The sequence below is a fragment of the Gigantopelta aegis genome, chromosome 15, assembly GCF_016097555.1.
Source record: "Gigantopelta aegis isolate Gae_Host chromosome 15, Gae_host_genome, whole genome shotgun sequence".
Classification (NCBI taxonomy): domain Eukaryota; kingdom Metazoa; phylum Mollusca; class Gastropoda; order Neomphalida; family Peltospiridae; genus Gigantopelta; species Gigantopelta aegis.
In genome coordinates, this window is record NC_054713.1 from 36,342,114 (window position 1) to 36,486,292 (window position 144,179).

Consider the following 144,179-nt stretch of genomic DNA (forward strand, 5'->3'; position numbering starts at 1 on the left):
TTAAAAATATATATATCTATATATATCTATATATATATATATATATATTTACCTAGACTCATAATAATATTGAATACTTGAAGATTTCAATAAAAGATGCAATAAAACTTATCATATATGTACCAGTCTTTTAACTCAAACCAGTAAAAACTTATCACACGACGAATACAATGATTGGCCAATATGTTTAATCAATTTCTTACATAAATATTTACATACTTTACACCTTCAATACATTATTAGAAACAAAGCAATGTAAGTAGCCATATTTCACCTTTGAAAGGGTACAATATCAGAAAGGTAAATTTCTATCCAGAAAAAAAATCCCCAAAACATATTTTAGCCTGAAACACTTTGAGACAGCAGTCACACATGTGTGCTAAATAATTTACTAAATGCAGCTATGATTATTTTGGTTCAATAAATGCTTTATAAAAACAAATTCAACAAGTACCACTTTGAATTATAATTGATTATGGGATCTACCAAATTTTCCATGAAGAGTATTAGTCGTCACACACTTCATTTCTGTTCCAGGTTCTGTCACAGTTGGAAACAGAAAACATAACAGCATCAAGCTTGAAGTATAATTGAATCTACTGAATTTTGTCTCATAACCACGTGTACTCTCCCACTCCGTTTCCATTTCGTTTCTCCATAGACGCACAGAGACTACAAATTTCCTGGAATAAAGAAAAATACCCATTATGACCATGGCTATTTATCTTTTTGTTTCAAATATTGTAATTAGTTTGACATAATATTTGCAAATAGAAATATTCATTTCAGATGAAACACACCTTCAAATGTTTTTTCTGTATGTAGTTATTTTCACCTGTACAAATGGCAATAGTACCACCTCACATATGCCAATTTTAAGCAGAAACTTAATGTTCAGCAGAGTCTTTTAAATCGTATTAATAGAATTAAATATTTAAATAGACTGAGACTTCAATTGAGGATTTATTATGTGCCACTATTTTGCACATAAATGTAGAGGTGCATATCTTAGATACGGTAACTGTGAGAGTAACATACACTGTCATAATCTAATATTAAGTGTACTTCTTAGATCAGAACGTGTCATTGTGGGATCATCTGTTAGTCCTTAGCTGATGTGGAAGTATTCGCAACTGTAATATTGATTAGACAAAAACACAATTATTACAGAGAACATTTTGTTTTTAAACTGTTTATTAGTGACAGTGCTATCAATTTAGAATTGATTAGCAACTACTATTTAATGTTTTAGCATTGTATAGCTATATATCTGAAATAGTCGATCGTGATGCTATACAAATGTTTGTATTAAAATGCAAATCTCATCTACTTTACACTTTAGTATCTTTTACAAATAATTAATTCTTTACCATTTTTAACGTGATGAAGTGATGAAAAAGTATAATTATACTTAGAATTTAATGTTACTTGGTTACCAAAAAATTGAAGTTTTGTCACAATGTGAGAAGTTATGTTACCTGAAACATTTTCTTTAAAAAATGTATTTACAAATATAACAGACTTAAAAGTACAAATTCTCTGTATTATACTTAATAATTTATTTCCATTGCATTAATACTAATTAAACTCATTTAAAAATTAAGTCTATATTTGAATAGTTATGCATTATCAAAATGTTTTTTAAAATTGCTATCAGAAACTAGATCGTAGTTCAATTAAAATGTTTGATATATATTAATAATGGGTGGATAAATAATGACAAAGCATCAGTACGTTTAATTTTATCTGTCCCTGCTGTGAAGTTCTGTATTTTCGCTTTTGCGGTTCAGAGTTACCTCCCTTGAAATATTTTCGATGTCCAAACTAAATTGCTTTTTTTTTTTAAATACCAAATTTCCATTTATAATTCTATCATCAATATCTCAGTGAAATCGCCCTTTTTTAGTAGAAGTTTCACTTGCCTCAAAAAAAAGTCTTTTTGGGTTCAACTTCGGAAACAGGATATACACAATCGGAAGGTGTGTACTTGTCATCCGTGTAAATCGATTGAGAACAACACTACAATTGTACTCGTGACATTTCAACTGCGCCCCTAGCGGCGGCTGCGGTCGCTACAATCGGTAGGTGTAAGACCACTACTACACCCTCTTCTTTCTCACTAACCACTAACAACTAACCCACTGTCCTGGACAGATAGCTGAGATGTGTGCCCAGGACAGCGTGTTTGAACCTTAATTGGATATAAGCACGAAAATAACTTGAAATAAAATGAAAAGCTAAAAATAATAATAATAATAATTTGAAGTTAAAGGTTGTTTTGTTTAACAACACCACGAGAGCATATTGATTTATTTGTCATCGGCTATTTGATGTAATTTTGGTAATTTGATGTACATTTGATAATTTCGACAGTCTTACAGAGAAAACCTGCTACATTTTTTTTAAATAGTAGCAAGGGATCTTTTATATGCATCATCCCACAGACAGGATATCATTGTGGTGCAATGGCTATAACGAGAAATAACTCGGCGTTCCCAAAGAAAAGGGGAATTGGTGAGAGTGTAGGCCTAATAGCCGGACCGCAAGCAACCACGGTGAATGCTCTCAATGGAGAAATTGTGTATTTTAATTTTGGTGGCCGCACTGTAATTGCCGCGTGACATTCAAAATAAATAAGACAAATTCGAAGCATGGAAATTTCACCCCCCCCCAAAAAAAATAACAAAAACAACAACAAAAAACAAACCCAACCCCACCCCTACTCATCAGGAGTGTGATCAAGCGGTTTTTGTTTTGTTTTATGTGGGTTTTTTTTTTTTTTTTTTTTTTTTTGGGGGGGGGGGGACTTCTGTAGGTTTATTGGGGAGGGGGTCATTTTTTGTTTTTTAAAACATATTTTCCAGGGGAGCATGGCTCGACCCCCACCTCCCCAGAAACTTCGCTCGCTACAGGCTAGACTCCTCCCTTCATACATTCCTGTGCACGTGCCTGCACATTTTTACATCAGCAGCAAAATGTTGGGGGGGGGGGGGGGGGGTATTTACACTTTCCCACAGACAGTATAGCACGTACCATAACCTTGATTGTAGCGGGTTTTCTGTCAAAGACAACATATCAAAATTACCAAATGTTTGAAATCCAATAGCCGATGATTAATAAACCAATGTGTTCTTGTGGTGTCGTTAACAAAACAATTTTTAAAAATAACCTTTGATATACAAGTACTTAATGGGGCACTCGTTGGAACGGGAGAAAACCCACAAGACACAATTCGAGAATGGGCCCACTGATGTGGTTCAGTCCTACGACCAATAACCTTCATGTGACCGCTCTACCGACTGGGCCAAATCCCACCCTCCATTCTGTTAACACAGGTGGCCGCTTCTTACTGGTAATTAGATAAAATAGAAAGAAAAAAAAAATGTTTTATTTAACGACGCACTCAACACATTTTATTTACGGTTATATGGCGTCAAACATATGGTTAAGGACCACAGAGATTTTGAGAGGAAACCCGCTGTCGTCGCCACTTCATGGGCTACTCTTTCCATTTGGCAGCAAGGGATCTTTTATTTGCGCTTCTCACAGGCAGGATAGCACAAACCATGGCCTTTGTTGAACCAGTTATGGATCACTGGTCGGTGCAAGTGGTTTACACCTACCCAATGAGCCTTGCGAAGCACTCACTCAGGGTTTGGAGTCGGTATCTGGATTAAAAATCCCATGCCTCGACTGGGATCCGAACCCAGTACCTACCAGCCAGTTGACCGATGGCCTAACCACGACGCCACAGAGGCCGGTTAGATAAAATAGATGACAAATCAACCAGCCTCTGCCCCCCCCCCCTCCCCCCGCCTGCTGGTGCTCCCTTGCACCTGCCAGTGCAGGCGGTCCCTCCTACTCTCCCCCACATTTTCTGCGCTACAACAGCTTGCTCTGAACGTGCACGTAAAGCCCTATGACCTGAACTGACCTAACCGGCCTCGGTGGCGCAGTGGTTAAGCCATCGGACTACAGGCTGGTAGGTACAGGGTTCGCAGCCCGATACCGGCTCCGACCCAGAGCGAGTTCTTAAAGGAAGGGACAATTAAGGCATTTGGCCTGGTATGCATATTCAACGATATATAATGCACATTATTGCTTAATATCAACAAGTATAATTGTATAGTTAATTAATAAAACGGTTAAATGTGACGGCTATTATATATCACGGGCGCAGCCATTTTGTTTCTTCTCAGTGAGTACGCCCTGTGGCGAGCTAGTGGTTACGTAATACTTAACGCGTAACGTCAGGAATGAGCCTTAGAACTAGAGAAACACAATCTACCTGGTTTTTGCGGGATGATAAATAGTCATACATTGCAATGTTCTGTAATAATACACATCCCAGTAAGCCAGCAATAAGTATATCCAGCACTATACCTATTATTTTTCAATACAAAATAAAATACCATTGTCAAAATGGCTACACAACAAGTCGAAATAATTAACAATGTTTTGTCCATGCATTAACCTACGTACTGAAATAATACACGGAGTGTTTTCTTAGTTAATTGGTCTATGCTGTTAGTTGCTTCTACCTGTGATTCCTGATTGGCAGGTGTGTATTTGATTTGTAACCAGACGAGCCAATAATTAATTGACGCTGTCTAGACACAAAAATACATACCGGTATTGTGGAGTATTACCTGTCGCCCCAAAAATGGTAATGGACATAGTTTATTACTGTAAATAGTTCTGTAAAACTATAGGCCTAATAGTGTACATTTTTCCTTTGGATTATTTAACAGAGAACAATACTATAACACCATTTTGTTCCGTTAATGCAACTTGAAATATATTTAGTTAAATAGTTTATTATATTATTACGTCATTTATGCTGTTTTACAAGTCAGGTTGATCAAAGAGAAGCGCCTTGTCGAAAATTACTGCTTTTGTTTACACTGTACGTACAGGAGATGGTCAGGAGCTGACGTCACTTCGCCCCAAGCTATCCCACCGGACGTCACAAAAACGAAACAAAATGGCTACCCCCAGTTAGCAGGAATAATCATGGGTTTTTATTAACTCTAAAATTACGCATTTTTTATTTGCTAAAGTGTCAGTATGTGTTGGTGGTCCGGGTATGCATCTTTCCAACATATAAGGCTCTTGTTGGAGTTGACCCTACCTTTAAGGGCTCAGTGGGTAGGTGTAAGGCCACTACACCCTCTTCTCTCTCACTAACCACCAACCAACTAACAACTAACCCACTGTCCTGGACAGACAGCCCAGATAGCTGAAGTGTGTGCCCAGGACAGCGTGTTTTAACATTAGTTGGATATCAGCACGAAAACAAGTTGAAATGAAATGATAAAACAGTACAGTAAAGTACACTTATAACGAACACCCTTATAACGAACTACTGCACAGAACGAAATGATCGTAAACTCCCGTTTTATCTCCCTAAACATTAATAACCAACTTTTTTCAAATGTGTACAACGAACTACTGCATAAAACTAACTGATCGTAAAGTCCCGTTTTATCTCCCTATACATTATTTAATAACCTGCTTATACAAATGTGTACAACGAACTACTGCATAAAACTAACTGATCGTAAAGTCCCGTTTTATCTCCCTATACATTATTTAATAACCTGCTTATACAAATGTGTACAACGAACTACTGCATAAAACTAACTGATCGTAAAGTCCCGTTTTATCTCCCTATACATTATTTAATAACCTGCTTATACAAATGTGTACAACGAACTACTGCATAAAACTAACTGATCGTAAAGTCCCGTTTTATCTCCCTATACATTATTTAATAACCTGCTTATACAAATGTGTACAACGAACTACTGCATAAAACTAACTGATCGTAAAGTCCCGTTTTATCTCCCTATACATTATTTAATAACCTGCTTATACAAATGTGTACAACGAACTACTGCATAAAACTAACTGATCGTAAAGTCCCGTTTTATCTCCCTATACATTATTTAATAACCTGCTTATACAAATGTGTACAACGAACTACTGCATAAAACTAACTGATCGTAAAGTCCCGTTTTATCTCCCTATACATTATTTAATAACCTGCTTATACAAATGTGTACAACGAACTACTGCATAAAACTAACTGATCGTAAAGTCCCGTTTTATCTCCCTATACATTATTTAATAACCTGCTTATACAAATGTGTACAACGAACTACTGCTATAACGAATTAACTAGATCATGGGCCCTTGCGGTTCGTTATAACTGGACTGTACTGCATTTTGTTTCTCTTTGTTGACAAATAAAGGAGATCGCTTCATCCGACGTGATTGTACATGTTGCGATCGATTCATCTCCAGCAAAAACTGTTGTTATTTTACTTGTTTTGTCTTCGTGGCTGAAAGTTGTACAGTTATTATTCTTGTGTGTCACCACTCGTCGGGGCGGATCCACGATTTTGTAGGGGGTGGGTAACAAAATTCTGAAATTCTTGTCGAAGAAGGAAATGTTTTATTTAACGACGCACTCAACACATTTTATTTACGGTTAGCATGGGATAATTTATATGCACCATCCCACAGACAGGATTGTACATACCACGGCCTTTGATATACCAGTCGTGGTGCACTGGCTGGAATGAGAAATAGGCCAATGGGCCTGTCGACGGGGATCGATCCCACACTGACAGCGCATCGAGCGAACGCTGTACCACTGGGCTACGTCCCGCCCCTCAGTCTGTCGAAGGCAAATGAGTTGAGCTCTCAAAGGGAGGTTGGGGTGGGGGTGGGGGTGGGGCGTGTGTGAATGTGGGGTATCAGTTCCGGGGCATACTACCCGGTCAATTTTCAAATAAAGAAGCCGAGAGACTGCATATCTGGCCAGTTTAGTGTTGTATGAATGTTTTAAAAGTCATTGAGTATAGGAGGTTACGGGACCCCCGTGACCAGGCGCGTGTGCAGGACTTTATGGAGGAGGATGGGGTGGGTGGTTGGGATGGGTCTAGACTGGTGAGCGAAGCTTATGGTGTGCGTGGTCGATTCATGCTTCCCGAGAAAATATACTGAATGTTTTTTAGAGAACATTAGTTTGAACAGGGGTGGGGTGTGGGTTCAACCCCCGAACCACCACCCCTGCACACACGTCTGGTGCCCGCTACCCCCACCCCCCTTGGATTCGCCAGTGCAAGTTATGTATTCACTTAACGACAGTCCTATGTAGTGCACAATTAATAATTCATATATGATATATACATATTTCTGTGTATTGGGAAAACAAAAAGAAAAACTGCTATTGATTTTAAGGTAAATGTTGATTTTTGTCGTGGTAGGTTTGTTCTTTGTGATATGTTGCGCGCATTGCAATTCTTCAAACTACGAATGTTTGGTGTGTAAATGTGCTGAAACAAATAACATCCATAGGCGATTATGTTAACGTACATGTGCCTAAAAAAATACTATTAGCAATATTATATCAACCACATTATTACCAATAATCTGAAACCGGCATCCCTGGGGCGGGACGTAGCCCAGTGGTACAGCGCTCGCTTGATGAGCGGTCGGTCTAGGATCGATCCCCGTCGGTGGGCCCATTGGGCTATTTCTCGTTCCAGCCAGTGCACCACGACTGGTATATCAAAGGTCGTGGTATGTGCAACCCTGTCGGTGGGATGGTGCATATAAAAGACCCCTTGCTGCTTATCGAAAAGAGTAGCCCATGAAGTGGCGACAGCGGGTTTCCTCTCTCAATATCTGTGTGGTCCTTAACCATATGTCTGACGCCATATACCCGTAAATAAAATGTGTTGAGTGCGTCGTTAAATAAATATTTCCTTCCTTCCTTCCCATTATTACCAATAAATCTGAAAACGGCACCCCCTCGCAAATTAAAAATAAATATATTAATAGCTGCAAAAACCATTTTAGTGAGCAACCGCGATTGCTTGCTTTCTTGAACAGTAATTTTAGATCACCAGGAAACTTTTTGTTCAGTATCGCATCGCGATTTGCAATGTAAGTTTCAGAGATCGCTACACAATTGTAAAACATTAAACAGTAGTTGCTAATCAATTTTACAACTGACTAAAAATATCGCTAATCAAAATTTTAAATCAAAACGTTCCTTGACCACATTATCTTAAACGTTGACGGAACCCATGTCACTGTTCATGATGTTTTTATTTCCTTTTTTCCTTTCTTTCCTTTCTTCCTTCTTTCCTTCTTTCTTAATTTATTTTTGGTGTTTTGTTTTGAAAACATAAAATGAATGTTTTACACAACAGGAGAATTGCGTATTTCCTAGACTAGAGTATGCGACGTTAAAGGTATATTGCCTATATATTTGCATACATGATCATTCACGCGTCTAGTTTTGCAAATCAATATATTAATACAAAGGTAGATACATTCTTGTAATATCGATTTTCATTTGACGACTGCGGCCTGCCTTTGTTCTGACGGTTAATAAAGAAAAAAAGATGCATAAAAAAAGAAGGAAAAAAAACCAACAACCAAGTAAACCCCCCAAAAACCCCAGAAAGATAGAATGGGAAAACAAGGGTAAAAGAATAATAAATGAGACCGAAGGTTTCCAGGACATCGGTATGTCACATCACTGAAGCTAGAATCCACAAAACGCAATTGTCGCGACACGATCACGAACGAAAAAAAAGAAAAGAAAAAAAAAGAGTTTAAATATTTAACAAACCAGTATACCATTATCGTTTGGTCGGATTCCTTGAGGAATTGTGACTTTCATCGTTTAAGTTAAATATTCATAACCAGTGCCATCATTTGCGTAGCGTATCTATGCAACGCAGTACATATCGGATAACTGTTTCGGAAAATGAGCTGTCCTTAGCTGGTCGTAATCAATCGACGTGGATGTTTTCCGACTGAAAATGGCGAAGAAGCAGCAGTTTGTCCCGCTATCAGCAATTCTGAGGATAGGGGGTCTTCTTCTATTGGGTACGTTCTATGTGCGACATTGTTCTTGACATAATTATATAAGTCTTTCTCTTTGTTTTTGATTATTATTAAAAAAAATTTTTTTTAATTTATATACATGTATATATTTATTTGTTTTTAATGATTTTTGGTTTTGTTGGTTTTATTTTGTTTATTTTGTTTATTTTTTTTTGTTTCAAGTTTTATCTTGTTTTGTTTCAATTTTTTGGGAGTTTAAAATTTTTTTATTTTATTTATTTATTTAGAAAAGTCCGTTTAAAACAAATAAAGTGATTAAGTCTTAATTACTTCTTTTTTTATTATTATTATTTTTTTTTTTTCATTTCATTGCATGCGATGTAATTTTATATATGCTTTTCTTTATCATGTTGACTCATTGGAATGTAATCTTTTAAAAATCTATTCACCACTTTCGTTCGTTCGTTCATTCATTCGTTCGTCCGTCCGTCCGTCCGTCCGTCCGTCCGTCCATTGTTTAATTCATTCATTTATTAATTCATTCACGCGCACACGAAGCCAGTCATTCATTCGATGTTGCATTCTTTTTATTTCCATGGACGTACCAAATCCAAACTGTGTGTGTGTGTGGGGGGGGGGGGGGGGGGGGGGGGGGGTAAAGAAAAGATCCAGTAAATAGAGTTGTCGCTAGCTAGATCAACATGGACACTTGTACAATGTTTTAAAAATGGCACCACTGGATACAGACCTGATTTTTTATAAAGTAAAGTAATGTAAACGACGCCACTAGAGCACATTGATTTTTTATCTTATTATTGGACGTCAAACATATGGTCATTCTGACACTGTTGGGTTTTTTTTTAGAGGAAACCCGCTGTCGCCAAATAGGCTACTCTTTTACGACGGGCAGCAAGGGATCTTTTATTTGCGCTTCCCACAGACAGGATAGCATAAACCATGGCCTTTTTTAAAACCATTTATGGATCACTGGTCGGTGCAAGTGGTTTACACCTACCCATTGAACCTTGCGGAGCACTCACTGAGGGTTTGGAGTCAGTATCTGGATTAAAAATCCCATGCCTCGATTGGGATCCGAACCCAGTACCTACCAGCCTGTAGACCGATGGCCTAACCACGAAGCCACCGAGGCCGGTTCCCTGATTTTATATTGCAATACGTTTTGTTTACCGATCCTATAATTTGTTTACTGATCTTAATAATTTGTTTACTCATCTTTTAATAATGTGATTAATGTTCAAATCTGTTGAGTATTTTTGTTGAAGAGTAATTAATATTATTTATTAAAAAAAATAATTCTCAATATATCTGTTTCTCTGAAAATTGTTTTTTTTTAAAAAGAGGGACAAAATAGGAAAAGATAAATGACAAAATACAGATTTGCTCAATAGTAAACGAATGTGATAAATCGGGTGACCCAAGAAGAAGATAACAGTACTTAAAGAAATGCTTTTATTTAACGACGCACTCACCACATTGTATTTACGGTTATATAGCGTCAGACATATGGTTAAGGACCACACAGATATTGAGAGTGGAAACCCGCTGTAGCCACTTCATGGGCTACTCTTTTCGATTAGCAGCAAGAGATCTTTTATATGTACCATTCCACATACAGGGTAGTACATACCACGGCCTTTGATATACCAGTCGTGGTGATCTGGCTGGAACGAGAAATAGCCCAATGGGCCCACTGACGGGGATCGATCCCAGACCGACCGCGTATCGACGGAACGCTTTTACCACTGGGCTACGTCCCGCCCCTCTGGAGTTATTAAAACATATAGGGAATGTAAGTTTGATATATCACACACATTACTACTAGCATGTGGATATTTGCCACCTTCAGTGAAAACTTACCACTGGGCTACGTCCCGCCCCGCCCCGCGTTTTATTTAACGACGCACTCAACACATTTTATTTAAGGTTATATGGCGTCAGACATATGGTTAAGAACCACACAGATTTTTGAGAGGAAACCCGCTGTCGCCACTTCATGGGCTACTCTTTCCGATTAGCAGCAAGGGATCTTTTATTTGCGCTTCCTACAGGCAGGATAGCACAAACCACGGCCTTTGATGTACCAGTAGTGGTGTACTGGCTGGATCGAGAAATAGCCCAATGGGCCCACTGACGTCCTGTCTAGCGTCAGAATTGTTTTGATAAATGGCCGTGGTATGTGGTATCCTGTCTGTGAGATGGTGCATATAAAAGATCCCTTGCTGCTAATCGAAAAGAGTAGCCCATGAAGTGGCAACAGCGGGTTTCCTCTTACAATATCTGTGTGGTCCTTAACCATATGTCCGACGCCATATAACCGTAAATAAAATGTGTTGAGTGCGTCGTTAAATAAAACGCGGGGCGGGGCGGGACGTAGCCCAGTGGTAAGTTTTCACTGAAGGTGGCAAATATCCACATGCTAGTAGTAATGTGTGTGATATATCAAACTTACATTCCCTATATGTTTTAATAACTCCAGAGGGGCGGGACGTAGCCCAGTGGTAAAAGCGTTCCGTCGATACGCGGTCGGTCTGGGATCGATCCCCGTCAGTGGGCCCATTGGGCTATTTCTCGTTCCAGCCAGTGCACCACGACTGGTTTATCAAAGGCCGTGGTATGTACTACCCTGTCTATGGGATGGTGCATATAAAAGATCCCTTGCTGCTAATCGAAAAGAGTAGCCCCATAAAGTGGCGACAGCGGGTTTCCTATCTCAATATCTGTGTCCGTGTTGAGTGCGTCGTTAAATAAAGCATTTCTTTAATAATTCCATATCATGTACTGTTATCTTCTTCTTTTTTAGGGCTACCCGATTTTTCACATTCGTTTACTATTGAGCAAATCTGTATTTTTTATCATTTATCTTTGAGTGCGTCGTTAAATAAAACTTCTTTAAAAAAAAACAAAAAAACATTTCCTTCAATTCAACAATTGTGTTTAGGCCTATTTCCTACGCACTCGAATGCAAGTCTCTCAATTTGTACTTAAACCACTTAAAACAAGCTGCACCTGCACTTTACGAGCACACAAAGCTTCGAGGATTGTGATTGTACATTTACTAGCTGTATTGTAACAATGCACCAACTGACATGCGAGTAACGTCATAAACCTAGGGCACACGGCTAATATTGTTGTAAACAATGCTGTGTGCGGCAATTTTGAAGAAAGAAACATTTGTTGCCAAATAATGTTAGAGAGATCGAACATGTTCAATTTTGTTGGCGACAAAATCACCATCTACAACAAAAGCGTCCGTATCCGGCAAACTCCGTCAATGTTAGCGATAAAAAAACCCTACTGAACTGACCAATCAGCGTGAAGTCTGTTGTCATGTGATATGCCTAATATAATGGCGGAATGTAGGAGGGGTTATTATTATTATTGTTGTTGTTGTTGTTGTTGTTGTTGTTATTATTATTATTATCATAATGTAAGGTATATGATCGCCGAATAATGGAATATATTGCCCAACAACTTAACAAGTTGACTCCCGAGTCAGACCCCCGATCGGCTCGGGGTAATAGAACACACAGAGGGTACATAAAAAGCCATATACCCCGAGAGATGCTTCTACAACGCATTTATCTTGCCGACATGTTAAACCATATAGCCAAATAATAAAAATAACGCCAGACAATAATTATTTATTAACGGAGCCGTACCACGCGGACGCGAACGAAACCACTTGCCAGTGACGAAAAATAGTTCCATCGATAAACGAGTTTTCAACTTCAAATGTTTGTAATACGAAATTGTCTGAAACAGATATTATAAAAAAAAAAAAAAAACTTTTTTTTATCAGAAATGTAAAAAAATAAAAATATTAAAAATAAAAAACAAAAAAACAACAACAAGAATATTGCTAATCGTGCATTAATACAATAACACCACGACCGTAATTAGGTGGCCGAGTTCAACATTGCAGCTTTTAAAAGTATTGAAATAGTGTATTTTATAGTAAAAATAAAATTAATTTTGTATACTTGATTGATTATCAATGTTATTTATAATCGAATTATTGCTTTAGCATTAACTGGGGTGGCTGGAAACTGTTGGAAATTACAGACGGGGTATAAGAGAATTTGGCTCCGCCCACAGGGGTATAAGGGATTTGTCCAACGGCAAACAACCAATGAGATAAAAGAATTTTACATGAAGGCGAGATAACAACATTTATTCATGTTAATATTACTGCCAAACACCTATATTGGGTTGCAAACGAATCACTACGCATTTTTAGGCCTATATGGATTACAACTAATTTTTAGGATAGAATGATGGAAAACCATTGTAAAAAGGTATCACATTTTGCCCAAATATCTGTATAATTTTTGCCCGAATTTGAGGTTTTACTCCCCCCGTCTCATACGCTTATGGCCGAGGGTTGGGAGTTTGGCTGTGTTGTCAGGGGATCTGAACATGCAAGGCACAAAGTACCTTACGCATAGGCGCGAATCGCCCGAGCTCCCTAGTGGCATCCGTGCGTATGTTCCCGAGGAAAATTTAAAATATAGATTAGAACAATGGTACTTTTTAAGCCGTGATTTTCAAATCTAGATGGCTTGAAACGCAAATTTCTTCACATCTGAATAACAAAATTGCCATTTTAAAATGGTTTTGGACTAGTTTAAGGTGGATTTTGTTTCTTGGTATCATTTTATTAAAAAAATCTTTATAATCTTAAAAATTTCATATATATCCCTTTTTAGCTCCGCTATGAAATTCGTCAGCGGACCTTTTCTAATGCCGATTGTGCGGCGTCCGTCCGTCCGTCCGTCCGTCCGTCCGTCACCTTTTCCTTTGAGGGCGGGAAGTAGCACAGTGGTAAAGCGTTCGCTTGATGCGCGGTCGGTCCAGGATCGATCCCCGTCGGTGGACTATTTCTCGTTTCAGCCAGTGCGACACAAATGGTGTAACAAAGGCCGTGGTATGCACTATCCTGTCTGTAGGATGGTGCATATAAAAGATCCCTTGCTGCTAATCGAAAAGAGTAACCCATGAAGTGGCGACAGCGGGTTTCCTCTCTCAATATATGTGTGGTCCTTAACCGTATGTCTGACGCCATATGACCGTAAATAAAATGTGTTGAGTGCGTCGTTAAATAAAATATTTCCTTCCTTCCCTCTCGTTTGAAGTGTAACCTTCGTACAGTTTTGATTGAATTGTTATGAACCTTGTGCTACAGGGGCATTACTCTTTAATTTTTACCCTTCACAATCTAAAAGAGATATTTTGAAAATTTTGAACATTTGAATTTTTATTACATTCCTTTTTTTAAATTAAATTTAAATTTAAATTTTAAAAGACTATTTTCTGCAAGACTTTTGATTGGATGGTTCTGATTGGATGGTATAAGCAAAATAAGGAACCAGGTGCCTGATTCTCCTATAAATAGTTTGGCTCCTCAGGTGGTTAGGACTGTCGGTGATAGGGATATATCCATCATATCTTATCTTAATAAATATGCCACTGACTTTGGAGTTTCTGGACTGGCCATTGGGGACGCTAGTGGTAGACTGGACTACCCGTGGCAGCTCGAACGCCCAGTGGTAAATTTCCACATTAGAGATGAAATAAACAAGTATGATAACCCATATATTAAAAAAATTATATTTCAGGCAGTGGTGGAAAAATTCTATCCAGACTGTGTACAAGTGTACACAGATGGATCGAAGGACCCCGCCACTGGTAAAACAGGTATGGCTTTTGTTATTAAAATAAATAAAAATATAAAACCGATAGCCATTAGGGCCAGGCTTACTAATAATATTTCGGTTTACACATCTGAACTTATAGCCATACTTTATGGGTTAATGTGGATTCAAAATGATAATATAAAAAGAAATGGCCCTGGTGGATATGTGCTTTTCACCGATAGTCTGAGTTCACTTCAGGCTATCCTTGGATGTGGGGGTGTTAGACCCGAACTAGTAAACAAAATTTTTAAATGTTATAATAGCATTATCACCAGTGGAACTAAGGTTAGACTTGAATGGGTGCCGGCACATGTCGGCATACCAGGAAACGAACTTGCTGACACGAACGCCAGAAATAGCCTGCGTGACAAAAAAGTAGGGATTGAGATCAAATATAACTTTAAAGAATTTAATTCTGTATTAGAGCCGCACCTTGGCAAACTATGGCAGTCCGAATGGGACCACCATACCAGGGTGTGGCATGCATATATTAAGCCGAAGGCAGCGGGACCCGGCCCAATATCCTTCAGCATTAAGGCCACTAAAATAATTTCGAGACTTAGAATGGGAGTATGTTATGGCCTTAATGGTAACAAATTCAAAATAAAGAAATCTCCCACCCCTAATTGTCTGGTGTGTAATAAAGTAGAGGACGTAAAACATTTTCTGCTTGAATGCACCAGACATAGTTCAAAACGTAAGAATTTAGAAAGTTTTTTTAAAAGATGTAACTTAGAGCTCAACGGCCGAAATTTATTAAACCCCCCGATTGAGCACAAGAAGGATATTGATAGGCTCCTGATGGCCTTCGTGCTTGGAACTAATGTATTAATATAAATGTTATATAAATAGGTAATTCTTTTTAAATTAGATATCGGTCTCAGATGGCTTGTTCCTATTCTCCCCCACCCCTCTTTTTTTTGTTGTTGTTGGTGCCCCTATTAAACTTATGGGATATTTTAATATCTTCTATAAAATTTTGAATAAATAATTACATTGTAGCTCTCTGTCCTATCGTGCCTGGCGTGCTTTTGGACATGGTTATTTTATATAATAATGGTAATTGGATGAACTACCGGCTTTTAATCACATAATATGAATTATATTAATTATAAATTTAACTTTTATGTTAATCTTAAATTTTAACTATGAAGGTAAGTGGTTCTTTTCCCTTCCTTTTGATTTTAAGTAAGAATGTGGGGTGTGAATGGTAGTATGGTAGGACAGCTTGGGTGTAGTGGCGAGGTGTCCAACCTGGCAGTTGGACATCTCTATATTGTTCACCGGCTACATTATATTTATATGAAAATTTTTAAAAAAGTATTGTTTTTCTTTGGTTTTTAATTTATTTGTATAAATGTTTACAAGCGTGCTCTGTATTTTAATATTTTGATATATTATTTTATTTTATATTTTTAATTATTATTGAATAAAGCATGAGAGAGAGACAGATGTGCTCCCTCTCTAATTTAATGGGACTTTGCAGTACCCATGCCGTCTGGCGGTCCTTGGTACTATTGCCCTGGACCGCTCTTCGGTTTTTATAGATTAAAGGGTGATGGCGTCTGTGAATGACATAACTTTTAGATTCTCAGGGACTACAGAGAGGCGCCCGGAACTAAGTGATCACCGGGGGTGCGTTTCGCTCCGGCGAGTGGACAGACGAAGACTCCTTTTCCATCGTCCGGACATGATTCTTTTCACTCTGAAACTTATATCCACTCTACTAGTGGATACTATATAAAAACTAAAGATAAGAGTATATAAACTTAATAAATAAATTCAAACTAGCTACACGAGGGCCGTGCTGGTGGAGGGCATCGTGGTTGGGACGGTGGAGGGGGGGGGGTGGGGATGGGGGGTGGGGGGGGCGGGAGACCACCGGAGGGTAGGAGGTAGGCGTAGGCGTAGGCGGTTTGGCTGTAGGAGAGTTAAGGTTTGTCCGGGGGGCTCCGGCCCCCCCTCCCCTGGGCCTCGGCCCCCTCCTGCCTGCCACACTTGGATTACCAATACCGGCATGACACCTCTCTCAAATGTTACAATTTTCCGCGTGGCGGTTAATTTATGGAAGAACCATATACCTAATTCCCTTAGGGCTAAATAATAAGACATAGATTAGAGGAGTTCAAGTTTAGACTGCCCGGCAAAAAAATGTGGCTAAATTGTTAGGAATAGGTATTTTATGTTAGAAAAATGCACAAATAAATTGTTAATGTCCCTAAAATATTTCTGGAGTAAAGTTCAAAATTGCCCCTATATTTCTGTCCCGGACCACTCCTGCTGGCTATCCAGAGGATGGGCCCGTGACAGACATGCTTGAAACCCTAGTGGTATAGGAGCATGTTAATATATATTGGATTGGATGGTTCTGGAACTTGGTACTATAATTATCTGAGGCAGTCTTCACAAACTAATAGAGAGATATTGTGGAATTTTTAATTTAAAAACAAAAGTGTTTTTTCTTCTTAGTTGACACAAAGTGTCCAATAAAAACACTTTTCATTTTTAGTTTTGATTTCTACCTAAAATAAACGTTCTACTTGGTAGTTCAAGCTCAGCGATATGTAACTATGGTTTCAAACTCAAGAATATAATTATTTTTGTGTTATATATCTTATAGCCCTATTATACACACATTATTTTGTCCATAATCATAAATATTTTTCACAGAATGGAGTAAGTGGGTGGTCTTACACGCACCACCAACTCCAATTGCTTGGGCTTTTAGACCAATGGTGCATGGTTTCATTAACGCGTAACTGTGACTAAATGTAACAACTTCACCTTGTGCGTCTCTCATTATAATTCATAGACGGACCCATATCCCATTCGTCTACGATAAAACATCATTCATGTTTATTTCTGTAGGTGACCATTTTAACGATGACGTCACGTCAACAATGTTTTATTTACTAGCACACGACCAACAAACGGTCTGCCGTGTGCGGGTAAAATAAACCAATCTGACAACATTTTTGGCAGCAATGTTGGCGACAATTGTTGGCCGTGTGCGCTAGGCTTTAAAGCCATAGGGAAGGAAGGTAATATTATATTTAAAGACACACTCAACACATTTTATTTACGGTTATATGACGTCGGACATATGGTTAAGGACCACACAGATATTGAGGGAGAAAATCCGCTGTCGCCACTTCATGGGCTACTCTTTTCGATTAGCAGCAAGGGATCTTTTATATGCATCATCCCACAGACAGGATGGTACATACTCCAGCCTTTGTTACACCAGTTGTGTAGAGCCATAGGGAAAGAAAGAAATGTTTTATTTAACGACGCACTCAACACATTTTATTTACGGTTATATGGCGTCAGACATATGGTTAAGGACCACACAGATTTTGAGAGGAACCCGCTGTCGCCACTACATGGACTACTCTTTCCGATTAGCAGCAAGGGATCTTTTATTTGCGCTTCCTACAGGCAGGATAGCACAAACCATGGCCTTTGTTGAACCAGTTATGGATCACTGGTCGGTGCAAGTGGTTTACACCTACCCATTGAGCCTTGCGGAACACTCACTCAGGGTTTGGAGTCGGTATCTGGATTAAAAATCCCATGCCTCGATTGGGGTCCGAACCCAGTACCTACCAGACTGTAGACCGATGGCCTAACCACGACGCCACCGAGGCCGGTTAGAGCCATAGGGATGCTCCAGGCTGGACAAACACGGACTTGCACCCATCATCAAATAAATGCCTCACAGTCAGTCACAGAAGAACCGGTAGAGTGCAAGACAGACAACGACTTGGATGTCCATCTTCCACCACCGGGCACCAAGACAGACTCCTTATCACCAGGGGCCGGACGTATCCCAGTGGAAAGCGTTCGCTTGATGCGCGGTCGGTCTAAAATCAATCCCCGTCGGTGGACCCATTTGGCTATTTCTCGTTCCAGCCAGTGCTCCACAACTGGTGTAACAAAGGCCGTGGTATGTACACGCACAGATCTCTTGCTGTTAATTGAAAAGAGTAGCCCATGAAGTGGCGACAGCGGATTTCCTCTCTCAGTATCTGTGTGATCCTCAACCATATGTCTGACGCCATATAACCGTAAATACAATGTGTTGAGTGCATCGTTAAATAAAACATTTCCTTCCTTCAATGACGGTCGTGTAAGGGTTTGGCGCAGGCTAGGTGAACGCTGCCAAGATATTGCTGTGGAAGTGGGGCAATATTGATATGGAATGATATCACCATGACACGCACAGATCTCCAGATTTGTTGAAAGAGAGTCACAGGTCTGTATTACAGAGATAGCATCATCATACGTCATGTTCTATCATTTGCTGATCATCATGGCGCAAGATTTGTGCACGTGTTGTCACAGATCATCTACAGAGGCATCAAATCCAGACCTAGCCTTGGCCAGCAACATCCCCTGACCTTTCTCCCATAGAACACGTACGGGATATCCTTGGTAGACGTATTCAGCAACGTCAACAACCACCGCGAACGCTGGTAGAATTAGACAGGGGACTACAGAAAGAGTAGCGTCAGGTTCCACAAATGACGATAGCCCGTACCATGCGACAACTATTTCGTACACACCCATTGTTGAGAACACCATGCGTTATTTTTGATAACACTTGGGTTGTTTACACACGTACGTGTGCTACCAATTTCAAGACATACGACTGGCTGCTCCTAGGTGATGATCAGGTCACCAATGCCATACATCCAATAAAAAACAGCACGTTGGAAATCGATTACTCTGTGACGTATAGTTAACGTGGCAATCATGTGTCTCTGACGCGTAAGTTAGCTACAAGTGCAACGGCTGTAAATAATGTTTAGTCGAAAAAGATGTTAAAATTTGCTTAAGACCTGTTTTTTGTGGGGAGTTTTAGGATATGTAAGAAATAGAATAATACATTCATGTCCGTTAGATACCATTTATCTCACAACTCGTTGTTTAAAAACGTATCAAACTCGCTTTCGCTCGTTAAATACATTTTAAAACAACTCGTGAGATAAATGGTATCTAACGGCCACTCGTGTATTAGTTTCTATGTAATGCATGTATTAATGCATGTTAGAGGCGGTCCAACACGATAATGACATCTTGTGAATATGCATGACTCCACCCCTAACTGTCATTATATTTATTGATGGACTTAAAACATATTTCATGTTGTTAAAACCAATTAATTCCAGTGCACATGCAAGTTATGTATATTATGTTAATGTTCAAATAAATGTTGAAATTATTTCAGTGTTACAGCGTTTTACTAGTTTTTGGGGAATATCCCCTACTTTTTGTAGGGCGAACTTTTAAAATAAAACAATAATACAGACGTGTAAAATAAAACGATATGCCAAATAATTCCACGTGTAAACATTTTGTGTATGAACAATTTAAAGGTTTTGTTTAGTGTACTGAGATTTGCAGGTCTTTTCAGTGCACATCTTTTACGTTCTACTGTAAAGCAATTATAAAAACATATTTAACGTATTTATTTAGTAAAGAATCTACAGCGAGAAACTAGGGCGACCCCCCCCCCCCCCCCCACACACACACACACACACTCACACACGCACAACAACAATACAATAGGCCGCAAGATTAGCTAACGTTTTAGCTAAAGTCAATAAAACAAATAAATAAGCCATGTTTTAAAGAAAAGAAAATAAGCAAAAACATATCATTCGCGAAATATTAATCTGCTCTAAGAAAATATTGATTAATATTTCGATTATAATAATTGTTGTCACACACGAGCAATTTTTAGTAATGCTCGGTGTTGATGATGTGGTGGTTAAGCCATCGGAAATATAAAGCTGGTACAGGGTTCACAGCCCGGTACTGACTGTCACCCACAGCGAGTTTTAACGACTCAGTGGGTAGGTGTAAGGACACTACAATCTCGTCTCTCTCACTAACCACTGACAACTAACAACTAACCCTCTGTCCTGGACAGGCAGCCCAGATAGCTGAGGTGTGTGCCCAGGACAGCGTGCTTGAACCTTAATTGGATATAAGTACTAAAATAAGTTAAAATGAAATTGTTATGCTCCTGATATAAGGGAGCTGGGGGTGAGGGTGGAGGTGAGGGTGGGGGTGGAGGTGAGGCTGGGGGTGGTGTATTGATGATCACAAAGATGTTTTTTTTTAAAGGGACAATCCTGAGTTTGCTGCAATTTTTAAGATGTTATCGACTAACAGAGACTTTTTAGCGATTGTAATTACATATCAAATATATTTTTCTGCATACAATATTAGTGGCTGTATATTAAACATGTTTCTGATCGTTCTAATATTTGTACTAGGTTCAATTTCATTTTATTTCCTAAATACGTACGAAATTATTTGAAGACAAAATCCAGTTTGGGCTTCTTACAAATATCAAGACAATGAGAAACACCTTGAATATACAGACACTAATATTCTAAACAAGAAAATATATTTAATATGTAAGTTTAATCATAGAACTATTTTATTAGTCGGAAACATCGTACAACGCAGCAAACTCAGGAATATCCCTTTAAGTTTTTGTTTGGCGAATGCAAAAGAACCGGGGCATACTCCCCAGAAAATTTTGAAATAAATTAAAGTTAACGTTTGTTTTGTTTAACGACACCACTAGAGCACATTGATTAATTAATTAATCATCGGCTATTGGATGTCAAACATCTGGTAATTCTGACACTTAGTCATCAGAGGAAACCCGCTACATTTTTCAGTTAGCAGCAAGGGATCTTTTATATGCACTTTCACACAGACAAGAAAGCACATGCCACGGCTTTTGACCAGTTGTGATTTCTCCTCCCTGCCAGTGCACCACGACTGGTATATCAAAGGCCGTGGTATGTGCTATCCTGTCTGTGGGATGGTGCATATAAAAGATCCCTTGCTAAAATTTAGCCGATGATTAATAAATCAATGTGATCTAGTGGTGTCGTTAAACAAAACAAACTTTAACTATGACCAGTGGTGGCGCATTGGTTGAATGAAACAAATACTCAATCAGTTGAATGGATCCACCGAGGTGGTTCGATCCTGCTACGTATACACCTCAAGTGAACACTCAACCGACTGAGCCAAATCCCGCCCCGGTCTGTCTAGGGTTCAGGGCGTGCTCCCTAGAAAAAAACAAATCGACCGAAATTAAAGATACCCAGAACCTCGTTTTATGAATATTATAGTAGTGTTGTATGTAATATGGATGATGAATTAAAACAAAAATGTCATTAAAAAGTGTACTACAAACGGGCGGGGATGTGGGTAGATCACAGGACCTCTGTCACCCCTCTGGACCCGCCAATGAAATAGGTTTAATCCTCTGACGTTATCACGAACCGGTAATTGTTGCAGTTACTGATTGCATTGGTATACAAACCGGTTAACACAGAGAGAAAAATATTAACAGATAATGAAGCCAGAGAGTTGTTCGTTCGATCTATATTGCAGTTAATATTGATGATGGAGTCTTTGAAAATCTTGTATGAATAGTTGGCATGTAAATACTGTTACAGTTAATGTGGAAACGGGAAACCACATTGGTGAACATATTGAAAATAATCGAAGACACGGTAATTGAAAAAAAAGGTATATAAAAGGAGGTAATATGGAATATGCAAGCAAGTCTGAAGCTAGAGTTTTTTCGAAATTCCATAAATGAAAGCATTCTGTGTAAAGCAAATATATGACAGAAATCGATGAGATATTGAAATAGGTCCTATTTAGCGTGGAACGACAGGAACAGCTATTTTCCTATATAAGCATACAGTAAAAAATAATTCAATAAATGTTTTTATTTATTTATTATTTTCAGAAAACAAATAATCCAGCATTATTAATGTATATAACCAAAAATGTAGCACATATATTTTGATATTTTGTTTCAAAACATTCCATTTTCATTTCAACTTATTTTCGTGCTTATATCCAATTAAGGTTCAAGCAAGTGTCCTGGGCACACACACACACACACACACCTCAGCTATCTGGGATGTCTTTCCAGGACAGTGGGTTAGTTGTTAGTTGGTTAGTGGTTAGTGAGAAAGGAAACGGTGTAGTGGTCTTATACCTACCCACTGAGTCGTTAAAACGCGTTCTGGATGGGAGCTGGTACCGGGCTGCGAACCCTGTACCTACCAGCCTTACGTCCGTTGGCTTAACCAAGACGCCACCGAAGTCGGTGTTTCAAAACAATATACATGTACTCAGCAATGAGATATTTCATTTTATTTCATAGTATAGTTAGTTTCCGGCTTATATCCATTTAGGTTCAAGCACGCTATCCCAGGCAAACACCTCAGCTAGGCCTATCTAGATTAACTGTCCAGAACAGTTTTTAAAACACTACGACGTATTTTTCACTATTAGAGCCGTTTGGGATAATTTCAATAAGAAGTACTTACATTTTATTAATTAGAATATTAAGTGTCGTATATCTGAAGTGGTTTTGGTCATACATGTTTTTGCAATACTCTAAAATGCAATTTTCTTAATTCTGAAAAAACTCGCACGTTCGTCTGAGAAGTAAGGACACAATCTCTAATTATTTTTAGACGGTATTTCCCTGTTTAAACATGACAGACTTTTGCTTCTCTCTGTTATAACCTTATCTAAATGTGCCCCTGCGCGTGCTGCAACCTCACAGTGGTGCAGGGGTGTAACATTCTCTTTGAGAATGGCCAATACAGCACAAAATTGAAATTTTGAGTAAAAGTCAGTATCTATCTGTGATATTTGTATTTTTGTACAGTTCTTTACACTGTTTTTATTTAAATCTTGAATTCTTATATTGATGTTGATCATCACTTTATTTGTTTGCATTACCATAGTTTGACACCCAATAGCCTATGTATTTTTCGTGCTGGGGTGTCGTTAAACATTCATTCATTCATTCATTCATTATCTAAATGTGTATTACCGGTTTTTAGATTAGCTAAACTTAATGTCAATTTTCACGGGCTGAAACTAGGGTCTGCGCCGTCAAGGTTTGGAAATTCACTGAAGATATCATTAAATGGCCAAGCCCACATGCTATGAAACCATTGACTGATGTCTCTATGGTAGCAGATGTGTTATATGTATCTGCAAATATTTCGTCGACTTGGTAAAAGCTGATCCTTTTTTTGTTTTTTTTGAAGGAAGGAAGGAAATGTTTTATTTAACGACGCATTCAACACAACACATTTTATTTATATGGCGTCGGATATATGGTTAAAGGGACATTCCTGAGTTTGCTGTAATTTTTAAGATGTTATCGACTAACAGAGAGACCTTTTAACGATTGTAATTAATTTTATTTTATTTCCTAAAATATATTTTTTCGTACGTACGAAATTATTTGAAGACAAAATCCAGTTTGGGCTTCTTACAAATATTAAGACGACGAGAAACACACTGAATATGCAGACACTGATATTCTAAACAAGAAAATATATTTAATATGTAAGTTTCATCGTAGAAATATTTTATAAGTCGGAAACATCTTACCAATGCAGCAAACTCAAGAATGTGCCTTTAAGGACCACACAGATATTGAGAGACGAAACCCGCTGTCGCCACTTTATGGGATACTCTTTCCGATTAGCAGCAAGGGATCTTTTATATGCATCAGATATACATGATAGTACATACCACAGCCTTTGTTACACCAGTTGTGGAGCACTGGCTGGAACGAGAAATAGCCCTTTTCTTGTTTTGCTGCAGCAGTGTAGGCATTTTGAAAGTTAACGTTTGTTTTGTTTAACGACACCACTAGAGCACATTGGTCAATTAATCATCGGCTATTGGATGTCAAACGTTTGGTAATTCTAACTCGTAGTCATCAGAGGAAACCCGCTACATTTTGTTTCCTAATGCAGAAAAGGATCTTTTATATGCACTTTCCCACAGACAGGCAAGCACATACCACGGCCTTTGGCCTGTTGTGGTGCACTGGTTGAAACGAGAAAAAAACTCAATCTGTTGAATGGATCCACCGAGGTGGTTCGATCCTGCGACGCAAGTAACTAAGCGAACACTCAACTGACAAGATAAATCGCGTCACCGCATTTTAAAAAGCCTTTGAAGAATGTTGTATTTAATAATTGCATTTTGTGGGTGCAGTGTACGGCAAGGATGATCAATTCTATATCCTGTATCCTGTCTCCCATCATGTTTGCATTATATGTTAACGATTTTAAAATTAATTTTGTTGAGAAAGGATGTGTGCCATTTGAATGTAAAAATATTTGTATTTTTTTTATTGATGTATGCCGATGATTTGGTGCTTTTGTCATAGTCAGTGCAAGGCCTGCGACATATGTTAGACAGTTTATTTGATTATTCAGATGAATGGGGAATGGAAGTTAATATTACTAAAACTAAGATCATGATTTTCAGGAATGGTGGGATAATTAGTAGTTCAGAGAAATAGATTTATAACGGTAAAATATTAGAATTGGTTGATAGTTTTTCGTATTTAGGATTTATTTTGCATTATAATAATAAATTCACAGTTGCAGTGAAACACTTAGCAGACCAAGGCAGAAAAGCTTTATTTGCATTGCATTCTAAAACAAAACCTTTGAAGTTAAATATTGAAACATTGTTATCATTGTTTGACTATTAATCACATGTATTGTATGTTATGCTTCAGAAGTGTGGGGATCTCATAAAGGAGATATTATTGTGAAAGAGTACATCTTAATTTTTGTAAAAAAACAACTGCTTGGGGTTAAACTATCTACTAATAATTCTGTGGTGTATGCTGAACTCGGCCGCCTCCCATTACGCGATAAAAGAGTATTTAACAAGATAAAAGTACTGGTCTAAGCTTCTGAACACAGATACCTGCATTCTCAGAAATTGTTACTTATATTTGTACGATTGTGCTGAAAATAAAAATAAAAACAACTGGGCATATCAAATAAAACATGAACTAAATATGTTAGGATTTAGTGATTTATGGACCCACCAACAGCTAGACCCAATACATTTAACACTCATTAAACAGAGAATAATAGACCAATCCCAACAAGTCATTAGAGCTCAAATATCAGATTCCACTAAATGCACACACTACTTACATTATATTGATATTTATGCTTTGCAATATTACTTGTCTAAATACATCCCAGAGCGATTTAGGAAAGCCATAACAAGATACCGTCTACCACCACACAATCTAGCTATTGAAACTGGCAGATACAATAATACTGACAGCGCAAATTAGATTATGTTTAATTTGTGATAAAGATATTGAAAATGAATTTCATTTTGTACTGGTATGTCCATTTTATAGTGAATTAAGAAGGTCATATATTAAACCCTACTATTGGAAAAACCCATCTGTTCACAAATTTATTCAACTATTTTCTATTAATAACATTAAGCAGTTACGCAATTTAGGAAATTATCTGTATCGAGCTACCCAGTTAAGAAACAACACTATGTAGTTATTCCATTTACTTATTTATTTAATTATAAAAAGTATTATTTATATATTTATTGTTTACTTGCTTTCCATTGAACATTATTTCATTGTGTGTCACCACTGTTCACCTGTGTATTTGTGTATTTGTATATTTATATATTTATATATTTTCTTCTTGTAACTGATGAGCTTTTAGCTCAAAGTCAATAAAGAAAGAAAGAAAGAAATGTTTTATTTAACGACGCACTCAACACATTTTATTTACGGTTATATGGCGTCAGACATATGGTTAAGGACCACACAGATTTTGAGAGGAAACCCGCTGTCGTCACTACATGGGCTACTCTTCCGATTAGCAGCAAGGGATCTTTTATTTGCGCTTCCCACAGGCAGGATAGCACAAACCATGGCCTTTGATGAACCAGTTATGGATCACTGGTCGGTGCAAGTGGTTTACACCTACCCATTGAGCCTTGAGGAGCACTCGCTCAGGATTTGGAGTCGTTATCTGAATTAAAAATCCCATGCATCGACTGGGATCCGAACCCAGTACCTACCAGCCTGTAGACCGATGGCCTACCACGACGCCACCGAGGCCGGTCTAGTCAATAAAGAATGAATGACTATATCATTTGAACAAGCATTCTCGCTGATCAATTATTATGTACTCCGTTGCTATCCTAAAGCTGTATCCTAACCGAATCCGAGTGATTATTTAAGAAATCATTGATTTCAGTCGCCGTATCCTAACTGCACGTCCGACGCCATATAACCGTAAATAAAATGTGTTGAGTGCGTCGTTAAATAAAACATTTCCTTCCTTCCTAACCGCACGTGTACGGCGCGACAGATAAATCGCTTAAACCATACTAGCTTAACTCGTGCCTTTTGTGTTTATTATAGTATAACGTTGTTGTTTTTTTCAACTTTTTAATTTAAGCCCTCGGTCTAATTTCAGATAAAACTTTATCTTCTCAAAGGTGTTTTTTTCCGGGCTTAAATACGGGATATGTCGCTATAATATTTACATTTCACAAGAAAAAAGAATAAATATGTTTGGTCAGTTTGGGCGTCGTTTTTCTTTTATGGCGTCACGTATACAATTGTTTTGTTTTTTTCCGCATCTTGTTAAGTGCATCTAAAATCGTTCCAGTTGTCGCGTTCTCTTAATACGATTCGATCGTGTATTACCGAACAAACAGATAAACATATTTAATACGCTGTCACCTAGGTACTGAAAAACAATCTATACCAGTCTCAAGAAGTTATGGGCCACAACCGGCCTCGGTGGTGGTGTCGTGGTTAAGCCATCGGACTACAGGCTGGTAGGTACATGGTTCGCAGCCCGGTACCGGCTCCAACCCAGAGCGAGTTCTTAAGGGCTCAATGGGTAGGTGTAAGGCCTTGACACCCTCTTCTCTCTCACTAACAACTAACCAACTAACAACTAACTCACTATCCTGGACAGACAGCCCAGATAGCTGAGGTGTGTGCCCAGGACAACGTGCTTGAACCTTAATTGGATATAAGCACGAAAATAAGTTGAAAAGAAAAGAAAAGAAAAAAGAAATGGGCCACATGGAAACTGTGTCTGAGAGAGGTAGCCCATTCGCTGTGCCAGTCATATGGAAACGCTTTTGCAATTGACGGATGACGGAATGGCTCACTTGACTTGCAGGCATCTCGCTACTCGTCTAATGGATATGCTATCATTCAGACATGGCAGGGCTCGACCATAGTCCACAAGGATCAGTTTAAGAAAATCGTAGATCGTAAAGAAATTAATACAATTATTTTATTTAACGACGCCACTAGAGCACATTGATTTTTTTTTATCTTATCATCGGCTATTGGACGTCAAACATATGGTCATTCTGACACTGTTTTTTAGAGGAAACCAGCTGTCGCCACATAGGCTACTCTTTTACGACAGGCAGCAAGGGATCTTTTATTTGCGCATCCCACAGGCAGGATAGCACAAACCATGGCCTTTGTTGAACCAGTTATGGATCACTGGTCGGTGCAAGTGGTTTACACCTACCCATTGAGCCTTGCGGAGCACTCACTGTGGGTTTGGAGTCGGTATCTGGATTAAAAATCCCATGCCTCGATTGGGATCCGAACCCAGTACCTACCAGCCTGTAGACCGATGGCCTAACCACGACGCCACCGAGGCCGGTAGAAGTTAATATCGACCTATCTCTAACTAAACATGAAACTAGTTAAAGGTAGGATCAACTCAAATATGAGCCTTATGTGTTGGAAAGATGCATACCCGGACGACCAACACGTACTGACACTTTAAGAAATGAAAAACGCGTAATTTTAGAGTTAATAAAAAACCGTGATTATTCCTGCTAATTGGGGGCAGACATTTGGTTTCGTTTTCAGGGGCGTGCGCAGGAAATTTTGCAGGGGGGGGGTCGATGTGTCTGGTAAAGCCCGACACCGCGAGCGCCGCAGGCGCGAAGCCCGTGGCGGGGGGTCTGGGGGCCCTCCTCCGAAAAGTTTGAAAAATTGACCCCTTCTAGGGCTATTCTGAGGTGTTTTCTGCTGGCTAGCCGAGCTGCTTTCACAGGAATGTAAAAAATCGGGATATGATTTTATTTTTAGCCTTGAGCGAGGGGGGGGGGGGGGGGTCGACCTGCTCACGCGCCTGGTTTTTTGGTTTTTTGACGTCCGGTGGTATAGCTTGGGGCGGAGTGACGTCATCTCCGTCCAACGCTTCTATGCACAGTGTAAACAAACGCTCTAATTTACAACAAAGCGTTTCGCTTTCATCAACCTAACTTGTAAAATAACATACATGACTTTATAGTATAATAAACTATTTAACTAAATATATTTCAGTTTGCATTAATAGAACGAAATGGAGTTATAGTATTTTACTCTTTTAAAAAATCCAAAGAAAAAAAAGAAGCATATTATTAGGCCTATTGGTAGGGTACGTTCGAGCGAAAACGACCACTCACGATACCCAAATGATAATTTTCTTTTCTTTGGGACTACATAATTGGTCAGTTTTTGTGATTTTAGATGTGAAAGTCTGAAAGATGTGGTACTTAATCAAGGGTTTTACAGAACTACTTACAATAATAAAGCAGGACGGCTGATAATGTCCATTACGATTTGAGGGGTGTCCGAGAGGTTATCACACAATACCCTGTGATCTTAACAAAAGAGGCACGTCTTGTTAGTGTGTCTAGACACAGTGTCTGGGAACTGTCTAAATATACACCTGCCAATCAGAAACCACAGGTACAGGCCACGGAAAGAAAACACCAATTAACCAAGAAAACACTCCGATTATTATTTCAGTACGTGGGTTAATTTATGTACAAAACATAAGACAGTTATTTCAACACTGTGACAATGGTGGGTTATTATTGAAAAATAATATACACTTGGTGCTGGCTTACTGGGATGGGTATTATTACAGAACATTGAGATGCATCCGAAAAAATCAGGTATGTTTTGTTTCTTCACTTCGAAGACTAATTCCTGACGTTAGGTATTACTTAACCACCAGCTCGCCAGAGGGCGTATTCACTGGGATGGTACAAAATGGCTGCGCCCGTTATATATAATAGCCGTCACATTTAAGCGTTTTATTAATTAACTGTACGATTATACTTGTTAATATTTAGCAATAATGTGCATTATATATCGTTAACTATGTATACCAGGCCAAATGCCTTAATTGTCCCCTCCTTTAACATAAAAATGAGTTTCACCTACATCATGCAGCTTTAAGACAGGTACCCTGCTTAGTCAGACATCTTTGAATTTTTTTTATGCGTTTGCCATACGCTTTGTACCGGCAACTAAACAAGATATGTGTAAAAGGCTCATGTTCATGTAATCTGAAATGCTTTATTCAAGTCTGTAACTTACATTTCATTACTTATCACAGCCCCTGACGGGTTTTTGCTCTTTTTTAAAAACAATTTGAACATATTAGGTAAAATTTGATACTGGGTCTTAACTTGTTGTGACTAGTATATTTCAATAGCAAAATGTGTGCCGATGTTTAAAAGTCTATATACAGGTCACTTCAACTGACTTGAGATTAAAAATAAACACAATCGCGCTAGAAGACATTGTGTTGTATGGTAGGCGTGTAGGGTCCGCGGAGTGTATTTGAAAGTGAGGGGAAGGAGGTGGGGTGGGGTGGGGGAGCTTAATGTCAGTCCAATGACTCAGGGGAGGAGAACTTAAGGGCCCAAAGGACCGAGACCTGTTAGAGGGGGTTCAGGAGCATGCTTCTCTGAGAACGTTTTGAATTTCAAGTGTTCAAGTACGGCATTTCCAACATTGTGAGCACAGTAACAAAGAACAAGTGAAGGATGTGTGGGGGCGGCATCAGAGCCGGTTTATTCATTCATTCATTCATTCATTCTTTCATTCATTCATTCATGGGGGCGAGATGTAGCCCAGTGGTAAAACGCTCGCTTGATGCGCGGTCGGTTTGGGATCGATCCCCGTCGGTGAGCCCATTGGGCTACGTCTCGCTCCAGCCAGTGCACCACGACTGATACATCAAAGGTGGTATGTGCTATCCTATCTATGGGATGGTGCATATAAAAGATCTCTTGCTGCTAATCGAAAAGAATAGCCCATGAAGTGGCCACAGCGAGTTTCCTCTCTCAATATCTGTGTGGTCCTTAACGATAGGTCCGACGCCATATAACCGTAAATAAAATGTGTTGAGTGCGTCGTTAAATAAAACATTTCCTTCCTTCCTTCCTTCCTTCCTTCATTCATTACCATAGTTTGACACCCAATAGCCGATATAATTTTCGTGCTGGGGTGTCATTAAACATTCATTCATTCATTCATTCAGAGCCGATTTAAGGATCCGCGGGGCCTGTAGCACCAATAACAGCGGTGCCTCCTTCCTAGGATATATATTTTGCAACTCCCTCGGGGAGAGGGGGAAAATCACATGGGGGAAATAAATGTAAACATTACCGCTACTAGGATAAACTGTTACAAGACTGTAGGCCTATTTTATGCGATCGTCATAAAAGAATTTACATAAAATTGATATTCACATGTATGATGTTTTAAAAATATTAACATTGAATTTTAAATAGACTGTCTCGAGTTTACTGTCATTGTAAAATGTTTCCCACTAATATAATATCTGAACGACAAGAATTACAAACGGAATATATTTTCTTGTTCAGAATATCAGTGTCTGTATATTCAATGGGTGTCTGGTCGTTTGTTTTGTTTTGTTTTGTTTGTTTTTTGTTTGTTATGTCTTGTCTTGTCTTGTCTTGTCTTATTTTTATTTTATTTTATTTCATTTCATTTCATTTCATTTCATTTCATTTCATTCATTATTTTTTTTTATTTTAAAAAAAAATTTTTTTATTTTATATTTTATTTTATTTTATTTTATATATATATATATATTTTTTTTTTTTTTTTTTTTAATATTATTTAAACAAAATTTAATTTTTAATTTTTTTTTTTAAATTTTTAAATTTTTAATTTTATATTTTAAATTATGTTATTCTTTATGTTTGGTTTGTTTTGGTTTGTTTTGTTTTTTAAATTTTTTTATTTTATTATATTTTATATTTTATTTTATTATATTTTATTATATTTTGTTTTGTTTTATTTTGTTTTATTTTGTTTTATTTTTTGTTTGTTTGTTTTCGTTTGGGTTTTTTCTTTGCCTTTTAACCGGGAGGGTTAATGGGTATTACCAGTGTTCAAGGAACATTGCTCCCATGGGTGTCGTCCACTGAAATAGAAAAAACGTATTTTGGGTAGTACCGGTAACCGGTAGTACGGGTCTAATTGATTTACATGTTCTTGTAGTAGTAGTAGTAGTAGTAGTAGTAGTAGTAGTAGTAGTAGTAGTAGTAGTAGTAGTAGTAGTAGTAGTGGTAGTAGTAGTAGTAGTAGTAGTTGTAGCAGCAGCAGCAGCAGCAGTAGTAGTAGTAGTAGTAGTAGTAGTAGCAGCAGCAGCAGTAGCAGTAGTAGTAGATTTATATACAATATTATAAAACATATATAAACAATAAGCAATATTTATGTCGTTATTGGAATCCTGTGAATATATAGCAGATCATTTGCAGGTATAACTGAAGCATATTACCATACTAGTAATGTTAGCGTCGCACTATTACATTTTGCAACATAAATTAGCTTGGTCGACAAAATCAATGATAATGTATATATCAATTAGGACCATCATTTATATAAAGGTAGCAACTGGAAATAATAATACAAAAAGCAAGGTTGGTATTGCGAAATACTGGTTGGTATAAAATGCGATAAATTGTTATTTTTGTTCTAGCTGGTACAGTTCTGGCCGTCTTGGATTAAAATCATGTAGCAATGCCTTAAAGGGACATTCCTGAGTTTGCTGCAATTTTTAAGATGTTATCCACTAACAGAGACTTTTTAACGATTGTAATTACATATCAAATATTTTTTTTTTTCTGTTTAAAATATTAGTGGCTGTATATTAAACGTGTTTCTAATCGTTCTAATATTTTTACTAGGTTAAATTTAATTTTATTTCCTAAAATATTTTTTTTTCGTACGTATGAAATTATTTGAAGACAAAATCCAATTTGGCCTTCTTACAAATATTAAGACGACCAGAAACACATTGAATATACAGACACTGATATTCCAAAAAAGTTTAATCGTAGAAATATTTTATTAGTCAGAAGCATCTTACAATACAGCAAACTCAGGAATGTCTCTTTAATTAGATGAGAATGGTTCAATATGTATTCCAAAAAAAACCAGAAGTTACGTTTGGTGTCTTAGGATGGTATGAACTAGTCAAATTTATGGTCTCAACACATGGACTAAGTATATTATTTATATTATTAGTTTATTTATGATTAATACTCATTATGTAACTGTACTGTGATACAGTATCAGCTCGTCTTTACCTTTTGACTGCACACACCGACAAACGTGTAATGGGGCAATTAACTAGTACCGGGAATGAATGCATGAATGAATGAATGAATGAATGAATGAATGAATGAATGAATGAATGTTTAACGACACCCCATCACAAAATACACATCGGCTATTGGGTGTCACAAATGGTAAGTATATGAAAATCTAGTGCCGGGAAGTAGATGTTCGTAATTGGTAAATACCTAGATGTCCCACTAAGTAGAATTCATTTTAGGACCATTTATACAAGTGTATCTACTTCCCTGGCCATAACACCCCCATGCACCCTCACAGGGGCGGATCCAGGAAATATGTTGGAGGGGGCGTGTGGTAAGGAAAAAGAGGAACATGACCAACTCCAAAAGAGAGCAACCCAATAATAATAATAATAAAAAATATAAAAAAATCCCGAAAAAATAATATATTTGGGATTGGGGGGAGTATGTCTCTGCCACGCACCCTTGTTTAGGACGTCTATTCTAAACATTCATTTGGGTTTTTTTTTCAGCAACCCCCGCGCTGTGTGAACTGAAGACCCTGTTGTTTGTTCGACGCTATGGTCGATACGACCCCAGTCAAATATGGACGGGACCTCAAAACATACTCGTCGGCGTCAACGACTGTCTGGAAGACGAATCCGACCTCATTACCGACCACATGTGGAAAGGAGACTATCGCAGTCCGATTCTCGATAATCTCACCGATTATCGCATAAGCGATGTAAGTATCGCAGTCCGATTATCGTGTTAGTGACGTAAGTGTCATCGTCCGATTATGATATTGTCACCGATTATCTTGTGAGCGATGTAAGGACCGCAGTCCGATTATTGTGTTAGTGACGTAAGTATCACAGTCCGATTACGATATTGTCACCGATTATCGTGTGAGCGATGTAAGGACCGCAGTCCGATTATTGTGTTAGTGATGTAAGTATCACTGTCCGATTACGATATTGTCACCGATTATCGTGTGAGCGATGTAAGGACCGCAGTCCGATTATTGTGTTAGTGATGTAAGTATCGCTGTCCGATTATGATATTGTCACCGATTATCGTGTGAGCGATGTGTAAGTATTGCAGTCCGATTATCGTGTTAGTGACGTAAGTGTCATAGTCCGATTATGATATTGTCACCGATTATCGTGTGAGCGATGTGTAAGTATTGCAGTCCGATTATCGTGTTAGTGACGTAAGTGTCATAGTCCGATTATGATATTGCATAGACTATCGAGTTAGCAAAGTAAGTATTGCAGTCCAATTATTGTGTCAGCCATGTACATGTCCGATTACGATATTGTCACCGATTATCGTGTGAGCGATGTAAGGACCGCAGTCCGATTATTGTGTTAGTGATGTAAGTATCACTGTCCGATTATGATATTGTCACCGATTATCGTGTGAGCGATTAAGTATCGCAGTCAGATTATCGTGTTGGTGAAGTAAGTATCACAGTCCGATTATGATACTGTCACCGACTATCGTGTTAGCAACGTAAGTATTGCAGTCCTATTATTGTGTTAGCCATGTACATATCGCAATCCGGTTCTCGATAATCTCACCGATTATCGTGTTAGTCACGTAAGTATCACAGCCCGATTATGATATTGTCACAGATTATCGTGTTAGTGACGTAAGTATCATACTCCGATTATGATATTGTCACAGATTATCGTGTTAGTGACGTAAGTATCATACTCCGATTATGATATTGTCACAGATTATCGTGTTAGTGACGTAAGTGTCACAGTCCGATTATGATATTGTCACAGATTATCGTGTTAGTGACGTAAGTGTCATACTCCGATTATGATATTGTCACCGATTATGATGTGAGCGATGTAAGTATCGCAGTCTGATTATGATATTGTCACAGATGATCGTGTTACTGACGTAAGTATCATACTCCGATTATGTTATTGTCACAGATTATCGTGTTACTGACGTAAGTGTCATAGTCCGATTATGATATTGTCACGGATTATCGTGTGAGCGATGTAAGGACCGCAGTCCGATTATTGTGTTAGTGACTATCAGTAAGGAAAGGAACCCCACTATTCATGATATACGGTGAACTTGGAAGAAAACCCCTTAAATTAATTATCCAGCAAAGGATGATAAGTATCTGGGCCCGAATTGTTTCTGGAAAACAAACAAAAACATCCTTCTTATTGTATAAACTAATGTTACACGACTCTAACATATCTGGATATAATTATAAGTGGATAAAACATGTGGAAAATATATTTAACCAACTAGGTATGACCAGTATTTGGATGTCACAAACCTTTTCATCTATACCACTACTTATTCATCACGTTAAACTAAGACAAAACGATCAGTACCTACAACAATGGAATAGCGACATAGCTTCATCATCAAGGGGTAAAATGTACACCACATTTAAAGAACACCTAACATTAGAAAAATATATTATAAAATTACCACAAATATCCTGGACTACGTTACTAAAATTTAGAACATCAAACCATTACTTACCAATCGAAACAGGACGATGGAACAACACCCCAGTAGAAAGCAGACTATGTACACTATGTAACAAAAATGACATCGGAGACGAATTTCACTATCTACTTACATGCTCTTTCTTTAATAACTCCCGAAAAAAATTGTTAAAGCCATATTATTATAACAAACCCAATATGCTGAAATTTAAACAACTAATGACACATGACAAAATAAGTCTTCTAAAAAAGTTGTGCAAATTAATAAAAGAAATTACGGATAAATTCGGTAAACCTTAAAAAGAATTGTCTCCCAAGCTTATGCTGTCTTATTCCGACTACTACTATCCATGTTTGCATATATATATATATATATATATATATATATATATATATATATATATATATATATATATATATATATATATATATGTATGTATGTATGTATATGTGTGTATATATGTATATATATGTATATATATGTATATATATATATATATGTGTGTATATGGATAGATTATTACTATTAGAAATATATTTCATTTTGTATTATTATTATTATTAGAAATTTTTTGTTTTGATATTGTACATGTAAATTTTCTCCTGTAAACCCCATCTTGTCACTGTCATATAATTATTGTTAATGTACCTCATATGCCGCTGAATAGCGGCCTGAGTGAAATAAAGTTCTGTTCTGTTCTGTTCTGACGTAAGTGTCATAGTCCGATTATGATATTGTCACCGATTATCGTGTGAGCGATGTAAGTATCTCAGTCCGATTATTGGTTAGTGACGTAAGCGTCATAGTCCGATTATGATATTGTCACCGATTATCGTGTGAGCGATGTAAGTATCGCAATCCGATTATCGTGTTAGTGACGTCTGGTACCCGATAATGTCAGATAATTCATTCGTTCATTTCTATATAAGTATTTTTAAAAGGTGCATTCTAGTTTGTTACATTTTATTGTTTGATCATTCATTCGTTCACTTCAGTAAATGTATTTAAATGTCGAGTGTATCAGGTATATTTGATTATTTTATCGTTCGTTCAATAAGTATTTTTAAAGGTGCAATCTCCACTATATTATATTTTATTACATGATCGTTTAATATTTCGTTTTAGTAAACAAAATTAAAGGTCATTCTCGCCTATTATTATATTTTATTACCTGATCATTCATTCGTTCATTTAAAAAAAAAAAAAAAAATTAAATGTGCAATATCGATTATATATTTCTCTCAACACAGTATTAAAATGACCATAATGCTAGACACCAATAGCCGCGGTTTAAAACGTGTTGATACATTCCTTTCCTTTCCTCTCTCAGGTGGAAATGGTGCTGTATAACAAACAAGGGGATGAATTACTGACACTGCAGAACTGTACAATACCAGAGCCGGGCAAATTCAAAACCTTCTGTCTTCTTGCTGGGACGAATGTCTCAATAAGTCAGCTTGACGCGTAAGTTTGTCTTCGTGGTGGGATGTATGTCTCAATAAGTCAGCTTGACGCGTAAGTTTGTCTTCGTGATGGAATGAATGTCTCAATAAGTCAGCTTGACGCGTAAGTTTGTCTTCGTGATGGGAGGAATGTCTCAATAAGTCAGCTTGACGTGTAAGTTTGTCTTCATGATGGTATGAATGTCTCAATAAGTCAGCTTGACACGTAAGTTTGTCTTCGTGATGGGAGGCAATTTCTCAATAAGTCATCTTGACGCGTAAGTTTGTCTTCGTGGTGGAATGAATGTCTCAATAAGTCAGCTTGACGCGTAAGTTTGTCTTCGTGATGGGAGGGAATGTCTCAATAAGTCAGCTTGACGCGTAAGTTTGTCTTCGTGGTGGAATGAATGTCTCAATAAGTCAGCTTGACGCGTAAGTTTGTCTTCGTGATAGGATGAATGTCTCAATAAGTCAGCTTGACGCGTCAGTTTGTCTTCGTGGTGGAATGAATGTCTCAATAAGTCAGCTTGACGCGTAAGTTTGTCTTCATGGTGGATCAATGTCTCAATAAGTCAGCTTGACGCGTAAGTTTGTCTTCGTGGTGGAATGAATGTCTCAATAAGTCAGCTTGACGCGTAAGTTTGTCTTCGTGATGGGAGGAATGTCTCAATAAGTCAGTTTGACGCGTAGGTTTGTCTTCGTGGTGGGAGGAATGTCTCAATAAGTCAGCTTGACGCGTAAGTTTGTCTTCGTGGTGAGAGGAATGTCTCAATAAGTCAGCTTGACGCGTAAGTTTGTCTTCGTGGTGGGAGGAATGTCTCAATAAGTCAGCTTGACGAATGTCTCGTGGTGGAATGAAGTCTCAATAAGTCAGCTTGACGCGTAAGTTTGTCTTCGTGGTGGAATGAATGTCTCAATAAGTCAGCTTGACGCGTAAGTTTGTCTTCGTGGTGGAATGAATGTCTCAATAAGTCAGCTTGACGCGTAAGTTTGTCTTCGTGATGGAATGAATGTCTCAATAAGTCAGCTTGACGCGTAAGTTTGTCTTCGTGATGGAAAGTATGTCTCAATAAGTCAGCTTGACGCGTAAGTTTGTCTTCGTGATGGAATGAATGTCTCAATAAGTCAGCTTGACGCGTAAGTTTGTCTTCGTGATAGGAGGAATGTCTCAATAAGTCAGCTTGACGCGTAAGTTTGTCATCGTGATGGGAGGAATGTCTGAATAAGTCAGCTTGATGCATAAGTTTGTCTTCGTGATGGGAGGCAATGTCTCAATAAGTCAGCTTGACGCATAAGTTTGTCTTCGTGATGGGAAGCAATGTCTCAATAAGTCAGCGTGACACGTAAATTTGTGAAGAACCTTACCCAGAAGGGATGTGCGGGTGCGCGCGCGCGTGTGTGTGTGACGATGGCAACTTCAATCTGAGCGAAATCAGATCTAGAGGTACCATAGGTAATAGTTATAGACTCATGGAGCTGATTTCAATCTGATGCGCAAATCGTTGATGTACAGCGTTCGTCCGTCCTTCTGTATGCCCGTCATTCCGTCATTCCATCCATCTGAACGTCCGTACGTCTACCAGTACGTCTGTCCGTAAACCTTTCTTTTCCGGGCCATATCTTCCTTATTAATTGGCAGAGGTTCATCAAACCTTGGGATGGCAGTATGTCGCGTACCATAACTAGGTCACCGTGACTTACTTATATAAAACTTCCAACTTTTCCGTCTAAGCCACTAATTCAAAATCACACACCACCATCGCATTGTGGTGGGTGGGCGTACCATTACTAGGTCACCGCGACCTACTTTTTTATGGATTTAAATAATACACCTTCTGTTATTACTAGCTAGGTCACCAAGACCTACTTTTCATTGTCATAAATAATAAATAATTGACATTCTGTCACAGATAACTCACATAGATTCTCAACATCACTGGAAAGTAGAGGCGAGACGTAGCCCAGTGGTATAGCGCTCGCTTGATGCGCGGTCGGTTTGGAATCGACCCCCCCGTCAGTGGGCCCATTGCGCTATTTCCCGCTCCAGCCAGTGCACCACGACTGGAACACCAAAGGCTGTGGTATGTGCTATCCTGTCTATGGGATGGGGCATATAAAAGATCCCTTGCTGCTAATCGAAAAGAGTAGCCCATGACGTTGCGACAGCGAGTTTCCTCCATCAATATCTGTGTGGTTCTTAAACATATGTCCGACGCCATATAACCGTAAATAAAATGTGCCGAGTGTATCGTTAAATAAACCATTTCCTTCCTTCTTTCGTTGGACAATCTGGTTCAGTCTTGCAACAAGCCAAGACGGTTTACCTTTCTATAAGTTAAAGTGCCATACCCTTTATTTTAAACACTACAGCGTATTTTTCACTATTAGGACCGTTTTTATATCTTTGAAATCAAACATTACTGGAATGAAAAATAGCCCCATGGGGCCACCGACGTGGATCGATCCCAAACCGTCCGCATCAAGCGAGCGCTTTACCACTGGGCTACTACGTCTCGCCCCTCAAATGGATGCGTGTTGATGAACGTGTGTGTGTGTGTGTGTGTGTGTGTGTGTGCGATCGGGCGTACGAGCATTTAAATGGATGGATGAATGGACGAATTTTGTTTTAATTTAATTTAATTTTATTCATACACAAACATACCTATCGAATATTTCAGCCAAGGCGGTTTGGCAGTACGGATCGTCGACAGTAACAAGATAGCGGTAGCCATTTTTAATCCGCGGCACTATTTCTCGGACACCAGTCTATTCAATGGCCTGAAGATCGCCGTCAATATTGGGATCATGGCGCAGAATTTGCCAACAAGACGTAAGTCGATTTAGTGTGGGAGCCAAGTGAGATTTAATTGTTGCGAGAGTTCCAACAGGTTTGAGGTGGATGAGGTGTAGAGGGACCCCAAATGACTACAGAAACCCAATTCTTAAGTAAATATAGTGCGGGGGTAACTGGGGGGGGGGGGGGGGCGCTACTGAAATTATCCCCAAACTGGGATTTAATTCTTGTGAAAGTTCCATCCAAAATTCCTTTGCTACTTGTTAGACAAGACAAGACAAGAATTTTATTCTCATAAACTGCACCGAGTGCAGTATGGAGAAAATATAAACAAAATAAGTTACAAAGTGTTTTCTGTAGTGGTAATGGACATAATATTTAAGTAATATTATCCCGGAAGACTGACCCTCTCAATGACACTTTGCAAATATTTACATAGTTTACACAAAAGTGATTTTTTTTTGTTGTACTTGCTCTATTGGTATAGTAACTAGGTATATACACATTTCGATCAGTAGATAAAGACGTACATTTAAAAATATAGTGAAACTCATCACCAACATCAGTGTTGCACAAGTGACATATTCTGTTTTCTCTCTCAATATTAAACCATCTACCGATTTCAATAGGAAGTCTGACATTTCCAGTTCTAAATTTACAAAGAATTCTAGCATTTTTTGTTGAGAGTTTCAACAAATAATTTTCTAATTTAAATTCATGCTTGAACATTCTGTAGTTAATACCTTTTGATGAATCAAATTTATCACTATTTCATTTTTTAAGTACTGGTCACATAGTATTCGTTTAACTGCATGTTTTAACCACAAAGCATCCACCTGTGTACATGAATATATATTACATAAACCACATTCATCTAATATACGTTTTATAAAGGATAACCAAGTACATGGTATAGCATTGACGTTATGGTTATATGATGCCAACATGTATAATATACCAGACAATTTGGATTTTCTACTATTAACAACATTTGCCCAGTATGTAATCATTCTAACATTAACACTAATAGACAGTGGGTCTCTACCTAATTCACCATAAATCATAAAGCTTGGTGTCGACTTATTAACACATAATATATATTTGCAGAACTTGAGGTGTAATCGTTCAATGATATCTAAATTACTGAAGCCCCATATTTCACATCCATATAATAATATAGGTTTTACAATCCTGTCGAACAGGTCTAATTGACAATCGATTGATAAATTGAACTGTCTGCATTTTTGTAATACAGCAAACATAGACTTTGAGGCTCGATTGATTAGATCTTTCTTAGCATTTGTGAATGACCCAGATTTATAAGTTTTTATTATTATATGTAAATTTATTCTTTTTTGTTTTTGAGTTACTTCTTGAAAAAAAATCAAAATTTTAGTCTTGGCTGCATTAACTTTAAGTTTCCATGTTTCACAGTATACTTGAAAGCAATCTAGTTGATGTTGTAAGTCATCTGCTGTTTCAGCTAGTAGTACAGTGTCATCAGCATATTGTAACACGAATAACTTAAGATATACATTAAGATCTTTCTCAAGTGGATTTGTTACTAATTCGATACCTTTGCTATTTTTTGTAGCTAAAAATGTTTCTAAATCATTTAAATATAATGAAAATAAAAAAGGTGACAAATTTTCTCCTTGTCGTACACCAATATTACATAGAAAATATTCAGATTTACAGCCATTGTGTACAATTCTAGATTTGATACCGTCATACATATTAAATATTATTCTGAAACATTTTCCATTAATATCACAACTTAATAATTTTTGCCATAAACCAATACGCCATACAGAGTCAAATGCTTTTTCAAAGTCAATAAAAGCACAGTACATGTTTTTCTTTGTTCCTTTTAGTAATTCTAATAATGTATATAATACAAAAATAGTATCAGTTCTAGAGTAACCTTGTCGGAAACCAAACTGATTTTTTCTTGTAGTAATTCAACTTGAGCAGAGAATACCGTAAGTCTATTATTAATTACAGATGTAAATAATTTTCCGAAACAACTTAGCAATGTAATAGGTCGGTAATTTCTCGGATCAAGCTGATCACCTTTTTGCTTATATATAGCGATTATATTTCCATCCAGCCAAGCAATAGGAATTATTCCAGTATCAAATATAATGTTAAACAATGTAACATAAAATGGTAACAAAATATCACACGTTGAAATGATGTATTCATTGATGATCAGGTCATTCCCAGATGATTTGTTGTTTTTCATTTTCATTATGCAACATTTTATTTTTTCACCTGTGATAGGCCTGTTAAGTTCATTATTTGTATAATCCATATTTGGCATAATATTATCAAGTCTACATTCTTCGTTGACACCGTTATTAGAATTCAGTTTCTTAAAATAATCATACAATGTATTGATATCAATATTGTTCTTGTTCTCATTGGTATTTTTATTAGAATTTAATATTTTCCAGTAATCTTTTGGATTAGATGATCTTAATCTTTTTAATTTATTCTTCATGCTAATTCTGTAAGACCGTAAGCTTTTGTCTAGTACTTTCTTATATTTACATTCTGTTTATGTTACTTCATTTTTAAAAATAACAGAACCATATTTCTTATATAATCGTTTAGCTTTGTGATAATTCTGTCTAGCAGATTTACAATCTTTTGTGAACCATGGTTTACATTTAGTATGTTTACCTGATTTTTTCTGGAGGACATCTCACTGAGCCCAAATCCACTACTTAAGGAAAAATGTTTTGAGAACGACTCTAATTAGTGCTAATTAGGGATTTAATTGTTGTGAAAGTTCCATCCTTGGAACCAAATGTAAAATGTATAGTGTGCTCACCCGATTCAGATTTACCAATTTAAGAAAAAAAATCTGGCGGTAAAGTGCACTTAAAAAGAGGTCCAATGCTTATTAGTGATTTAATTGTTGTGAAAGTTCCATCCAAAAGGTAACCAAATATATCAAGGTATTAAAGGCGCTCAGTCACGGATGGTTGACCTAATTAATGACCTAACAAAGTATTACCTTAAAAATATATACATTTGATTTGTCGCTAAAATTACTTTATTTAACCATCTACATAACTACCATAACCCACTAATTACTGATATTTTGTAAAAATAATTGAATTATGTCAACGGTCCATAATTCAGGAAAAAATAACGGCTATTTGGAGCGAAGAGGTGTGACGTATTATTTTTGTAGTCACGTGATGGGCACCCCCCCCCCCCCCCCCCCCCCCCCCCCCCCCCCCCCACCGAATAACCGCAACGTCAAAACGATTTGCCAAGCCCGTGTAACGAGAACGATTGACCGTCCTCTGCGACGTAGGGTAAATCGAAAGAAAAACAATGAAAATAAGTTATTAAAAAAAATATATAAACATGTACTGAATGATAATAAGCTTATACATTAATTTATTTTAGCAACAGAAGCATTTTAAAAAACGACGATCTGACTAGTTAGGCCTTTGCATGTACAGATAAATTTATCGTTTGTTGTACGCGGAAAAATCTAAACACCTAAACACCGCATTCAGTTTTCAGTTTGTCAAAAACATTTATTATATAAAATATGCCATAACCCCATGGGTAATTACAACTGGCATGGAATAGGAATTATCACATTTTTAAGGAATACTGTGAACTAGACAGTGTTTATATACGAAGTGGCTATATATACGACAGCCGTGTATATGGCCTCCGCAAACGAAGGCAGCCTATAAATACAGCAAAAATGTATATAGGCGGTAAATAAGTATTTGATTGATCCATATTGCCAAACCACTTGGAACAAGAGGAATACATACTAAGTACAAACAGGGGAATGGGAGTTGAATATGAATCAAGCGGACCCTTTTGTGTACGTTTTCCATAGACACCTACATGTACCCAGTGTTTCTGCCTGAAATTTTGTTTTGGGTATGGCGCTATGAAAGTAAATATTTACAATGTGTTTGCTGAATGCAACAGCAGTCGATAGGGGGTATGGGGGGGGGGGGGGGGGGGGCCTGCAGATATATATACGGGAGGGGGCACAAGCCATATTTTTACGTTCGAAATTTTGATAACTGCAAATTAGATGTACATAATGAAATAATGAGATCAATGAGGTAAATTTTATTGACGTGACATTGTGGTCAACATACTAGTAAACAAATAGACAAGGCTTCATTTTCTAGTAACGCAGGACATTATGTTGTGTATTAAGCAAAACTAATTGTGCCACAATGTTTTTTGTCTGTACAGGCACCAATCTGATTAAAATTAGCTCTACTGGTCTGCCAGTAGATCTAACAGCATTGCGTGGACTCCCATGTCCAGGTGACATTTCATCTATAAATAACAATTTAAATAGCGACCAATTACACTTCGCCGTTTTTAGCGTTATTCGGGAGCATACAAATTCTAAAAATATCCGGCGATACTATTTATGCAATAGGCGAACTTGTTAGTCAGTTTTAACATTAAAAAACAGGGGGGAAAGTGCAGTAATAAACTCTGGATTGTATACTAGTATAAACAGATTTTATGGCTATACCATCACGGTATTTTTTCGAAATTTTATATAAAATTTTATATTGAAATTAGTTTCCGGCGTACTTCGTACTTCACCCAAATCATTTCGTATACCCTCGGCATAATCCCGAATATTTTCAAATTCTTTTCAAATCACTGGCATGATTTTGCAAGTAAGGTTTTGATTAGTCGAATGAAAGGTCAACTGGACATGAGCTCCAACGGGGTGCTGTTAGATCCACAGGTAACGGTAATTAACCAGTGGAGCTAATTTTAATTAGATTGTGCAGGCACATACCCATCTCCTTGTACAAGCAATTTTTTTTTTCGGGGAACATGTCTCGACCCCTCACCGTAAATTTCGCTCGCCTCCGTGTAGACCCCCTCCCCATGCTAAAATCCCTACACATGTGTCTGCAGTGGTACTGTGTACGGAGCTCCGTAAAAAAACAAAAACAAAAACAAACAAACAAAAAACCAACAACAAACAAATTAAACAACAAAATAACCCTCGCTCCCCACTCATCCCCCCCCCCAAAAAAAAAATAATAAAAAATAAAAAATAAATAAATAATAGTAATAATAATCGCTTGCTGCATCCCCTGCTTAAGCAAATTTTGTTTTCTGGTTTTTTTCCCGATAAATGTCCGGCGGAGCGTGTCACCCCCTATAAACGTTGCTCACCTCAGTCTAGACACCCCTTGCTAAAATTCCTGCACACGCGCCCGCAGTGGTCCTGTGTACGATAGCTCCGTAAAAAACCCCCCAAAACACCCCCCCCCAAAAAAACAACAACAAAAAAAAAAAAAAAAAAAAAAACAAACAAACAAAAATAAAAATAAAATAAAAACAAAACAAAACCAATAATAAAAACAATATAATAAAAACAATATAAAAAAATAAAAAAAAAATAATAAAAAAAAAAATAATAATAATAAACAAAAATCGTGAGTTTATGTTCCAACTATTTATTATTTTATTTCAGAGTAGGCCTATTCGCCTTCTTTTTTTTCTTCTTTTTTTAGGGGGGAGTGGTTTTCAAGAAATAATATATTTTAAATTATTTTAAAGTTTCTACGGCGGCCGTGCACTGTATATACAATTCAAAGGTACTTTACACGGCTGTCGTATATATATATAGCCTCATCAACACTCGGTTTTGTTGTATGTTTTACTCCTAATAAAAGAGTTCCAATTTTTAAAAATGATTCTGCTCACAGGTTGTCATGGGATTCCCTCAGTCATGGTTCAATTAAAATGTTTTGGGTGATACCATAGCGAGGTTTGGTATTCCAAATTAATGTAATTGTCATTTATAATCCATATTTAGAGAAATAAGGCCCACTAAATCTATGATTGAGCACCTTTAAATCTTGCATTTGCACTGACAATATATACTCGGAACTATTCTCATGTAACATCGGCGTGCATCAAGGTGAAAATTTGTCACCTTTCCTATTTTCGTTATACTTAAATGACATAGAAACGTATCTTCTTAGCCAAAACTGCATTGGAGTTTCTCCTGTTATCGATGATCTCGATATATTTCTTGAAGCTTGGATTTGTTTGCTTTCCATGACATATGCGGACGACACAGCCCTCCTAGCGACGAACCCACTTGATTTACAACATACCCGTAACATGTTTCACAATTATTGTAATAAATGGAAGCTTAAAATCAATATCAACAAGACAAAAATATTAATTTTTAATGGCACAACCAATGATTACAAGAAAACATTTACCATCGGAAATAAGGTTCTCGAAAACGTTAAAGAATATAAATACTTAGGTTTAACTTTTAATAAGCAAAACAAGTTCAACACAACAAGAATTTTTTTATCCCAACAAGCTACAAAAGCAATGTATTTCGTTTTATCTAAATCTAAAGATAACAATCTATCAATAGAATGTAAGTTAAAATTGTTTGACACAATGGTATTACCTATTCTTCTGTATGGATGTGAATTATGGGGTTATGAAAACACTGACATCATTGAAAACATACACATACATTTCATGAGACGCCTGCTCCCTGTTAAAAAAGGTACACCGATATTTATGTTATACGGAGAACTAGGACGTAGACCGATTAGAGTAATTATTCAACAATGAATGGTAAATTTCTGGGCCACAATTGTATCAGGAAAACAAACAAAACTATCCTTTCTATTGCATGCATTTATGTTACAGGACTCATCCGTAAATGGACACAACTACACTTGGATTCAACATATCAAACAATTATTTGACAACCTAGGTATGACTGATATATGGTTGTCTCGAAGATTTTCAACAAAAAAAACCCAACTTCTTGAATATATCAAATTGAGACAGCATGACCAGTACCTTCAAATGTGGAACAATAACATTGCATCATCGTCTAGAGGAAAAACTTATAAATTTTTTAAAAATCAGCTAATTAAAAAAAAAAATCTCACCATAATGCCTGAAAAAATATGGATAATTATTCTTAAATTTAGAACATCAAATCATTATCTCTCGACTGAAATAGGACGGTGGAATAATACACCAGTAAAAAATAGGTTATGCACACTTCATTATCTATTCACTTGTGCCTTCTTTACTAAGTCTCGAAAAACACTCCTAAAACAAAATTATTATGTGAACCCCAGTACTCTAAAATTTAAAGAGTTAATGACTAGTAATAAAATAGGTGTCCTAAGAAAAGTCAGCAAATTAATTAAAGAAATTAATGATACATTTAAAAGACTATAGCTATTTGTATCAACATATACCACATCACTCCAGTTAAATATGATATCCCTATTTTAATAAATCGAAATATACTAGTACATGTATAACAAATTATATAATGAACTTCAATTATTCTACTATATCTAATATTATTGACTTATTGTATATATGTATTTTTGTTATGTCCACTCGTATTTCTGTATACATGTATTTATATAATTTAATTATTCATATACTATATTATTTACTATTTAATGTTCTCCTGTAAACCCTGTTCTGTCTTGTCACATATTATATTATGTAATTATTCATGTTTCCCCATATGCCGTTGCCTAACGGCCTGGTTGTAATAAATTTCTGTTCTGTTCTGTTCTGTTCTGCTATTTCGTAGAGGACATCTCACTGATCCCAAAACCACTACTTAAGAAAACATACTGGACCTAAATCCTACCCCCCCCCCCCCCCCCCCCCCACCACCACCCCGAGCGTTACGTAATATTTGACTGGCCCCTTTTTATGAGGCAACAGTGAACTTGTGATTGCAAGCGGACTGAGCCTTTAAAATCTTTCTGGAGAACATGTTGACATGTTTGGTTTTAGACAGAACAGTGACAGTTAAGTGGGAGGTATCGGTTTTGACCAGAAAGCCCTAACTTTAATTAACAATTCCGTGCGCATTTCAGGTCTAATGAGGACGGGATGTCGCCCAGTGGTAAAGCGTTTGCTTGATGCGCGGTCGGTCTGGGATCGATCCCCGTCGATGGAGCCATTGGGCTATTTCTCGTTCCAGCCAGTGCTCCACGACTGGTGTAACAAAGGCTGTGACGTCACTAAACACATATTCCTTTCCTTTCCTAATTTTCAACGTGTATACTATTTCAGCAACTGGCTATAAGGGTTGTGCTACTGTGTCTTCATCTGAACAACCTACGACTGTACCAATGAACGTCGACCAATGTTTCGCCATATGTTCGGGACTATTCGCAATACAGGTAAGAACCAAATAATTATTAATTAATAAAGCTGTATCATAACCGGCCGCGAGCGACGCGAGCGATTATTTTAGAAATCATTGATTTCAATTGCAGTATCCTAACCGCACGCGTGCGACGCGACCTATAAATCTGTCGCGACGCGCGCATGCGGTTAGGGTGCTCGCGGTCGGTTAGGATAGAGCTTTAAGCTGTATCCTAACCGGACGCAAGCGACGCGACGATTACTTTAGAAATCATTGATTTGAATCGCAGTATCCTAATCGCACGCGCACGGCGCGACGAATAACGCTGTATCCTAACAGGCCACGATCAACGCGAGCGATGCGAAAGATTATTTTAGAAATCATTGATTTGAATCGCCGTATCCTAACCAAACGCGTACGGCGCGACGGATAATGTGTCGCATCGCACGCGTCCAGTTAGGATACAGAAATTGAAATCAATGCTTTCTAAAATAATCTGTAAAGCTGTATCCTAAAGCTGTATCCTAACCGGCCGCGAGCGATGCGAGCGATTATGTTAGAAATCATTAATTTCCATTGCCGCATCCTAACTGCACGCGCGCGACGCGACAGATTTATTTTAGAAGTCATTGATTTCCATTGCAGTATCCTAACCGGACGCATGCGACGCGACATATTTATCTGACACAGATATTGAGGAAGAAGGAAGGAAATGTTTTATTTAACGACGCACTCAACACATTTTATTTACGGTTATATGGCGTCGAACATATGGTTAAGGACCACACAGATATATTATTGAGATATGAAACCCGCTGTCGCCACTTCATGGGCTACTCGTTTCGATTAGCAGCAAGGGATCTTTTATATGCACCATCCCACAGACAGGATAGTACATACCACGGCCTTTGTTACACCAGTTGTGGAGCACTGGCTGGAATGAGAAATAGCCCAATGGGTCGACCGACGCGGATCGATCCTAGACCGATCGCGTATCAAGCGAACGCTCTACCACTGGGCTACGTCCCGCCCCTGAGGCGTGGACAAATTCTTGTACAATATTTTGAGGGTAGGGAAAACAAAATGTATCGTAACTTTGCCACCAAGGAACATAGCCACACAAATAACAACTCAAAATGGTTACATGAAACTACTCTACACACTGATATACGATATATACAAATTGGTTTAATAATTAGTTCACCAGAGGTCAAACGGTCATGACATTTTGGTGATTTTAAAAATCCAACACCTTGGCATTAAGTGTAAAAACTCCCAAATATATATCATTGATATCATATTTATTGAATTTCTTGGGTGTAAAAACACGAAATTACCAATTTAAATCAAGGAAGGAAGGAAATGGTTAATTAAACGACGCACTCAACACATTTTATTTACAGTTATATGACGTCGGACATACGGTTAAGGACCACACAGATATTGAGGGAGGAAACCCGCTGTCGCCATTTCATGTGCTACTCTTTTCGATTAGCAGCAAGGGATCTTTTATATGCACCATCCCATAGACAGGATAGCACATACCACGGCCAAAATATTGACATTTAAAAAAAAAAAATTGACGGCTGCCATTTTGAAAAATCAAGATGGCAGCCTCAATCACGAGTGACTCGCTGTGTCCTGCTTTTATATGAAAAGTAGTTAAAACCCAGTACGCAAATGTTCACATTTAGTTTCTCACACTTTAAATAATTCAAGTATATTTCGATATAAGCTACTAGACTAGAACGCTAAAAGTGTTAAGTAGTGTCGTTACAAAACATAGTCCTTTCCTTTCCAAATTGTCGTCAATTAAAATGTGCTGAAGCATCGTTAAACAAAATGTTGCAGGGGCAAATCTGGGGTTTTGCAATGGGGTGGGGTTTTGCAATGGGGTAGGGTTTTGCAATGGGGTGGGGTTTTACAGTGGGGTGGGGTTTTGCAATGGGGTGAGGTTTTGCAGTGGGGTGAGGTTTTGCAATGGGGTGGGGGACATAATATTAATGTAATGTGGTTCGATGGCTTTGATATACAAGACTCCTGACTTTAAACATAGGCAACAAAAAACCCAAAACAACCTAAACTAAAAACTAAACTAAAAACTAAACAAACCAGAAAAAAAGAAGAAAAAAACACAAACAAAAAAACACAAAAAAACAACAAACAAATAAAATAAAACAAAAACAAAAACAAAAACAAAACAAAACAAACCTAAACTAAAAACTAAACTAAAAACTAAAGTAAAGACTAAACTAAAAAAAACAAAAACATAAATTAAACAAACATAAAAAAAAAAAATTAAAAAAAAAAAAAAAAAAAACCGAAAAAAAAAAAAGCAAAAAAAAAAAAAAAAAAACCCCACAACCCCCCCCCCCCCAAAAAAAAAACAACAACTAAAAAACTAAACAAAAACAAAACAAAACAAAAACAAAACAAACCTAAACCAAACTAAAAAAACAACAACAACAAAACAAAACAAACTAAAACTAAAACTAAAAGTAAAACAAAATAAAACAAAACCAAAATAAAGGCGGTCGTACAGGCCCTTATGACTTCCGTCCGTATTCCTTTCTCCTTTTTCTTTTTGCAGACAAACAAGTGCTACTGCAACTTAGGGAGTCCATCCTTTATCGATGAATCGAACTGTCAGTTTCTGTGTGACCGTGATTCTAACCAGTTTTGCGGTCATGAGAATAAGTCCAGCTACGCAGTTTACAACAAGGATGGTAAGTTTATTCTATATGGAAGTTCAGTCGGTATAGCGGTCGCCTGAGGTGCTTGCGTCATAGGATCGAACCACACCAGTGGTTCCATTCTCTGTTTGAATTTCCACTCCTTCCCAACCAGTGCCCCACGACTGGTATATCAAAGGCCGTGGTATGTGCTATCCTTGACCAGCCTCGGTAGTGTCGTGGTTAAGCCATCGGATATAAGGCTGGTAGGTACAGGGTTCGCAGCCCGGTACCGGCTCCCACTCAGAGCGAGTTTTAACGACTCAGTGCGTAAATGTAAGACCACTACACCCTCTTCTCTCTTACTAACCACTAACAACTAACTCACTGTCCTGGACAGACCGCCCAGATAGCTGAGGTGTGTGCCAGGGACAGCGTGCTTGAACCTTAATTGGATATAAGAACGAAAATAAGTTGAAATGAATAAATGCTATCCTTGATTCCTGTCTGTGTGATGGTGCATATAAAAGATACCTTATTGCTACTAATAAAACAAATGTAGCGGCTTTCCTAAGACTGTATGTCAAAATTACCAATGTTAGACACCCAATAGCCGATGATTAATAAATCAATGTGCTCTAGTGGTGTAAGTGTTTTTGTATTCTTCTTTTTAAAGTTTTGATTTTTAATTGATCATATCACACATAAAGAAATTATTTTTCGTATTATACAAATATGTACATCCGTTAGAGTAAAAGAAAGAAAGAAATGTTTTATTTAACGACGCACTCAACTCATTTTATTTACGGTTATATGGCGTCAGACATATGGTTAAGGACCACACAGATTTTGAGAGGAAACCCGCTGTCGCCACTACATGGGCTACTCTTTCCGATTAGCAGCAAGGGATCTTTTATTTGCGCTTCCCACAGGCAGGATAGCACAAACCATGGCCTTTGTTAAACCAGTTATGGATCACTAGTCGGTGCAAGTGGTTTACACCTACCCAATGAGCCTTGCGGAGCACTCACTCAGGGTTTGGAGTCGGTATCTGGATTAAAAATCCCATGCCTCGACTGGGATCCGAACCCAGTACATACCAGCCTGTAGACCGATGGCCTAACCACGACGCCACTGATGCCGGTCCGTTAGAGTAATTGCATGTATAACATATGAAAAACTGTATGTTAAAATAATGGACAATATGTAATGTAAAGCAATGATTAAAGGCCGCCAACCATAACTTTGTTCTTGTTACACGGGACAAAAACAAAACTTATTTTGAAAAAAACCCCAAACTCGAACAAAAACAAAAAACAAAAAATCCCCAAAACAGTCAAACAAAGAAACTGTCTCATTTATGGCTACGTGCCCAGAATTCAGTTAAGACATCTTTCTACTCTTTGTCTCTGTCTCTGTCTGTCTGTCTATCTCTCTCGCTTTCTTCTCTCGCTCGCTCTGTGTCTCTTTCAATCTCTCTCTCTCTCTCTCTCTCTCTCTCTGTCTCTCTCTCTCTCTCTCTCTCTCTCTCTCTCTCTCTCTCTCTCTCTCTCTCTCTCTCTCTCTCTCTCTCATAAGCTATGATTACTTAATCAATGTGCTTTAATGGTATCTTACTTTCCTCTCATGAATTAATGTCAGAATTACCCTCTTTTTTTTACATCCAGTAGTCGACGATTAACTAGTCATTGTGCTCTAGTGGTGTCGTTAAACAAAGCAAAGTTTAACTTTATTGCAGAATTACAAGCTTTCAAGACATATGTGAGTACTCTACCGTACGACGACGTTAAGAGTGTCTCAGAGTTTACCATGGCAGAAAACAACATATCACATCTGGTAAGAACCCACGGCCGCATCATGGTATGGACCTGTTCAGGGTGGGATTGGGGTGGAAGTGTTATGGGGGTCGAATATGAACCTAACGGACCCTTTTATCTTAATTTGTTTTTCCCGAACAAGTATATAAATGGCCTTATTTTGGATTGTAAAAAATATTATAGCCTACGTGAAAAATGTTCATCCTCGCCCTCCCCGACCCCCCCCCTCGCACACCCCCCCCCGCACCCCCCCCCGCCCCCCCCCCTCTCCCCCGACCTATTCACAAAATAGAATGCAGGGGCCTATCTCACAAAACATCGTAAGTTTACGTCTGCGACTAGCAGTTATACCGGTCATACATTTACACGTGTTTGACATCTATTTCACGCAGAAAATTACACCATTACAGAAGATGGAGCATTTTAAGGACAACAGAAAATGACATACGTGGTGCAGGGGTCGAATTTCAATTTCTGAGGGTTACGGCAAGTGTTGCCTTCGGTTTAATAACAAAAATTAGGGCACCAAGGCAAGTTGGAGGGGCACGATGGCAAACTTTTCCTTCAAAAGAGGGGCACGATGGCAAACTTTTCTTTCAAAAGAGGGGCATAAAGGCAAACTTTTCTTTCAAAGAGGGGCATGAAGGCAAACTTTTCCTTCAAAATAGGAGCATGAAGGCAAACTTTTCCTTCAAAAGAGGGGCATGAAGGCAAACTTTTCTTTCAAAAGAGGGGCACGAAGGCAAACTTTTCTTTCAAAAGAGGGGCATGAAGGCAAACTTTTCTTTCAAAGAGGGGCATAAAGGCAAACTTTTCTTTCAAAGAGGGGCATGAAGGCAAACTTTTCCTTCAAAAGAGGGGCACGAAGGCAAACTTTTCTTTCAAAAGAGGGGCATGAAGGCAAACTTTTCCTTCAAAAGAGGGGCATGAAGGCAAACTTTTCTTTCAAAAGAGGGGCATGAAGGCAAACTTTTCTTTCAAAAGAGGGGCATGAAGGCAAACTTTTCTTTCAAAAGAGGGGCATGAAGGCAAACTTTTCCTTCAAAAGAGGGGCACGATGGCAAACTTTTCTTTCAAAAGAGGGGCATAAAGGCAAACTTTTCTTTCAAAGAGGGGCATGAAGGCAAACTTTTCCTTCAAAATAGGGGCATGAAGGCAAACTTTTCCTTCAAAAGAGGGGCATGAAGGCAAACTTTTCTTTCAAAAGAGGGGCACGAAGGCAAACTTTTCTTTCAAAAGAGGGGCATGAAGGCAAACTTTTCTTTCAAAGAGGGGCATAAAGGCAAACTTTTCTTTCAAAGAGGGGCATGAAGGCAAACTTTTCCTTCAAAAGAGGGGCACGAAGGCAAACTTTTCTTTCAAAAGAGGGGCATGAAGGCAAACTTTTCCTTCAAAAGAGGGGCATGAAGGCAAACTTTTCTTTCAAAAGAGGGGCATGAAGGCAAACTTTTCTTTCAAAAGAGGGGCATGAAGGCAAACTTTTCTTTCAAAAGAGGGGCATGAAGGCAAACTTTTCCTTCAAAAGAGGGGCATGAAGGCAAACTTTTCTTTCAAAAGAGGGGCATGAAGGTAAACTTTTCTTTCAAAGAGGGGCATGAAGGCAAACTTTTCTTTCAAAAGAGGGGCATGAAGGCAAACTTTTCCTTCAAAAGAGGGGCATGAAGGCAAACTTTTCCTTCAAAAGAGGGGCATGAAGGCAAACTTTTCTTTCAAAAGAGGGGCATGAAGGCAAACTTTTCCTTCAAAAGAGGGGCATGAAGGCAAACTTTTCCTTCAAAAGAGGGGCATGAAGGCAAACTTTTCCTTCAAAAGAGGGGCACGAAGGCAAACTTTTCTTTCAAAAGAGGGGCATGAAGGCAAACTTTTCTTTCAAAAGAGGGGCATGAAAGGGACATTCCTGAGTTTGCTGCATTGTAAGACGTTTCTGACTAATAAAATATTTCTACGATTAATCTTACATGTTAAATATATTTTCTTGTTTAGAATATCAGTGTCTATATATTCAATGTGTTTCTGGTCGTCTTGATATTTCTAAGAAACCTAAAGTGGATTTTGTACGTACGTACGAAAAAATCTTTTTTTAGGAAATAAAATTAAATTTAACCTAGTACTTATATTAGAACGATCAGAAACACGTTTAATATACAGCCACTAATATTTTATGCAGAAAAATATATTTGATATGTAATTACAATTGTTAAAAAGTCTCTGTTAGTCGATAACATCTTAAAAAGTGCAGCAAACTCAGGAATGTCCATTGACGGCAACTTACTTTCTATCAAGTTTCTGAGATAAAAAATATTTCACATGATGGTCTTCAATCTAATTAAAATTAGCTCCACTATTACATGTGGATCTTACAGCAGCCAGTTGGAGCTCATGTCCACCAATCAAAACCTTACTTGCAGAATCATGCCAGTGATTTTAAAAATAATTTGATAACATTCCGAATTATCCTGAGGGTATACAACATGTTTCTTGTGAATTACGAATGCCTTAAAACATGTTTTATTTTATAAAATAAATAATTTGTAATGTAAAACTGAAGTCTGATTTAGTTTTTTTTTGTTTTGTTTATAAATAAATAAATAATTTTTAATGTAAAATTGAAGACTGATAACCCATCCCGTACGTATTGGTATGGTTCGCTGTACTGCGGCCACTAAAATAGACTCGCCCGATATTTTTAGAATTTGTATGCTCCCAAATAACGTTATAAAAGGCGAAGTGTGATTGGTCAATATTTAAATTATTATTTACAGACAAAATGTAACCTGGACATTGGAGACTACGCAGTGTTGATAGCAATCTGATTAAAATTAGTTCTACTGGTCTAAATGGCATTCGTAATTCACATGAAACATATCGTATACTCTCAGGATAATTCGGAATATTTTCAAATTATTTTCAAATCACTGGCATGATTCTGCAAGTAAGGTTTTGATTGGTGGACATGAGCTCCAACGGGCTGCTGTTAGATCCACATGTAACAGTGGAGCTAATTTTAATTAGATAGGATGGTCCTGGACTCCTTGATACAGATATATGCCATAATAATGTATTTTACAAAGGTTATTAACATGTAGCATATATGGTGCATGTTCCTTATATGCCTAATGTACCAGATATGTTACATTATTAAAAGTACATGTATATACAAATTTATGAAAATTAAAAAATCAACATGGAAGGGTTCAATGTACACTAAAACCTGTAAGTTGAATGAATATGATAATTTTTGGAATTTATTTTGAGTACTTGGGCACTAGAGAGTTAAAATATATGTAAATGAATGCATCAAATATGCGGGTACCTCACAAGACTACTTCGTCCTTCCTGCACCGCCGGTAGGAAGACTGCCACTCGGACAGAATGAGGCTTGTTCGTGACCGCAACGTCCCAATCATATTGCCAAGTCGAAAATATATTTATTGGTTAATATGATATTTAAAATCACTAATGTGCAAGTCACAAAGAATATATTTATAACTGTCGTCAACTTAAACTGCTGTAAATAATGTTCTTATGGGCATTTTAACACATTTCGTTTTACATCCTGGTATAACTGAGCTGTCACTTCGTGTGTCAACAAGCAGCCCGACTTCGCTAGATGTGATTTTTCATGTTACATTTTGTGTCATTTATAAATAATAATAAAATTTAAAAATTCGAAGGGCACGGTCATGTCATGCCATGTCATAACGTTTTACGTGCACATTCAGAACAAGCTGTTGTAGCGCACGCCTGCCGTGAGCACAAGAACCGGCCTTGACCGGCTTCTCCGTCCATGACAGGAAAGGTGGGGGGAGGGGAGAGGAGGGACCGCCTGCACTGGCAGGTGCAAGGGAGCACCAGCAGCCCGATCAAGTCGTTGGCAGGCGGGTGGGGGTGGTGGTGGTGCTATGGAATTTTGAATGGAGCAATTAATGCCAAAGAGAAAGGAAATTTGGCGCAATTTTTGAATGGTCAGTCGAAAGGTAAATGGCAGAGCTAGTATAGGTTTTGATGAGGCACGGTGGGAAACCAAGCAAGGCAGCGCGGCATTTTTCTTGCAGTTGACAGCGTAAGATTTTAGGGGCATAACGGCAAGTAAGGAAGGCACCTACGGCAATTGCTGTCGGTGCCGTGGTGAAATTCGAATCCTGGTGCTGTACTTTAACTATATTTGTTGTACTATAATAGTAAGAAAATGTGGTTTAGTCGAAGATTTACGTTTACGTGCAAAACTAGGCTTACGATGTTTTGTGAAATTCCGCCCAGGACATGAGAAAAAAGGATATTTATCTAACAATATTTAAAAGAGAGGAAGGCAGACAGAGGCAGAGTAAGAGAAACGAGACGGAAACACGATCGTTTGCACCTAAAACAAGAGGGGGAGGGGTACGGGTAGGGGTAGGGGTAGGGGCTGTTCATAGCGATCTAAGAACAAGTTTTTTTGAATAAAATTTTGTGAAAAAAAAACCCTAAAGGACCTCAATTATATATATATATATTATTTAGATGGAGTTGTTTAATTTTTTTCATGTAATATACATATGAGAGAGAAAAATCAAACAACTTAACTTGTCTTAAAGATACATTTATATTTACAATAAATAATAAATTAATAAATTAACTGCTCGGCAGAAAATGTATATAATTTGAAGCATTTGTAAAGGTCAATCCAAAAAATATAGAACACATTTTGAACGAAGACCTAAAAGTTTAAAGTCCGATCTGTATGTCCACGTGTATGGCCTCGTTTTAAGGTGCACATCCGGTAGGGACAAAATGGGGCTGCATCCCGTCAACCCCCCCCCCCCCCCTTACAATCAGAAGACTATTTAATACTGAGGGGCAAAGAATTTGACATACACATTTTGAGCGAAGACCTAAAAGTTTAAAGTCCGATCTGTATGTCCACGTGTATGACCTCGTTTTAAGGTGCACACCCGGTAGGGACAAAATGGGCTGCATCCCGTCAACCCCCCCCCCCCCCCCCTTACAATCAGAAGACTATTTAATACTGAGGGGTCAAAGAATTTGACATACACATTTTGAGCGAAGACCTAAAAGTTTAAAGTCCGATCTGTATGTCCACGTGTATGACCTCGTTTTAAGGTGCACATCCGGTAGGGACAAAATGGGCTGCATCCCGTCAAGAAAACCTTTACAATCAGAAGACTATTTAATACTGAGGGGGCAAAGAATTTGACATACACATTTTGAACGAAGACCTAAAAGTTTAAAGTCCCAACTGTATGTCCACGTGTGTCGTCTCGTTAAGGTGCACATATAAATCTAAATCCAGGAGAAGCCGGATCCGTATGCACATTATCAAATCAGACATGAGTGTACCGGCCTCGGTGGCGCAGTGGTTAAGCCATCGGACTAAACGCTGGTAGGTACAGAGTTCGCAGCCCGTTACCGGCTCCAACCTAGAGCGAATTCTTAATGGCTCAATGGGTAGGTGTAAGGCCACTACACCCTCCTCTCTCTCTCTCTCTCTCTCTCTCTCTCTCTCTCTCTCTCTCTCTCTCTCTCTCTCTCTCTCTCTCTCTCTCTCTCATTAACCACTAACAACTAACCCACTGTCCTGGACAAACAGCCCAGATAGCCGAGGTGTGCGTGCAGGACAGCGTGCTTGAACCTCAGTTTGATATAAGCATGAGAATAAGTTGAAATGACACGAGTGTAGTCATTTGTCATGGTTGCTAAAGTGGTGCGGACGGGCCCGGCTCCGGAGGATACGAAATCGTACCTAAAGTCTATTAAAAAAAAAAGTAGTGTGGGAAGACTCCGCTTCCTATTTCTTGTTAGAGTGGGGCCGTCAATATTCCAGTGCTGAGTGGATAGGTAGAGACGATACGCGGACAATCGCGGACAATCGCGGCGTGTTGTTGAATGGCCGTCATACGAGTCCACGGACGAGTCAACTAAAATCAGCCGGAAAAATAACGTGGAGGCAAGAAATCTTGCTTAAAAAATAGAATCCACCCTGGTGGTGCATCCTGTCAAAATCACTCCCAATGGCCGTATACATCGCAGCAGAAAACTCCATTTCGTTGACAAACACAACAAAATGGAAGACTCCCCAAGTTGAGCACGCGAAACCACGCGCAGTGGCACAGGCAAAACAGACACCGTCTCACCGCGGCGAGCTTATAGGCAGAGCCGGTTTATCCTAGTAGCACATGTAGCACGTGCCCCGCGGTGATGTTTACATTCATTTTACCCAGGTCATTTTTCCCCTCTCCCTGAGGGGGTTGTAAAATATATATCATGGAAAGGGGACCCGCTGTTATTAGTGCTACAGGCCCCGCAGATCCTTAAACCGGCTCTACTTATAGGTAGCGTTAAACCAAACCCGGTTGGGTCAAAGTTCCAGACTTTTGATAGCGCAGTTAATACTACCAATCCGTCCATTGGTAATAAATGTGACAATATTTGCTGTACAAAAAAAAAGAAGGAAAAAAAGAAGAGTTTTATTTGGGTAATAAATTTTGTTTTATCAAGTACCAAAATGTCAGGTGGCCATGCCCTTGAATTTTTGTTACTGGGGTAACTGTAAAACTAAGTACTACAATTTTGTGTAAAAACATCCGGTTATGTCGGAAATGAGCCATGAAAGGTTCCGCTTTCATCAGTGAACAGGCCTACTTTGGGAGAGGAGTCGGAGTATTCACATAATATCTAGCGAAATCGAGAATCCGTAATCAGCCGAAGTGTTCCGAATGTTCCCGAATGTATATCAGCCATCTTGTTTTTGTAGGTTTCCTTTCCCTCCACCACTTACATAAGCTCCGTCCAGATAACCGAGGAGGAGGAGTGTACGCTAACCAGTATATACTTCAACATGACAGGGCCTGACCAGGTCCCAAGATATCGTCTGACGTATACCGTGGAATGTGGTAAACCCGAAAGCGAGTGGGATTCGTTTAACGACACGATGTGGGGCATAAACAAGGTAAGGAAAGGAAAGGAATGTTTGCTTGTTGACACTTCAGTCATCCAAAGATTTTTGGGTCGGGACATAGCCCAGTGGTAAAGCGTTCTCTCGATGCGCGATCGGTCTGGGATCGATCCCCGTCGGTGGGCCCATTGGACTATTTCTCGTTCCAGCCAGTGCACCATGACTGGCATATCAAAGGCCGTGGTATGTACTACCCTGACAGTGTCTGTGAGATGGTGCATATAAAATACCCCTTGCTGCTAATCGAAAAGAGTAGCCCATGAAGTGGCGACAACAGGTTTCCTCTCTCAATATCTGTGTGGTCCATATAATCGTAAATAAAATGTGTTGAGTGCATCATTAAATTAAACATTTCCTTCCTTCCGAACGAACATTTTGAACTATGGTTATTTGGTTTCAAGCATATTATTTAGAGAGAGAAAGAGAGAGAGAGAGAGAGAGAGAGAGAGAGAGAGAGAGAGAGAGAGAGAGAAGAGAGAGAGCGAGAGGAGAGAGAAGAGAGAGAGGGTGGGGGGGAGACCAGGGAGGAGAGAGAGAGGGTGGAGGGGAGAGAGGAAGGATGAGGAGAGAAAGAGAGAGACAGAGAAGTGGCGGATCTAGAAAATCCATTTAGGGGGCCCCAATTACATGAGACGGAATACCAAGGGAACCTTGGGGGAGGTTTGGAGGTGGGTGAAAATTAATATATAATAGAGAGAGAGAGAGAGAGAGAGAGAGAGAGAGAGAGAGAGAGAGAGAGAGAGAGAGAGAGAGAGAGAGAGAGAGAGAGTCCTCTAGCTCTAATCTGTTTATATGTAAGAATAGGGCTAGAGCGCACTTAACTGTCAATTTTGAATCTCTGATAACCAAGTTCCCAAAGATTTCTAAATCTACCGGCCTCGGTGGTGTCGTGGTTAAGCCATTGAACATAAGGCTGGTAGGTACAAGATTCGCATCCCGGTACCGGCTCCCACCCAGAGCGACTTTTAACGACTCATTGGGTAGGTGTAAGACCACTGCACCCTCTTCTCTCTCACTAACCATTATTTTAGTCACTGTACGTGTCAGCGATTTGGTAAACAATGACAGTCTTTTAAACAGAGGGCGCTCTAGCCTTATCCTTCACTTATAGACATGATACATACAATCTATCATCGTTTCAGGTATAAATAAGGTAGTGCATGACGCACATTAAGTCAATACTTTTCTTAATGTGCAGGGCGAGTTGCTTCCCTCAGTTTAGCAAATTTAAAATGGCGGGGAAAGTTTTGAAGGTTGTCGTTGGAAGATTTATTTTGTTAGTAATGACGCAAGTACTTCAATCAGGATATAATGAGTAATAATTTTTTTTTTTTTTTTTTTTTGTGGGGGGGGGGGGGGGGTTCTGTGTCCATTTGTTGCACTATTGAGAAACGATTGAAACATGGTGCCACGAGTTTTGATATATATAGGGTAATGTAACCATTTTCGGATGTAGAAAGAATCTGGAGTAAAAATAAAAAAGTGAGATTCTCGGGTGGGTGGGAGGCAACTGCCCCCCCCTGCACCCCCACCCCCCCCGAGGGTACGACCTTGTCATTCATTCATTCATTCATTCATTCTGTAATTTAGTGTAATTTCTTTCCAGTTCTTGAAGGCGGGAGAAGAAGCGCTGGAACTGGGATTGCTACGTGTTAGATGTCTGCGGTTCGAGGCCATCGAATCAAACCTCACTTACCCCAGAGCTAACGTCACTTTCTTCGGCCCGACAGGTAAATTGGCATATTCAGGTCCGTGGGGGTGGGGGGGGGGGGGGGGTCGTAGGGCGTAACAACAAGTGTGTGTGGTTTGGTGGGGGGGGGGGGGGCATGCTTCCCAATCACATCTCGTTACCCCTCACCACGTTATATATTTTCCTGTCACCCCATGACATGACTCATAGACGGTGTCCCAAATGTCGGTGGCCCCCACCAATAAATAAATAAATAAATGAAAAAGAGAGAAAATAACAAAAACAAGAACAAATATGCCCAGGAAAAGCGGACCGTTTGTGACGATATATGATGAAAGACTTTATAGGGTGTATAACTATATAAGCCATGTCCGATTCTGTTCAGTTATTTTTTACGATGTTCCATTCTGTTCTGTTCTGGGAGTTTTCTGCGTTTATTTTCTACGATGTTCCATTCTGTCTTCTCGATTCTGGAGTTTTCTGGGACGTCCTTCTGTCTCTGTCCAGCTTAGATCTGTTCTGTTCTGTTCAATTCTGACATTTCTGGTGTTCTGTTCATTTTCTTTTCCTTTTTTTTTTTTAAAAACATATATTCCAATTTCGTGAATTGTCACATTTCACAGATCAACACTATAATATCCATGGTGGCGTGGCTATAGAGCGTATTAATAATTACACGGAAATATAATAATAATAATAATAATAATAATAACAATGATACATTTAAAAACAAAACCGACATCGGTGGTGTCTTGGTTAAGCCATCGGACATAAGGCTGGTAGGTACAGGGTTCGCAGCCCGGTACGGGCTCCCACCCAGAGCAAGTTTTAACAACTCAGTGGGTAGGTGTAAGACCACTACACTCTCTTGTCTCACATTAACCACTGACAACTAACCCACTGTCCTGGACAGACAGCCCAGATAGCCGGGGTGTGTGCCCAGGGCAGTGTGCTGGAACCTTAATTGGATATAAGCACGAAAATCAGTTAATAAAATTAAATGAAAACAAAGACATATACATATACATATACATTATGTGACATATATTTGTATATTTACATACATATACACACCGACATGTCAATTACGCTCTCTGCATTTGGACAGTTCATGAAGAACAAAATATGAAGAATTAAGATAGGGGACAGAACTTGGTGGGCGGAACAATAAAGGGGAGGAAAGAAAAAAAGAAAGAAAGAAAGACATGTTTTATTTAACGACGCACTCAACACATTTTATTTACGGTTATATGGCGTCAGACATATGGTTAAGGACCACACAGATACTGAGAGAGGAAACCCGCTGTCGCCACTTCATGGGCTACTCTTTTTCGATCAGCAGCAAGGGATTTTTTATATGCACCATCCCACAAACAGGAAAGTACATACCACGGCCTTTGTTACACCAGTTGTGGAGCACTGGCTGGAATGAGAAATAACCCAATGGGTCCACCGACGGGGATCGATCCTGGACCGACCGCGCATCAAGCGAACGCTTTACCACTGGGCTACGTCCTGCCCCGGGAGGAAATAATAGTTTCTACCAAATGACGAGTGTTTCAAAGGTGTCAAATAATTATAATAGTACTTGTGTTATTTGACTGAGTTTGCTGCAAGTTGAAAGATGTTGTGGACTAACAGAGACTTTTTAACGATTGTAATTACATATCAAATATATTTTGTTTGCATATGATATTAGTGGCTGTATATTAAACGTGTTTCTGGTCGTTTTAATATTTTGTACTAGGTTAAATATCATTTTATTTCCAAAAATATGATTTTTTCGTACGTACGAAATTATTTGAAGACAAAATCCAGTTTGGGCTTCTTACAAATATTAACGACGACCAGAAACATATTGAATATACAGACACTGATATTCTAAACAAGAAAATATATTTAATATGTAAGTTTAATTGTAGAAATATTTTATCAGTCGGAAACATCTTACAATGCAGCAAACTCAGGAATGTCCCTTAAAATTACTAAAGTTGTAAATTATCCTTTTCACTTGTAAACTGATCTTCTTTTCCTGACAATATGTATTTGTCAATATTTCTTTGATACTTTATCAGGGCCGTAGCTAGGATTTTTTTGTATGGGAGTGGGGTGGGGTAGATGAATTGTTATTACGAACGAACATAGAATGCTCAAGTCATTTGGGGTCCAGGGGCATGCCCCGGGAAACTGAAATCTAGAGGCTATGAAATACCATTTTGCAGCCATTTCAGGGAAGTTACATACTTAAATCATCAGTATTAATAACCAGTAATTCTGGGTTGGGTTTTTGTTTCTTTTTTGAGAGGGGGGAGCAAGAGGCCCCTCCCCTTGCATTCCCGTTAGCTAAGGCCCTGTTTATTAAATTAAAAACTTCAATAAAATGTATAGTCTGATATTTACCACTCTAACTGTACCGTTTCACTATTAACAATATATAAATCGTTTAATAAATTACTTAAGTGTGGACCTGCAAGTAGTAGGCTACAAACACAGATATCTAATATTTACCACTCTAACTATACCGTTTCACTATTAACAATATATCAAATCGTTAATAAATAAACTGTGGACCCTGAAGTAAGGAGGCTACAAACACAGATATCTAATATTTAGCCACTCTTAACTGTACCCGTTTCACGTATTAACAAATATAAATTCGTGTAATACTTAGTGTGGACCTGCAAGTAGTAAGGCTACAAACACAGATATCTAATATTTACCACTCGCTAACTGTACCCGTTTCACTATTAACAATATATAAATCGTTTAATAAATTACTTAAGTGTGGACCTGCAAGTAGTAGGCTACAAACACAGATATCTAATATTTACCACTCTAACTGTACCGTTTCACTATTAACAATATATAAATCGTTTAATAAATTACTTAAGTGTGGACCTGCAAGTAGTAGGCTACAAACACAGATATCTAATATTTACCACTCTAACTGTACCGTTTCACTATTAACAATATATAAATCGTTTAATAAATTACTTAAGTGTGGACCTGCAAGTAGTAGGCTACAAACACAGATATCTAATATTTACCACTCTAACTGTACCGTTTCACTATTAACAATATATAAATCGTTTAATAAATTACTTAAGTGTGGACCTGCAAGTAGTAGGCTACAAACACAGATATCTAATATTTTTTGTTCATGTTAAGTAGAGGGGGAAGGACGTAGCTCAGTGGTAAAGCGCTCGCTTGATGTGCGGTCGATTTGGGATCGATCCCTGTCGGTGGGCCCATTGGGCCATTTCTCGTTCTAGTCAGTGCACCACGACAGGTATGTCAAAGCCCGTGGTATGTGCTGTCCTGTCTGTGGGATGGTGCATATGAAAGATCCCTTGCTACTAAAGGAAAATTGTGGCGGGTTTCCCCTCTAGTGGTGTCTTTACCCCCCCAAAAAAAGAACCAACCCCCCCCCCCCCGAAACACATAACAACAACTCACTTTTTTTTTTTTTTTTTTTTTTAATTATTATTATTATTATTATTATTTTTTTTTTTTTTGTTGTTGGTGTGTTTTATGTTAACTCACTTTATGTTATCCTAGTTGTGTTTTAAATATTATTTTAAAATCTTTGTGCAAGTACTTATAATATACGCGCAGATGATGTTAGACTCACATTCATTTTTTGTCCATTGTTCAGTCTCATTTTATGATTAATATATGAACGCCAATCCATCCTTTGAATATTATCTCAAAGCTTGTTTCAGCGCGGATGTATAAATTATTAAACGGGAGTGAGTGGGTTAAAGCTATCCAACAATTGTTCTATTGATTTCTGTATGTATTCTGTTGTTATGACTGACGATCAGAGACGGATCCAGGATTTTGTAAGAGGGGACCACAGAATCTAAAAAAAAAGAAGGCAGTTTGAGTTTGTCGAAAGTAAATGAACCGAGGGAGCGAACTCTGCAGGAGATATTCCTCGGACATTTTTGAAATAAAGATGCTTAGAGTAGGGCCTCCACGGGTCCTAAATATTGGACTCGAGTACTCGAGGGTCAAACTCGACCCGGACCCGAGTACCCGACATTTGCTCTGGATGATAATGAGACTAAGGAATAAAGTAAAATTGCATTATGCATCTAAATTCCAGTGCTGAACATGGATGTCAAATCATGCCAATGTATGCATTCCACACACTCGTCCGACGCCATATAACCGTAAATAAAATGTGTTGAGTGTGTCGTTAAATAAAACATTTCCTTCCTTCCTTTCTTTCCACACACTCGACTTTTGTTTTCCCCTCCATGGCTCATAGCCCTATAATGTAACCGGCGGCAAACATATGGCAAAATGACGTAAAAAAATAATTAAATGAAAGTACTCTTCTTTTCACCGATACTCTAGTCCTGTGAACGGACTCGAATCTAACTAGACTCGACTCGTGCCCGAGTCTGCGAGTCCTCGTGGATACCCTAGCTCAGAGACGCATTTTCAGGGCAATGTAGTGTTGTAGAAGAAAGAAAGAAATGTTTTATTTAACGACGCACTCAACACATTTTATTTACGGTTATATGGCGTCAGACATATGGTTAACGACCACACAGATTTTGAGAGGAAACCCGCTGTCGCCACTACATGGGCTACTCTTTCCGATTAGCAGTAAGGGATCTTTTATTTGCGCTTCCCACCGGCAGGATAGCACAAACCATGGCCTTTGTTGAACCAGTTATGGATCATTGGTCGGTGCAAGTGGTTTACACCCACCCATTGAGCCTTGCGGAGCACTCACTCAGGGTTTGGAGTCGGTATCTGGATTAAAAATCCCATGCCTCGACTGGGATCCGAACCCAGTACCTACCAGCCTGTAGACCGATGGCCTAACCACTACGCCACCAAGGCTGGTCTGTTGTAGAAGAAAACCAGTAATGAAAAAGGGCACTTAACATGGACCCTGTGACCCTGTGACCCCGTCTCTGATACACCAGTGCATTATGGAAAAGCAAGTTCTAGGTTTTAACATTTGTAGCACAGGCCCGGAGGTTTGGCGGGGATTGTAAAAAAAATTTAAAATTAATATATAATAAAAATTATAACTGTCGCAACATTTAGGGTGGGTGGGTGGGGTGGTGGGCCCCTGGGGCCCCCTAGATCCGCCTCTGGGTCTGTTACACCCATAAAAAAATACGAAAAGGTGCCTTTTTAAAAATATTGAAAGTGCCCCTTTTGACTACTTGAATAATAGAATTTATTACCCCAGCGGTCACTCATAACAGGGAAAATATTTTCCATATTTTCTCAGTGAGAAATATTTTGCATTGGTCTAACGAACAATACTATTGGACAATTTGACGCTTACAAACCAATGACTTTGTCGGTACTAAATATGACGTCATCACGATTTGACAAACACACAAAATGACGTCATGTAGTTTAAAGAGTTTGCCTTTACGGGTCTCTGTTTTTGGTGTTAAATTAATAACAAAATGTCATTTTAATGCAATTCATTATAGATTTGGAAGCAGAATAAAGAGAACTTGTGTTTTTTAAAATTATCTATGAACGTGATTAAATTACAACGTTATAGTAATTCTCAGAACAGTGCGTAAAGTGGTTTTCATCGTTCCTATACAGGTTGGCCTTCGTGCATGTGCGTCAAAAATAAAGGCTTTTAGAGAAAAAATAGCTGAGGTAATAAATAGAATAACAAACTCGGTACCAGTTATTATCAAATTTATGTCCCTCGTGAAATAATTTTCATTTGTCAACTCGCTAAAGCTCGTGACAACTGAAAATTATTTCACTCGGGACATAAATTTGATAATAACTGGTAACTCGTTTATTATCCTCTATCTATAGATAATACCCTCTGTATCTATCAATGTGCTATCGGTCAACAGGCTGGTAGGTACTGGGTTCGGATCCCAGTCGAGGCATGGGATTTTTAATCCAGATACCGACTCCAAACCCTGAGTGAGTGCTCCGCAAGGCTCAATGGGTAGGTGTAAACCACTTGCATCGACCAGTGATCCATAACTGGTTCAACCAAGGCCATGGTTTGTGCTATCCTGCCTGTGGGAAGTGCAAATAAAAGATCCCTTGCTGCTAATCGGAAAGAGTAGCTCATGAAGTTTCCAAACAGCGGGTTTCCTCTCAAAATCTGTGTGGTCCTTAACCATATGTCTGACGCCATATAACCGTAAATAAAATGTGTTGAGTGCGTCGTTAAATAAAACATTTCTTTCTTTCTATCACTGTGCTGTTGATTCTTTTTATACAGCCAACCCCGTTTGTGTTAGGTTAGGTACGACCCTGTGTAACTTTCTCCCGGATCAAATAATTTTCTATAACGCATCTGGTGTCATGTTATTTGTAAATATTTAATTGGAATGTTGCTTTCTATACTTATTGTTCGATCACGGGCGCTTTCTTATTTGTAAAAGCTTACAGTTTTGTTTTGTTTTGTTTGGTTGTTTTTTTATATAATGTTTTTTCAATTTCGATTTGCTCTGTTTCGTTTTATTTGTTTATTAAGTTACTTAGTGTTTTTTCTCGTGTGTATGTATAGATGTATGAATATCGGGTTTGACCAGCACATACACATATATAAACACGGCACAGGGAGATAAAAATCCTTTTTATCCTCATAAATTGTCTCATGCCGTTGCTGAGAACCGAACCTTAGGCCCCGAATTCCCCACAGTTCCCAGACCACCAAAACATTCGTTAAAAATGTATGTATGTATGTATGTATGTATGTATGTATGTATACATGTATGTATATATGTACTGATGTATGAATATCTAAATATATTGTACATATGTCGAGGTTGACTGTTACATACATACTACTCAAAAGAATTTAAGGGTCAAAAATGTATAACCAAATAAGTTTCAGAGTGTATTTTATTGATGATGTAAATTACACCAAAAATTTAATTTATTGTTCTATATTTACAAAAAAACCACAAATAAACGTCACTGTATACAAGAAAGTCACATGACATGCTGTCAAAGTTGAAGGTTGTCAAACATGGCTTTTACACATTAGAACATTCGTGTAATAGTGTGTGAATCCACCCCTGGCGCGAATACACTCGACACATCGTTGCCTCATGCTGTTGATCAGACGTCTGAAGAACTCTTGGGGAATGGCCTGCCACTCTGCCATAAGAAGTTGACCCAGATCATGAAGGTTGGCCGGAGGGGCATGGTTATCCCGAACTCTCCTGCCTAATTCGTCCCAGGCGGTCTCTATTGGGGCCAAGTCAGGCGAATATGCTGGCCAATGCATCCTTGCGATACCTTGTTGTCTGAGAAAGTCCGTTACCACTCTGGCATTGTCATCCTGCAGAACTGCCCCGCCGCCAATCTGCTGAAGGCCTGGGCGAACCAACGGCCGGATAATCTCATTCAGATAGCGGATTCCCTTCGGATTGCCATCCACCACATAGAGGGGGGGGTCCTGTGATGGATAGAGATGCCGCCCCACACCATGACGCTGCCACCACCGGACCGGTGACGTTGTCTAACGTTAACGTCAGCGAAGCGCTCCCCAGGACGTCTGTAGACACGAACCCGACCGTCGTTGAACTGGAGACTAAACCTGGACTCATCAGTGAACATCACTCGACCCCACTGAACACGTTGCCACCGCAGATGAAGTGTGCACCAGTGACATCTGGCCGTTCTGTGACGTGGTAGGAGTGGTGGTCGAACAGCCTGGCGACGGCAGCGTAGATTATTGGCTCTCAGACGATTGCGTATGGTTTGATCAGACACTCGAGTTCCAGTCGCAGTCCGCAGATTGTCACGTAATCGGCGTGCAGTGATTGTGCGTTGACGTAGAGCCATATTGGTAATGTAGCGGTCCTCTCTATTTGTAGTGCTTCGGGGTCTTCCCGAACGTGGACGATTTCGAACAGAATTCGTTGCTTGGTACCGTTGTCACAGTCGGCCAACGACACTCTGACTGACACCAAGTCTCAGAGCAACATTTCTTTGCGTATTGCCATCCTGAAGCCAAGCAATAGCCCTTCCTCGATCTTCGATAGTCAGTTGACGTCGTACCATTGTCGAATTTGGAGTGTGCACCGTACACGAACGCAAGCTCCAATTATACGGAAATTCAGCATTGGGAACATGGAATACACATGCAAAGCGTGCAAATGAAGCGCTTTGTGAAAAAGTAAGTTATGGGCACTTAGCAGACCTTTCGCTTTCGCCCTAATTTACGTGCAAATGTAAGCATGTTTTCGCCATTAGAACTAGTCGACAGTGTCAATGACAGTGGATTTTAATTCATTTATGGGTTGCTTAGACCCACTTTCGTCAAAATGGAACAATACCATGCGTGACATTATGGTCTAGCTAATATAATTGACATTCAGAAAATAATGTCGAAAATATCGTCTGACCCTTAAATTCTTTTGAGTAGTATACATAGATATTAACGCACTGGCGCAGGAGATAAATAACTCCTTTCTGGCCTCACAAATTGTCCCGTGCCATTACTGGGACTCGAACGTATGGCACCGAATCGCCCTCAACTTGCAGACTTGCCACGATACGTTCTGAGCTATTAAGGCATCCATAAAAAGAATGCTTTTTAACTTAACCATATATGCATGTTGTGTTTTATTGTTTCAAATGGTTGTTCTTGTACTTCTTTTTTTTTCTTTTCTTTTTCTTTGCTTTTTAAAAAAAAAAGAGGAAGTGGTTGTCTGGATTTTCAAAAATCTAATACCGTCTATGTATTTTCAGGAAAAACCGCAGAAGTTAATGGATTTGCATTGCGGGCGAACTATGAACTAATCGGTGAGTATGGGTAGACGAAACCTGGTTCTCTAACAAGAAGGTCGCGTTGCTTAGGGCAACACACCACCATTTGGCGTATCATTACTTGTTGTAGGAGCTTAATATAGTCCGGTTTAGAAAATAGTTCCTTTAAAAAAATCTGATATGCTTTTTGAAATCTTTCTTTGATGATTACACGCAGAATGCCCTCTGTAATAGTTAAATAATCCATTTGTTTGAAGTTACTTGTTATTATGTAGTACTAACTGACAACAACTGTTCAAGTGGTATGGTGCCACTTGTATAACAGCAACACGAGGCGGTGGTCAGGCATAGGGGTCATTAACAGAAACATTTCGTGGTCGACCATTGTTGATCTTTTACACTGCGTGTACTTGACAGTTGAGAGCACTCTCTAAAATTAGTAGTCACATGACCCTCTCGACAGTGTTGTATTTTTCACAGAATATATTCTGACATAGAAATTATATTGAACTGTATGGAGTACTTAATGGTGATGTGTAACCTTAGGACAAAATCCACTGAGTAGCGCTCTTTAACCGGCCTCGGTGATGTCGTGGTTAAGCCATCGGACATAAGGCTGGTAGGTACAGGCTTCGCAGCCCGGTACCGGCTCCCACCCAGAGCGAGTTTTAACGACTCAATGGATAGGTGTAAGACCACTACACCCTTTTCTCTCTCACTAACGACTAACAATTAACAACTAACTCACTGTCCTGGACAGACAGCTCAGATAGCTGAGGTGTGTGACCAGGACAGCGTGCTTGAATCTTAATTGGATATAAGCACGAACATAAGTTGAAATGAATGAGTTCCGTGTGTGGGCCCATTGACCCATGTTTCGTCCCAACCAGTGCACCATGACTGGTATATCAAAGGCCATGGTATGTGTTATCTATGAGATCCCTTGCTACTAAAATGGGAAAAAGAATGTAGCGGTTTCCTCTCCAAGATCTCACTACACACGTCATCTGACATTGAAACCCATGTTAAATTACCGAACTTCAAATGAAGATTACCAATAGAACGGGTTCTCGTTGGCACTAACAACATACACAATTGCGAACATACATTGCATAAGCATTTATTTTCACTCCAAAATTGAGAACATCTCCGTCTCAGTTTTTTGCTTTATGACCGCATTTGGCTGTAGTACTGGTCCTAACAGGTGGTTCATTAACCAATTCACTCCGGTTGTCTCTTGCGCTATACACCCATGTCCCAAAAGGTCAATGCACAATATTACAAAATAACATGGGGGAAATACAGCCAGAAGGCTTACCATTAAACATAGGCCTACATATTGTATTAATTCTTCACCATTTCCTAGAAGTGAATATGTGAACCATAACTTGTGTCCCAATAATTAGGAACTATAGTGGACCGTCATCAATGAACTCTCACCCGGAAGTCAACTGTGTAGTGAGACCTAAGACTAAAAATTACCAAATGTTTGACATCTAATAGCTGATGATTAATAAATCGATGTGCTCTAGTGGTGTCGTTAAACAAAACAAACTTTTTGCAAATTTTTCATGTACGTTCCAATCAGGGCTAGCTTTGGCACTCGCCAAATTCGCCAATTGCGAATTTTGAAGACAGTTGGCGAATTTTATTTTATTTTGGCGAAATAATTTTGTGTAATAATTGACATTTTTAGAAAATAACTGACAATTTCTGCAATTTTTTAAGTTTAATAAACAGTTTGACGAATTGTTTTGCTTCTTCAAATTACGTTAAATTTGTTACATGTCTGTAATGTTGACCAAAAAACAAACAAAAAACCCTTCTTTTTTCCCCCAGTTGAATCGTCTTCGGAAATCCTACCATCATCCACCGTTTCGGAAATGAGCGCCAGTTCCATCGACAGCGTCTCCATGGAAATGACGTCATCGGTGGAAGCGTCCATTTCTCCCGACGTCACGGCAACGACCGAAACGGCCATCGCCGCGGTGGAAACGTCCTACGCACCTACCGAAACGGCCATCGCCGCGGTGGATACGTCCAACGCACCGACCGAAACGGCCACCGCCACCGTGGAAACGTCCTACGCACCGACCGAAACGGCCATCGCCGCGGTGGATACGTCCAACGCACCGACCGAAATGGCCACCGCCACCGTGGAAACGTCCTACGCACCGACCGAAACGGCCATCGCCGCGGTGGATACGTCCAACGCACCGACCGAAACGGCCACCGCCACCGTGGAAACGTCCTACGCACAGACCGAAACGGCCATCGCCGCTGTGGATACGTCCAACGCACCGACCGATTCCCGGTCGACCGCGATGCCCACAGACGCCACCGTCACCATCACCGCGACGATGTCAAGCAGCACCATGGCGCCCGTGCCGCCGGTGACGACGCCAACCCCGACTAGATCAGAAACCTGCATGTGTCGGTGCAAGACTGAAGACCCGGCACAGAACAACAAGACCGAAGAAGAGGTGAAAGAGCAGAAAGTGGCGAAGATTAAAAAGGAGCTGAACGTTGACACAAAGCAACTCAGCGCCACGAAGATGAAGAAGGAAAGCGCCTCAGACGTACGCACGTCGGCCCAGGTAACACATACATATACCACATGAGTGGACGTTAGATACTGAAAAATAATTAAACTAAGGAATAAAGTGAATTAGCATTATGCATCTTAAAGGTACATTCCTGAGTTTGCTGCATTGTAAGATATTTCCGACTAATAAAATATTTCTACGATTAAACTTACATATTAAATATATTTTCTTGTTTAGAATATCAGTGTCTGTATATTCAATGTGTTTCTGGTCGTCTTAATATTTGTAAGAAGCCCAAACTGGATTTTGTCTTCAAATAATTTCGTACGTACGAAAAAATCATATTTTTGGAAATAAAATGAAATTTAACCTAGTACAAATATTAGAACGATCAGAAACACATTTAATATAGAGCCACTAATATTTTTATGCATATTTCATATGTAATTACGATCGTTAAAAAGTCTCTGTTAGTCGATAACATCTTAAAAATTGCAGCAAACTCAGGAATGTCCCTTTAATTCCAACGCTGAGCATGGATGCCAAATCATGCCATTGTATGAATTGCATTCAACACTTTCGACTTTTTTCCCTCTATGTCTCATGGCCCTATAATGTAAATGGCGGGAAACATAATATGGCAAAATGATGTGAAAAATAATAATAATAAAAAAAATAAAAAAATGAGAGTGCTCTCTGTTGCACGGGTACTAAAGTCCTGTGAGCGGACTCGCGTCTTGCTAGACTCGACCCGTGCTCGAGTACTCGAGTACTCGTGGAGACCTTACTAAAAAAACACGAGTAGCGAATTCTATTTATCCTACAACACATCTAAAATAAAATTTCACTCAATGTTTTAGTAAATCACACAATCTGATTAAAATTAGCTCTGCCGGTCTACCAGTAGATCTAACAGCATTGCGTTAACTCCCATGCCCAGCTAACATTTCGTCTGTAAATAATAAGGTATCGACCAATCACATTTTGGCTTTTATAACGTTATTTGGGAGCATACAAATACTAAAATTATCTGACAAGACTATTTATGCGGCCGCCGTGCCACGAACCATATCAATACGCACAGTTTCCAGCGTGTGTGTACGAAACATTTTCATTGAGGCACTATACACATTGAGTGTTTAAAGGCCGTGATATGTGCTGTCCTGCCTGCGGAAAGGCACATATAAAGGATCAAGGATCAATTACTAATGGAAAGAAAATGTATGTGAGGCTATGTGCAAGAATGACAAATGTCTAACGTCCAAACGCCAATGATTAATACACCAATGTGCTCTAGTGATGTCATTAAACAAAATAAACTTTAACTCCATAAAACAATCACATGTTTTTCTTGTTTCTAGGTTACTGGATACCTCGGCATCATCATGCTCACGTTGATTATCGGGATGCTGCTGTTATCCGATATTACGTCCATCTTCCAGCATGTTTCAATGCTGAAATCAAACATCCAACAGACCCTTAAACAGGACTAACATCATAAATAAGGGATCTCTTGTTTAAAGCTTCGTAATGGTGGCTTCATTGCGAAAAGTATTTACCAATTTTAGTTTTGAAATAACCTTTAGATTGTTTTGAAAAGTAATCTTTAGATCACTATCACACCGCTGCCACCCAGGGGTAGAATTTTACGCTATTCCGCTATTCCGCAAATAGTAAATTTTGAAACGGAATAGTAAAACAATTCTTCCAATATTCCGTCATAAAAGTCAAAATAAAGCACGGAATACCGAAAATCGCATGCGACAATTCCATTTTTCTACACACACACACACACACACACACACACACATATATTTTATATTAAAAATGATAGTGATCTACAGGTTAAGCACAGGGTGCTGCAGTGATGCTGAATAACTAACTACAACCTGCGTTCAGTTGAAGCGAACGCTTCCTAGCGTTATGCCATTTGGACACTGCCAACTAGTTCCTTGTTAGTTCAACCATTTCTAGATGCCAGTGTCCGCGGAAGATACGTTAAGATTAGATAAGACGTTTTAAAGGTCCTATGTCAAAGTTGAAACTACACAATATTTCGTAATTTTTACATTTATTTGTAATAAATAACAAATTAATCAATCCCACTCATGATACTATTTCCATAATTAACTCTAGAATAATAATTTTAAATCGTCGTGCACTGGACGACAAGAGGTGTTTCCCGAATAATAGTTAGCTAAATATAGCATAGCCGCCATCTTTGTTTCTTTTGTCAGCTGACCACAAAGAATTGTGTGTTGAATGTGTACACATAAAACAGTGACGTCATTAGCTAATGTGTTTGACACTCTTTTAAGATTTCTGTTTTTAAATATATTTTTTTCTACTAGTAAATAGAATTATTTGATTGTAACTTTTTTATAGGCATATAGCTGAAGGTATAAACTTTATGTTTCAAAGCCAAAATTAATAAATATCTTTGGCGGAAGCCACCATTATCGCAACTTTGACATAGTACCTTTAAGACTATGACCTTGACAGACTGAACACAGAAACATTGTTTGATTGAAGCCACTGTTGAGGCCGAATGCCAGCACATGGAATTGTTATAGTCTAGAATTAACAATGTAACTATTATGGGAGTGTGGTATCGAATACTGTTAAAGGGACTATCCTGAGTTTTCAGCCCAGAAAGACTTCAGTTTGTCCCCCCCCCCCCCCCCCCCAAAAAAAAAAAAAAAAAAAAAAAATCACAAACAAAACACACATCCTGCTTTTCCCTGCTTTTAAACATTATTTAAATGTAAAGCATTATACGGATAGATACATTTGGATTGACCTTTGGCCGAATTATTTCAAATATCGTTTGGTCGTTGATTTTTTCTCTCTTTTTTTTTTTCCATCGAAAAATGGATATTGAGATACTACGATGTCCAGAAATGCATTGGTTACAAAGATATTCGTATTCTTAGCAAGAAAGTGTAACTTGTACTGCTATAATGTAAATATATTTTATATGCCGAAAACGTTTTAAAATAGCTAGTAGCTACAAACACAATTTAGTCCATTTAACAAATATATTACAAATATTAAAATAGCGAAATATGGCATTTGCATCTTTAATAAGAAGCTGTTGTTAAGAGTTGGTGCCAAATTCATAGTCACCGTTTCGCATCTGTTAGTACTTTTTGTTAAAATATTAGCGAGCTTTAAAGAAAAAATTTCTTATTGACTAAAATGGACCAAATTAATTACCAGTGTCGACAAAGCTAACATTTTGTAATACAACTGACATAAGCGTGTCAGCTTAACATGGCAGTACACACATTAAAACTGGGGCACCTCACACTAATTTTAATCTGCCTATAAGAAAATTTGGTGTCACTGGCATTTTAAGAGATTTAAAGAATTGTTTCTATTACCAACTAACAATTTTACTGAAAATCACACTTCCATGTTGTTGGGGTTATTTTTTTTTAAATATTTACTCTGTACTGGTTTCAACCTACAGTGTAGTATCGTGCATAACAACTGTATACTAAATCAAAGTATGTTAATGTATTGGGAATAGATAATATATACATGTAGTATTTAGCATTCATTTCATTTCAACTTATTTTCGTGCTTATATCCAATTAAGGTTCAAGCACGCTGTCCTGTGCACATACCTCAGCTATCTGGGCTGTGTGTCCAGGACAGTGGGTTAGTTGTTATTTGGTTAGTGGTTAGTGAGAGAGAAGAGGTTATAGTGGCCTTACACCTACCCACTGTGCCCTTAAGAACTCGCTCTGGATGGGAGCCGTTACCGGGCTGCGAACCTAGTACCTACCAGTCTGTAGTCCGGTGGCTTAAGCACTGCGCCACTGAGGCCGGTACTATTTAGCAAAATTATCAGTGTCACATTTTTCTACCAATCGGAGCTGCATCTGTTTTTACTCCGTAAATATTTCACGGCACAACGCATCCTGTAAACCGTCTCGAAGGGAGTAGCGCAGGGATGGGAATTAGCATAGCCGGGAGTGTTGGGGTGGGTGGGAGTGGAAGTGGGTTGGGTGCACGCACAGTGGGAGTGGGTGGGTGGGGATGAGGGTGGGCACCCTCACTGTCTTTCACATTTGCTGTGGGGCGACAGGCAAATATAAAATGTGGTTAGAAAAACAAGAGGTGTGAATGGAGGGGGTGGGGGTGGGGGTGGGGTCAGTGTCGTAGCAAGGCGGGGGGGGGGGGGCACGGGGACAATGCCCCAAATCAGACCTTTTTTCTTTTTTTACTGTATTAAATTTTGTAAAATCATACATACATATATAGTGTGGGTTGCCCCCCATTAGTGGGTTGGCCCCCCAATAAAAATTGGGTGGGGGGGGGGGCATGGCTAATTCAGTTGGGATTGGGCTAAAAGATTGTCCCCATTATGAATATCAGTTTGTTGTTGTTGTGTGTTTTGGTTTCTTGTTGCTATCGTGGCTATTTGTTTCACTGGGGTGGTGTGGGGGTGGGGTGGGGGTCACTCAATCGGTAAAGCGCTCGCCTAATGTGCTTGGAGTCATAAAATCTAACCTTCCCCGTTTGGATTTTCCCCGTCCCAGCCAGTGCCCCACGACTGCTATATCAAAGTCCGGGTTTGGGGGCGATGGTGATATTCGATATAGTATAAACATTGATGTATAAAATATGTGCTTTGTTAGAACCAGGCGTGGATTTAGGAGCAGGGGTGATATTGTATCCTGCACTCAAACTTCGAGGTGTTCCAAGATTCCCTGTATGCTAAATCGGTTTGTCTTTCTAGTCGGGAATACAATAACATGGACCTTTCTGAGATACAACAGATGGTTATATATACGAGGGGCAGTCATCAATTAAGTACAAGATGTTTCATCCCAATGCAGTGGCGGATCCAAGGCTTTCCTCCCAACTAATTTGTTTCGATTTTACGTTGAAGAATCCGAGAAATCCCTTCGGGCACATTTATGGCGTCCTCCCACATGCCATTGCCCCCACCCACACCCCCAATGGATTTTCTGGATCCGCCACTGTAATGTTTTTCAAAATGGTGTGTGTGTGTGTGTGTGTGTGTGTGTGTGTGTGTGTATGTGTGTGTGAAATTATTAAGCCTACGTGTGTTTTTATTTTTACGTTTCGATTATTAGAATACAGTGTATGAACCAGTTATCTCAAATATTATTTGTATCTCTTACTATTTGTGATATTTTCTGTCATGTTTCTAAATATTACTTATAATGAATCCTCGGTAAGGTTAAGTATTAAAAGTCTATTTTGTCACCAACTTCTGTGTTGTTCAGTTATTTCCACCCAAACCATTGTACAGTAAGCCATGTAGGTTGTCATGATTACATAGGACCCCCACCCCCACCCCACCCCCACCCTTGTGATTCAGGGCCCCATCCCTGACACTATCGACATTTCTGGGCTAATAAAAAACCCCCACAATTAATAATAATTCCGTTTTCTAAACCCTAGGATTACATAGGACCCCACCTTCTTCCGTTTTCTAAACCCTAGGATTACATAGGACCCCACCTTTATCCATTTTCTAAACCATAGGATTATATAGGACCCCCACCTTCTTCCGTTTTCTAAACCCTAGGATTAAATAGGATCCCACCTTCTTCCGTTTTCTAAACCCTAGGATTACATAGGACCCCACCTTCCATTTTCTAAACCCTAGGATTATATGGGACCCCCACCTTCTTCCGTTTTCTAAACCCTAGGATTACATAGGACCCCACCTTCCGTTTTCTAAACCCTAGGATTATATAGGACCCCACCTTCTTCCATTTTCTAAACCCTAGGATTACATAGGACCCCACCTTCTTCCATTTTCTAAACCCTAGGATTACATAGGACCCCACCTTCCATTTTCTAAACCCTAGGATTACATAGGACCCCACCTTCTTCCATTTTCTAAACTCTAGGATTACATAGGACCCCCACCTTCCATTTTCTAAACCCTAGGATTATATAGGACCCCACCGTCCATGTTCTAAACCCTAGGATTATATAGGACCCCACCTTCCATTTTCTAAACCCTAGGATTACATAGGACCCCACCTTCTTCCATTTTCTAAACCCTAGGATTATATAGGACCCCACCTTCCATTTTCTAAACCCTAGGATTATATAGGACCCCACCTTCTTCCGTTTTCTAAATCCTAGGATTACATAGGATCCCCACCTCCTGTTTTCTAAACCCTAGGATTACATAGGACGCCCACCTTCTTCCGTCTTCTAAACCCTAGGATTACATAGGACCCCACCTTCCATTTTCTAAACCCTAGTATTATATAGGACCCCACCTTCCATTTTCTAAACCCAAGGATTATATAGGACCCCACCTCCTTCCGTTTTCTAAACCCTAGTATTATATAGGACCTCCACCTCCTTCCGTTTTCTAAACCCTAGGATTACATAGGATCTCCACCTCCTTCCGTTATCTAAATCCTAGGATTATATAGGACCCCCATCTCCTTCCGTTTTCTAAACTCTAGGATTACATAGGATCCCCACCTCCTTCCGTTTTCTAAACCCTAGGATTACATAGGATCCCCACCTCCTTCCGTTTTCTAAACCCTAGGATTACATAGGACCCCACCTTTATCCATTTTCTAAACCCTAGGATTATATAGGACCCCCACCTTCTTCCGTTTTTTAAACCCTAGGATTACATAGGACCCCACCTTCTTCCGTTTTCTAAACCCTAGGATTATATAGGACCCCACCTTCTTCCATTTTCTAAACCCTAGGATTACATGGGACCCCACCTTCTTCCATTTTCTAAACCCTAGGATTACATAGGACACCCACCTTCTTCCATTTTCTAAACCTTAGGATTACATAGGACCCCCCACCTTCTTCCATTTTCTAAACCCTAGGATTATATAGGACCCCACCTTCCATTTTCTAAACCCTAGGATTATATATGACCCCACCTTCTTTCGTTTTCTAAATCCTAGGATTACATAGGATCCCCACCTCCTGTTTTCTAAACCCTAGGATTACATAGGACGCCCACCTCCTTCCGTTTTCTAAACCCTAGGATTATATAGGACCCCCACCTCCTTCCGTTTTCTAAACCCTAGGATTATATAGGACCTCCACCTCCTTCCGTTTTCTAAACCCTAGGATTACATAGGACCCCACCTTCCGTTTTCTAAACCCTAGGATTACATACGACCCCACCTTCCATTTTCAAAACCCTAGGATTATATAGGACCCCCACCTTCCATTTTCTAAACCCTAGGATTACATAGGATCCCCACCTCCTTCCGTTTTCTAAACCCTAGGATTACATAGGACCCCACCTTTATCCATTTTCTAAACCCTAAGATTATATAGGACCCCCACCTTCTTCCGTTTTTTAAACCCTAGGATTACATAGGACCCCACCTTCTTCCGTTTTCTAAACCCTAGGATTATATAGGACCCCACCTTCTTCCATTTTCTAAACCCTAGGATTACATAGGACACCCACCTTCTTCCATTTTCTAAACCTTAGGATTACATAGGACCCCCACCTTCTTCCATTTTCTAAACCCTAGGATTATATAGGACCCCACCACCTTCCATTTTCTAAACCCTAGGATTATATATGACCCCACCTTCTTCCGTTTTCTAAATCCTAGGATTACATAGGATCCCCACCTCCTTCTGTTTTCTAAACCCTAGGATTACATAGGACGCCCACCTCCTTCCGTTTTCTAAACCCTAGGATTATATAGGACCCCCACCTCCTTCCGTTTTCTAAACCCTAGGATTATATAGGACCTCCACCTCCTTCCGTTTTCTAAACCCTAGGATTACATAGGACCCCACCTTCCGTTTTCTAAACCCTAGGATTACATACGACCCCACCTTCCATTTTCTAAACCCTAGGATTATATAGGACCCCCACCTTCCATTTTCTAAACCCTAGGATTACATAGTACCCCACCTTCTTCCGTTTTCTAAACCCTAGGTTTACATAGGACCCCCACCTTCCATTTTCTAAACCCTAGGATTATATAGGACCCCCACCTTCCATTTTCTAAACCCTAGGATTACATAGGACCCCACCTTCTTCCGTTTTCTAAACCCTAGGGTTACATAGGACCCCACCTTTATCCATTTTCTAAACCCTAGGATTATATAGGACCCCCACCTTCCATTTTCTAAACCCTAGGATTACATAGGATCCCCACCTCCTTCCGTTTTCTAAACCCTAGGATTACATAGGACCCCACCTTTATCCATTTTCTAAACCCTAAGATTATATAGGACCCCCACCTTCTTCCGTTTTCTAAACCCTAGGATTACATAGGACCCCACCTTTATCCATTTTCTAAACCCTAGGATTATATAGGACCCCCACCTTCTTCCGTTTTTTAAACCCTAGGATTACATAGGACCCCACCTTCTTCCGTTTTCTAAACCCTAGGATTATATAGGACCCCACCTTCTTCCATTTTCTAAACCCTAGGATTACATGGGACCCCACCTTCTTCCATTTTCTAAACCCTAGGATTACATAGGACACCCACCTTCTTCCATTTTCTAAACCTTAGGATTACATAGGACCCCCACCTTCTTCCATTTTCTAAACCCTAGGATTATATAGGACCCCACCTTCCATTTTCTAAACCCTAGGATTATATATGACCCCACCTTCTTCCGTTTTCTAAATCCTAGGATTACATAGGATCCCCACCTCCTTCTGTTTTCTAAACCCTAGGATTACATAGGACGCCCACCTCCTTCCGTTTTCTAAACCCTAGGATTATATAGGACCCCCACCTCCTTCCGTTTTCTAAACCCTAGGATTATATAGGACCTCCACCTCCTTCCGTTTTCTAAACCCTAGGATTACATAGGACCCCACCTTCCGTTTTCTAAACCCTAGGATTACATACGACCCCACCTTCCATTTTCTAAACCCTAGGATTATATAGGACCCCCACCTTCCATTTTCTAAACCCTAGGATTACATAGTACCCCACCTTCTTCCGTTTTCTAAACCCTAGGTTTACATAGGACCCCCACCTTCCATTTTCTAAACCCTAGGATTATATAGGACCCCCACCTTCCATTTTCTAAACCCTAGGATTACATAGGACCCCACCTTCTTCCGTTTTCTAAACCCTAGGATTACATAGGACCCCCACCTTCCATTTTCTAAACCCTAGGATTACATAGGACCTCACCTAGGATTACATAGGATCCCCACCTTCCATTTTCTAAACCCTAGGATTACATAGGACCCCCCACCTTCTTCCATTTTCTAAACCCTAGGATTATATAGGACCCCACCTTCTTCCATTTTCTAAACCCTAGGATTACATAGGACCCCCACCTTCTTCCATTTTCTAAACCCTAGGATTACATAGGACCCCACCTTCTTCTATTTTCTAAACCCTAGGATTATATAGGACCCCCACCTTCCATTTTCTAAACCCTAGGATTACATAGGATCCCCACCTCCTTCCGTTTTCTAAACCCTAGGATTACATAGGACCCCACCTTTATCCATTTTCTAAACCCTAAGATTATATAGGACCCCCACCTTCTTCCGTTTTCTAAACCCTAGGATTACATAGGACCCCACCTTTATCCATTTTCTAAACCCTAGGATTATATAGGACCCCCACCTTCTTCCGTTTTTTAAACCCTAGGATTACATAGGACCCCACCTTCTTCCGTTTTCTAAACCCTAGGATTATATAGGACCCCACCTTCTTCCATTTTCTAAACCCTAGGATTACATGGGACCCCACCTTCTTCCATTTTCTAAACCCTAGGATTACATAGGACACCCACCTTCTTCCATTTTCTAAACCTTAGGATTACATAGGACCCCCACCTTCTTCCATTTTCTAAACCCTAGGATTATATAGGACCCCACCTTCCATTTTCTAAACCCTAGGATTATATATGACCCCACCTTCTTCCGTTTTCTAAATCCTAGGATTACATAGGATCCCCACCTCCTTCTGTTTTCTAAACCCTAGGATTACATAGGACGCCCACCTCCTTCCGTTTTCTAAACCCTAGGATTATATAGGACCCCCACCTCCTTCCGTTTTCTAAACCCTAGGATTATATAGGACCTCCACCTCCTTCCGTTTTCTAAACCCTAGGATTACATAGGACCCCACCTTCCGTTTTCTAAACCCTAGGATTACATACGACCCCACCTTCCATTTTCTAAACCCTAGGATTATATAGGACCCCCACCTTCCATTTTCTAAACCCTAGGATTACATAGTACCCCACCTTCTTCCGTTTTCTAAACCCTAGGTTTACATAGGACCCCCACCTTCCATTTTCTAAACCCTAGGATTATATAGGACCCCCACCTTCCATTTTCTAAACCCTAGGATTACATAGGACCCCACCTTCTTCCGTTTTCTAAACCCTAGGGTTACATAGGACCCCCACCTTCCATTTTCTAAACCCTAGGATTACATAGGACCTCACCTTCTTCCATTTTCTAAACCATAGGATTACATAGGACCCCCACCTTCCATTTTCTAAACCCTAGGATTATATAGGACCCCACCTTCTTCCATTTTCTAATCCCTAGGATTACATAGGACCCCCACCTTCTTCCATTTTCTAAACCCTAGGATTACATAGGACCCCACCTTCTTCTATTTTCTAAACCCTAGGATTACATAGGACCCTCACCTTCTTCCATTTTCTAACCCCTAGGATTATATAGGACCCCCACCTTCTTCCATTTTCTAAACCCTAGGATTACATAGGACCCCACCTTCTTCTATTTTCTAAACCCTAGGATTACATAGGACCCTCACCTTCTTCCATTTTCTAACCCCTAGGATTATATAGGACCCCATCTTCCATTTTCTAAACCCTAGGATTATATAGGACCCACCTTCTTCCATTTTCTAAACCCTAGGATTATATAGGACCCCACCTTCCATTTTCTAAACCCTAGGATTATATAGGACCCCACCTTCCATTTTCTAAACCTTAGGATTACATAGGACCCGACCTTCTTCCGTTTTCTAAACCCTAGGATTATATAGGACCCCACCTCCTTTTGTTTTCTAAACCCTTGGATTACATAGGACCCCCCACGTCCTTTCGTTTTCTAAACCCTTGGATTACATAGGACCCCCACGTCCTTCCGTTTTCTAAACCCTAGGATTATATAGGACCTCCACCTTCTTCCGTTTTCTAAACCCTCTGATTACATAGGATCCCCACCTCCTTCCGTTTTCTAAACCCTATGCGTTTCGCATCTCTTCCAATTCTTCACATCTTGAGGTGATTTTGGTATCAAAATATATGTTATTGGGGGTGAGAAATATGATAAACATGCTTCTAGGCCAATTAGATGTATTCTGAACCATTTTTCAAGATGATTTCACAACAATTGAACACCCATCACTGTATTCGTGACATACTAACATACTAACAATGCAAAATACAGATTTCCCTGAAACATGTGATTTAGAAAATTAAACAATTCTTCCATACAATTCGAAAACAATGGGTTTAGTTGAAACACGCGTTTCAGAGTGACCTGGTAGGGGTCAAACCCAGTGACAGCAATAGTACAGAATCTGGTATATTATACAAGCTAAATTCAGTCAGACTGTTCTCTCATAACGTCTGGTATATTCCTCACAGCTAATTTCAATTTTGATATTTCCTGTAATTGACGAACCTCATTATATCAATTCTTAAGTCAATGCAGGTATGTATGTATTCAGATTTAACATGTCATCTGCCAGTATGATTAAGCCTTACAAGACGTGCCCCTTTTAACATCATAGAATGTCACCGGGGGTGAGATATGGATCAGACTGTGCAAACCCAGATAGTCTTGGGAAAAACATAGCCAGGGTGGGTGAAACAACTCCAATCCAGTTTCATAGAACCGCCTTTACAACCCATGCCGTGTGAGCTGGTACATTTTCGTAAATCAACAGGGGGGGGGGGGGGGGGGGGGGGGGGGGGGGGTGTGTGTTTGACAGCTTTCATCACCTTTTTTTTCGACGGATTGACTAACGCAAACTATTAAGCAAATATGTGTAATACTGACCCAGAATATGGACATATGAGGCATACAGTCGATATGGATTAGTCCCTTGGTCTATACATGACCCTGCTAGCATTGGGTTGGACATTGAATTTCTTTGGTGCTAGAGAATTGATGTGTTTCCACCGTTTATGAAAGGTTACTCTATCTCATGGTCCATTCATTAACGTGGTGAGGTAGCTTGCATGTATCAATGACTCGGAGAGCTATGGCAGCTGGAGCATCAGCTCCTGGTAGGGTCACCCAAGCTGGACTGGTCAAAGGGTAGAGACTAGACTAACATGGACCGGACAGACAGAGGACGTGAGTCAAGACAGAAAAACTGTTTAGGAGAAGCAAACTCCAAAATCAAAACTGGGCTGGAGAGGCTCAGAATCCTAGTAAGGAAACTCTCCTAGGAGAAGGAAAACGCCAAACTCAAACCAAGTCCACTGACGTCAGAGTACAGAAGCTATGCATCAGCATTACCGTGGAAACCGAATGGAAATGCCTGTCCTTGCACCAAGCTCTATGATCATGAAAGGTTACTAAGACTCGGGGTCATAGTTATGAATCCATGTTTGATACCTACCTACTAAATGCTGTTTAAAACGTTTCCAGTCTAGATCCATCAGCTCGAGATTCTCCTCGACATTCTGGGCATCCAGGGAGCGCAGACTTTGCTCATACCCAAATGTTCACGGAGATAAAGTATAATACATGAGTGGCCGTTAGATACCATTTTTCTCACAACGAGTTGTTTTAAAATGTATCTAACGAGCGAAAGCGAGTTCGATACGTTTTTAAACAACGAGTTGTGAGATAAATGCCATCTAACGGATACGAATGTATTATTCTATTTCTTACACATCCTCAAAAACAAGGTTTTATGCCAATTTTAACATCTTTTTCAGCCGTTGCATATGTAGCTAACTTACGCGTCACAGACACATGATTGTCAGGTTAACTATTTATAAGGAAACTTCTTTTTCCGGGAACTTGACAAAACGAAAGTATCATAAATTAAATAATTTAAGCATCGGTGAGATTTTAGACTGAATTTAAAAGGATTTATCCTCTGTGCCAGAGCGTTAAAATCCATGTATGTACTTATGTACTAGTCAAACCCGACCTACATATGATACAGTGTGTGTGTGTGTGTGTGTGTGTGTGTGTGTGTGTGTGTGTGTGTGTGTGTGTGTGTTTGTGTGTTTACATATATATATCATGCAACCGTGCTTCCTATTGACCTGATAACCCCTACCTGATAATTCGAAGTGTTATCATGTCACTAGGAAATGCGTTGAGCGCATAATGAATGTTTGCTCAATTTTCAGGTAGATCGTTTTCTCATTTTTCAAACATCCATTTACAGCAATAATGTATGTATTGATGTATGAATATCTATATATTGTATGTATGTCGAGGTTGACTGTTACATACATAGATATTAACGCACTGGCGCAGGGGATAATTAAATCATTTCTGGCCTCACAAATTGTCCCATGTCGTTGCTGGGACTCGAACCTGTGGCACCGAATCGCCCGCAAATTGTAAGACTAACCACGATACGCTCTGAGCTATCGAAGCTTCCATAAAAAGGAAGTTCTTTAACTCAACCATATGCATGGGGCCTACAATGTATGTATGTATGTATGTATGTATGTATGTATGTATATTAATTAATTAATTAATTAATTCATTCATTCATTCATTCATTCATTCATTCATACATACATACATACATACATACATACATACACACACACACACACATACATACACATATACATACATTAATACACACACATACACATACATACGTACGTACGTACATACATACATACATACATACATACATACTTACATACATACATACTGTGACGGTACATGCTCTTAATTTCTTTTCGCCTGTGGCGATATTAATTGTTTTAGAGGGCCGTGTGCAGTTCCAATATGCACTTAAGCCCAGATGGGCAACTTGTTACGTGATACCTTGCGCGACGGTCGTCGAGCTTTTCTAATACACACACAGCGCAGGTGTGGAGGCCATGTGGCCAGTAGTTACGTAATACCTCCGCGAGTGCGGTTTTTACAACCGTGATTTTGGCGACTTGGCGTCATTGAGTCTGGCGATCTAAGAGGAAGATATGCCGTCTTGGTCGCTGTGGAAATTCACTTGATACGTGAGGTACCGCCTTGTACCCCCAGGCGATATTTGGTTTTTTAATAAATAGCTAGGGTTTTAGAGATATCGGGGAGAAACATATTGGAAGGCGTCCAGGGGGAACGTTAGTCCGTCCGGACTGGTAATTATATATTTCCTGCTCTGTGTATAACCTTGATGTGATTGATGTGACTTGAAATATTTTAATACTGTATTATACCAATATTATTTAGACGGTGCTGCCGGTCATCTGACGCAGTAATACTGTAAGCTCACTGTTCTATATATATAAAGCTTAGCCAGTCATCCTAGAGGACCTAGGTAAACTGTAGGTTATTGTCTTTATTGTGATAGGTACCAGTATTAAGTCTGTATTACAAGGTTATTGAATGAGTAGTAAGGGTTAATTAAAAATTAACCAGTTAGGAATAGAGTTGTAATTCCTTTATTAATTAAGTTCCCCTGGAAGCGTTTCTCAATTATCACACGGTATTGAACGAGTAGTAAGGGTTAATTAAAAATTAACCAGTTAGGAATAGAGTTGTAATTCCTTTATTAATTAAGTTCCCCTGGACGCGTTTCTCAATTATCACACGTGTGGGTGTTGTGTCACGGTGAAGTGATTAGCTTAATGTGTAAACTAGACACCTAGAGATTAACTAATTAAGTGATCAGTTCTGGGTTGTTATTATTTGTTGTTGTTAATTAACTACTGCGGCAGTACATTGGTCTGCGTAGGTTAATACAGATTCCAAAGTGTATTGTGTTTTTGTTGTGTTTTCTAGTAAACTAAACGTGCTATAATAATATATACTTTATATAAGATCTTATCTCTGATCATACCTAGACGAGCCAGCGGGTATAAATGCCTGTTACAGAGAGATCTAATAGATATACAGTTAGGAGAGATATTTGGACAATCGTGTTTCATTCAGTTACGGGTATTATAGGATCCCCGTGACACATACATACATGAATGCATGCATGCATGCATACATGCATACATACATGCATACATACATACATACATACATACATACATACATGCACGTAAGCGGCAACGGCATGGGACAATTTTTGAGGCCAGAAAGGATTTAATTATCCCCTGCGCCAGTGCGTTAATATCTATGTATGTGATAGTCAACCTCGACATACATACAATATATAGATATTCATACATCAATACATACTAGCCAGTGCCAGGTCTGCCCACTGTTTCATGCACGTAAGCGAGATCGACCGCGTAGATTGTAGGCCCCATGCATATGGTTGAGTTAAAGAAACTTCCTTTTTATGGAAGCTTCGATAGCTCAGAGCGTATCGTGGTTAGTCTTGCAATTTGCGGGCGAATCGGTGCCACAGGTTCGAGTCCCAGCAACGGCATGGGACAATTTTTGAGGCCAGAAAGGATTTAATTATCCCCTGCGCCAGTGCGTTAATATCTATGTATGTAATAGTCAACCTCGACATACATACATACATAAATACATACATACATGCATACAACAAGTCAAACGTTGCCAAGCCATGGGGCCTTAGAACCGCGTGGTTGTTGGACCGGTACGAATATATTCGACAAATGATCATTCTATTTTTGTGGAACGTAGTTGGTCTGATTGGTAGCGTTCCGGCCCAACAATTGCGGGCGATTGGGTGCCACAGGTTCGGGTCTCGGTAACGGCATGAGGAAATTTGTGAAGGCAATAAAGGATTTTAATATCCCCTGTGCCAGTGCGTCATTGAATATATGTATGTTTAAGTCAAAACCCGACATATATATATATATATTCTTTATTCCTCTTAAAGAGAGTTGTAACAACAAAACAACAGATATACAGATATACATACAAAGAAATAATTACAGCACAGAGACAAACAAGTATACATATTAGTCATAACTACAGAGAAGAATTAAAGGAAAACGATTTTCAAAATAAACATAATATTAAATGTATTTTACAATTGTACATGCACACAAGGTGTGCCGTTTTGCTGTGCACTGTATCTCAGTTATTAATTAACGTGTTAAAATATGTTTTACTTAATAAATATATGAATTCTACGACAATCTCAACATAGGATTTCGTGGTATCTTTATCAAGGTTTAAGGGCGGATTGCAAGATAGTAATTGAGTAATGAACGCCTCGTCTGAAAGATAATGCAATTCTGTGCTTAGCTCAATTGGACCAATATCTAAGATTGAACACCAAAAGTCATCTCTGGTTTTAGATAAATACTGACAGCTAATTATAACATGTATAAGAAGATCGGAGTAATGTAAATTACAAAGGGAACAAAAACCTTGAGATGATCGAGGCCTCCATGTAGCGCATATACTTATAACATGATGTGCCTGTTCTTTTAGCAAAGGGTTTGAACGAGAAATATCCCATGCTTTATGTATTTGTAGGTTTGGGTGGATTTGTAGAAAATGATTAGTATCCGGAGTTACAGATATTTGTCTTTTCCATTCTGTTTCCTCAAACTCGAAGACACAATTCTTCACTATTCTTTTCCATGTTTGTTTGGGAGGAAATGTGGACGTTTTATAGTAGTCATCTAAGTATGCAATTAATTTATATTTGCAAAGGATCCTATGTATGTCTGCTGCAAATCCAACTGGAGAAGAAATGCACATATTTTTAAAACATAATAATCTGCTTGTTATAACCTTATAGGGTAACGTCCATGTAGGTAAGCGAAGGAGATGTCCTAGGAAATATAGTTTATTAGTGTCTATTTTTGCTTCAACTGAAATAGTACCAATTAACCCTAAACATATATTTGTTCGTGTCCTTTTTGGTAAACCCTGAATATTTTTTATTGCAAATCTGAAGGCCCTTTCTAGTGCTAATAACTCGCTTTTGGTAATAGAGTTCCATAGTTCACACCCATAGAGAGCTTTGGATAAGCAAAGAGCATTAACTAATTTTACACTTGTAGCTGGATTTAGGCCGCGTGGGTGACACCCTGATTGCAAAAGTACCATACTTGTAGACTTGATAGTCTTACATGCTTGTAAGGTTCGATCCCAGTTATTTAGATTTTTATTCAAAGTGATGCCAACATGTTTTATAGAATTTGTGATAGATATTTGTTTATTATATAGAAAAAAGGGTGGATCACCCTCTCTACAGAAATTAATCATTTGACTTTTAAGCGACGAGAATATGAATCGCCATTTTAAGCTATATTGTTCACAGATCAATAGCATATCTTGCATATTGCTTGATGTAGGAGAAATAATAGCTATATCGTCCGCTTGTGTGGGGCAAGATACGTGAACATCAAGTATCATAGTTCCTTTTTTTGATCCGCTTAACTTGCTTAGCAATTCGTTTATGTATAAAACATATAGTTTAGGAGAAAGAATACTACCTTGACATAACCCCCTTTGTTGCCTGAAGTACTGTGAGTATATATTGTTTACAAAAACACAAGATTTGGCATTGCTATATATCCTGTTCAAAATAAGCCAGACTTTAGGAGGGATTCCTATTTCTGATAGTTTATATAGCAAACCGGCATGCCAGACAGTATCGAAGGCTTTTGAACTATCCAGAAATGCGACACAAGTGCCGTCACTGCGTTCCTTATAGTGATTTAATGTTTCTTGTAACACAAAAGAAGCATCGATGCTCGACAGGCCTTTTTGAAATCCACATTGATGATTATTCGGGTAATCAGCCGATGAGGCTAGCTGTGGCATTAATGATTCTAAAACTTTCTCAAAAATCTTAAAAACTACAGATAAAAGCGTAATCCCTCTGTATGAATCTGGACTTAATTTGGACATATTATGTCCTTTGTAAATGCATACCAAGATACCGCGATGCCATTCATCAGGAATACATCCATTGTTAACCATTAGTGAAAATAACCTTGATAGGCAGAAGAAGAGATATTCGCCTCCATATTTAATGTGTTCATAAAATATTCCATCTAGGCCACATGACTTGTTATTTGGAAGCTTGGAGCATATATTGCTAACTAAATTTGGTGAAATATCAAAGTTTTCATCCGATCTTAGTGCATCAGCTTTAAATGCCGACACCTTGGCTTCTAAGCTTGATTTAAATTTATCATCAAAATTCGCATCTGTTTGGGTCGCTAAACACTTTGCAAAAATGACCAGCCATAGAGTTACAAATATCTACTGGATGAGTAATAACTTTCGTATCGACCATGAGGGACATTATTGAGCTACTTCTTTTTTTATTACGAAGTGTGATCCATAAAGTCTTGTGGTCAACATCACAGGCTTCGTCTAGGGAATTATAAAAATCCCTTTCATATTTCAAGTATGCGTTTTGGAGAGTCATACGAAATGCATCTTTTGCTTTTTTGTACAACCTAAACGTGTCGAATTGCATACCACGTGGTCTACCTTCAGCTAACCACAGACGTCTGCGATACGACATTTCTACATGACATTCTTTAACTGCATCAGACCAATATGGCTTCGAATGTTTGTTATATTTTGAACAAGGAATAGTTTCCTTGGCTGCTTGAGTTAATACATTTATTGTAAAATTTAAGAATATCGGATGCTGATGCACTCTTGCTTGGGATATGTATTGGCCATAACATGTGAGAAACGGCGAAAGTATAGTCTTTTAACAGATTATGACGTCTTGCCTTTTCCCAAGAACGTTTTTCTGGTGGGATGCTTTGTTCCTCTTTAGAATCATTGACTAAAATTGAACACATTACTGGTTTATGATCAGAAAGCAAGAGCTCACAGTCGTCTTTGACTAATGCATTTTGAACATAGGGGATTAAATAATCAGGTACTAGAATGTGATCTATAGCTGAGGAAGGACCTCCAGTATGAGATTCGTAAGTATGAGACGGACCTTTACAAAAAGGTTGAACATTGATTGAAACCAAGTTATGTCTACTAACAAATGTATGGAAGATATCACTTCTTCTGTTTTTAACAAATCGGGTTTTTGGACCCGCTATTTTTACATTAAGATCACCAATAATAATAACAGTTCCTTTTGAACTATAGGCAATGTACAATTCCTCCAACAAATCCAAACATTCAAGATATAAATCATTCGATAAATTAGATGCAGGAAGATAAGCACAAAATACATAGATGGCTGTGGAATCGCTGAGCACAACTTCAATTCCTATAATACGATCACTGTCAATTTCTATTATAGTAGTACATCGACTCAAGTGTTTCTTAACAAGTAGAGCTACACCGCCTTTGTTAATAATTCGGTATAATGTGGGGTCTTTTTCTGTAGCACATTTCGTAAATGCAGTGTAATTAGGGTCAATAGTATTTAAGAAGTTACTGTTATATTTTCTTAAATGGTGCTCACTAATTCCACAAACATCTATATCATGTTCGTTTAAACATGTAAGTAAATAGGGTGTTCCAGACATAACACCCCGACAGTTCCAACATATAATGTTAATCATCAACTGAGCCATTTTCATTGTTATTGTTAAACTGATTTAAAAACCTTTGCTTGGAGAGCCACGGTTTTACATAGATGCCATAGGGCCAAAAACCTTCACTCTCAATTATGTCTCGGTGTTCGTAAAGCACATTAATTTGTGCTGAGGCTGTTTTTCTGTTATCCCTATTGAAAAATCTCAAAAAGGTTAGTTTAACACCATTTTCACTTAAAAAATCCCTAAGGCCAGCCTCAGTTGACTTTTTGTCAATTCCACCATCATAAAAACGAGCCACTTTGTGTTTTGAAACACCACAGAATACTGACTGTTTAGATAAAGTAGCACCACACTGGTCTGTAGGTGCCCATACACTAATGTTGCTGTTGCCATGAGGACAAGAACCGTTAGATAAGTCACGCTGGTGTGATGTGTCACGGTGGGCCGATCACGCCGGGTGTGGTGCGTCACGATGGGCCGATCAGGCTGGGTGTGGTGTGTCACGGTGGGCCGATCATGCTGGGTGTGGTGTGTCCCGGTGGACCGATCACGCTGGGAGTGATGTGTCGCAGGGGACAAGTCACGCTGGATGTGGTGTGTCCCGGGGGACAAATCTCGATCCGAGTTGTATGTCTCGGAGACCGGCTCATGGACGGGCAAGGCACTAGTGTTTGCGGAGGTGTCGCGTTCGGGTAAATGCAACTCGTGCTCCTGACGGACAGTACCGTTACATGAATTTGTATTGAGGGCTGATGAATCCAGTACAGTTGATTCACTGACGCTATGGGACGCCAGTAACGTGCTACACTCAGTGTGTGTACGCGGTTTGCCATTCACGGCACTCGCGGTTGAATCGCATGTATTGAATGTTTCTGTTGATATGTTACGTGTTATTGCCTCTCTGTAACTTTTCTTCGCCGAAACATTTTTTATTTCTTTTTCCAATAAACACACGCGTTTCCGCATATCAGTTGTTGAGGTTGTTACTGACTTTATTAAATTTGTCATCTCATCCAAATTTTCTTCTATGTCTTTCACTTTTGTGTTTGTTATCTGAACTTTCGATTTGATTGATGAAACTCCCATACTTTTTTCGTCGGCTAGACGAGAAATATTAAGACAACCATTATCAACTTTCTGTTTAAGACAGATGAAATCTTTCTGCAAATGATCATGTGAAGTTTTAATTTGTCCTGTTGTTTGTTCTAATTTCTTTAAAGAAATTTTACATGGATTACATGGATTACCACTAATTTTGAGGGTAGAATGATAAAAATACATGGTAAAAAGGTCTCAGGTTAGCACATTTTTGCCCGAATTTGAGATTTTGCTCCAGCACTAACAAATACAGTGGCTCTGCCTCCTATCTCGAACGCTTATGTATAAGTACGTACGTACGTTAAACAATGACAATTGGTTTGTAGGTCGTACGTTTATCATCGGTTAACTGAGAATGTACCGGTGGCCGAGCGGTTGTGATCGTGATCTGGGAATTGCGGGCGAATCGGTGTCAGAGGTTCGAGTCCAAACAATGTCATACGAAGGCCAGATTTAATGTTCACCTGCGCCAGTGCGTTAATATATATGTATGTAATAGGCAAAATCAACCCGACATACATACAATATATAGATATCCATACATCAATACATACTGAACAAACATAATATAATAGGTAGCACTAAACCAATTAATTTCCGGCTGGGTCAAAGTCCGAGGTGCACAGAACTTTTGATAGAGAAGTTAACACCACAAGTCCTGTGATTGATTATAAATGTGTGTGTGTTGGTTGTAAAAAAAACGTTTCATCTGGGCTAAAAATGTATGCAATTTTATTTGATCTAATACCACTGTGTCAAGTAGCCCTGTGCTTGGAACATGTATGAGGTACCTGTAAAAAAAAATGTACTCAAATTTTGTGCGAAACTAGGGGTGTTGTAGAAACATCTGGTTATACCGAAAATGAGCCATGAAAGGTACCATTTTCTGCAGTTAATACTTTCAGGTAGGGGTTGTAGTACTGATATTTATAGGTCATAGTTTGGTTGATATATTGCATATAGTGTTTTTAAGCACAAACGTTAACATGGTCGCCTATGGGATTTTATTTGGTATAGTCCAACCTATATACAAGCACCGAAATTTCAATGGTGCGCTTTAAAGAAAGGTAGAAATTAAACAAAAATTAAGCTAAAAGTAAAGTAAACTAGCATTATTTATTAATTATTTATTTTATCCATGTGGATATATTTTATAGTATGAAAAGATAATAATAATAATAATAAACTGTCTTCCTTGGTCAGCTCGGTCGATTCCGGAATTTATAGAATCATAAGAACGGGAGTTTCCGAGTGACTGGTCGGGGTCTGGTCAAAACGTACCTAAACCGGAATGTACCTAGCTAAAACGTACCCAGTTTTGGTCAAAATGTGCCCACTTTTTGGTCAAAACGTATCCATGCCAAAAAGTACTGACCAAAACGTACCCGTATTTTGGTCTAAACGTACTCTGTTTCTATACGCTACTCCCCAAAGGGATAGAGAGAGAGAGAGAGAGAGAGAGAGAGAGAGAGAGAGAGAGAGAGAGAGAGAGAGAGAGAGAGAGAGAGAGAGAGAAAACAAAGAGGAAGAAAAGGCTTACAATTAATTTTCAACAGGGCTGCATTCAGCTAGACCGAGAAGGAAAACGTAAACCAAATGGCCACGTCGGGAACCACTCAAGTAGCACGCGACACGTTTTTGATGGTTGAACTTGGAGCTGGTTTTGGAGAAGAAAAAAAACCCACCCACATCTAAAACAAAACATACCCAACCAAAACGTACCTTATATATATATAAAATTAAAATTGGTCTTAATAGTGGGGTGGTTCTAATACCGAATTACCAACATTTAAAATGATGATTGTTTGATAAATATTGATTGTGGATTTTACGCCCCCCCCCCCCCCCCCCCCCTCCTTTTCGGTCGCCGTCAGTAAGGTTTAAACTGATAAAACCGATAACAGTGTATTAACATTTACATTGAAATGCCATTAATAATCAAGTGTCAAACCTGTTTCAGTTATTTGTGAGCTTGAACCCTGGTCTTTTTGTTAATTATTACACAATAGGGATTAACAGCTGTCTAGAAAAAGTTACACCTTCCCAATGTTTTAGGACGTCCAAAATTTATTAACCCCAATTTTCCCCCTTTTTTTTTTTATACTTTTGGTGTTAAAATTCAAAATTTCAAAATTGACCCTATTTGTTATGTTATCCCTGTCTCGAGTTAGACCCACGATCCTATTGGAGGCCGGACTCGGGACAGGCGTGTTCGAAACCCTGGTGGTATATGGACACGTAAACCAGCTACTAAGCTAAGTTAGGACGTTCACTTTCCCAAACATAATAAAAACACGTGGATTCTGTTTCACTTGACTGATTGCAGTTAATCGTTACATGTGTTGTCAGTTTCTGTGAACAATAATTAACGGACTAGGATGGTACTAGTATGGCATTTGCTTTCATAAAATAAAACCCCAACAAAAAACATGTTACTCTGTGTAAATGTTACTTTTCAACATTATTGTGGGCAAGTTATACAAATAATTAAATGTCTGTGCGCCGTACCTTCCAGACATTAACTACGACTTCCTAGTTCGAAAGTAATACCTTTGTCTTTCGAACTCAATAAATATAAGATTATTTAATTGCTAGTTTGAGCAACACATATACCTGCAATTAACTTTAACACTATAGCGTGTACAACTAGGCAATATTTTACCACGATATTTATAGTTTGTCGCTTTTGTGACGTGACAAGTAAATGCTGTGGTCGCATTTGTGGGATCCACATACACTAAAAACGACCATTGGGCTGACTTTACTGGTCGTAATCCGTATTTGCGGGGTGGTCTTAATACCGGGGTAGTTTTACTATAAAATAATAACGAAGTATTCCGATCTTTAAAATAATGTTCTTTATAATGGGGTGGTTTTAGAACCGGGGTGGTCGTTAGGTGGGGTTTTACTCTGTGTGTGTGTGTATGTGTATATATATACATGTATATATATATATATATACATACATACACACACACACACACACACACACACACACACACACACACACACACACACACACAGAGTGCCAGCAACACAAAATGATTTTCTATTCGTATATATATATATATATATATATATATATATATATATATATATATATATATATATATATATATATATATATATATATATATACGTTTTGACATGGTCCTAGCTTGTTATTCGTAAAAAATAATATTTTGGATAATGTGGATAATTTAAAGAAATTGAATCGTACTGATTTTACGAAACTCGTGTCTCGCTCGGGTAATACAAAAATCCTGACACTCGTTTCGTAAAATCAGTACGACGCACACGTTCGTATAATAATCTCTCTATATTATCCACAAGGTTCAAGACATACGAGGAAATATAATCAGTATGACACACGTACGTGTCATAATGATTTCACGAGCACAACGAATGACGTAATTTTGGAAAGCGACATCATAACATAATGTACGTAGCGTCCCCAGTCTTAGCTGTTTAATCGCTTACCAAGAATGACATCATTTCGTTGGATTCGATTTGGTATGGGTATGTTTTGACCAAAAAGTGAGTACGTATTGACCAAAAATGGGAACGTTTTGGTTAGGTACGCTTCGGTGTGGGTACGTTTTGACTTGTACCCGGAAATTCTCGGCCGATTTTCGAGGAGCGCTAAGTTTTGCGTTATTACGCAATAATTTCGGGACTTTTACTTTCGATTCCTGGAAATGAAAAAAAAAAAATATCATCAGTTTTCCACGTATTTTAAGATTCTATAACTATGCTTGAGTAATTTTGTACTGACCATCATTTCTAAGAAAGCATAATTATGCCTTAAAAGAACTGTGAACTATCAAAGTACTAAAAGTGTGACATAATCTGGTAATTTTAGAGCAAGCTGAGAAAGATAAAAAAGAAAAAAACAAGAAGAAGAAAAGAACGAAGTCGTGAAATATACGAATAATTTGAAGATCATATATGAAGATTGTGACAGCACACTACAAACTTTCGTTTTGAATGACAATTAACAGGTGATATAAAGTTTGCAGTTTTAATTAAATGAGTTTCATTAGACATTATATGCATAATACATATATACATATAATAATCAACCGCAATGGGCCCACCGACAGGGTTCGATCTCAAACCGACCACACACTGGGTGGATGAGTTACCACTGGGCTACATCCTGCCCCATAATTAAATGAGTTTCATTAGACAATATATGCATAATACATATACATATAATAATCAACCACAGATCTAAAGGAATGGTGTTAGGGGTGTACATACCCCCATTTTAAAATGCCTCGAAAATCCATCATTTAACATGTGAATACGATTAATTTGTTTTTAGTGGTGATGGTGGGGTAGGGTATGCAGCGGTGCAGAAAGTACTCTCCCGCTCGCCGTATGCAAGTAAAAAAATTAATGGAAGATAAAAAAAATGCATCTACCAGTCGGATGGGCCATCTTGTCTTTTTCTGATGACTGTAATGGGGTTTTTTCCCCATCGAATCCGCGACTGCATCAGTCATGTCAGAATTCCATCGATCCCAGTCAGTGGGCTCATTGGGCTATTTCTCGTCACAGCCAATGCACCACGACTGGTATATCAAAGGCCGTGGTATGTGCTATCCTGTCTGTGGGATGGTGCATATGAACGATCCCTTGCTACTAATGGAAAAATGTAGTAGGTTTCCTGTCTATGACTGTGTCAAAATGACCATATATTTGACATCCAATAGCCGATGATTAATAATCAGTGTGCTCTAGTGATGTCATTAAACAAAACAAACATCTTATTTTTTGGTCAGAATTCCAAACCATTCAAACCATCCAAACCATTCAAACAAACTGTTCAGAATATTAAAGAAATACACAAAATGCATTTACCGCATTGACAATAGACGACTTAAAATATATTTGTCAAATAGAGTCTTTATCTATCATTTGAAGTGTTGAAGTGTATATTATAATAATGTTAAACAATAATATATTATTCCAGGGGTGCAGAAATGGAACATATTTCACTAACCCGCCAGACCAAAACCAACTAAAATGTACTAGCCTGCAATGATTTCTACTAGTCTGCCAGTCTATAGAATGATATATTATTAATAATAATATAATATACAATGTCTTCATTCCAAATACTATATTTATAAATATATTGACAAAACATTAAGGTCACCTGGTCAGAGCCCTCAAAAGTACCCGGTCTCCGGCGGCAAATCGCCACCTGAAACAGTTTTTGCCGCCGGCTACTTTTCGTTGATGGTAAAAAAAAATTGCTTTCTCTTCTTTAATAAAGTCTCCTACAAAAGGGATCCAAACAAGGTGCCAAAATAGTTGTTTATTTGTCTTGAAACGCGATTAGTTCACATCGAAATTTTATCAAGCAGTGTTACCGTTTCAGGTGATGTGGTTGGTTCGTCGTTACACGTGACTGAGGGCCCCCAGACCCCCCGCTTTGCCCCCTGCTATCATCACTGTTGTAGCCTGCTACTTCTTAAACTATTGAGGGCGCTGCCTGGTAAGTGATCAACATCATGTGGCAAACAAAATCAAAAAGACAGATCGCCCGTCGGACTGGTAGTTGTATTTTTTTTACTTGTCCGTCAGAATATTTACTTGCATTTGGAAAGTGGGTGAATACTTTCTGCACACCTGTGTTCTATGGGCTGGCAGACTAGTAGAAATACTGGTGGGCTAGTACATTTTAGTTAGTTCTTTTCCGGCGGGCTAGTGAACTATTTTCATTTCTGCACCCCTGGGTATGGGTCCATTCAAATATTACATATAATGCTAGTTTTTGTTAAAATTGAACACCCTACCCTCGCCTGTAATGCTTTTTAATGTTAGACCATACATTGCCCCAAAATATTATGTAACTCTTGGAGACCCCTTCCTCTCTCCCATTCACAAACAAGTCATATCATGGGTGTGTATATAATTGTAAAGTACTGTTTTGGATTTGGGAAAATGCAGATACACATTTTAACTTGGTTTATAATCACTATCTGTGTTTACCTCTAGCTATTACTACCTATGTTAAACACTGTCGCCATGACAGGGTGTTTATGAACCTTCTCCCCCCCCAAAAAAAGCAGAAAGAAGAAGAAGATATTTTAGCAGGGTTTTATCACCTATGTTTCTAGACTCCGATAATCGGCACCATTCCCCACCATTCCTCAAAAGCTGTCGTTATTTACTAACAATTTTGGAGTGAAAAATTCCCAATCAGTGGAAATAATTATCTTTTTTTTTTTATTATATAAAGGCATATTTTGAAAACAATACATAAGACTAGATATTATTTTGGATAAATACAAGTATATGTATAGTATTAGTCTTTTTTATTCTAACAATTAAGGCTTACTAAGATATCTTTTAAATGAAACTGAAAATTCCCTCTTTTTTTTAAAAACAACGCTAAAATTCCCAAAGTCAAAGCCATAGGTGTCAAGTCAAATTTTAGAAATAAAACCCTGTTTAGTAATAAAAAACATGCGTTACATAATGCTCTTCCATATACTTACCTACCCTCTGTAACGTTACATAACGTTTGGATATACACCCACCCACCTTCTCGAGCGTAACATAATATTTGAATGGCCCCTCAGGCCTTGACCGTAAGTTTTTCAATGGTAGTTATGGTCCCTGTGTACTATCTAGATCACCTGGATGTTTTTACCAGCCTCGGTGGTGTCATGGTTACACCATCAGACATAAGGCTGGTAGGTACTGGGTTCGCAGCCCGGTACCGGCTCACACCCAGAGGAAGTTTAACGACTGAATGGGTAGTTGTAAGACCACTACACCCTCTTCTTCCTCACTAACCATTAACCACTAACAATAACCCACTGTCCTGGACAGGCAGCCCAGATAGCTGAGATGTGTGCCTAGGACAGCGTGCTTGAAGAAATTTATAATTATGTAATACATGTTAAAGGGACAGTCCAGAGTTTACAACCATTGTAAAATGTTTCCAACCAATAGAGCCTTTTCGATGACGTAACCTATACATTAAATACATTTTCTTATCTAGAATATCGGTGTCAGTATTTACGAGGGTTTGTTGTTGTTGTCCTAATGCTTGTAGTAGCCTAAACCTGATTTTTATCTCCCAATAATTTTATACGTATGAAAAAATATATATCACAAATTAAAGTAAAAACTGAGTGCTACAAACATTAGTATACGACCGCAAACATATATATTCGATATACAGACACTGGTATTCTAAATAAGAAAATTTATTTAGTATGAAATTGTAGTTGCCATCAAGGCTGTTATCGCAAACATCTTACAATGGCTGCAAACTCAGGACAGTCCGTTTAATTTAATTCTAACTACATGCCCTTAACTACCTACCAAGGAGGCAAGATACTGGGATATTTCTAAAGGAGTGATTTAAGTTTTGGGTTTTTTAAAATTGTCTTAAAGTTATATTTTGTGAAACATTCAATGAAAGCGACACACCCTAGTTTTTAGACACTAAGACATATTTTTCACTATTAGATCCGTTTATGATCACTGAAATCGAACATTACTTATATTTTATTGTTTAGATTATCCATTTCCGTACAACCGAAGGGTCTGTCCCTTTAATGTTGCACACATTTGTTTCCTTCACACACACACACACACACACACACCCCACCATGCAATAGTTGACAAAAAAGTAAGTGTTTGTTTTGTTTAATGGCACCACTAGAGTACATTGATTTATTAATCATCAGCTATTGGATTTCAGTCATTTGGTTCTTTTGACATATTATCTTAAAGAGGAAACCCGCAGTATTTTGTTTATTAGTAGCCAAGGATCTTTTATATGCACCATCCCACAGACAGGATAGCACATACCACGACCGTTGATATACCAGTCGTGGAACACTGGCTAGAATGAGAAATAGCCCAACATGATCGGGAGGGGTGGGACGTAGCCCAGTGGTAAAGCCCTCGAATTGATGCACGGTCGGTTTAGGATCAATCCCCATTGGTGGCCCCATTGGGCTGTTTCACGTTCCAGCCAGTGTTCCACAACTTGTGTAACAAAGGCTGTGGTATGTACTATCCTGTCTGTGGGATGGTGCATATAAAAAGATCCCTTGCTGCTAATTAATCAAAAAGAGTAACCTGTGAAGTGGCGACAGCGGGTTTCCTCTCTCAATATCTGTGTGGTCCATAACCATTTGTCAGAAGCCATACAACTGTAAATAAAATGTGTTGAGTGCATTGTTAAATAAAACATTTCCTTCCTTCCTTCACTGATAGTGATTGATCTCATCTGCACTACCTGGTTGCGATGATAACCAGAACAATAATTAACCTCTACCTTCCGACTTTACCTACCATAGTTGCCATGGTAATCAGATCAATATTTGTATCTATTTAAATTCCTACCTCACCTGGTTGCCATGGTAACCAGATGGGGCAGGATCTAGCTCAGTCGGCAGAGCGCTCGCCTGAGGTGCTTGCATCGTAGGATCGAATCACCTCAGTGGACCCATTCTCTGATTGGGTTTTTTCCCTGTCCCAATCAGTGGGCCATGACTGGTATATCAAAGGCCATGGTATGTGCTGCCCTGTCTGTGCAGGCCTTCGGATTTCATGGAAACCTGTGTCTCTGGTACTGTGTCGGTAAAAATTACTGAACCGAAATTTTGTTTTTTCATGATTATTATATCAAGTACGATTATTCAACAGAACCTAAAAACAGTTTCCAATTGATTCCCATGATCACAAGGCACTGAACGGGAAAAGTGTTGGCCATGAAGTTTGAACTCCTATGGCCTGCTGTGGGAATGTAAATATACGAGATCCCTTGCCACTGGTGAAAAATTGTAGCAGGTTTTCTCTGTAGACTACAAGTCAAATTTGCCAAATGTTTGACATGCAGTAACCGATGATTAATAAATCAATGTGCTCTGGTGGTGTCGCTAAACAAAAACCCAAATCTGTGTCTATTTAAGTTATGTACCTCACCTGCTTGCCATGGTACCCAGACCAACCTTCATATGTACTCACAATTCTTACTTTGCCTGGTTGTCATGGTAACCAGACTGACCGGTCTTTTATAATCTATTTTGTAGGATTAAGTTACCTTCATAGCAGACACTAGCTGAAACTTTCACAATGTCAATGACTCGAAGAAGATGGACAGAAGAAGAAATACTTTTAGCAATGAAGGTCAATGCTCTCATTCTTGGACAAGGGAGACAACTGGGCATCCGCAACTTAAAGAAGGAGCTGAAAAGAAACTATAGAATTACAGTACGAAGCAAAGAACTTTTACATCTATTGGAAGAATTTCACAACAATTTTGGCATAAAGAGGGGAGTAAACCAATTGGTAAATGTCTTGGTGATTTCCAAAACAGATGTATCCCGAATCAAAATTTGTACAGAATTCGCTAAGAAGGGTGGAAGTTGCCGTAGTGATATGGGCGAATGTGGAGGTTTGCATATCTGCAAGTTTTTCCTGTTGTCTGACTGTTGTAACTTTGGTCCAAACTGTTGTTTTGGACATGATTTTGGAACCGTGCACAATCACAGTGTATTGAAGTCACATTTTATCAATTCATCTGATATTAGCATCGACAAATTGAGAGATTTGTTCCGTCGAATTGAAAACAGGAATTTTTCCACCATGCCCGATACGTGTAAGTTCTACAACACTTCGAAAACGTGCAAAAATGAGAATTGCAAAAGTCTGCACCTGTGTCGTCATTTTCTGGAAGGATGCTGCAAGTTTGGTAATAGCTGTATGAGAAATCATGAAATCCGTGATGCCACTGTCCTTGAAATCTTGGACCATTATGGATTTGATGTGTGCCAGCAAAAGGATCAGATACTAAAAGATCTGAAATCCTTTTACATAAAAAGAGTGTCTGATGTAAGTCCTTCAGATGGATTTGGGTCAGCATCTTCAGTTTGTAACTCGGACCCAGACAGACTGTATTGCGGAGGAATAGATCTAACTTCTGGAGAAGAATTTGAATTCGGGAGCATGGGTCATGATCCAGATGAAGGCAGATGGAATTGTACAAGGACAGAGATGTTTTTTGATGACTCTGATGTAACTGTAGGCAGAAGGAAGTCTGAAAGGACAGACATGAATTTTGATGAACCATATACGAGGAAACTTAACTTTGGAATCACAGACATGACTTTTGATGATCCTGATGTGGGCAAACGTATCTTTGGAATCACAGACATGACTTTTGATGATCCTGATGCGGGCAGACATAACTATGGAATCACAAACATGACTTTTGATGATCCTGATGCAAGCAGACGTAACTTTGGAATCACAGACATGACTTTTGATGATCTTGATGCGGACAGACATAACTTTGGAATCACAGACATGACTTTTGATGATCCTGATGCAAGCAGACGTAACTGTAGAATCGCAGACATGACTTTTGATGATCCTGATGCAAGCAGACGACCCCGTAGAAAGACAGATGTATCTTCAGTAAACAAACGTAGATCAAGAACCTTTGGTTATGACCCAGACTGGAGTAGGCGAGACAGGAGATTAAATGAAATATCCCAAAGAAGGCAAGGCACACCTTATGACAGTTCTTGTTCAAGGGACAGATCCAGAAACAGATCCACAGAAAGATCTAGAGGACAGTATAGCTTGCCTTATGACAGGGGTTTGTACTCAAGGGACAGGTCCAGGAGCAGATCCACAGAAAGATATGGAGGAAGGCTTGGTACACCTTATGATGGAGGTTCATATTCAAGGGACCAAAGCAGGAGCAGCAGGTGCACAGAAAGAGGTCAGGCTAGAAGGATCTCCAGAGATGGAAGATATCAGATGCCTGCAACACAGCAGAACTCTTCAAATACACCTCCAGCATCACAAACCAACTCTTCTAGTACTTCAGTAGCAAAACAGCTAAACTCTTCAAGAACTCCTCTGGCAAAAGGACAAACCAACTCTTCAATTATTTCAGCAAAAGGACAGAACTCTTTAAATAGTTCTCCAGCAAAAGGACAAACCTCATCAAGTCCTTCTCCAGCAAAAGGACAAACCTCATCAAGTCCTTCTCCAGCAAAAGGAAAAACCTCTTCAAATATTTCTGCACTGAAAGGGCTAAACTCTTCACGTCCTTCTCTAGCAAAAGGACAGAACTCTTTAAATAGTTCTCTAGCAAAAGATCAAAACTCTTCAAACACTTCTCTAGTGACAGGAATCACCTCTTCAAACGTGCCTTCAACTACATGGCAAAACTCAAAAACTTCTCTAGTGAATCGTCAAAACTCTTCAACATGGCCTCCCACAGCAATGTCAACGTCCATCTCTAACGCAGCGAAAGAACCATCCCTGACCATTTGCATCCATGAGCTGCGAGGGAAGTGTCTCTTTGGAAGTGTCTGTAAGAACCAGCACAAGCCGATGATCTACCAGTGGCAGTGGAAGAGTCACGGTGATGCCAGTTGGATGGATTTCAACAAAGAAGAAAACCTGCAGCTGGAGAAAGCCTTCTGTCAAGTGGACAACATGGAATGCTACTTGGATATGAGGTAAAATATATATATTATATATATAGTAATATATTGAATATATATTAATATTATCTTAAAATGTATTAAGTTTTATGTATGAGGTATATGTATATTGTTTAAGTTTTTTATTTTGACATAATTAAATGTGAGGTTTATGTATAAAGTATGTTTTAAAATATTCAATTGTAACATTTCACATTTTCGACTTCTTCTGCAGTTCCACCTGGAAGGTTTCAACCAAACTTGGTCGAAATGATCCTCTCGTGGCCCTGACCAACTTTTGTTATTTTCGGACCGATTCAAAATCCAAGATGGCCGCCCTGGCCTCTGATTGACTGATACATTTTCGACTTCTTCTGCAGTTCCACCTGGAAGGTTTCAACCAAACTTGGTCGAAATGATCCTCTCATGGCCCTGACCAAGTTTTGTTATTTTTCGGGCCTATTCAAAGTCCAAGCTGGCCGCCCTGGCCTCTAATTGACTGGTACATTTTTGACTTCTTCTCAAGTTCCACCGGTCTGGATGACTGAAACATAGGTTTGGACAAAAGATTTCTGACCAGATTTGCCAAATGGCTAATAACAGAGAGGTATTTTTTTATCCGTTTTGGAAACCAATCCAACGAGAAAGGACTATAGATGTCATTTCAGATTGTAGCTGAGTTGTAAAGTGCTCACTTGATGCACAGTCGGTTTGGGATCGATCCCCCCCCAGTGGGCCCATTGGGCTATTTCTCGTTCCAGCCAGTGCGGTGCACGACTGGTGTATCAAAGACCATGGTATGTGCTATCCTGTCTGTGGGATGGTGCATATAAAAGATCCCTTACTATTAATGGAAAAATGTAGCAGGTTTCCTCTCTTAGATTATGTCAAAATGATCAAATGTTTGACATCCTCTAGCCAATGATTAATAAATCAATGTGCTCTAGTGGTGTCGTTAAACAAAATAAACTTTAACTTTTCATTGGCCATTAGCCTTTTTTTTTCATTTTTTTTTTTTACAGTTATGCATAGCCGGTTAAGTTTGACTTTCATAAGCATTTATTCTAGGGCCATAACAGTCAAAATTGGAATTTATCCATGTTTGACAACTATGACTTGAATGTAGGAGATCTGTGGGGCGCTGTAGGGGACATGTATTGCTTTAGCAGTATGCTCAGGATGCTTGTTCACAGAGTTATGGCCCTTGACCTTTAGAGATATTAAAATTTGTTGGGCCCTGTAGGGGACATGTATTGCTTTAGCAGTACTCTCAGAATGCTTGTTCTCAGAGTTATGGCCCTTGACCTTTGGAGATATGAAAATGTGTGGGGCCCTGTAGGGGAGACATGTTTTGCTTTAGCCATACTCTCAAAATGCTTGTTTTTCTTTTTAGGTGCCTACTGAAAAATGTAGTCACAATTTGTAACCAGTTGATCGATAATTTCAACCCCTGCTTTATATGACTGTACAATGATAACTTCCCAGTGTAACTACTTTATGAACTAACATTATTAATCCCCTACGGGTCCAACCGGAGGGGACTATAGGTTTCATCTCTGTCCTTCTGTCTGTTCGTCTGTCTGTCCATCTGTGTGTCCCACATGTAGTTTTCTAGATGTTTGTTTTTTCAACCCCTGCAATTACAGTGCTGTCAAGTCTGAGACTCACACATTTGAACGTCGTGTCACGCTGTCTCACCGGTATATGATTTTCTCACACATTTTAAACATTATATATTTTTTGTTGTTCATTCGTTCTCGACGACCGACAAAGAAGCCTGCGACTGCCGGCCGGCCCGGTTAAGCATGGTAAGGCATTAAAATCATATAATAGGTGTCCACATTGTTTATTGGTCAGAATCATGAACCTTGACCAATTGTCAGCGCGCTTATTTCCTGCACTGGTTTATTCGGATTCACGATGTCGGACTTCCGACCAGACAAAATCTCACTCCTTGTGAAAGTTCCAACTTGAGAGTTCTGCAATTAAGAAAATGTCCACGGCAAAAAAACCACTTGCCATTGAAAAACCCTGAATATAGTCCAAAGTTAAAAAGTGCCGTGGGTAATTAAAACCTCCACGGCATTGCTGATTGCCGTGGATAATTACAGGGGTTGTTTTTTTCACTATGCCTTGAGATATTGAGCTGAAATTATGTGTGGAACGTTATCGTGTACTGTTACATATCAAGTTCATGGGGATTTACCCATTTGTGACAGAGTTATGGCCCTTGAACTTAGGAGATATGAAAACAATGTTATGGACATTGTTATGTTTTTTGTAATGCCTCAAGGCATTGAGCTGGAATGTTGTGCATACCTATTTCACATTTTGTTACAGATAAGTTTGACTTCAACCATTTTTCACTGTTATGGCCCTTGAATGTAGGAGATATGAAAGTTTGGGGGGTAAGGTTTAAGACTTTTTTTGTGCAATGCCTGAAGATATTCAGGTGAAATTTCGTATATAGCCCTTGAATGTAGGAGGTAGCAAAAATGTGTTGGGTCCTGTTGGGGACATAATATTATATTATTGCTTTAGCAGTACTCTCAGAATGCTTATTAAAAATGTACTCATCCCCAACAAATTCTACTTGTCTGGTGCTGGGTGGGGGTGGGGGGTGGTAAGGGTCGAATGTTACTGTCTACCTCTGTTATTATACCTAGTTGCAGGGGGGGGGGGGGGGATTTAGCTCAGTAGTCGGTTGAGTGTTCGCTTGAGGTGCTTACGTCCCAGGATCGAACCACCTCAGTGGATCCATTCAACTTATTGGTTATTTTCTCATTCCAACCAGTGCACCACAACTGGTCAAAGCTGTGGTATGTGCTTTCTTGTCTGTGGAAAGTGCATATAAATGTATAATCCCTTTCTGCGTTAGGAAAAATATAGCGGGTTTCCTCTGATGACTACTTGTCAGAATTACCAAATGTTTGACATCCAATAGCTGGTGATTAATTAATAACCGATGATCAATGTGCTCTAGTGATGTCGTTAAACAAGACAAACAAATTTTGTTTTCTAGTGGCGATGTTGTTAAGATCGACTTTATATCTATGAGAGCAAGTGGAGACTACTTTGGAGGGGCTGTTCACCGGTTAAGCACAATCTCATCAAAGAACGCTCACACTGGCATTTACAAATGGACGACAGTTTGGCACTGGTACTGGCAGGATGATGACAAGAAATGGAAGGAATATGGAAAAGCAGTAAGTATGGAAGGTAGCTGTACATAGAGAATACTACACTATAGAAAGAAAGAAAGAAATGTTTTATTTAACGACGCACTCAACACATTTTTATTTACGGTTATATGGCGTCAGACATATGGTTAAGGACCACACAGATTTTGAGAGAAAACCCGCTGTCGCCACTACATGGGCTACTCTTTCCGATTAGCAGCAAGGGATCTTTTATTTTTCTTCCCACAGGCAGGATACCACAAACCATGGCCTTTGTTGAACCAGTTATGGATCACTGGTCGGTGCAAGTGGTTTACACATACCCATTGAGCCTTGCGGAGCACTCACTCAGGGTTTGGAGTCGGTATCTGGATTAAAAAATCCCATGCCTCGACTGGGATCCGAACCCAGTACCTACCAGCCTGTAGACCGATGGCCTAACCACGACGCCACCGAGGCCGGTCTACACTATAATGGGGGCGGGATGTAGCCCAGTGGTAAAGTGCTCGCTTGATGCGCGGTCGGTTTGGGATCGATTCCTGCAGTGGGCCCATTGGGCTATTTCTCGCTCCAGCCAGTGCACCACGACTGGTATATCAAAGGCTGTGGTATGTGCTATCCTGTCTATGGGATGGTGCATATAAAAGACCTGTTGCTGTTAATTGAAAAGAGTAGTCCATGAAGTGGCGACAGCAGGGTTTCCTCCCTCAATATCTGTGTGGTCCTTAGCCATATGTCTGACGCTATATAACCGTAAATAAAATGTGTTGAGTGTGTCATTAAATAAAACATTTCCTTCCTTATCTTACAATGAGTTGTTTTAAAACGTATCTAATGAGTGAAAATGAAATGGATTTGTTTTGAAACAATGAGTTGTAAGATAAATGGTATGTAATTAATCTATTCAGTCCTCTACATTGGGACCGATTTGGTTGCATATGGGTCCATTCAAATATTACATAACGCTGGAAAGGCTGGAAAGGGTGGGGAAAGGGGGGGTGGGTGGGTGTAGGTCCAAAGGTTATGTGGGCGTTACAGGGGCTGGGTGGGTGTAGGTCCAAAGGTTATGTGGGCGTTACAGGGGCTGGGTGGGTGTAGGTCCAAAGGTTATGTGGCGTTACAGGGGCGTGTACAGGGGCTGGGTGGGTACAGGGGCTGGGTGGGTGTAGGTCCAAAGGTTATGTGGCGTTACAGGGGCTGGGTGGGTGTAGGTCCAAAGGTTATGTGGCGTTACAGGGGCTGGGTGGGTGTAGGTCCAAAGGTTATGTGGCATTACAGGGGCTGGGTGGGTGTAGGTCCAAAGGTTATGTGGCGTTACAGGGGCTGGGTGGGTGTAGGTCCAAAAGGTTAGGGGTGGCGTTACAGGGGGCTACAGGGGCTGGGTGGGTGTAGGTCCAAAGGTTATGTGGCGTTACAGGGGCTGGGTGGGTGTAGGTCCAAAGGTTATGTGGCGTTACAGGGGCTGGGTGGGTGTAGGTCCAAAGGTTATGTGGCGTTACAGGGGCTGGGTGGGTGTAGGTCCAAAGGTTAGGTGGCGTTACAGGGGCTGGGTGGGTGTAGGTCCAAAGGTTATGTGGCGTTACAGGGGCTGGGTGGGTGTAGGTCCAAAGGTTATGTGGCGTTACAGGGGCTGGGTGGGTGTAGGTCCAAAGGTTATGTGGCGTTACAGGGGCTGGGTGGGTGTATTTAACAGCGTTACATAACACACTGTTTTTTATTATTACTTATTTTTTTCATAAATGCTCTGTCATGGCAACAATGTTTAATGTAGGCCTAGTTATAGCTAGACATATATACACAATAAGGATTATAAATCGAGTTAAAATCTGTATCTGCGCATTCCCAAATTGCAAAACAATACGTTAAAATTACATTATACCCATCGCATGATTAATTTGTGAATGGAAAGGGGGTGGGGGGTTTCCAAACATTACGTAATATTTTGCAGGGGTATGGTCTAGTGTTACGGAGCGTTACAGAGGAAGGGAAGGAGGGTGTCTAATTTTGACCAAAATAGCGTTACGTAATATTTGAACGGGCCCTGTGTGTCCGTTTGTTTCGTTTGGTGACTAAACCATTTCATATGAGCACCTCACTTATGGCCGAACCAAAGTTGATATTAACAGGGTCATGCTAGGTCAGATTTGGGCGAAATACACCACAAAACCATGTGTTAGCCAAACAATCGGAAGTCAAACTTTGACAAGTAAATATTATCAGGATAAAAAAGATCTAAATACATTTTTTCGTTATATGCATCTTGTGAAACAATTTATTTAAAAGGAAAGTAATAGTTTCTAACAAAACATAATGATCATGTCAACAACTTAAACGATAAATAAAAAGAAAATCACCTCATCATTAATATAGACTGGGACCTCGGTCAACGTTTTTTTATTCAGCATGCAAACACTTCGTCAGCATAAAGTAGAAAACCAGTTAATAATTATCGACAAATCCTGAATATATTAGAAGATTCCCGAATGTATTATTTGCAAACAAAGTGATGGAAACAATGTTACGACTACCCCCTCGAGGCACACCACCCTCCCCACACCTTTTCCATGGAACGTACATACTACGGTACTATTTTAAAAAATCTGATTTGTAACAAATAAAATATATCCTTCATGCATATTAAGTAAAGAGCAGAGCGGAAAATAAACAATATAATATTAATAATTTGTATATGCGTTAAATTAAACCTTGTGCTTTTTAAATATGCAAAATTTTGAGAAAGGAAAAAAAATCATTTTCAAAATTGTATTTCTGAGAAATAGCACATTGAGAAGTTTTACGACTTTATAACAGCATCCATATATGGGTTTCTTATATAGGAGGACTGCAACTTTACAGCGGGCATGCAGAAATGGAAAATATTTCATTAGCCCGCCGGACCACAACAAATTAAAATTTACTAGCTTGCTGGAATTTCTACTAGTCCGCCAGTCTATAGAACAATATATTATTAACACTGTTATAATATACAGTGTCTTCACTTCAAATGATATATATATAGATATATTGACAAAACATTATTAAGAACATTTGGTAAGTGATCAACATCACATGGCAAACAAAATAAAAAAGACAGCCCGTCGGACTGGTAGTTGTATTTTTTAACTTTTCCGTCAGAATTTTTAGTCTCATTTGGCGAGCGGGCAAGTACTTTCTGCAGCCCTGTACAGCATGGCCTTTCAGTAGTTCATCAGCCCTAAGTTCAGCCAGCAAATGTTTTGCTAATGTTCGCGAACTATTTGATTGATTTCTGATGTGGCCATTTGGTTTAAGGTGAAGTACATAAACCAGTCTATGGCGGACATTTTTCTGCTCGGTCTGGCTGAACGCAGCCCAGGTTTATTACTATCAAGACCTCATTGTGGCGTTCATAAAGAATTATGGTAAAGACTTAGAATTACATGTTGCAGACATATGCAAAACAGGTCGCAGACATGTGCAAAACAGGTCGCAGACATGTGCAAAACAGGTCGCATTATTAATCTGGATGGGAGAAGGATGTAGCCCAGTGGTAAAGCGCTTGCTTGATGCGAGGTCGGTTTTGGATCGATCCCTGTCGGTGGGCCCATTGCTCTATTTCTCGTTCCAGCCAGTGCACCATGACTGGTATATCAAAGGCTATGTATGTGCTATCCTATCTATGGGATGGTACATATAAAAGATCCCTTGCTACTAATGAAAAATGTACCGGTAGCGAGTTTCCTCTCTATGACTGTGTCAAAATGACTATGTCAGGATTTTGCTGTTTGATGCAGTAAACTGTTGGTTATACGTAGCTTAGGTTGACATCCAATAGCCGATGAATAATAAATCAGTGTTCTCTAGTGGTGTCATTAAACAAAACAAACTAATCATCAAGGGATATGGTAGAGATTTAGAATTGACTTCAGTGTTCGACATTTTTTTGTTGTTGACAGTATCCCATTTGGATACTAACATTTCAAAATCTGGTATCTCACCTGAGAATTTAGTATCCCACTTAAATGGAATTCATAAATAACATCATAACAAACTTGGATGACACTGTTCTCGTTCCCAGTCTATATTGCTATGCCACAATTGAAATCGCAGAATTCGTGAAATTCACAATAAAACGGAATTGGCAAAACGATTTGCTGCATCAATTTTTGCTTAAGACTGACGTAAATTAATATTTAGCAGTAATCTATAAGTTTTTCTAACATTACTAATGATAAACCTGCCTGTATCAATTTTATGCAGATGTGGAATCAATATCCCAAATAAAATTTGAAGGGAGGAAACATCCAACAAAAACAATAGCGACTTAGCAGTTCCTAGTCTATTGCTACACCGCTATTGCTCCAGTGTAGCATTAGGCTGGTAACGAGTTGGGGGAGATATTGTTACGACATAGCATTAGACTGGGTATGAGCTCGAAAATACTGTTACTTAACTACACCAGTAAATGATGACTTCCATTGTTTCAGCGAAAAAAAACCCCGCAGGATTAAAAAAAAACCCCCAAAACATTATATGGTATCCCGGTGGGATCGATACTGGGTTCTTGAAGTCTGGTATCCAAAATTAAATTCTGGTATTCCCGGGATGTCAGGATACCATTAATCTCGAACACTATACTTCTTGACGTAATACACAATTATGGATACTTAGAGAGTGTGCTTATGGCAATGTTGGTCGTTTGCGAAATAATTTACTGTAATACATGTCACGAACATTTGCAAAGGTGTGTATTTACGAGTAAAAGAACTTGTTGCAATATTCATCTGGATTACAGTGTTCTGGAGTTATTTCTACTTCTGTTTATGATTATTTCAGGACAAAAATGGCCAGAAATCTGAGGCTAGGAGTGATGCAATTGAGGAAAAGTATCTGGAAAACCCAAATGGATCGTTTAAGTTCAGAAGCGGTGAAATTGATTACCTCTTGTTGTTTTCGAAAATGCAGCAGATAAATATCAAAACAATGACATCACGTGATGTTCAACGAAGACCTACGTTCTTCACCCGTTCAGATATCGAAAAGAGGTAATTCTATTTTACATCTTTATTTATCCTATAACTTACCCATAATGTCCATATCATAAACCCATTTGATATTTATAGGATATTAAACGAGCTTCCATTTTCTTATCATGTTTATGTCCAGAGTGAAATAATTTTCAATTGTCATGAGCTTTATTTTATATTGCTGAACTTGTTTGATGTACGTTCTGGTAATATCGTTGTGTGCCAACTGCATAACGTGGAAGTGTTACGTCCCACTTTAGGATTGGACGTAGCCCAGTGGTAAAGCACTCGCTTGATGTGCAGTCAGTCTAGGATAGATCCCTGTCAATGGGCCCATTGGGCTATTTCTTGTTCCAGTTCCAGTGCACCATGACTGATATACCACAGGCTGTGGTATGTACTATCCTGACAGTGGGATAGTGCATTAAAAAGATCACTTTCTACTAATGGAAAAATTTAGCGGGTTTCTTCTCTAAGACTATATGTCAGAATTACCAAATGTTTAACATCCAATAGCTGATGATTAATAACTCAATGTGCTTTTAGACTAGTGGGTGAGCGAGACGTAGCCCTGTGGTAAAGTGCTCACGTAAGGCGCGGTCGGTTTGGGATCAATCCCCATTAGTGGGCCCATTGGGCTATTTCTCGCTCCAGCCAGTGCACCATGACTGGTACATCAAAGGCTGTGGTATGTGCTATCCTGTCTATGGGATGGTGCATATAAAAAATCCCTTGCTGCTAATCGAAAAGAGTAGTTCATGAAGTGGCAACAGCGGGTTTCCTCCCTCAATATCTGAGTGGTCCTTAACCATATGTCCGACACCATATAACCGTAAATAAAATGTGTTGAGTGCATTGTTAAATAAAACCATTTCATTCCTTTCCTTTAGATTAGTGATGTCATTAATCAAAATAAACGTTAACTTTTTTCGTTAAAATGTTTCTTTCAGAACGTTGATTGTTTCCCCCGACACCTCCATGTCTGTTAATGTGCCGAAGGAATGGACAGTGTCTGGACAAGATCTCTTCAAGCATTACCAAGAGCTGGAGGTAATAACACAAGCAAGATACGCAAGATAAGGTCTACACTGTGGCGAGCAAAGTTTCTAGGCGGAGGGATCAAGTAATATTCCCCTGGAAAATATATTAAAAAAAAAAAAAACATTTGCTTTTGAACTGGGTGGGGTGAGGGGTTGGTGAGTAAAAAATCGACCCCAAAACCGTCCATTTCCACACACACCTGGGCCCGTGCTTATAAAACTTAAAGTCTAGATTTTAATAAAGTCCTAGACTTTAACGTAATATGCTATTTGAATGGTGTTGCCATGACGTTAAAGTCTGGACTTTAAAGTCTAGACTTTAAGGTTTATAAGCACGGGGCCTGGTATACACAATATTTATTTATGGGCTGTTCAACAATAATGTGATGTAACATTTGGCATTTATTTATAACCAGACCTGTCAACCCTCCCGGATTCCGCAGGAGTCTCCCGGTATTTGATCAAATCTCCTTTACCTTGTGCGGGAGACAATTTCTCCTTTTAAATGACATTTTTGTAAGCATAAAAAAAAATCGATCCTCTTTTGTCAAAATAACATAAGGGAAGTAAGTACCACGCCACCGTTCCTCATAGTTAAAATTGAATATTAATTTATACAATTTATATAAACTTGTCTTTGGTACTTAGGTACACTAACCACAAATGATAATGTAACCAACCTGTAAGGCTGTAAGTGTAATACCGTAAATGTACTAATTATTTTTTTAATTTCTTGTTCATGTTCTTAACATTTTGGGATAACATATTTTTATTTTTTATTATAATTTTTTTTAATGCCAAGATCTAAGGTGAACAAGTATATATGACATTATATAGTATTCATATAACTTATTGTAATACTGTTTTTTTTTAATCTTGCGATTTTGGGTTAAATTGTGTGAATTTAAAAAATCTCCTGCTTTTTAACAAAATCTCCTGCTTTTTCAACACACACCTCCTGCTTTTTCAACACACACCTCCTGCTTTCTCTTGACTAAAGGTTGACAGGTCTGTTTATAACTCCCCTTAATTTTTTTCATGTTAAGGTCTGAAATGTTTGTTTTTTCCTTTTAAAAAAAAGCAAAAAAAAGTGAGGTGCTGCCTTTAACAGCTAACCAAGATTTTGTTTTTCTCTCATAGGTTTCAAAAGCAGCACAGGAATTCCAGGAGATGAACAAACTATTTCGCAAGACGTTGCCACACAAAACCATAACATCACTGAAGAGAATTGAAAATGGGGAACTCTGGAATAGTTTTTGCCAGTAAGTTTGGACTTAAATACAAATATCATAAATCCTTGTTCAAATAGGAAAAGGAAATGTTTTTATTTAACGACGCGCTCAACACATTTTATTTATGGTTATATGGCATCAGGCATATGATTAAGGACCACACAGATATTGAGGGAGGAAACCCGCTGTTGCCACTTCATGGACTACTCTTTTCGATTAGCAGCAAGGGATATTTTATATGCACCTTCCCACAGACAGGATAGTATATACCACGGCCTTTGTTACACCAGTTGTGGAGCACTGGCTGGAACGAGATATAGCCCAATGGAGCCATCGATGGGGATCGATCCTAGACCGACAGTGCATCAAGCGAACGCTTTATCACTGGGCTACATCCTGCCCCCGAATCCTTGGAATGGAAGCCTAGGTTTAATCCTTGGAATGGAAGCCTAGGTTTAATCCTTGGAATGGAAGCCTAGGTTTAATCCTTGGAATGGAAGCCTAGGTTTAATCCTTGGAATGGAAGCCTAGGTTTAAATTCTATTCATTTTGGGGGGCAGGACTTAGGTCAGTCGGTTGAGTGCTCGCTTGAGGTGCTTGATCAAACCAATTCGGTGGATCCATTCAACTGATTGGGTTTTTTTCTCCTCATTCCTACCAATGCACCACAACTGGTCAAAGTCCATGGTATGTACTTTCCTGTCTGTGGGAAAGTGCATACAAAAGATACCTTGCTGCATTAGAAAAAATGTAGCAGGTTTCCTCTGATGACTACGTGTCAGAATTAACAAATGTTTGACATCCAGTAACCAGTGTGCTTTAGTGGTGTCGTTAGACAAAACAAACTTCTTCTATTCCTTTTGAGTGCTTGCCTGATGTGTCAATCGATCTGGGATCAATCCCTGTTGATGACCTATTGGGCGATTTCTCAATCCAGCCAGTGCACCACGACAGGTAAATCAAAGGCCATGGTATGTGCTATCCTGTATGTGGGATGGTGCATATAAAAACATCCCTTGATACTAATGGAAAAAAGTAGTGGGTTTCCTCTCTAAGACTGTATGTAAAAATTATCTAATGTTTGACATCCAATAGCCGATGATCAAGAAATCATTGTGAAGTCGTTAAACAAAACAAACACTATTTTGGGTCCGTGACTGTATCTATAGTCTGTCCCACAGGGAACATCTTTTTTCATACTATAGAATTTGCTACAGGTTATTTATTTCTGAGCCGATTGATCTGTAAATTGCACACAAAAATTCTATTTTTATTTCAGAGCGGGTTGTTTTCTAAATTGCACACCATTTTTTTTTATTTTTTTTTTACTTTTCTTCTTACTTCAAACCAAACTGAAACTATTTACAATTTTTTTTTTTTTTAAAGAATGATGGGACAGACTGAAATCATCGTATCTTGCCATTTCAGAGCTACGTCTGGCACTCAACAAATTTGCAAATTTTAAGGAAGACAATAATTCATTTAACGACGCACTCCTCACATTTTATTTACTGTTATATAACATCCGACATATGGTTAAGGACCACACAGATATTGAGGGAGGAAACCCGCTGTCCCCACTTCATGAGCTACTCTTTTAAACAGGATAGCCTATACCACAACCTTTGATATACCAGTCGTGGAGCACTGGCTGGAGCGAGAAATAGCCCAATGGGCTCACTGGCAGGGATCGATCCCAAACCGACCGCGCATCAAGCGAGTGCTTTACCACTAGCCTATGTCTCTCCTCCTTGCAAATTTCGAAAAGAATTTCATGTAATAATTGATATGTTGTGAGAAAATAACTTGCTTGTAGCAACTTATGAAGTTTAATAGATAATTTGGCAAAATTTTCTGAGCAGCCCTTGTATATGGTGGTTTCAGGATTTTGTTTCTTTCTTCCAATAGGAAAAGGGAACAGATGAAAAGAAGACTCGGGAAAGAAGTTGATGAACGGCCACTTTTCCATGGTACGCATAGCGACAACATCAAGGCAATCTGTCGTCAGGGATTCGATTTCCGATTCTGCGGTAAAGCCGTCGGAACTCTCTACGGGAAAGGAAGCTATTTTGCGACTGAGTCCAGTTACTCCGATGGCTACACAGGTGGCTCAAACATGATGTTTGTGGCTCTGACACTAGTTGGCGATTTTGCACGAGGAAACCCATCGTATGTACGTCCCCCACCGAAAAATCGGTCAGAACCGCATGGCGATTTGTTTGATTCTTGTGTCGATAATGTAGCAAACCCAAAAATCTTTGTCGTTTTCGACTTATACCAGGTGTATCCACAGTATCTGATAAAATATCGATAGAGAGGACAACAGAGGCGGATTGGGGGTGGGGGCAGGGGCCTGGGCCCCCCCTAAATTTTGCAACAGTTATAATTTTATTATATATTAATTTTCATCGTCTCAAGATGACATGTTTAGATTGTAGGAAAGGAAAGGAATGTATGTTTAATGATACCTCAGCACATTGTTTAATCAGTGGCTGTTAGGAAAGGAAAGGAATGTCTGTTTAACGACACCTCAGCACATTGTTTAATCAGTAGCTATTAGGAAAGGAAAGGAATGTTTGTTTAACGACACCTCAGCACATTGTTTAATCAGTAGCTATTAGGAAAGGAAAGGAATGTTTGTTTAACGACACCTCAGCACATTGTTTAATCAGTGGCTATTAGGAAAGGAAAGGAATGTTTGTTTAACGACACCTCAGCACATTGTTTAATCAGTAGCTATTTCATTTCAACTTATTTCTGTGCTTATATCCAATTAAGGTTCAAGCACGCTGTTCTGGGCACACACCTCAGTTAGTTAGTGATTAATGAGAGAGAAGACGATGTAGTGGCCTTACACTTGCCCACAGAACCCTTAAGAACTTGCTCTGGGTTGGAGCCGGTACCGGGCTGTGAACCCTGTACCTACCAGCCTGCAGTCCGATGGCTTAACCACTGCACCATCGAGGCTGATTCAGTAGCTATTAGGAAAGGAAAGGAATGTTTGTTCAATGACACCTCAGCACATTTTAAATTTCAGCTATTTTGTGTCTAACATATGGTTATTTTTGACACTTTGTTGAGAGTGAGGAAAGAAATTGAAAGTTTGTTTAACAACACCTCAGCACATTTTAAACTATTTCTGTTTGGTGTCTGAAGCTGTATCCATCCTAACCGGCCGCGAGTGATTATTTTAGAAATCATTGATTTCAATTGCCATATCCTAACTGAACGCGTGCGACGCGACACATTTATCTGTCGCGCTGTATGCGTGCGATTAGGATACGGCTATTAATGATCAATGATTTCTAAAATAATCCAGTTAGGATGCAGCTTAATACGTGTATATAGTTATTTCTACATTTGATTTAACAAGTATGGGTCATATGTGAATTTTTCATCAAAGCGATTAAGGACAAACACTGAGTTTGAGGGTAGATGTTCACAAAGAAGAAAACAAATCTGGAATTTCACACTACATGGAACTTTCATACAAACAACTGTTCCAATTGCTTGCCTGTTACTTATGCATCTTCAGTATTCACCAATGGGCTATTTCTCGTTCCAGCCAGTGCACCACGACTGGTATATCAACGACCGTGGTATGTGCTATCCTGTCTGTGGGATTGTGCATATAAAAGATCCCTTGCTACTAATCAAAAAAAGAGTAGCCCATGAAGTGGAGACAACGGGTTTCCTCTCAATATCTATGTGGTCCATAACCATACATGTATGTCCGACGCCATATAACCATAAGTAAAATGTGTTGAGTGCGTCGTTATATAAAACATTTCCTTCCTTCCTTCAGTATTATGCAATGACAAGTGAAATAGCCACTGAATAACTTGATACTAGAGTAACAAAACATATTAGCAGAATTTCCAGTAATATGTTAGGGGAACCAACTACCTACATGTACTAATCTTGTTTGTTTTGTTTAAGGACACCACAAGAGCACATACATTAATTAATCATAGACTGATGAAATGTATACTGAAAATATTGTAAACAGTGGAGTATCTAGAAAATCCATTGGGTTGGGGGGGGGGGGGGGGGGGGAGGGGCAATGACATGTTTCTGAAGGCTACAAACGTTCCCAAAGGGATTCTTTGGATTCTCAAAAAATAAAATTATAGGGGGGTCCTCCTTAGATCCGCCACTGATAAATTACCTTATTTTCATTGATTGAAGAGGAAATATTGCTGTATATTATAATATGATCATTTCTCGAACTACAGCTATTCTCCTCAACTGAATGAATAAATAGGGAGACCAGCTGCATCAACAGGGAGTCACAAGAGTATCAAAGGGGAGTTGAGGAGCGAAATGACAATAGGGAGTCGGTAAATTTTAGTATGCAGTTGAAGGGATCAAAAGGAAAACGAGTTAAATAAAAAATATGGAGTCAAGATTTAAAAAAAAAAAATCGGGAGTCAAGGAGAAAACAAAGGGATTCGAGGAATATAAAAATGACAGGAAGGAAGGAAATGTTTTGTGTAACGATGCACTCAACACATTTTATTTACAGTTATATGGCATGAGACATATGGTTAAGGACCACATAGATATTGAGAGAGGAAACCCACTGTTGCCACTTCATGGGTTACTTTTTTCGATTTGCAGCAAGGGATCTTTTATATGCACCATCCCACAGACAGGGTAGTACATACCACAGCCTTTTGATATGCCATTCGTAGTGCACTGGCTGGAATGAGAAATAGCCCAATGGGCCCTCTGACGGGGATCGATGCCACACCGACGGCGTATAGAGCGAGCGCTTTACCACTGGGCAATGTCCTGCCCCGGAAAAAAAATGACAGGATGTCTAGAAGTGTGGAAATGTGAAGGTGGAGTTGAGTTGAGGAGCATTAAAAAGAGAATCAAGGATTACCAGGAAGTCGAGGAATAAAAAGACAAAAGGGAGTCCGTTAAAAAGACAGCTCAAAGGAATGGTATCTGGGTGGGGCAAGGTGGGGGCAGGGGGAGGACAATCTCCAGTAGATGGGGGGGGGGGGGTACAGTCTCTAGTGGGGGTGGGTGGGATGAAGTCTATGAATAAAAAAGCAATTTTAGGGAATCTGTTAAAAAGACAGGAATAATCTCCAGTAGGGGGTAGTCTCTAGTGGAGGGGGGGGGGGGGGGGGGGGGGCGGCACAAACCACATTTTATACGCCCGTCTATGATAGGTCGTATTATGGTATGGCATTGTCTGTCCATCCGTAATAAATACAGGACCATCAAACCTCACATTTAGGAACAACTTGGGATGGTGGTGTGTCGCGTACTCTTACTAGGTCACTGTGACCTACTTTTCACTGTCTACTGCATGTAACAGTAAATCCTTGTCTCGACCATATCTTGCATACAGATGCATACAAGACCATCAAACCTCGCATGTAGGAACAACTTGGGATGGTGGTGTGTCACGTACTCTTACTAGGTCACTGTGACCTACTTTTCACTGTCTACTGCACGTAACAGTAAATCCTTGTCCGGACCATATCTTGCATACAGATTCTTACAAGACCATCAAACCTCGCATGTAGGAACAACTTGGGATGGTGGTGTGTTGTGTACTATTACTAGGTCATTGTGACCTACTTTTCACGGTCTACTGCACATAACAGTAAATCCTTGTCCAGACCATATCTTGCATGCAGATGCATACAGGACCATCAAACCTCGCATGTAGGAACAACTTGGGATGGTGGTGTGTCGCGTACTATTACTAGGTCACTGTGACCTACTTTTCACAGTCTACTGCACATAACAGTAAATCCTTGTCCAGACCATATCTTGCATGCAGATGCATACAGGACCATCAAACCTCACATGTAGGAACAACTTTGGATGGTGGTGTGTCACATACAATTACTAGATCACTGTGATGCAAATAAATCAAATAATTTGTCTATATTCTGAACATCATAGGACAATCTTGTTTAGCATAATTGAATCATACCCGTAACATATTCATTAATATCTATGGTTTTCCATCAAACTCCTGACGGGTGTATCATGTACCTTACCAGTACTCTTGTTATTGTTAGTTATATAGAGTAAGACCAAAAAAAACCCCTACATTTTGGACAAAAATGTATCTGGGTTTTTTTTTATCCTACTATATTGATCCTATTTATAAATAATGATAAAAAAATAGTGCTCCCTCGCTAGTCTGTGACCCCCCATAAGAGACCCCCCCCCCCCCCATCCAGTTGTCATTCCTATGGTCCTGCAGGATACGAAAACAAAGAGTTGTCAAAAGACTTCATTAAAAAAAAAAAAAAAAAAAAATATTGGATTATGAAGATAAATAGCATTCAAGTGAAAAGCAACAAGGGGAGTTAATTACCAACTGTATTTTAACCATTGATGACTTGCTCAAGCATGAATATACCGCTATATAATATTTCGTAATTTCTAACAATGCTTGCACTAAAATAAAGCTTGTTTCCGTAATTTGTAGTTGTATTATGGTCTTTATTCTTTTTCTTCTTCTTGTTAATCCCCTACCAGTTCAACCGGAGGGAACTATAAGTTTCATCTCCATGCATCCTTCTGTCTGTCCGTCCGTCTGTCCCACATATAGTTTTGTGGATGTTTTTTTTTCTTCAGAATATGCCTTGAGATATTAAGCTGAAATTTTATGTATAGCTTTATCATGTACTGTTATAGATCAAGTTTATTTTCATGGCGAGTTACCAATTTGTTACAATTATGACCCTTGACTTAGGATATATGAAAATTTGTTTTCCGGACTTGTTTTGGCAATGCCTCAATATATTGAGCTAAAATTTTGTATATAGCTTTGTCATGTTCTGTTATCGTGGCAATTTACTCATTTTTATATGCCTGTCTATGATAGGTTGTATTATGGTATGGCGTTGTTCGTCCGTCCGTCCGTCGGTCTGTTAAAATGTTTTTGTCCGGACCACATATTGCATACAGATGCATACAGGACCATCAAACCTCACATGTAGGAACAACTTGGGATCGCGGTATGTTGTGTACTATTACTAGGTCACTGTGACCTACTTTTCACGGTCTACTGCACATAACAGTAAATGCTTGTCTGGACCATATCTTGCATACAGATGTATACAGGACAATCAAACCTCACATGTAGGAAAAACTTGGGATGGCACTGTCTCACGTACTATTACTAGGTCACTGTGACTTACTTTTCATGGTCTACTGCACACAAGAGTAAATCCTTGTCGGGACCATATTTTGCATATACAGATGCAAAAAAAAAAAAAAAAAATCCAAAGAAAAAGATTGCAATGCCTGAAAATATTGAGTTGGAATTTATGTATATAGCTTTATCATGTACAGTTGCATATCAAGTTTAACTTTCTTTGTGATTTACCAACTTTGGATGGCGGTGTAATATGGTGAACCATAAGTAGGCCACTGTGACCTACTTCTCACACAGTGCTGTACATTAAAGGAAATCCTTGACCAGGCCGTATCTTCTTTTTTAATTCGTAAAACACATTCAATAATTTATGTGCTTCTCCAACAAACTCTTTACTCTACATTTTTCCATTAGTAGCAGAGCTCACCCTGCCCATTGTCAAATTAGCCAATTGCCATTTTTTAATACAAAATGGCTACAGCATTTAGTCTTTGGCTAACAAACAATTCCTTAAATTAACTGCATTTTACTAATTTCAATGAAATATTTGACATATCTAAAAATTGGCTAAACCAAACATTTGTTCCAATATGAGCTCTGAGTAACGGGATCTTTATTCAGCATCATCCCACAGACAGGATAGCACATACCACGGCCTTTGATATACCAGATGTGGTGCACTGGCTGGAACGAGAAATAGCCCAATGGGCCCACCGACAGAGATTGATCCAAAACCGACAGCAAATCTGGCGAGCGCTTTACCACTGGGCCATGACCCGAATTTAATATAATATTTAAATCTCTATTAGAATATTATTCCGGTATAAAATGTATAGATGTAGTCTGTTTGCGTCAATAGGGAACCGATGAATTGGCATGCAACTCTGTAATGAATTTAAAATTCATAACATAAAAACATTAGTAGCCCAGTGGTAAAACGCTCGCTTGATGCGCGGTCGGTTTAGGATCTATCCCCATCGGTGGGCCCCTTGGGCTATTTCTCATCCCAGCCAGTGCATCACGACTGGTATATCACCACGATTTTGATCAGGGTACGGTCCCGAACTTGCAGAAACCCTGTTTAGAAACGATGTTATTCGCACGCGTACTTGACGGTGTAACACAAATGCATATGACTGGCTATCTTGATAATGTCGGTCAAATTTTTACAAATATAACATTTACGTTTTCCAATATGGATGCGATCGATTTACTTTTGTGTGATGATGATTACCCAGTGGCGGATCCAGAAAATCCATTGGGGGGGGGGGGGGGGCAGTGACATGAGGTGGAATGCCAAAGGAATTTTGAGGGAGGTTTGGAGGGGGATCGTAAAAAATGAAAATTAATGTATAATAAAATTATAACTATCGCAAAATTTAGGTGAGGAGGGCGGGACCCTTCCCCCTAGATCCGCCTCTGTTACCTTTACCTTAATTTGTTGTTAACTAAACTTGAAAATGATATACTGTACAGGAATTTTTTTTTTTTTTTGAATTCTTTTTCTAATGCTGGATGTTAGTCTATGTTTAGATATGAAAAAGATGGGTCTCCGAAATTTGACAAAACTACAACAAATTCCCGATAGAGTACTGTACAACAATAGCAAACTAAGACTAGCTATTTATATATATATTTTTTTATACTGGAAGCTTTTTACACCCAATATTTATATATATTTATAAGTAGTTTAGTATGCAGTTGATTGATATTTTTATAGCCCGAGTACTCTGACTGTAAGAGAGCTAGACGGACATTTGGACAGTTTATATACGCTCTCATGACAGCGTCATAGTCACCCACATGTCCGTCTAGCTTCTCTTACAGTCGGAGAACTCGGGCTAATATTTTTATTACTTCTGTTTAGGCCAGTATTTTTAAATTTTTAGGTTTACGAAGAAGAACTTTTGTGCACAAAGGTAGGAGGAAGGAAAAAGGAAAAAAAAAAAAAAAAACCTGTTTGGCGTGTATCAGTAGGGGTGATTTTTGTTCTAACTTGCCTTACGAAATGCGCCACAATAGACTAGAATGGTAACTTTTTTCTTCTTTAGAGCTATTTGTGGAAGTCGGCGGCAAAAAAAGAAGAAAACAAAGTGAAAGATACGACTTTTTTTATTTATTATTTGAGCAAAATTTACGTCAGCGGGTTCGTAAACCGAATAATAAAAAAATACTGGCCTTAGCGTGTTTGCACAAATACGTACGCATTTTAGCTACATTTTTAGAATAATATCTCTTATAATTTAATTATTTTCAATTATAGATGTGCATTATGGGGTGTGCGGAGTATTGTAGTTTTGGTATAGACTACAACGTAAGATACGCAAGCATTATTTTAGTTTTCTTTAATTTATGTTAAAATATTCGAGTGACTCTTGTTCATTATATTATAAATTTCTGCATTTCATCAATAAACAATCTGTGATAATAAAATAATATTTTTTTTCCGTTTTTTTAAAGGTGCAGACCTCGCCTTGAAAAGAAAAAAATGATGGGAGTTTAACTGCTCCCCTAACTGAGATTATGGGATCCATTTACATTACCATATTGAACATTGATACTGTATTTCTTTGGTAGAAATTAAATAATAATTTAAAAAATATAGAAATCACATGCTAAGGGGAGCTAAAACTACTCTCCGTGAACTCCGAACCGGTTTATCCTAGTAGCACGTGCTACGGTCCCCGCACTTCAGGGGCCCGCGGTGATGTGTACATTTATTTTCCCTGGGTCATTTTTCTCCTCTCCCCAAGGGGGTTGCAAATTATATATCCTGGGAAGGCGGTTTCGCTGTTATTTGTGCTACAGGCCCCGCGGATCCGCTCTGCGTGAATTAGATTCAGGGGAGGGATGGGGGGGGGGGGGGGCAGTGTGATACCTCCCCCTAAACGGCAACGTCTATGGTGTGTTATCATAATTGCAAATTGTGCCATATTTTGCCATTTGTACATTTATCTGTGATAAATCACTAAACATTAATCTATCCCACACATATTTGTATAGTTAACTCGAGAATATCAAACGTGTAATATGCTGCCAATAAACATAATAGTGGTTTGCTCAAGATTGCATATAGTAAATATAAAAAGTAAACGGACATGGACAACGTCGTACGTTCTTCGTAAAGCGCAAACCTCTACCACTGGGCAGCAGTCCCCAAACCGTCCCCAACCCTCGAACAGTCACCCACCCGTGATTAATGTCCGTCTCCGTCTCTCTCTCTCTCTCTCTCTCTCTCTCTCTCTCTCTCTCTCTCTCTCTCTCTCTCTCACATTTTATTTACGGTTATATGGCGTCAGATATATTGTTACGGATCACACAGATAATGAGAGAGAAAACCCGCTATCGCCACTTCATGGGCTACTCTTTTCGATTAGCAGCAAGGAACTTTTATATACACCATCCCACAGACAGAATATTACATACCATGGCCTTTGTTACACCGGTTGTAGAGCACTGGCTGGAACGAGAAATAGCCCAATGGGCCCACCGACGGGGATCGATCCTAGACCGACCGCGTGTCAAGCGAATGCTTTACCACTGGGCCGAATAAGACAGATGGCTGAGGTATGTACCCAGGACAGCCTGCTTGAACGAAAACGAGTTAACACATACACCTAAAAGACTGGGTCTGTATGTGTGTCAAATTGTATTATAAGGGGAGCGAACTGTTGGTGCCTTGCAAAAATTAGTTGCTAAATTTTATTACAATTTGTTTCAAGGAAGGAAGGAAGGAAATGTTTTATTTAACGACGCACTCAACACATTTTATTTACGGTTATATGGCGTCAGACATATGGTTAAGGACCACACAGATTTTGAGAGGAAATCCGCTGTCGCCACTACATGGGCTACTCTTTCCGATTAGCAGCAAGGGATCTTTTATTTGCGTTTCCCACATGCAGGATAGCACAAACCATGGCCTTTGTTTAACCAGTTATGGATCACTGGTCGGTGCAAGTGGTTTACACCTACCCATTGAGCCTTGCGGAGCACTCACTCAGGGTTTGGAGTCGAGTATCTGGATTAAAAATCCCATGCCTCGACTGGGATCCGAACCCAGTACCTACCAGCCTGTAGACCGATGACCGGTATGATTGGGCACAAGTTATCCAACTTACAAGGCCCTTTTCTGAGACTCCGAAGTAAATTTTAGCTCCCCTTAGCGTGTGAATTAATAATATTATGTGGTGTCAATATGACAATATCTTAGCAATTAATCAATCCCTTCAATTTCTTTTCATCGCGAGGTCTGCATTATTTTTTTTCTAAGAACAGGACAGCACATACCATAATCGTTAATATACACGTCGTGAGGCACTGGTGGGGATGAGGGAAAAAACCAATGAGTCCGCCGATGAGGTTCGATCCTACTATCCAAGCACCTACGGTAAACGCTCTGCAAAGTATTTGTTAAACTAATAAGGTCACGTTTTCGGGAGGTTTTTTATTTATTTTTTATTGTTATTTTTTTCGTCTTTTTGGGGGTGGGGGGTGGAGGTGGGGGGGGGGAGGGGGAGACAAATCACTCACCAACCCACTACCCTAACCCTCCAGCTATGTATGTACGGCCTTGTACGTGCTTAACTAAATTCTAATAAAAATCCATTGAGCTATTTCTCGTTCCAGCCAGTGCACCATGACTGGCATATAAAAGGTCGTGGTATGTACTACCCTGTCTGTGGGATGGTGCATATAAAAAATCCCTTGCTGCTAATCGAAAAGAGTAAAATGTTTGACATCCAATAGCTGGTGATTAATTAATAACCGATGATCAATGTGCTCTAGTGGTGTTGTTAAACAAGACAAACAAATTTTGTTTTTCTAGTGGCGATGTTGTGAAGATCGACTTTATATCTATGAGAGCAAGTGGAGACTACTTTGGAGGGGCTGTTCACCGGTTAAGCACAATCTCATCAAAGAACGCTCACACTGGCATTTACAAATGGACGACAATTTGGCACTGGTACTGGCAGGATGGTGACAAGAAATGGAAGGAATATGGAAAAGCAGTAAGTATGGAAGGTAGCTGTACATAGAGAATACTACACTATAGAAAGAAAGAAAGAAATGTTTTATTTAACGATGCGCTCAACACATTTTTATTTACGGTTATATGGCGTCAGACATATGGTTAAGGACCACACAGATTTTGAGAGGAAACCCACTGTCGCCACTACATGGGCTACTCTTTCCGATTAGCAGCAAGGGATCTTTTATTTGCGCTTCCCACAGGCAGGATAGCACAAACCATGGCCTTTGTTTAACCAGTTATGGATCACTGGTCGGTGCAAGTGGTTTACACCTACCCATTGAGCCTTGTGGAGCACTCACTCAGGGTTTGGAGTCGGTATCTGGATTAAAAATCCCATGCCTCGACTGGGATCCGAACCCAGTACCTACCAGCCTGTAGACCGATGACCGGTAGGATTGGGCACAAGTTATGCAACTTACAAGGCAATATCTTAGCAATTAATCAATCCCTTCAATTTCTTTTCATGGCGAGCACTCACTCAGGGTTTGGAGTCGGTATCTGGATTAAAAATCCCATGCCTCGACTGGGATCCGAATCCAGTACCTACCAGCCTATAGAGCGATGGCTTAACCATGCCTCGACTGGGATCCGAATCCAGTACCTACCAGCCTATAGAGCGATGGCTTAACCATGCCTCGACTGGGATCCGAATCCAGTACCTACCAGCCTATAGAGCGATGGCTTAACCATGCCTCGACTGGGATCCGAATCCAGTACCTACCAGCCTATAGACCGATGGCTTAACCATGCCTCGACTGGGATCCGAATCCAGTACCTACCAGCCTATAGACCGATGGCTTAACCATGCCTCGACTGGGATCCGAACCCAGTACCTACCAGCCTAAGGACCGATGGCCTAACCGCGACGCCACCGAGGCCGGTCCAATGAAGGAAGAAAGAAAGAAATGTTTTATTTAACGACGCACTAAACACATTTTATTTACGGTTATATGGCGTCAGACATATGGTTAAGGACCACACAGATATTGAGAGAGGAAACCTGCTGTCGCCACTTCATGGGCTACTCTTTTCGATTAGCAGCAAGGGATCTTTTATATGCACCATCCCACAGACAGGGTAGTACATACCACGGCCTTTGATATGCCAGTCGTGGTGCATTGGCTGATTGTTTCAATGATGAACCTGTCCGGCAAGAAACTGTCTAGAGAGTTCATTTCACACTGATTCTTAGTGTCTTGAAAACCCCACAAAAATAAAACAACCCCCAACAACAGCAACAAAACAAACAAACAAAAGAAGATGACATTCGATTTAAAAAAATAGTTATCACTGTCATAGTGAGTAAGCAGTTTTGAGGATTGACCAACATACACAAATCTGGGTATATACAATATACATTTGCAATATAGATTAAAGAAAGAAAGAAAGAAATGTTTTATTTAACGACGCACTCAACACATTTTATTTACGGTTATATGGCGTCAGACATATGGTTAAGGACCACACAGATATTGAGAGAGGAAACCCGCTGTCGCCACTACATGGGCTACTCTTTTCGATTAGCAGCAAGGGATCTTTTATATGCACCATCCCAGACAGGGTAGTACATACCACGGCCTTTGATATGCCAGTCGTGGTGCACTGGCTGATTGTTTCAATGATGAACATGTCCGGCAAGAAACTGTTTAGAGAGTTCATTTCACACTGATTCTTAGTGTCTAGAAAAACCCCCAAAAATAAAACAACCCCCAACAACAACAACAACAACAACAACAAAACAAACAAACAAAAGAAGATGACATTCGATTTAAAAAAAATAGTTATCACTGTCATAGTGAGTAAGTAGTTTTGAGGATTGACCAACATACACAAATCGGGGTGTATATACAATATACATTTGCAATATAGATTAAAGAAAATTAGCAATGTCATTTGAGATATTTTCATGAGGGCGAAGGCTAAAGAACAAACGCTAAAGAACAATTTTGACTGTATCCATCGTGTTCTGTCATATCACTTTCATTTTATGTTAAGCGCAAACACCGAAGGGGGGGGGGGGGGGGGTGTTGTTGATGGACAAGCAAAACAAAACAAAAACAACAACAACTGAAGGCTACATTTTTGCCGCTAAAAGTCGCATCTCATCCCTGCATACATACGTACGTACGTATGTATATGTGTGCGCGCACGCACGCACGCACGCACACACAAACACACACACATACACACACACACACACACACACACACACACATATATATATATATATATATATATATATATATATATATATATATATATATATATATATAATAATAATAATAATAATAATCCTACGGCATTATATTCCATTAAAGTTTTTATTTATATATCTTTCAACATACAGGTGCTGTGGAATGCGATATTTAAATTCGTATCAGTAATGTCTCCTCAATGAGGTGCTGTTTGGACTTTGGCCCCGTTCTTACAGAACGTTTACATAAAGTCTGCACTTTGCCTATACCAAATTCAGGAGACGTTGTTTTAACACCATGGCAACACCATACAAACTGCCTACAGCAGTTGCCATTTCGGGATTCACTGTGGTTTGAACTTTCAAAAAGTTAAATAAGGGATAATACTAAACGCGATAACACTATAATAGTCTCTAAGTAAAAACCAATAAATCACTGGCGTAGAAAGCGGAAGCGGAAAGGGAGGAGAGGGGGTGCACATAGCAGCAGCGACAGTTTTTATATATGTATACATGTATTTATATATTTATGTCTGTGTGTGTGTGTGTGTGTGTGTGTGTATGTGTGTGTGTGTGTGTGTGCGTGTGTGTGTGTGTGTCCCCCCCCCCCCCATCTCACCTTTTGGCACCTTCCTACGTCCATATAAATTATAGTTTAGAAAGTTTGTTTTGTTTCACGACACCACTAGAGCACATTGATTTATTAATCATCGGCTATTGGATGTCAGACATATGGTCATTTTGACGTAGTCATAGAGAGGAAGCCCGCTACTTTTTTCCATTAGTAGCAACGGATCATTTATATGCAACATCCCACAGACAGGATAGCACATACCACGGCCTTTGATATACCAGTCGTGGTGCACTGGCTGCGACGAGAAATAGCCCAATGAGCCCACTGACAGGGATCGATGGAATTCTGACATTCTGAGTAATAGCCCAATGGGCCCACCGACTGAGGTCGATCGCAGACCGACCGCGCATCAAGCGAGCGCTTTACCACTAGGCTACGTCCCGCCCATATAGTTAAAATGGACTAAGCTGAGTTTGCTGCCTTATGAAATATTTCGGGGGCGGGACGTAGCCCAGTGGTAAAGCGCTCGCTTGATGCGCGATCGGTCTGGGTTCGATCCCCGTTGGTGGGCCCATTGGGCTATTTCTCGTTCCAGCCAGTGCACCACGACTGGCATATCAATCAAAGGCCGTGGTATGTGTTATCCTGTCTGTGGGATGGAATGAATGAATGAATGAATGTTTAACGATACCCCAGCACGAAAAATACATCGGCTATTGGGTGTGAACGTCTGTGGGATGGTGCATATAAAAGATCCCTTGACCTTGACTCCTTCCTCACTATATACACACACACACACACATGTATAAATATATAAAAACCATCGCTGCTGCTAGTGAGAGAGGGGTACATGCCAACTTTGCCCCCCCTCCCCCACGCGCTTCCTACGCCAGTGCGATTAATTTGTAGTGTAGTTATTACGAATAAATGTGAAAATAACTAAATATTGTTGTTTCAATTTTGATCCCTTGCTGCTAATCGGAAAGAGTAGCCCATGTAGTGGCGACAGCGGGTTTCCTCTCAAAATCTGTGTGGTCCTTAATCATATGTCTGACGCCATATAACCGTAAATAAAATGCGTTGAGTGCGTCGTTAAATAAAACATTTCTTTCTTTGTTTCTTTGGTTAAAGGTATCTACGATTGGTACCTACTTAGTTTACATAATGTCATAGAATAGTAGAGTTAATAGTTGGAAAAAGAAAGAAAGAAATGTTTTATTTAGTCCGATCCTCTCTTCTTTCTCTTATTTAATTTTGGACTGTCCTTCTAAAATGCTCCAAATTATATAAATATTCGGCCAAGCAGTCAATTCTTTTTTATTTTTGGCTTGTAACCTTTTTATTTTATTTATTTATCCTATTAACTTTTTTACTAATTGCTATTGTTAAAATTCTGCCCATTTTCACCCCCCCCCCCCCCCCCCCCCCCCCCCCCCCCCATCCCGAGTCAGACCACCGATCTTATCGGAGGTCGGACTCGGGATGGGCGTGTTCGAAACCCTAGTGGTATATGGGCACGTTAAACTAGTTATCATCATCATCAGCACGTTTGTTCCGAAGTTGCTCTGTCGGTGTCGGAAGGTGAATTCCGGTGTAATGAACAGAATAACACTGATGTAGGCCTACGTTTGTTCGAGATAATTTATGGTCGGATGGTGTCAATGTCGTAGTAACGACGGTCGTTCTAACGAGGTCTGACTGTATATATATATATGTATATATTAAATAAATTAAAAATTAAAATAATAATAATGATAATAAAATAATAATAGTAATAATAAAATTAAACTTTAAGATTTGTTGACCCGCCACATGAAAACTGGATTTTGACAGTCGTGCAGTAATACTGGATCCTAATATCGTATTTCCTCTTATAAGCGCCGGACCTCAAATAAACTCCAAGTCAATAATAGAGCTGGGTCCTATTCCACGAAGCGATCTTAGCACTAAGATCACCTTAGTGCACAAGGCAGCTATTTTAGGGCTAATATGGCTTCATGGAACGGGGCCCTGGCCGGTATTGAAATTTTTATTTATTTTTTTGGTTTTGTTAGGGATTTTAAAATTATATTACAAATGTATTTCTTTTGTTATTTTATAATTTAATTTAACTTAATTTAATTTAATAACTTCATTTTTCATTTGAATTTATATTTTATTTTATTATTTTATTTCATTTTATTTATTTCATTATTTATTTCATTATTTATAATAATAATAATAATAATTTTATTATTATTATTATTATTATTATTATTATCAGGGCCGTAGCTAGGATTTTTTGTTGGGGGTGGGGGGGGGGGGACAACTGAGTAGTTAATAGTCTAACTCTCCTTAAACGGTTAAGAAGAGAATTTTCTTTAAGTTTCTATAGTTCTTTCCGGATTTTTTTCTTGCTCCTCCCACCCCACCCCACCCCCCTGCTAGCTACGGCCCTGATTATTATAACTTCTGTTTTTAATGTTTTATTTAAAACTATAAAAATTAATTTATTTATTTATTATTATTATCTTTTCCTTTTTATGTTTTATTTAAAACTATAAAAGAGTTTGGGAATTAGTTTCCTCATTTGCAATTTTGAACAGCGGCGCTGTATGTAAATGTATATAAAATGGTAAATGAGCGCGCCAACCTTTCAAATAAAGGTCGATGACTGGCGGAGGGCAAAGCACTCGTACTCGTGTGGTGCACTGTGACGTCACGCCATTATTGACAAACAACTGCGCACATTTTCATTGGTTGTATTTCATTCTTTCACACACCGTTGTTTTATCGATTAATGTTGGTACTATGCGTATATTAATCGAATATCCATAACTGATTTTAATGCTCAAAGAAATAAAAAACATATATATTTTATATATATATAAAGGTTTCAGGAAATGTGGTTTAAAATACATGTATGCGGAATTCCCTCCAATTGTTATCCATATGCCAGCCCATACTTGTCTAAATTGTACGTGTATCATTTTGCCACTAGGCCTATAGTTCGATCTACGCAAATTCCATCGCCTATCCACGTTTCTACCTCCTTAGTTTCTTTGATTGGCAGAAACAAAACATCCGAAATGGGCCGTGACTTTGTTTGACACCAAGGACATTGACGTCAGACGGCAATATTTAGTTAGCTCCGCCCCTTGAGGTTTTTCCTGTACCAGTCGTAAATGTATTGACCCATATTTTTTTTCTTCTTTCTTTACCAATATCACGTTTTCACTTTTTTTTACGCCTTACACCATCCAAATACTGCTTTCCCCTCCCGGTAACTCACAAAATATTAAACTAACCCCATGTTTTATTAAAACAAAAGTTGCCTTTGAAGCGCTACATCGACTGACCTCTTTTTCGAGGAAGTGATTTCATTCAAGGTCACAACTCGGTGCGAGAGAGAGGGCGGTCGCACTTTTGACTGGCTGAGCATAGCTACACATTTCAGTACACTAAGGACAGGGCCGTTCATTTGTGCTTTGTCTCTCGCGCTGTATGGTCGGAATATCGTGGCTGTGAACGGTTACACTTTTAAACTACCGGAACGCATCGAATACACAAAGAGGTGAATATATTGTTCTGTTACTTAAATATAATTAATATATTGTATTGTTTGGGGTTTTTTTAATTATATTATTTTAATTATTCTTTTTTTATAATAGTTTTTATATATTTTTTTTTTTTTTTACTTTTAAATTTTATAGTTGAATTTGACATTTTTTAGTGTGTATTATGACTGTATAAGAATGTATTTTTGTTATTGATGTTTGTATGCGTTTATGTATCATCTGTCTGTCTGTCTGTATGTATGTATGTATGCATAGATGTATACATATGTATGTGTGTATGTATTCATGTATGTGTGTATGTATGGCCTATATTGTAAATTGTAAACGAATATAGTTGAAATATATTGAATACATTTTAATGATTATAAGAAAAGTGTTTTGTTTTAAAAACAAGAACAAGGTGGGATCTTAGTAAAAAAAAGTTTGTCGACTTCTTAATCTGGAACTGGTTTCATTGTTGCTATCGAACGAACATTGTATACAGATTACATACCAGAGGGATGTATTTAGTTTTTCGCGAGTGGAAATTCGTGAATTTAAATTGTTTAATGCATTGTATACCGTATTGTTTATAAGTCAGTAGTATATATAAAACATTAAATTTAAAAACCCCAAAACAATTTTAAAAAGTATATGCTTCAGATGTGTTTCGTTTCTTATAATTATAATCCGTTCATCCATCCGATCGTCTCTCTCTCTCTCTCTCTCTCTCTCTCTCTCTCTCTCTCTCTCCTCTCGCTCTCTCTCTCTCTCCTCTCTCTCTCTCTCGTCCTCGTTTTTTTCTCTCCCACCTCTCTCTCTCTCTCTCTCTCTCTCTCTCTCTCTCTCTCTCTCTCTCTCTCTCTCTCTCTCTCTGTGTGTGTGTGTGTGTGTGTGTGTGTGTGTGTGTGTGTGTCTGTCGTTTAAACATATAATACAGATATATAGAAAGAAAGACAGACAGACGAACGAACATATAGATTAATTCTCTCTAGACAAAAAGTAAAGTTTGAATACATGTATATCCAACGCGCGCTTCTTTCCATCGCTTTACCTGGGCAATCACCCGTAAAATACAAACCGTATTCCACGTCCGGCATACCCTAACCAGAGATTCAGTGGACCAGGCAGTCGCGTGTTGCTTAAGTTGGCTCGCGCAGTTTGACCTCGATCCCATCGGTCAGAGAGTAAGTGGGTTTCACAGGAGGAAAAGGGTGCGTTGAACTCTCGTCTGTGGAGATATATATAATGTCATGGCAATGCCATAAGTTTCAGTTCTCAGCGCAGCTAGCAGACGATCAACATCTCTTGCTTGTTAGTAAACACAAAGAGATCTACGCACCTCAGTGGATGAAATAACATCATAGTGGATAAAGTAAAAAAAAATTCTTCTTAAAAAGTGGTTGAAACTTTATTTTAAATTTTGATTTTGATTTTGATTTTGTTTTTTTTAATTTAACTTAGTGATGAACTTGATGAGGTTTTGTGGTCTGTTCATATAATACTTAAAACAAATAAATAATTTGTACTAGTAAGAAAACTTTTTTTCTTACAGAACCATTTCTGTCTGCTGTATCACACTTTATTATCTCGAATTCGTTTGAAAATTATTTCATGTTTCGTTTTTTCTTCCAGGTTTGATCGCAGTTGACTCTCCATTGGGGAAATAAAACTTGGAACCATGGAGATTCTTTACCAGCCCGAGACTATGTTTACGCAGCAGTCAGGTGTGTTGGCCCAGGGGTCTCTGCATCAACAAGGACTGTTTGTCTCACCCCGAGAAGTCTACTCATACTACTCATATGACACCCCATCGCGGACACCCACCCCAGAACAGCTTCCCCCGAAGCCATACTCCCCACCATCTCACACAAAGACACTGCAGTCAGTTCTAATGGGAGAGGTCCCGGCTGCCTATTCTCATCTGACATCATCAAGTCCATTACAGAGACCGTTGTCGAGGACCTCATCCATGGGGTCTCCGTCGTCAACAGAATCTGTTCAGACTGAACCCATGGACCTCTCGTTCAAAAGGAGTCCAAATCCCTACAGTTGTGCTCACTCGGACAGAAGTGACGTAAAGTGCCACCAGGACGGACAGTTTTCTTTGTTGAGGAACTTGCTCAGTGTTGGGAAGTCTTCTTCTTCTTGCCAGATGGAAAGGATGTGCGAGTCCCCTTCATCTCAGGACTCCTGGCCCATGCACACAGTGACTGGATCCACCAGGGTCACTCTGGCCAAGAAGAACATGTTCCCAGTCTGTGCCAGAGTCTCTAACTGGCTCGTGAAGGTCGTCCATTTCGCTAAATCTATTCCCGAGTTCATTAATCTTTCCCACGACGACAAGCTGACCCTGATTCTCAATTCCTGGAGCCGTCTGCTGCTGCTCTGTATGGCGGAGAGTAACTTTCAGTTCGCCGTGACGCCACTGCAGTCGCAGTACGTCGTCAGTTCAGAGTCCCCTGCCGCTGACGAACCCACCATGAAATCCGTGGAAGGAGTCCAGTCGTTCATCAGGAAGTGCCAACACATGGACGTCGAGACAAAGGAGTATGCTTTCCTCAAGATGTTGGTTCTGTTCAATGCAGGTAAGGGTCGATTTATCAGTCATGACTTTGCTTATGCTAGAGAGAGAGAGAGAGAGTGAGAGAGAGTGTGTATGTAGGGGACGTTCAACAGTTGGTAACACCCAATGGGAGGAATGTTTTTCTTATACTTCTTCCACTAAAATTTAACTACTTCGTCTACTACTACTATTTCTTTTACATCTTTTTCTTCTTATTTTGAAAAGGGTCCGTAGGTCTGTGTGGTCGTTCAGTAATAACATTGGACAAAACGTGATTAGTTATGAAATGGTGTCTGTTAACAGTCACATCGACTAATATGCTCAGCTTCATGTTGAAGGTCATGTTATTGACGTAAAATATCGCCTAATTTTGCAATGTGTAATTGTTGAACGGTCTCCTATGTTAGGTGGTTGTGATAGTGCGCTTGGGTATACAGCATGTATCATTTAGCATTAATCTCCTATAAGGCAAATATTTTTGACAATGTGAACTTTATTTGTAATTATCGTTACAAGACCATTAAAACTGAAAAGAAAAAATATGCTATCAAACTATTAAAATAATAAAAATGGAGAAAACCATATCTGGTTACACAATTTACTGGACATCATATAGCAGGGATACGTACTAAAGACAAGAATAAATATATATTTAAGCATAACATTACCCTTGGGAGTTGTTGTTTTGGGAATACCTGTGGTTTTGTCTTGAAAACAACGTTGCCATGGTATTAACGTATGCAGGCTGTGAGTGATAACTGGGCTAATTCAATGACGTAAGGTCGGTCTCCTTGCCCTGGTTCTTTGACACCAAGTCAACGAACCCCAAAGCCGGACTTTGTTGTAGTTCTATTGTGTGGCGGGAAAATGGGAGTTTTTTCATCTGTCGCGATCATGAAAGTGTGCATGCAATTCGTGTTCTTGTTGCAGTTCTATTGTATGGCGGGGAAATGGGAGTTTTGTTGTCTGCCGCTATCATGAAAGTGTGCATGCACCTCGTGTTCATTGAATTGGGAAAGCCGTCGCTGCGTGAATGAGTAACTCGATATTAAATCGGTCAAGCGATCTAGTGTAGTAGACAGGTCAAGAAAGTGACCTAGTCGGGACAAAACACGATCCGCGCGCGCACGCGCGGCTAACCATCAACTTGTTTAGCTCCGTTCACCACAGCTATATAGATTATTTGTATCTCGCTGTTGTCGCTCTCCGTGTACAGCCGGTCGTCGTGCCCTCTTCGAGCGTGCTTGAACCGTTGGTTTTGCCGCTAGGTTTTATATTCAGTTGTTTAAGCTGGCTGTTCTGGTCAAGGAGCTTGGGTATGTCCATTGAGAGAGAGAGAGAGAGAGAGAGAGAGAGAGAGAGAGAGAGAGAGAGAGAGAGAGAGAATGAGAGAATGAGAGAGAATGAGAGAATGAGAATTGATTAATCAGTCAGTCGTAGATCGATACATCTGTTTCAAACACGGTTGACGGCAGATGTATTGGACTAGTGTATCAGCCGAAGAGCGAACTGACATACCACTTGTAGGGCACTAGATCTATGGGACATGGGGAAAACGAGTTCACCAACGGCGATCGATTGTGCCTTAAGCGAGACGCTGTTTAAATATTAGTGGATTTTTTTTCTAAGGACACGCTTTTTATTACTTTGTTTTTCGATGGCCACACCCATGAATTCCGAACTTCGCCTTAACAACAGGATGCCATTCGACCATCGTAAATTTTGCCTTTATCAACAACGTATCATTAAACCCCATCCACCTCTGGATATGCTACTGACCGTTACGGACATCAGTAGACATTCATCCCTTCGGATTTAAAACAACAGAAAAACATAACATTTAGTCCCATACGTATGACGTCAAACTCATTCGAGATCATTCGAGAGCAGATAATAACGGACTAAAGAAAATCAAAATAAGCTCCAGTAGTTTCCTGGTCAGAATTTAAAGGTCTACCTTTTGATTTGGATTTAACATAACAACAGGGAAATACAGGCCAATACATTTGTCGTCAACTTGATTCAAGATCATTCGACAGTAAACTAAGAAAAACAAAATAAGCCTCACCACTTTGATGGGCAGAAATTAAAGGTCTACCTTTTGATTTGGATTTACAGTAACAACAGAAAAACTACTCTTCTAGTACTACTTTCATGAGCAAATTTATGGATTATTCACGGGGGGGGGGGGGGGGGGGTCTAAATGAAAACAACAACATAAAAACAACTATACTAGTACTGTGTCCACGGTCAAACTTCAAGGGTAAAACCAAAGGAAAGGGGGTACTGACCGTTAAAATAACATGTTTGTTTGAAACATATTTTATACACAAAAGGATTGGGCACAAGTTATTCAACTTACGAGGCCCTCTCCTAATTACACATATTATAACAGCATGTAGAAAGACACACATTCACAACAACAGCAACAACAATAACAACAAAACCCATGCTATTCTTTCGTCGGCTAAATATAAAGGTCAAGCCGAGAGGGGAGGAGATCGGAGACATTTGAACGCGCTTCGGGATTAGCGGGAAACGATGACGATTAACTGGGGCACACTTATCAGGTTTATGGGTCAACACCGACTTGAGATTGCTGGTTATCGGTCAGCGCTTGGAGACCAGAGAGGTCGATACAGTGGTCTCCCAGCTCTCCGGGTTGCCCTTCAGTAGCTGCTGCTGCCCCAGACCTGGGCCGACCGCATTCATCGGGCCAATGGCGGGACGTGGGACGTAGCCCAGTGGTAAAGGACTCGCCAGAAGATGCGCGGTCAGTCTGGAATCGATCCCAATCGGTGGACCCTTTTCGGCTGGAGGCGAGACGTAGCCCAGTGGTAAAGCGCTCGCTTGATGCGCGGTCGGTTTGGGATCGACCCCTGTCAGTGGGTCCATTGGGCTATTTCTCGCTCCAGCCAGTGCACCACGACTGGTACATCAAAGGCCGTGGTATGTGCTATCCTGCCTGAGAGATGGTGCATATAAAAGATCCCTTACTACTAATTATAATAGAAAAAGGTACGGCTTTTCTCATTAAGACTTTTATGACAAAACTACCAAATGTTTGACACCCAATAGCCGATGATTATTAAGTCAGTGTGGTATAGTGGTGTCGTTAAACATCACAAACATTAACTCTTTTTTTTGTGACTGTCGAAATTCTTTGTGACAGCCACTAACACCTGCTTCGTACCTCCCGTCACATAAATATCGCCACTGACATCCTTTTCCGGTGAGACCAACTGGCACCAGTCAACCCTGCGTCTATTCTTGGCCACAAGGTTTACCTCCTAAAAGTTTGTTCAAACATTCCCCAAAAGGCACAGCAGCAGAACTCGCATTTGGAATTTAAACCTCTTTGTTTACAAAGCCCAGCTGACCTGTTAATCCATCCTCCCCTTCTAAAATAAATAAATAAAAATAAAATAAATAAAAAACCAGCCGGAACAGCTATCTGCCTAAATAAAGAGCCACAACACACAGTCGACGCAACAAAGGGGAAATGGCACCTTTAAAAATAAATTCGGTAAATTCGTTTAGCTTCGTTGATTTCCGGGCTTAGAAAGATTCGTTCGTTTCCGGGATTTGTATTGGAAAGCGGTTATCGATCGGCGGTTTCTGCGAACTCGCTAGCTGTCCTAGCTTCGCGACACGCATGCCATACAAGGACACCGGCGTTAAATGTTGGTAAATACACAGAGTGCACTGACTGGCTGACAGGAGAAAGAAAATGATAAAACAGCACAGCCAAGGTCGTAGATCCGGACAAGATCATGTATATACGAATGAATGAATGAATGAATGTTTAACGACACCCCAGCACGAAAAATACATCGGCTATTGGGTGTCAAACTATGGTAATGGAAACAAACAAGGTGATGACCAACATCAACAGAAAAATTCAAGATATAAATAAAAACAGTGTAAAGACCTGTGCATATATACAAATACAAATATCACAGATAAGATACTGACTTTTACTCTAAACTTCAATTTGTGCTGTATTGGCCATTCTCAAAGAGAATGTTACGCCCCTGCACCACGGCGAGGTTACAGCACGCGCAGGGGTGTATATACGAAGCCGAGAGATGAATTAATGCGCCCAAGTTACTTTTAAAAATCCGCACCAACAATCCACTGGAATTTAAATATTAGATATTTTAATATCTTAACAAAAATAGTAATCATATCATATAGTGGTGATGGTGATGATGGTCAAACTGATGATGTTAGTGGTGATGAGATAATGCAGAATGAAGGAAAAATATTTTAAATAACGAGGGGTGGGTGGGTGGGGTTCGTATTTAAAATAAATAAATAAATGGACTTGTAACTTAGTTGTTGAGTTTGAGAAATGGTGTTATTTTGTATGACTAGAAACACATATATTATAGGCGAATTTACAAAGTCTCTTTTTGTCTTACAATGCGTGTAGCTACATACATTTACTATGCTTGTTGGTCTTGTTTTTTGTTGTTGTTTTCATTAAAAAGTCTTCGTAATTTCGGCCCATTTCCTTCACAACTGGAGATCACAATTCTCCGTGGTTGATATTTTTGTGTTAATGATTAATTTTACTAACTTTTGAACTTACTCGTTGTTTTAGACAAATGTTGATTCATATGCATTTTGCATGTAACCAATATTATATACAGTTTTCGCTCTTTTGTCTTTGCAGGTTACATTGGACTCGACAGACCGGAAGTAATAGACAAACTCAACCTGTCGGTGCAGCAACTCCTGCAGCAGCACGTGGTCGACACGCGGCCCGATGACGTCATGCACTATTCTCGTCTGCTCCTGAGTTTGCCCTCTCTGTACGGGATCGACCACAGGATGATTGAGAACCTGTTCTGCAGACATTTAAATAAAAATACGGACATGGAAGTTTTGTTGAAGGAGATACTTCAGAATCTGTAGATGGCGCTGTCATCCCCCCACCCCCAAAATGGACTGGTTATTTATTAACGTTTCTTTTACATTCCTGTTCAGTAGCGACACGTGTGTCACGTGATAGAATCGGCTTGGAAAGCGACTCCTCAAAGTGAAGAAAAAAACAGTCTTTATGTTTTTGTTCTGTTGTTTTTTTCTTCAAATCTCATGTGCAAAAATGTTAGGACCATGTGCAATTTATGTTGCATTATTTATTACTATTGCCCTATGGATATTAATTATTATTTATTGTATGGCCACATATTTTGTTTACAGACTGTGAATATGTCTTCTTCTTCGTGTTCAGAATAAACTGGAGGAATGGAAGCCATTTGTAAAGATACAGAGTGATATTGCAATACTGTATTATAAAAACGTCAGTCAGGGGGAAAAAAATCATTGAAGTATTGGAATGAATGCTAGAGTCCTAATAACAGGGATTAATATGGACCATAAAACTTAATAGCAGTTTGGCAAATAAGGCCAGAAAATTTGAGACCCAGTACAAGTTCTTAATTAGTCAAACTGCCAGACGTAAAAATCATGCAGTTTTGTAAAACGCTTTTTGGCGAATTAAAAATTAAATGTATTCGCCAAATTCAGCTTTAATTCACATAAAGCTTTGGAGATTTTGGCAAACGACATTAAACCCTGAATTAGTGGTTGCGATAAGTCCATTTTGATTTTGTTTCAACTTTGTGTTAGGTTTGGAAGGTTATTCATCTTTTGGGGGATCAGTTTGTGGGGATAACACCTTAAATTTAAAAATATTTTTAAAGTGATGTATTACAGTTAGTTTAGGGTCTCCAGTCTTTTGTTGATACTATAGTACTGCAAAATGTAGAATTAATATTTAAAGCATTTTACGTTAATTTTTTCTGGGTTTTTTTTTTTTTTTTTTTTTTTTTAAAGATGTGTGTATCTGTAATTAGTGTGTCTTATTGTGTCTGCGGCCATTTTGTGTACGTATACGTCATAGGCATCCAAAGAATAAGGGTGGGTGAGGATGTAAGGAAATAACATTCCCTTCTTTTACTTTATTATTATTTTAAAAACTATATAATGTTTTAATTTGTTTTTGGTTGATAACTGAACCAATAAGGACATTTTAAATAATGTGTATAGTTCATTAAAAATTAGATAGTTCAGACATTTTAAGAAGCTGTTTATTTAGAGAATTAGAAACCATGTGTATATTAGTAAGCCAATTAAAAAAACAACTAGAGCTTGTGCTTGCCAGTAATTCATTCTGAAGATGCCTATGGTTTATGCTGAAAATCTGTTTGAAATTCAAACACTTGATATTCCTAGTATTGTAATGCATCAAGTAGGCCTTAGCAGTGAAATATGTGGTTTCCTACACAAAAGATTTCCGTTACGAGTAAATAACCATTACTCGGGGTGGGGGGAGGGGAGGGAATTCCTAAGGGTATCTTTAGAGCTGGTTTTGTTTAATAGAAGTGTCCACTTTTATAGGTTTGACTGTATTTGTAACGAATGCAGATTATCCGCAAAGACTCGCTGGAGCCCAAACATCGTCTAAGATTAATTTTTATCGGAAATTAATAACGTGTACTTGTTTTACGTTGCAGTTCTTCTCTGATTTCGGAGCATCCCAGCAACTTTTCAGGGTTGTTTCTTCAAAAGCAGAATTCTGTATGAATGAATAGTTTCGTTATGGAACATGTTTGCGGCCTACGTCGTTGAATGAACGGATTTTGTTTGTTTTTGTGTTCTCGTTTCTGTTTTAGTTTGTTTTCCTCCCTCAAATGGATGTGTGGTTTTCACATGAATAAATCCGCACAACCGTTACCGCTGGATCGGTAAAATGGACCATTAGTTTTTTTAATGTTTATTATTATTATTGTTTTTGATACACCTTCTGCAATTCTTCACGTGTTGATCACGTGATCATATGCATTGAAAACCATTAATATTTAATATGCATATTTTTTTTTTTTCAAGATTATCGGCAAGGTAGCGATGTTTTTTTTGTTTTTTTTTGGGGGGGGGGTGAGGGATGTGGATGTGAGATTTTTTTGGACGACGTGGGTTTTTTTGTGGTTTAACAGCGCCCTCAATAGTTTAAGAAGTAGCAGGCTACAACAGTGATGATAGCAGGGGGCAAAGCGGGGGGTCTGGGGGCCCTTCCCTAGAAACATTTGAAAAATCTAAGAAATTAAAGAAGAGAAAGCACTTTTTTTTTTACCATCAACGAAAAGTAGGCGGCGGCAAAAGCTGTTTCAGGCGGCGATTTGCCGCCGGAGACCGGTTACTTTTGTGGGCTCTGGTTTAAAATACGAATAAAAAAGAGAGTTTGTATTGTTTAACGACACCAATGGAGCACATTGATTAATCATCGGCTATTGGGTGTCAAAAAATACGAGCAGTTATCATTTCAAGCAGATATGACATGAAATAAACTGAATAAGTAAAAAAAGAAAGAAAGAAAGAAGCAAAAGAATAGTAATAAATAATAAAATTTCACAGTTTTAAAACAAAAGTCAAAGATTTAGAAATAAAATTGCAAGGTATTTATTAACTCTTTATGCTTGGTTTTGTTTAGTTTAGTATAATGTTGTTCGGTTTTTATTATGATTATTTTATTTTTAAAGTGTGAGAGATGAATGCAGGTAGTTGCCTTGCCGCCTATAATATTGTTTTTGCATAAATACATAATTCATGACATTGTTATATGAAACATAGTAGAGGTTCATCTGATGTTGAGAGGTTGAATTTTGCTATGACTGGGTAAACGTTTGTGTTCAAATCGTTATGTGTGGTAGTGTACAGTTCAAACCTCAAAAATAGTTCACGTGTCATTCATAATGTAGCTGTATATGTTGGTTTAACTTATTAATAAATTATATTTTGAAGATCAGGTTGCGTTTCAGTTTTGATATTTTAGTGTTTTGTTTGTTAAAGGGACACACCCTAGTTACGGCTAGTTAACCATTACGGCGTTGTTTTTCGCTATTAAACCCATTTTTTTCACAAATAAAATTGCACTTTACTTACCGTTTATTATTTAGAATATATATTTCCATTCACCTGAAGAGTTTTTTGGTAATCCTGTTTTTTGTAATACCACAAAATGCATTTTTCGTATTTCATAAAATGGCACGGGCCTCTGAGAAAAAACCGTTGAGCAGACAAGGTCTAATCTATTTTTAAAGGGGATATTTCCATTTCAATGTCACAGACGTTGGTATACCACGTGACCGTTATCATTTTGGTTCGGTTTGTTTTCTCGTGCACGGTTCGCGCAATCAACATACGATTTGTTGTTCATTTGTGAGATTTTTTTTCTCACAATTCGTGAACATTTTCAGTAACAATAAAGTTCAGACAAGTAAGTGTCTCAATACAAAACGTTACAAACCTTACGATA

The 144,179-nt window shown here is 39.1% G+C and overlaps 3 protein-coding genes across 4 annotated transcripts; all 3 read left to right on the forward strand.

The window, feature by feature from the left end:
* Positions 1-8,786: 8,786 nt before the first annotated feature.
* On the forward strand, positions 8,787-75,860 carry LOC121390422. Its single transcript, XM_041522231.1, has 12 exons — positions 8,787-8,910; positions 33,413-33,624; positions 36,697-36,830; positions 39,487-39,638; positions 47,718-47,827; positions 50,384-50,519; positions 52,204-52,301; positions 59,034-59,228; positions 60,841-60,964; positions 69,643-69,696; positions 71,500-72,257; positions 73,568-75,860. The coding sequence occupies exons 1-12, from the start codon at positions 8,844-8,846 to the stop codon at positions 73,697-73,699; spliced, it is 2,172 nt and encodes a 723-aa protein (XP_041378165.1). The 5' UTR covers positions 8,787-8,843; the 3' UTR covers positions 73,700-75,860.
* A 20,669-nt stretch (positions 75,861-96,529) lies between these two features.
* On the forward strand, positions 96,530-135,059 carry LOC121390469. Of its 2 annotated transcripts, XM_041522292.1 has the most exons (10): positions 96,530-96,883; positions 98,272-98,388; positions 101,951-104,395; positions 107,382-107,565; positions 112,354-112,562; positions 113,495-113,594; positions 114,725-114,846; positions 116,725-116,989; positions 126,780-126,963; positions 134,926-135,059. In XM_041522292.1, the coding sequence occupies exons 3-9, from the start codon at positions 101,994-101,996 to the stop codon at positions 126,933-126,935; spliced, it is 3,438 nt and encodes a 1,145-aa protein (XP_041378226.1). In that variant the 5' UTR covers positions 96,530-96,883; positions 98,272-98,388; positions 101,951-101,993; the 3' UTR covers positions 126,936-126,963; positions 134,926-135,059. The 2 variants fall into 2 exon arrangements, with proteins under 2 accessions (XP_041378226.1, XP_041378227.1); XM_041522293.1 differs by lacking the exon at positions 98,272-98,388.
* On the forward strand, positions 134,972-140,776 carry LOC121389799 (COUP transcription factor 2-like). Its single transcript, XM_041521449.1, has 3 exons — positions 134,972-135,878; positions 136,787-136,885; positions 140,535-140,776. Exons 1-3 carry the CDS (start codon positions 134,972-134,974, stop codon positions 140,774-140,776), a joined length of 1,248 nt encoding a protein of 415 aa, XP_041377383.1.
* Positions 140,777-144,179: the final 3,403 nt, after the last annotated feature.

Excerpts from the sequence above, each read along its gene's own strand:
- LOC121390422 (XM_041522231.1), top strand. The coding sequence starts at position 8,844 with ATGGCGAAGAAGCAGCAGTTTGTCCCGCTATCAGCAATTCTGAGGATA. Across the intron at positions 8,911-33,412 it reads AGGGGGTCTTCTTCTATTGG|CAACCCCCGCGCTGTGTGAA; the intron begins GTACGTTCTATG and ends TTTTTTTTTCAG. Across the intron at positions 33,625-36,696 it reads CCGATTATCGCATAAGCGAT|GTGGAAATGGTGCTGTATAA; the intron begins GTAAGTATCGCA and ends TTCCTCTCTCAG.
- LOC121390469 (XM_041522292.1), top strand. The coding sequence starts at position 101,994 with ATGTCAATGACTCGAAGAAGATGGACAGAAGAAGAAATACTTTTAGCA. Across the intron at positions 112,563-113,494 it reads CGTTCAGATATCGAAAAGAG|AACGTTGATTGTTTCCCCCG; the intron begins GTAATTCTATTT and ends TGTTTCTTTCAG. Across the intron at positions 116,990-126,779 it reads CACGAGGAAACCCATCGTAT|TGGCGATGTTGTGAAGATCG; the intron begins GTACGTCCCCCA and ends TTGTTTTTCTAG.
- LOC121389799 (XM_041521449.1), top strand. The coding sequence starts at position 134,972 with ATGGAGATTCTTTACCAGCCCGAGACTATGTTTACGCAGCAGTCAGGT. Across the intron at positions 135,879-136,786 it reads GTTGGTTCTGTTCAATGCAG|TTCTATTGTATGGCGGGGAA; the intron begins GTAAGGGTCGAT and ends TTCTTGTTGCAG. Across the intron at positions 136,886-140,534 it reads ATTGGGAAAGCCGTCGCTGC|GTTACATTGGACTCGACAGA; the intron begins GTGAATGAGTAA and ends TTGTCTTTGCAG.